The sequence below is a fragment of the Megalops cyprinoides genome, chromosome 2, assembly GCF_013368585.1.
Source record: "Megalops cyprinoides isolate fMegCyp1 chromosome 2, fMegCyp1.pri, whole genome shotgun sequence".
NCBI classification, from domain to species: Eukaryota; Metazoa; Chordata; class Actinopteri; order Elopiformes; family Megalopidae; genus Megalops; species Megalops cyprinoides.
Genome location: NC_050584.1, coordinates 16,620,678 through 16,764,856, shown reverse-complemented (window position 1 = coordinate 16,764,856; position 144,179 = coordinate 16,620,678). Strand labels below are relative to the sequence as shown.

General features: G+C 39.7%; 3 protein-coding genes across 3 annotated transcripts; 1 reads left to right on the top strand and 2 right to left on the bottom strand.

Annotated features, from left to right (window-relative positions):
* Window positions 1-3,142: 3,142 nt before the first annotated feature.
* LOC118795116 (transcription factor 21) lies at window positions 3,143-4,161 on the bottom strand. The gene is made up of 2 exons (XM_036553487.1): window positions 3,709-4,161; window positions 3,143-3,226 (listed from the first exon to the last, which is right to left on the bottom strand). The coding sequence occupies exons 1-2, from the start codon at window positions 4,159-4,161 to the stop codon at window positions 3,143-3,145; spliced, it is 537 nt and encodes a 178-aa protein (XP_036409380.1).
* A 12,638-nt stretch (window positions 4,162-16,799) lies between these two features.
* Window positions 16,800-37,341, bottom strand: trpa1b (transient receptor potential cation channel, subfamily A, member 1b). Its single transcript, XM_036522362.1, has 27 exons — window positions 37,246-37,341; window positions 35,335-35,497; window positions 34,392-34,567; window positions 33,996-34,103; window positions 33,479-33,587; window positions 32,314-32,459; window positions 31,576-31,712; window positions 29,518-29,566; window positions 28,461-28,560; window positions 28,172-28,272; window positions 27,349-27,518; window positions 26,795-26,959; window positions 26,145-26,259; window positions 23,917-24,083; window positions 23,582-23,672; window positions 23,397-23,456; window positions 23,177-23,275; window positions 22,660-22,730; window positions 21,495-21,648; window positions 20,559-20,648; window positions 20,023-20,192; window positions 19,799-19,928; window positions 19,421-19,603; window positions 19,246-19,314; window positions 18,967-19,071; window positions 18,401-18,516; window positions 16,800-16,992 (listed from the first exon to the last, which is right to left on the bottom strand). Exons 1-27 carry the CDS (start codon window positions 37,339-37,341, stop codon window positions 16,800-16,802), a joined length of 3,333 nt encoding a protein of 1,110 aa, XP_036378255.1.
* Window positions 37,342-71,135: 33,794 nt separating this feature from the next.
* On the top strand, window positions 71,136-142,081 carry kcnb2 (potassium voltage-gated channel subfamily B member 2). Its single transcript, XM_036521961.1, has 2 exons — window positions 71,136-71,751; window positions 140,090-142,081. The coding sequence occupies exons 1-2, from the start codon at window positions 71,170-71,172 to the stop codon at window positions 142,079-142,081; spliced, it is 2,574 nt and encodes an 857-aa protein (XP_036377854.1). The 5' UTR covers window positions 71,136-71,169.
* The last annotated feature ends 2,098 nt before the right edge of the window (window positions 142,082-144,179 follow it).

Below are 144,179 nucleotides of genomic sequence, written 5' to 3'. Positions count from 1 at the left end.
TATACAACTATTTCTAATGCTCTCTGCATTCTTCCACAACGGCACACTAATGTGATCTCTCAGAGTGATGTAACATGCATGTTAAATCTATCACCTGGTGTTCATCTAGACAGAGAAGCTGTTGCACCACTGAGCATGGCAAAATCTGGACTCTGCAGTCAGACTCTGCTCGGAATCATTTCGAGAATAACATCTGCAGCTGCAGTCTTTACTTTCAGTGTCAGTTCTGTGTTCTGACCACTAGATGGAAGTGTTACTGTGATGTGATCTCAGACACACTTCCGATGATGATAACATGCTGATCTATGGTTCTGTAATATTTATTCCTAGTCACTGCGTTCATGTATGCATATATAGAGCCTGATGTCTGCAGCCAATGCCATATATTGACTTTTAATGCACAGGTTATATACTCTATACCTGTTATGTAGATATTCATAAAAATGCATAGCAACATATAGTGACTTTATGTTATTCTGGATTTCTGTGGGTAAAATACAGTCACTGTCGCCATATATTCTAAATAATAACATTTTAGTAAATTTTAATCTGCCCTGTTTTATCTGGAATTTCATTCATTTCTTCCCTGTATTGGAAAATCGACTGTCAAGAGGGGTCCATTACCTGGAATAGTCTTGGACTGCCCAACAGTATCTTACGGTTTTTAACTAGACCTGGAAAATCTTGGTCAAACCATTATGAATTATAATTACAAGTTCTTTGGAAACATGTTCTTGTTAGCCCTAAAAAATTAAACTCGTCAGGTTGTTGAAAAAAATGATAATCTATGGGATCTTTTTAGTGATTTTTCTGTAACCTATAATTACCAAAATAAAAATAAAAAATAGATAAATAAATGAAAACTACAGCTTTGTTATAATACCAATAACTAAATTCTAAAAGATATGACACCATTGCTAACATATAGTTGGGTCATACAAAGTTGCAGACAATCATAGAAAAATCTCAAAACTGCAATTACTGGCTGCCCTTGCCTGACAAAGTGCTTCCTCTCTCCCAGGAGACCAGCTCAATGTTCTGGGAAACGAACAGTTCAACAGCTGCATTGTCCCCGAGATCCTGATGAAAAGTATGCTTCTTCAAACTGCCAATGTTTTAATTGCCAGTTCTCTCTACAGCTTTCTGAAAATGCCTTTACGACCAGTCCAACATGGGGAAAAAGATGACTGTACACACATCAAAGGACTTCTGATATACCTTTTCACATTATGGAGTTGCGAGGGTATCAAGAGGAAGATCTGATGAGGTTTCAAAGCAATTCATCAAGTGCCATGTTTTGTCTAAAACATCAGATTCATTAGGGCACATCCGTGGTGCCCAAAATGGAACCTTCAGGGATAACTGCTCAGTCATGGCTCAGATATATGTGGAAAAGTCAGGTCAGATTTATGGTAAGGCTTGAGACCGAAACTGCAAAAAAGATCCTTCAAATCGTTCACATTAAAAGTGAACAGCTGCCTCTGTGGATTAGACAACCACTTTCATCTTCCACCTCTTCATCTCTTATTTTATGTCTGATTGTTGATGCAGGTGAGGCTCTAATCCCACAGAACATAGCTCAATATTACATACGTGTGTATATATTTTTGTAATTCCAAAAGCATGCTACAGTATTTGTTGGCCAGTCAGGTAGAGATCTTTGCATTAGAAATTCTGCTGTTTTCAATGATACTGCTGAAATGACATGTGGCTATAAAAATATACATATAAAAATAATGATAAACCAGGTTGAACCAGGAAGTTGCTGTAAATGAGAAGCTTATATTTTGTCACTTTATATTGTGTCACTTAGTAGACACTCCTATGGAGAGTGACTCACAAAGCAAGATTACAAAAGTGCATCCAATAAAGTCACAAGAACAACAATACATACAGAACATGACCGATCACATCTGAATGTGTGAGCATAAGGTTTGACACTGTCTGCGTGGTATGTAAATACAACCATCACAGTGATAATCTTTGTAGGTAGAACATAAATGAGTACAAGTGAATCAAACTGATTTTGTACTATAAAATACAGCATTAGACAAAAACATACATATTTTGAAAAATCAACAGAGATATGTTGAATGTTAGATCTTACTGCCTACCTGGATTACAGGCATCAAAATTATCAAGGTGTGGTTCTGTGTTTTAAATAAATCCTTTCAAATCACCATCCACAGCCCACATAGCTCATAGACTGAATAGTGTCATAACACTTAATAGTCTCCCTTTTGATTACTTCTGTTTGGTTACATACATAGACACACTAATTGGCACCACCAAGCAATAATGCTTGTACAAAGCTTATAAAGAGATACAAAGTGTCAGTAATTTCTTAATCCCATAGTGTGGTAATCCCTGAAACATGCCATATGCTTTGTGATATATTTTGTTATTATCAAGGATGCTGATAAATAATGTACAGAGTAATACATGATATTTGTATCTTCTTATATCCAACAAGTATACCAGTTTGGAATACCTTATATTGTTAACATGAACACAGAATTAAAGGAGTGGAAGGTACACACCCAATGTAAAGAGGTGTGGGTTGTCAAATAGCTCATCGTCCAGAAGAATGAGGAAAGCCGCACTCAGATTTATATTTATTTAGAACAAAAAAAGAGAACAAAATATCAGCAAAGGAGTGCTGACACATTGTCTTCTTATTTTAAATTTAAATTTAGGAGTGCAAAAGAGTGTGCAACGTTCCTTTCTTCTTTAATACAAACTCAAAACACATTAAAACCCAGTGTAAAACCGTTGGGCTATATTATTTACAACATATCTAAATCAATTCCATCGTACACAAGCAACTGAAATGTCTCCCAAATTGTAAGTAAACAAACAACAAAGAAAATGCATTATTCAATGTAGTTAAAATATTCATATAAAAATGTTCTCCATCATTATCTTGGTTTAAAAGGCCTATCTGTTGGCCAGCTCTGTATTTTCTTTGAAGGAGGCAATTCAGCAGAAGATGCTAATCTTCTGATTTATTGCATGATGATGAACAAGTTCCTTAGTGCATGGATGACCCTTGCACAAAAGTTTAAAGTAATATATTCATATGTTGCAGTTAAGGCAGATAATGAGTACAGCGCATATAAATAAGAGAGCTGGACTCTGATGTCTATGCTGTAGCTCCGCACAGTCGAGATGCTGCTGAAATCTCCTTGGTTTCCTCTGGTCTCCCAGAGACCACAAACGGCCAAGTCTGTGAACAGAAATTTAACAGAGAGCAGTTACAGTATCTGTGCTAGAAACACTAATTGAGCATGTCCTTATTATTTTAGAAACATGGGAACCAAGAGGAAAGACACATTTATTTGCAATCAGACTGCACTTAATAAGCATTATTGTATTTCACAACTTGTGCTTGAATTACCACCAACGCTATACAACATGGGCTGACAAACACAGAACTCCTGTTGACAAAATGTTCAAAAAGAAAGCTTTACATATTTTCTATGTAATACATCTATAAACATTTATAGTATTTGGACAAAGTAATAAACATTTGAAAATATTTATTTTATCTATACTCTAAACAACATGTGTTATATACTGGTTATGCATATCTCTGTATCCAAAAGGTAGTTCTGTATGCCTGACTCTGGGTTAATCTAAGTTGAAACTTTTTTTTTTAAATGTCCATATTGTACAAAGAAAACAGGCATAAGTACAGGTATTTCATACCAAGTTTACAGGATGCACAAAACAGCTCTCGTATCTGTCTTCTTGCAGGAGCTGTCGGAGGTGCGAGATGTAGCTGGAGGCAAGTCGCAATGTGTCCAATTTGGAGAGTTTAGTGTCTGCTGGTACCCACGGCAGGCTAGTTTTGAGTCTGGAGAAGGCTTTACTTAGCACTCTCATCCTCGCCCTCTCCCTGGCGTTAGCGGCATTTCTCTGAGACTGCTTCCCATCCTTGTGTGTTTTAAGCAGCTGTTTGTTACCGGGTCCTTTTCCCAATCGTTTTTTCTTCGCGTCGTTGTACCCGTTGTCATTGGTGGATTCGTCCTCCGAGTTTTCTGCAGAATTGTAAAGCACGTCGGTCATGACATCCCGTTTGGACCGTCCGTAGCGGAGATCCAGGCGCTGGACAACCAGCTCTTGAATGTCTTCAGCATCGCTCACTGACCCCGTGGACATCGCAGTTGCACCTCACCGGTAATCTGCGGGGCTAAAGTAAACTGTTGTAAGTTACCCTTCGTTAAGGAGGTCATGCATGTGAGTTTTTTTAAACACCCTCGTCATATGAACTTTTAATACCAGATATTTTTACATCTGATGTTTTTTTTATTCTATGCACACCACCAAAGGCGACAGCAGGCTAATACAAATCGATAATTTTCGTCAAATACTGTATATAATACAGTCAAAGCAATAGTTTGTGCATTACAATATAGCTACAAACATTATTGTTTCATTGTACTCATGGGAAGTCTTTAATCTAAGTTACCTCTTGTATGAGTGTGGTATGTTCGGAGGCGAAATTTATCGTGGACACACGCTCTGCAAATTTAACTGTTCCAGCTTTGGCAGGTGTTCAGATTTTTTTTTTTTCTGTGGAGCCGGTGACTTTTCCCCACCCCTTCATATTTCAAACGTGAGAACTCAGGCATTACATGTATACAGTTGGAGACTTGGGGGTGGCATTAGTTTGTGTATAAAATGTCTTTACATTTTAATCAGTATAGCTCTTCCGTTTATTCTGTATTTAATGCACTTGGTTCTTTTTACTTTTTTACTTACTTGTTATGAATGAATAGTATGACTTTAAAAAGCATGACTTTGAATGTGACAGACAGCTTCGTGGTCCAGATACTATCACAGGGTATTACATATTGCACTGACTAGAAACTCCTGCGATACGTTTAAAATTGAAGCAGTTGTATTAAGGAGCACGACAGAGTTTGCGTGAGTGATTTCCAGGTGGGACTCTGCTGCTGTGCCTTTGAGAAAGGTACTTCACCTGAATTGCTCCAGTAAATATCCATCTGTTTATATGGACGACATGCAAACTACGTAAATCACACCGGATAACAGTGCAGCTGCTTTGTAAATGACATAGTAATATGCATATGGGCAAAAACGTATATATTGAATGATCTGAATACATTGCATTCATTTTATGCTGTCACACCAAAAAGTTCTGCCTACACCATGTTTGCTGGAAACTTATTCAGACATTGGGACAAGGGTTGAATTCTCTGTTTGTGCACTGGGGGATTGAATGTGCCAACGGCATCGAGCAAGAGACTAACTCTAATGAAATGTCAAATAAAACCTATTATGTAATACAGGTACCCACTTAAAGGTATAAGGTTTGACTTAAGCAACGAGAGTGTATGCATATATAATGTATACAAATGTAAGTAGCAGTGAAGGAATTCATCTGGTAAAATTACGTTACATTACATTACATTACATGCATTTAGCAGATGCTCTTATCCAGAGCAACTTTCATCGCAATAGAACAATCTGGTTTACAAAATTTGGGTGACGTTCACCCAACATGATACCAGCATCATCCAAGATGGCTCACTAGGCAGAAAGGCCAAAATAACTGTCAATTTTTATTTCTTTTTTTACACTTACAACTTTTTACACTTGTCAGTCTGACCTTGTAGTCAGTCTCTAGGTATCTCTGCAGATTTTAACATTTAAATGTGGTGTTAGGACTATATAAACAGTATTTTGCCTATAACAGTGAAATTCTTTGTTTTATAGAACTCATCCGGTATAATTCTCATCTGCTGCCGGTGCGAGAATGGTCTTTGTTAGTGTGTGACTCCATAACAGTCCAAACATTGATATTTATCATTGAATCATCATTTTTCCATGCTTACTTTAATATAGTGTGATTGAAGAGATGATGCAAACAACAGAATGTATGTATTTTTTTACAGGACAGGGATTGTATGTGATAGAAATGTCACAATACTCTATCAAAAAGACCTAATCCTCAGAACATTTCACAGAGATATAGAGTTTCTCCACATGTAGCGCAGTTTCACACACGTCCGTTGTGCATTGGCCACAGCTGTCAGCAGTTCCCATTACATCTGGAGATCTGGCATGTATATTATAGGAGAAATGCCAGGGTCACCAGCTTCAGAGGGTTTCCTTGTACAGTAAACTTTTGTCACACACAGATGGTATAAACCGTGATATTCCTCACATGTGAATATCATCCAGTTTGAAGCAGTGTTTGTTGATGCCGGACCAGTACAATGTAACTACATGCCCAAATTTTGCAATGTTGGGATTTAGTTTTCTACCTATTGGTCCCTAAAGAATTTAGAACAAAGGCAAAGTATATTGGATCATAACCCTTGTGGGAAACATGTATTAAGACCATTTTGCGCCATTTTTCAGATATCATTGGAAAGTTACTACCCAAAATGAATGTGATTTCAGTAATGCTTATAGTCATTCAATCATGACACATTGAACAATGTTTTTAAAAGCCATTGGACATTTTACATTGTTACTGGGCCTTGGAGCTTTATTTTTAGAACATTTTTTATGTCTCAAAAATGTGTCTGACATTCAGAAGCAACACATGCATTCAGTGCTTATAGCTCTGAGGTAATTTGCCTTCAAAGGTTTCCCACAGACAGAGAGTATTGTTATGATCAAACATGCAGTTCACATAGTCCATAGGTCATAGGTCATTTCTGTACCTTCAGTGATGCTGAAGGTACAGAATATTATCTGTGCAGAATGGTACAGAATGCATATTATGTGACTTGGGAAACAATAAACGCTAGTCTGGCTAGACACCTAACTTTTTTCTTCTATTTAGCTGTCTAGCCAGACTAGCGTTTATTGTTTCCCAAGTCACATAATATGCACAAAGTATGCAATTTTTACAAGTTAAATGTCTTAAAAATACAGAATTTTAATCTGAAATGTGGCAGGCAGTTACATATGGTATATGTAAGGCATAAATCCCTGTGGCATTTCATTTAACAAAAAACATGCATACTAAGATGGAGCTCATTGGGTATCAATGGCCTCTTTTTGCCCTCCAGCCCACGACAAGTGCACCGTTAAGAAAGCTCCATCTCCAAAATGTAATGTTCAATAGGACATTTGCAGCACATATACCAAATTACCCATACCACAATTTTTAAAGACCAATCTATGTGCAACTTACCTTTTTAAATTATTGGATGAAGAGCAAATCAAATAGACACTAAACTGTACATGGGAGCAAAAGTGATACTCAGTCTAAACATATCCCACCTTAATAGTTTACAAGGGCATTTCTGCACTAGGCTCACGCTCAGAGTTGTAAATATTTCCAGGAAGCCCCTATGAGTAGAGACACCGTTGTAATTGCCATTCAGATGCATCTCTCTCCAAAGAACAAAACGTAAATTGGGGCACTCAGGTAGGCCTTGTTCACAGCTGGAATCCCCATGGAACAGAACAGCAAACTCCTTTTTTTAATAACTCTTGGCGCCAGAAGAAAGCTCTCATGTAACAGATACCCCACAGTGCTAAAACTGTGATTCTGCTTACTTTGTCAATCAGCCACTCAGACCAGAGTGCGCTTTGGCCCAAGAGAAGAAAAGAGGAGAAAAGTTCAATCACACAAATTAGTTGGGGGAGGGATGAGTAACCTTGTTCGAGTGCATAATTGTTTTGATGACTGCTATTTTCCACATGCATGCGACTTTGTGTGACCAGATGCACTATGAGACTTTCAGAGGGAAAACATAAGTAACCACCAACCATAATAACCATGAGACAAAAGCCATTTTTCTGAATCACACAAAGATACAGCCATGACAGAGTAGGTTTCTGTGGAAACCATACTGTGCAATACTCTATTATGCAATATTAGACAAATAAACAAGTGCTTAGATGACCCCTACATGGCCTTATCTCTGTGCTTTGGATTTAATTATTTCATTTTCAGACCATTAGAGGAACCAGGTGTGAGTGAAACCTATTATTTTTAATGAAAGGTGGTAGCCCTTGGATATCTCTTCCATAAAATCTTAAAATATTGCAAACACAGTATTTTTCAGAGCACAGACAGTCGGTTTCAGGATATACAGGAGAATTTCTCCCAGTTCAAATTTGCCCTATTTACCATGAGTATGTCCAGCTAATTTGATAGCTATGAGTTGTCATTCCCTTGTAATCGGCATGAAATTTTCATTTTTATTACAATGTTGACCTTTAGCCAAAAATTATCCAATAGCACAGCTGAGATGCATGCTGCATTTGAATGAGAAGCCATGCCAAAATGACCGGAGGAAACAGGGTGGAAAAAGCTGCTAGCAGACTCTGTTCTCTTCTCTTCTCCAAAGGCAAGTCAAAGAAAGACAAATCCAAAGATAGAACTGTAGAGCGAGATCTTACTGATTTATAACATCTGATAACTGCTTTCGTCTATGTAATGGAAAAATAATTTGGCAGTATATCTTAATATATGCTTGCTGTTTTTCAGTCCACTCTGTGTATTCTTGAGTAATTCATTCAATGAAATCTTTCCCTCTGGCAATACCATATTGTCTTCATATTTATATTTTCATTCACACAGTGGTCTGCTAGCAAAGAAATAACACAGACAGATGTAAAGTCACCAGAAGTAATAAAAAAGGCATGGCTTAGCTAGGTTGTATCACATCTTCAACAGCTTGCTGAAAGTCACTGCAGCATTCAGGTGAGTAGAGTAATCTAAGTAAATTAATGCTATCAACAGTGAAAACTTTGGGGTCAGCACAGGGAACACAAAGTGTTAAAATAGTACTTTAAACTATTTGTAATGAACTGTTTTGCATAGCACTGCATAGCCATGTGGCCTTAGCAGTGATGACAGTGATATCACACATGTAAGACACAAGTTTTAATTTTAGTGATCAGACAATGGTTGTATGAAACTTTTAATTTGACACAGTGTTTTGGGTATTGAAAAACGGATGCATCTGATTTGGTGGTCATTGTGAGGATGTCCACGGGGTGATGGGAAGGATGGAATAAGAAGTTGGAGTTGTAGGATGAGAGATGTATGTGTCTCCATTCCCTTTGTCCTCTCATTATTTTCATAGACCTGTTTGAAGTTGAGAATAGCCCTCACAATGGCTCTTCTCTTCCCTCTTCACTTTACTCACCTGAATCCTGCAGTAACTCCTTGTGAAACTCCTTATAATCCTCAACATTACTTAAGAAGAAGTACATACACACAGCCATATGGTCGAATCCCAAATTTATTTTAGTATGAATATCCCAGCAGACTGATTCTCCCTCTGCTGGGTCTGTAATATTTTATATTTGATTATAGTTTCTGTTTCTGTCTTTGTTGACCTCAAAGGGTTCATAGAGTAAAGTCATGTGTCAATTGATCCATCTTACCTCTGCGTAGGTCATTTAAATGCAGCCTAATATGGGACTGAACACTTAAGTGACCAAGTCTCACACGCTGGTCAAATCTGGTATCTGACTCTGGAGCACAGTCAGAGTTGAACTTTGCTGGCATTGCCTGGACCTGTCCCCAACACTGAATTTGTGAATGAATGAGTTAGGCCGGTCACCATATTTGTAGAGTTGCTCATGAGAAATTCTGACGTTTGCACTTTTGTTATAACCATCATGGAGAGACCACAGCAGAAAGGTGATGTCATATGAGGTAGATAATATATAGATCCATATTACAGCATGATAAAAGTTTAGCTTCCAGCATGAACTATTGATGATATGTGGCCAAGATTTTGCATCGTTAAAGACGCTTTCTGGCTGTGGTATTTCACAGGACAAACACACATACTTCTACTTGACTTGCCTAGGCTTGAGGCCAACCTACAGCACTATCCTATCTGAATTTGGCCAATAAACTGTCAACTCCAATTTTCTGTGGAGGTGCCTGTGTCTCACCTTAGGAAACACAGCTGTAGTGAATTTGGTTAAAGGAAAGAAAGCATAGTAGGACTTGTTGCACTGTCCATTAGTATGGGTGCTGGACTCTTGTGTTGTTTGTTTTGTGCTGTAGGCTGATCTACAGCTCTGAAGGTGAGGAACGATCCCACCCACCAGAGGGAGGGTTATTCATCTTCTGTTGTTCTCATCGTTGTTTCATTGACTTGGAAAGTCTCCTGAAAGGTGTAACACATTGTTTCAATTATCCTCAGCCAAATGGGCCACACTTAAACCCTCAGGATTCTGCAAGTAGTTACTGCTTTGTGTCTAATGGAAACACCAGGCGGTTGTATGAAAGTCACAGAAGTACTGCACCACCATTGTAACACGGAGTGCTCCGTTTAATCAACATGGAAGCATGAGAAATTCGCCATTCCATATAGTGAAGTCTACAAACATTGATCACCTGAGTGAAGGGGGGTCATTTTGTGTCTCCCACAGGTAATGATGCAGCAGATTAAACAAGACTCTGACAGGCAGAACCCCATAATTGTGTCTTTTCCAATGCAAAAGTGAACTTAACAAATCCTCATATTCATTATTGGCTGTGTATAGTTTTGCAAAGGAACAGCGCTTTTCTCACAAATGAGAAAAGTGCAAGGCTGCACTTGCCTCTGCGAACTGTATTTCCCACATTTCTCTCTCTCATTGTATAGGAATGCTCCCTAATCCAAGGACACATTCTCATGCTTCCATTAATCCCACAGCTTTAAACTGTTTCACATGAAAACTCCACATCAGCTGGACTTCAGTAATAGAGGACCATCCTTGAACTTGTCATCTGTTGAGGTATTGAATTCCAGCACCCACATTATGCGATCCGGACATGGTGGCCATTCACACCCGTGTTGCAGCTTCCTTTGCGATCATGGATGAACGTAGGGGACCGCAAAAAGCAAACACCAAATAACATGCAGTGCTGCTGTACATTTTGACAAAAATGACACTTCTCTTTTTGTCCTGTTAATGTCTTGCTTTTGTATTGATCAGTTACCATGGTTTCAACAAATGTTAAATATTGCAGGCGAAACATAAGGAAAGTAATGCCATTAGATGCCATTCAACAAAGAAGTGTCACACCATTTTCCATCTTCAAAAAAGCCAGTTAGTGAAACAAATGCACTTGTCATTTTTAACTCACGTCAGATAAAATATCTGATTGTGTATTCCTTGTTTTTTCTTGTGATGTTTATTTTGCTAATTGTCACTCTTAACATTGTAACCCGAATACTGGAGCTAGAAATACTGGAATCTGGGGATAATTACAATATTCTGCACTTGTCCATCAGTATGCGCTTTAAAGATTGCTCTCTCTGCACTCTCTCTCTCCCACTCCACTGTGTGTCTGAGCTGAGACAGGTGCAAAGAAATGACATCAGGAACGATGTGTATTCCGCGGCACTCCGTTTCCATGGACACCATGGCTTCACAGCTGCAGTGTAAAACAAATGGCATGTAACCACTCCAAAACGGCCATTAGTAAAACCAACAAGCTGTATTGTGACTGGTTTCAACAGCCATCCCTTTAAAAACAGCAGCTTTACATGCCTTCATGCAAGGCTTCCTTACAGCACTCTTTGTAGGGATCAAAAAACACGTGAGTATCTAAATATAATGTATATCTATATGTGTTTATGGTATATTCCATGAGCAACAGATGGCTTGCATCGGTGGCAGACGGAGGTCTTTAAATGAATACATGTAATCTTTTCTACTCCCACGCTGCACTGTGGAGCTATACTGGCGCTGCCGTTTCCGCAGCATCAAAAGAAACGAAGTAAGTAAACAAAATACACTTGAAGAGTGTATTAAGAGTATATTAAGATTCTTTCCTTAATTAAGGACCGTTGTTTTCATGAATCATAAGTCGGACAAAACTATAATTCATTCTAAAGTAACGGTCTCACTTTACTATAACAAGAACCTCTTTTGAATTCTAAATATAAAAGTATTCTTCTGTCACGGCCCATGTGGGGAGAGAACATCCACATGAAAGGTTCTCATTAAGCAGTGTCTCGGCCAGGGGTCTCACTGCCCCACGAGTCCCCACCGGGCCCTCACTTACGGGCTGCAGGGAGCCCGAACAGGTGGTGTCCTCAGAGCGTTTTTTCAGGAACACCCCCAGCTCCACCACACACTCTCATCTCCTCACCATGGGCCTCCATCGCCTCTGACTCATTGACTCCCCTTTAACATGTTCAGAGGAGCATGACTTCCTGTAGTTGATAGCAACAAGTTCCTGTTAATTTAATTTAAGCGTGGGATTTTGTAGACATTTTCGGCTTGTCTTAAAAATCGTCTCTGATCTGATCAATTATGTTTGGTAAAGTTGTGTTGGCGGTTTTGGTCATGCTGATGTTGTGCATTTTGATCTCATGATGTGTTCCAACTATTTTTTAAGGAAGATCTAGGCAATATGAAGCAGGAGTTTTTAATTGTTTTTAAGGGTGGTAGACTGGCTTTTAATCACTACAGCGCTTCCCTTGAGGGGTAATCCCTCGCACACCATAAGAGCAATGTTGTGTATAGCTGGTGTGACTTGCCTGTTATCAGTGTTGTTTACCCAGGGGGAAATTAAGTGCTGTATCTTGAAGCAGAGAGGCATGTAACACCGAGATGCCTGCTCTGATCTCTGACAGATGTGGGCTCAGTGGGTTTTCCTACCTTTTTTTTTTCCTTTTTTACATCGTTTGCTTCAAAAGCCAGTGTTGAAAACCAGTTCATCTCCAGGTCTTATGCCAAGAGTTTAATGCCGTGGGAATTGTGGTGAGGCTGAGAAAGAACATCTAGAGATGCAAGAGATGCAACACGAAAAAGCATTCAAGAGCCTTTTAGAAAGCCATACCAACAGCTCAAGGCAATGTGTGCCCCTTTCCACATATTTAGAATATAGGGTTTGTGATTTAAAATTTTACTCCTTTAAAACAGCCTTAAAGAAAGTAATGACAATTCTACTTTCCAGCCTCTGTCTTTTTTTAAAATACTGTTCTGACCCCTAATGTCCATGCTCTTCTAAATTTTGGTGTGGAAAAAGAGTGGATGAAGAATTGTCACAAGATACATGTAGAATATGAATGTAAGCTCATGTATTGGAAAGATCAAGTTTTCAAAACACCTGCATGACTTTGCAGCAGAATCTTTGTACTGTTAAAAAAAAAGGTTTCAGAAAATGATTGTTAACAACAATTCAAATAGTCTTAACGAAGCTTGTCGGTGAACTTCAAGCAGTGTTCTGTAATAGACCTATCAGTCCTGTTAGTACATTTAATAATGATGATATAAAGCTGAACTCCTCACCTATGCGTACTAATAGCCCAGATTCACATTCAATCACAAGGGCAAGCTCGGAGTTTGTTCTGCAGGTGCACAGCCTGATATGTTATACTCTCTGTGAGAATGGCTCTGTATACACTGTGAAATCGCCATTAAGGCTGATCAACGAGCTTATTTAATCTAATGTCCTCTTCATGGGAATTTCATTTCAGTGTTTCCCAGTGTTTCAAACTTAGAGTTGAATTATATGGACACTGTAATAAATTAGAATTATGCTTGCTCCCCTCTCCAGTAGGAGAAGCATGAATTTGCCATTTGCTGTGACAAAGCCTTAAAGGGATATGAAGTCTGGGCTGGAAGCCAGTTGGAATTTACATGCTAATTCCTTTGCTCACACAGAGACCATTCTGAGTTATTGTTGTTATAAATTTGTTTCTGCGATGGTTCGCATAGCGTTTAGGGAAGTCTTTGAATCTGCCTTGAAAGGACTTATCTGTCCATAAATCAAAAAGTGCCCTTTCGCATCGCCTTTCATGTAGACAATTTATTCATGTCTCTTCCAGTGCAGAATCTGCCATCCATGAAATTCCAGATGACAAAAAAAAAATCCAAAATCAGCCTAACCCATTGAATTAATTTAGTGAAGAAAGAAATTATTTCTCATAAAGCTGTGATGATTGTGTGTGTAATTCAATACATTTATGATAGCTAACGGATGTAGGATGAGGCACAGTGTTTAATTATAGATTGAAAGATGTCTACAGTTGCCACAGGCAACATACATCAAAAAGTTGCATGTTTTGTCAATGTTTTCTCAATCTTCAGCCTATATGACCTTATATGTTAATTAACAGGACATTGCCCTATTCTGAGCAACAACTTTTTCATTGTTCATAGGAAAAAATATTCACTGGGAATAGGCTTCTCATTCTTATCTGCTGACAACAAAAAGAAGCTGAGTGCCAACAGCATTATGGTACATTTGTAACATACTGCAACTGGAGCATGGCATATCAGCACATACTATTGTTACAAACCAAGCTGCGTTGGTGAAGAGGCCAATGAACATAAACTGAACACTGAAACAGATTACAAGATGAAATGACGCATTATGCCCCTTGGTCTGGTTATTCTTTCAAGGCCACACAAAGGAGTAAAGGTATTCCATATCCCTTGAATAGCAATAACATGCACACACTGTATGTTTGACATAAATCTGAAAGGTCTGGCCTCACTAGGAATGGCTGATTTGTTCAACAATGTAGCTGTGATGAAAATAAATGGTTAGCTTAATTTGATGATGTTTGTTTATTGATTGAAATGAGCTGTTCAAAAGCATTTTAGGGAATATGTGAGAGGTAAATTACATAAATTATCTAACTAGCTGGAACAGAAACTTGGAAGGCCCCTGTGATTAGGGAATAAGCTTGCAGGTTTGTTTAAATCTTGAAGGTTACAGTGTCAAAGAAGCTAGAGGCCTAATTATTTTCACCATCTGCGGAGGCTTCAGTTTAATTGCTGTCAAGCTATATTATATACTAACTAATGAACATAATGATAAATCATTTGCTCATTAGCAACATATCATTCTTGCTGTTTCATGATCCACACATTATAGTTGCAAGGCTTAATGTACCATAGCTCACTAGCTAGTTAGAAAACTATGTCACAATATTATATTTCTAGAACTGCGCTCAGATGACAGCAAGGGGGAAAACAGCAGTAATACAAGCATAAATAAGCAGTTTTATTAATCATTCATTCAATTTTTTTGTGTGTGAAAATATTGTGGCTGCTGGTAGTGGTGGGGGGATGCTTCTGGAGACCCTACTGTTAAATTTAGTCAGTCTGTTATATTTCTGCCAGGCTTTTTACGCTAGTGATAACAAAACAACAGTATTCAACAGTGGATGGCAACACACAGCTTTTTTAATGAGTACAACACATCTAAACTCCACATTAAAGACAGAAATTTTTTAGCTTCTTTAGCATTTTTAGTTTTAACAGATACATAATGTGTAAATAAGACATTAAAACTACAAGTTATTTATTTCATTGAAATTTAGTTAAATTTAGTTAAACACATTTTATGTAATAGACACAGCAAAATGTACAGTTACAGCTCTAAATCCAGCTGAAACATGTATAAGTCAAAGACGTGAGATCTGAAGCACAGTTTAGGTTGTTTCTTAAAACACAGTAACCCCTGAAAGGCACTTTTGAGAAAATAAGATGAACGGAAGGTATTCAGTTGGAATTAATAAGTATTTGCTGTATACGTTAGTCTTGCTAGAGCTGATATATTGAAGAAATTTGTCTAATTTGTAACATTTTTAACACAGTAATGTTGAACTTCATCCATTTTAAAATAAATACCAGGGTCAACTCAAATCAAATGTGAGGTGGTGCTCAATGGGTCCATTACATTTCATTACAGTTGCTTCTCTCCAGCGTCTTATAGATGACATGATATTTCTACACAAAACTGATTTCAGGCGCATTTCTGACTGCATCAGATGTTGGGTGGAGCAGCTATTCCAAACTGACAGCTGCTATTGCTCTTGTAAGAGACAAAGGCCGGTTGTTCTGGTTTTAATTTTATGTGAGACCAATGTTTCAAATGCATTATATATTTATATTTATAAGAATTTGGTTTTCAGTTTCAGTACCCTTCAGTACCCCATTTTTGTTCCCACTTAATAACAAGAATATATGATCATAAAATTATTGGTTAAAGGAAAAAAAAAACAGAATAGCATTTGTGCATTTAAAAAGGGAGGATCCCTATTTTTGCATGAGACAGGGGCAGACAGACCCAGAAGGGGCATTAGCTCTCACAAATGGACTGGATTGTGGAAAGCCTTATGTGATTTGGTAAGCCTAGGTCCATATCTCAAAGAAGTATCATAACACAGCACGTCCTTCCATCATGGTACCAAGCACTTCATTAAACTATATATTTGGCAAATACGTTTGCACTGACCAAAGTGAACGTTTTACTATTCCCTCTGTAATCAAACAGAAGTTCAAAGAATCTTGTAGTGGATGTCCAAATGCTTGTTCAGGTGTCGTTTCAACCCCCTGCTCCATGCTCTGTTCTTCATGTTGCCTTACAAACTTGTGCTACTGTATGATACTATTTCTTCTTGTCTTGCACAATCTTAAGAGTTCAGGGGTAGCTGGAAATAACAAAACAAATGTGCAAGGAAGAAAGACTTGTTCAAATCTCTTACATAAAGGGCAAAGGACCTCACAGTTGTTCAGAATCCGGGCCTCTATGGCTTTCATTTTGCGGCCGTATGTAAAATATGCGCAAGCTCCAAAAAGTTCACTACACAAAGAGTAAACCTAGGCCATTGGTGGGAGAAGGCACAAGCATGCTCACAAATCACACTGACACAAAAGCTGCAAAGGGTGGGCATGTAATAAGCAGAAGGATTTGCCCTACGGACATGCAAAATGCACAGTGAAGTGGTGACCAACGTTCCATGCAGTAAAGGGCCCGGAGGAGGGCCCCACCATGAGCGCTGGAGGAACTGGATCCTCGGGCGGGCCCATGTGGGGGGCGGTGAGCGCTGCAGTCACTGCTTGGAGGTCACTGCCTTCATCAGGGGGATCCACTTGCTCCTCTTGCTGAGACGCAGCCTCTCTCCGCGGCCGTGGAGCACCTCCGGGCCGTCGCGTTCGTCTGCCTCGGACGTGATCTCCATTTTCTGAATGATCAGCTTCAAAAGGTTGTACTGCTTCTCTAAGACTGTGGACATTTCCTTTAATCTGGAAAGATTACACAAACCAGATAAAGTAGCGCAAATGCTGGTACAATCGATGAAATGAGTTAATGCTGTATTTTTGATGCTCAGTATACACAGTATAGTGTTCCGCATTTTGAATGGATTGATACCTTGTTTAAAAGTAGAGTCTCATCCCTCATAGAGATCGCTGGCAAAGGTTTTTATATTTTGATTGAGTTGGAACCTCATCTTATATTCTCCATACATGTTTAATTGATGTGGGTTTCAGCCTTCAGAAAAAGGCTTTCATATCTGTATGTCCATCTTAATATCTTAATAAACACTAGTATAATAGTAAACCCAATATTCCATTGAGTGACATACAGTACTGTTTTACAGAGCATTAGGGTATACAATTCTGTATTGACGTGCCTTCAGGAAAAGGTTTACTTATCTGTATGTCCATCTTACTATTTTAATAAACACTAATACAATAGCAAACCTAATATTCCATCGAGTGACATACAGTACTGCATTACAGACCATTAGGGTAACATTTTGCATTGACATGCTCAGTGCTGTTACTCAGGTCGTAGCCATGGGCCATATGGAATGCATATGGAATGCTATGATAAACCAAGATGAATCATTTTCAATAGCAAAATTATACAGTAAAGCACTAATCCTTTTTATAGTGTCTCTGCAGATGCTTTTTGAGAGGGCTAGCTCAATATTTATCTGATGTTTCATTAACAATGCATACCATTATATTTTGCTTTCTACTACAATTTGAAATTGTCATGGTGCTGCCTGTGTCAAAATCAACAACAGAGAGGAATAACACAGTTACTATAATCCACAAATTAGTATTAGTACTAGCATCAGTAGTATTGTTTAATCCTGCAGGGTATTTGCCTCGTAGGAATTTGGGAAAATAACATCATGAATTCATTTGTTGGTCAATAATGCATATTATGAATAATTTTGAGAAAAAGAAGACAGCAATTGGATTATCTTATCACATTACATAGACACTAAAGATGACTGAAATTGAGCATTATGAAGAGATTTTAAAATCTTGCATGTGATTTTGATGGTGAACACTAGAGGATGCTCAAACACTGAATGGTAAACATGAAATACAACAGAATGATTTTTAAACAGTTGTCTAGATTATTTATGTTATGGAAATGTGTACATCTGAATCAAACTGAAGCAAACATTTTCTTCCTTCTTTCCTTATGTGTAGTACATTGTAGTACAGTGTACATGAAAAAATTCTAGAACAATTCTTGGAGTTTTGGCTTCCAGTGTTTTGAATTAAAGGCTAATGTGATATAATACTGATGATAATGATAAATTATATATAATTTACCCCAAATAATATAAATACCCCAAATAATAGTAGTTATTAGGTACTGAAATTGCAACATGGCCCACTCAATCCTTACCTGTACTTCTGTTTATGTAGCTCATATTCCAGAGGAGTCAGCTGATGGGAGTTTGTGGTTAGGCGGGTGCGTGACTCGCTCGTCTCGGAACCGTATATCCAGAAATAGAAAATTCCCTGTTTAAAAGAAGTCATCCATCTATATGTATTTATATATCAAAGTTCAGTGTAGTTTAATGCAATGCTGTGTAAAATTGTGCTGTGCTAAAGTGATGGCCCAGTATCTTCTATATTTAGATGGTATTAAATATGTGGAGGTTTACTTCAGAGTGTGCATTAGCATTGTATTTGGAATGGTACAGTCCCCGTACTTACATAAAGGCAGACATTTGCGATCTCAGCGCTATGTTTGGCACTGACACTTGATCATATGTGTTTAGAGTCCTGTTGTCCTGTTGGTGCAAATTCTGCACTTTATTAGATGCACTATGTAAATTGCTCTTACAGGCCGCTAAATGACAGTAATGTATGGTAATGGAATCAGCTGCTAGAGTTAAGAAAATGCAAGTCCAGTATAGATGTGTTCTTGTTTATCTGACAGAACTTTTATATATTTTTTCCTCAAACCTTCTTTCCACATATTCTGTTTGGGTACACTGTGATCATGGTCTGGTCCACCCGTTTCATGAACCAGTACGGCAACTTTTCTTCCAAACCAGTGTGAAGGTCAATCTACACAATACAATGTAGAATATTCTCTGTTAGTCATTAGTCATAGTCAACAGTCAAGCACACCATTTCATTCAGCACACAGGGGTTCATCCAGTAGTTGGCATTAGCCTCATGACGTTTCCTCAAAAGATGTATGTGGTGTTTCTATATGTGGTGGTAACTTTCTATACATACCTGCATTGCAATTCGCTTTAAAGAAGCATTCCTCTGTACCTCAGCAATGTCACCAACAGCTAAACCAATCTATGGGCACACATACCAAAAAAAAAACAATAAACTTGCTAAATAAAAATCAATTTCCAGAAATGATCACTTAGAGCAACTGTGTGTCTTTTAGGATGAAGCTTACCAGCAGGTTCATGAGGAGAATCGGCATGAGAAGGACGAACCAAACAAAAACAGCGTATGTGACATAAGGGAAAGGAAGGTTGCCTCTTAGATAGGGATCCAGGAAGTTGTCTTGGTAGTTCAACTCTCCAACCATCATGACAAAGGTCTGCATCATTGAAATGTCTAGTCCATCAAAATGTGTCTGAAAAGGGGAAAAAAGACACATTTAGCCCTTCACATTCAAACATCAGTTTTTCTAACACAGACAGTTCAGCATGGCTGTATTTAATTTGGCACACCACTGCTGCCTCCTGATCTCAAAGACATATGGTTGTACCGTTTGATGTGAAGTGAAACAGTTGTACATTGATTGAAATTGCTGAATATTTATCCATACCTGGCCGATCATGAGAGCGTAGAAGCCCAAAGCGAATGCCAGCATCAGGAAGAAGAAGATCATTATGATGCTGAGGAGGGTCCGCAGGATCTCTCCAAACATCACCACGTAAATCCCGAAATGCTCAAACCTGATACAGGAAAAATAAGGTGAGGAACACAGCCAAACCAATTAATTATCCAGGCTCTCTATATTCTTATCTGAATGACAGCCTCTCTGTGTACCTTTGTAGATAGAGAAGGAAGTTCACCCAAGAGACAAGAACTGCCCATGCCCCGGCCTGCCAGTACCAGGTGCCATCAGCATTCATCAGCAAAGGGAAGACGAAGAGAAGGGAAAAGATGGCCGCCGCCCAGTCCAAGAGATTGGAGATGTCTCTGAAGTAATTTGCGCGCTTTGGGGGAAAAGGATGATGAGTAAAATATGATGCAGATGTGGTGCACTGTCAACATTTCCTTAATATCATGCCACTGGTATGTATTAAAAGCTCAGAGAAATTCATCTGAATTCATTACCACTTGTAATATACAGGTAATGTCAGCATCAGAGCCATGAATGGCCATTATGTTGTATATACTTGAGTATTAGAGGGAATGATGGTGATTGCAACCCACACCCCTTTCAAAGCTCTTAAGTCCACACATAAGTGATCTTGCTTAATATTGATCATATTTTACCAGACTCATGTTGGGAAGCCCCTTCAAATACAGAGAAAACAGACTGCTCGAAATGTGATATAGGAAGTAACACCTTTCAGTACCTGCTGCACTATCTGTACCGCCTCCTTTCCAACTGCATACAGATTCATAGCCAAGATCAGGAACATGCAGCTTGTGAGGAAATAGCTTTGCTGTAATGATAATTAGAATTAGAAATCAAAATGACATGGTAGAAATTTATTCTCTCTGTATTATTTTGTTGATGATAGTCACACACAATGTTACCATTAATGATCTATCTAATCATCTTATTATATAATTATCAAACAAAATGCCAGGAAGTAAAAAAAAAAAAGTTTATGCACCTCCTGATTGATGTTTATTTTGTAATTGCATGCTTGCAACTTTGTTTCATATAATAGTGTTTATCAGTATATAGGTGTTAAAGACCAGTGCCGAGAGTTTTCATTATTCCTTTGATAAATTATACAGACATACTGCACATGGAATTGGCACTGGAGAGAAAAATGGTCTTTATAACCTTGAGGCAGGACAGTTAACTCTGGTAAATTGCACAGTTACTCATTAATTGTATGAAGTGAGGTGTAAAACGTGTCTGAGATTCCTCTCAGAGAGCAGATAAGCCATCATGATGAAAACAGCTTGCTGAGAAAAGGGGAGATAGACATGTTACATGTTGACACGGTGAGGACAGAGAATGCTTCCTAAAATGAGATTGAAAGGTGATCTCTGTAAGTACCAAGATTATGTTACACTGGCAATTTACTTCAAGGACAAAGTGACTTAAAAAATCCTTGCGGTATTGATTTATTACGGTATCTCTGCAAAAACCAATGTGTGGGTCACAGAGAGTTCCGTTCTCCATCCACTGTCATCATCTGGAGCTGTCAAATTTTTAATGGAAAGCATCTGAGACTCCCTTAAACGTGGCACTTAATAGATGGAGCTGTGTAAGATGACGCAATTTTCCACCCTTCCATTGGGGATTGTTACATCAGTGAGTTGCTGCACTGCACCTTGTCCAAGGTTGTGGACACCTTGCTGATAGACGTGCCGTTCGGTGTTGAGGTGATGGTGGGCCTCATGTTCACTATGAGGTGCGAGAGCGGCAGCAGCCCGAGGGAGTAGACAGCCAGGTTCAGGATGTGCGCTTTGCTCCCATAAGCGTTCCTGCAGGAGGTCAACAGTTACAAGCACAACCACTGACTCTTTCATTAATTATTTGTGGAAGTGGCACAGTTGTGCGCATGCTAATGTCACAATGTGAGGTGTAGAAAAAGCAAGGATTTTGTTCATGCATAACCTGTATCTGATGATCAGCGGCACACAGAGCTCTGATCAACTGAATAACATTGTTATCATCGTTAATAATGGTTCCCAAACGTTTGATGAGAAAGGATTGATCTGAGGATCTTTAATTAGACTGAGGGCCAAAAAGACAAAGACAAAGCCCAAATCTGTACATTTTTATTTACTAGACATTCAGAATGTGTACTCTCAAGACAGTAACAAAAACAAAACTTCATTTATTCTGCTGAAACTGTAAAACAGAATCCGTACCTGAATAATTTAACTAGCTACACCATTAACATCAACAACACAAAGTAGCCTTGTGGTGAACATTAATAATGGGCTTGATTTAAGTCACATAACCCCCTCCCTGCAGAAAGTGTCTTTTTTCCATGGTCTTGGGTATCTTATGTCATGTGGAGGCAATAAAAAACACTTTGACATCGTACCACAGCACCTTCTCCCGTGGAAACGAAACACATTGTAAGTACCTTTTCTAAAGCAAATATGATGAAACGGTATACAAAACAGTGGTGAAAATTCCTCATGGCTTACATGTATATGTCCAAATTAAGTACATACTGTATTGGAATCTTTGCAATGATAGTTCAGCTACATGTTTAAGAATAGCCACTGCAAAGATCTCAGTTTCAATCAGATAACTGAATTTAAGCATTTCGAGGAAGTAGCCCAGGTACAGTCACATTTTAAACACCATGAGCAAACTAGGTAAATATAAAGATAAAACAGAAAGGCATTAGCTAGCTAGCTAGCATTTAGCCTGCATGCGATACTTTAGCAACCCCTGATTTATGAAATATTTCTTTGTCATCTTCTTCTTATTATTACTGTTACCTCAGTTGGTACAGATATGGTTTAGTGTATACTTGCCATTTCATTTCCAAATATTTCTTGCAGACTGGGTGGGTCAAAAGCTCTATACGATTATACCGCACCATGGCCTGAAACAAGAAAACAAATGATGATAGCATTTAGTGGATATCACAGCCAAAGGTCAGAGTGTTATTCGGTGAAGATATATATACAGATATATCTATGTAAGATATATATATATATATATATATATATATATATACAGATACATAATTTCATATAGCATCTTAACAAACATGCAGTGAATAGCACTGTATGTACTGCACTTTCATTTGTCTTGAATTTATATTTCTTCTATTTATTTATACCTTTTCGAGCAATGCCTGGTACTTTCCCTAATTTGATTAGCAAATAGTACATGAAAAAATGTACCACTTTGAAAATATGCTCAGATTTCATACATCTGTCTTCAGCACTGCAAGTGTTGCTGCTCACTCTGTTTCTTCATTAGATTTTTTTTTGCTTCAGTCTTAAATATTTGTTTTTTTTTCACAACAGTGGTAAATACACTTACATTCAGTGATGCAAGAGGTTGAATTGCAAATGTTTTGTCTGTTTTAGCATGTTTTTTCAATTTTATTGGAGCTTGAAGCCAGCGGAAATTGTATTCAATCTGTATGATGAAAGAAGGAAAATCACACTTAATGAATTCATAAAACAAGATTAAGATCATTTTCAGTTAAAAGTCTAGGTTACTGAGACATCATTCAAGATAGCATTAGTAGAAAACATACACAGTAGTCATGGCTGTTGACATCATGTTCTGATTCTTTCACACATTGGTCCAAAAGGTACTGTCAGAAAGACAGAACAGAAATGTATTAGATTGTTCTGAGTATTTTATCTAAATAAAAATGTCCAGTATGATAGTATGATGAATGACTGTCACATTGCGCGTGTATTGGAAAATAAGACAGACCTTGCATGATTCTGGAAGAAATTCAATCAAGTCCAGAATAATGCAGTGCTTGGATGCACCTATTCTGAAGGCACGTATGGCCTCGCTACATCTGAAGCAAACACAAAAAGAAGAAAAGCACTGCAGTGTGAGGGAATGAGAGACACTCTTGTTCAGAGCGACTTCCAGCACAAAAGAACAAAATAACAGAATTTCTTATGATAACCAATATCATAATTTATTTGTTGGAGGCCCTCTTCAATGCCTTCAGATAAAAGAGGATGCATAGGCTGAGTTCAATCCAGGCATCAAAGACACCAAGGTATGCTCAGGGGAACATAGCAAATGGGCAAAACCTGTCGCTCTCAATGATGGCGTTGGCCACTTCCTTTCTCCCATGATGCACCGCTTCATGAAAGAAGGATGCGTCGCTGTTGTTGAGTATGAATTCGGCTCCCTTGCTCAGCAGCAGCCTCACAGCTGCCGCGTGCCCCTCTTTTGCAGCCAAATGCAGAGCTGTGTTCTGAAACAGCGTCCCCCACAAACGCACCACATGAAAACAAAAAAAAAACGTTTAATTTGTTAATATATTATTAATACATTCATTTATTAATAATTACACTACACAGAATCAGCAATAATGCAGTGCATTTATACAAAATACAGTATCGAGAGTAAACTGACATGGCTTGAATGTGGGAAAAGGAATTAGTCCAGTTAGCTCCTATCAGTCCAACATGATGAAAATTCTAAATATGTCATTCCATTCACTCCCTATTTCAGTTGTAACAGGGTAACACAAGTGTCATTATGTGTAGAATTGTTTTACTGAGGGTCTCATGCATCAACCATCCATATGCCCAAATTTCATCCTGAACTGAACACAGGGATTGTTTTTACTTATCATGTGAGAATTTCCAAAAAAAGTTACACACTTTCGCACACCTTTTAGGCTATTTATACAAATATTTTCTTGTGACAGTACTACAGGGGAGAAGTACAACTTCTGGATTGGTGAATTTCATATTTTTGCATCAGCAGTGTCAGTATAAGAGAAGCAGAATTACCAAGGACAAATTCCTAAAATTAAACACTATAATGTGGCCAGAGGAGCGGTGCTGGAAGGGGGATGTGTTCCCTCATGTTGGCTCCATTTCTTGTCTGACTGGTGCTAGATCTCAGCTTCCAGCCAAGCCAGACAAGCTCACCTGAAGGCAATGAACTCATTTAGGCCTTATTTAAGCCTCCCTAGTCAGACAGGGAAATCTGAAGTACTAATTAGGGGAAAGTGTGGAGGGTGAAGTAGGACAGCTTTTGTTTGCCGTGACTTGAACTATTTTTTGAATCTCCACCTGTGTAGTGAACTTTTTTGGTCTGGGAAGCTGAATTGGTGTTTTGGTCCTGTTTTGTTTTGACTATGCTTTTGGGTGCTGTTTTGGATTTGTTTGCTTCACTGGCTTAGCTGGCCAGTAATATGCAGAGACTACACATGTATAGGTAGTCTCCTAAAGTGAGGTGGTATTTGTTTTATTTAAGATTTTTTTTTATCTAATGCTGTTGGCAGTGTTTCATCTGTCAGAGCAAAAGTCCTTCAGCCTCATTATATTGCCTTGTATTTGGTCCATCATTTTATTGCACACCCTGTGATTCACCTCTGGTCCCTGCATATGTATGATTTTTCAATAAAGCAGAAGCACATGAACATAATGAAAGCATTTCCAAAATGCATTACAGGTTTGTGCCAGTGTGCTGAGACTGAGTACAACATGTTGACTGCAAAAAAAAAAAAAAAAAAATCAAATGACATAGTGCGTTTCTATATATAAGTTTAATGTGATGTACAAGTAATTGCAAGTGACATGAAAATGGCTGATCTTGACCTTTTGAAGACTTGGCTAATGCGACATTCGGGCAAGAGAGTCTTCAAAGACCATTTTGATTCCTTTGCTGAGAGCACGGAATAGCTAATAAATTACTACCAATGACTTGAAGAAATGATCTTAAATCTGTGCACTGGCTTAGCTCCGCCAGTAACAGGACCAGCTTGCCTTGGTCATGCTATCCCTGAACATGTCCAAGTGCTAGTCACGCTCAGTTTTTTGGCCATATGCACCTTTCATTAGGAGTTTGCTTGGCTGAGGGTATCACAGCACTCTTTAAGTTGCACGATATTGCACTCTTCATAACATGGCCCAGATATATGGGATCCCCATAAAGTCAGAGCACATGAGGGATGCACATGAGCACTTTTACTTCAATTCAGGACAATCATTTTTCTTCCCATGTCATTGGGAGACTATTGTATTACAGTGGGTATAGAATATATGCTTTATTCTTAAAAGGACACAATTATGTCATAAAAATTTAGAATCCTTGGAACTCAAGAACGTACTCTAAATCAAGAATGTATCCTAAATGCATGTGTGCTTTTCCTAAGCATTAATCATAACATACGGCATATACACACTCTACATTTTGTGTGTGAGAATACTTCTAGTAGTAGCTCTATGCACTCGTTGATAAATGAGGCCCCAAGACAATACTGTAGTGTGTGAGCATATGGTGGAAACAGTTGTCACCGTACCCCTTCTTCATCCGTTTTGTCCAGTAATTTCACATTTGCCCCCAAGAGGATGTTCATGGTCTGAGTGAATCCCTCAGCCGCAGCATGGTGTAAACATGTCCAGCCTTTATAATCGCTATAGGGGAGAGCAATGAAGGGGAAACGTGAACCATCCTGAGGGGTTTCTGCAGGTGAAATGAATGTGTGGATTGAATGCACAGGAGTCTTCTGCTTCGCAGATGTCTTTACCCATGATGAGTTGCATATCTCACATTTAACATATGGCTGTGTATTTACTGAAGCAGTTCAGGCTGAGTTCTTCGCTGAAGGATACGACTAAAGCTTCCCACACACAAATTGAATCTGCGGCCTTCAGAGCAACTTACATTAGTTGCTTAGCAGACACTCTTATCCAGCAACTTACATAGCTTGCAGTTTTTACATGTCATGCTTTTTCACAGCTGGATATTTACTAAGACAATTCTGTTTGAATGCCTTGCCCAAGGGTACAACAGCAGAGGCCCACAGAGGAATCAAACCAGCAACCCTTGGTTTATGAGCCCTCCTCCATAAAACTATGCCAGCCTGCAGCCGCAAGGTACAGTATAATTTCTGGACGTGTAGAAAAAGGCAGTTGTCTACACAGAGAAGCAGACCAAGAGCACATCTACCTTTGAAACAGGGCTCCTTTTCTGAGCAGCAGCTCAACCACTTTGGTGTGCCCACCCCGGGATGCCAGGTGCAGAGGGGTCATCCCCCAATCGTCCCCTTCATTCAGCAGTCTGGAGTCTATCATGGTCTCCAGAAGCCTGTGGCATGTGTTTATCCGCCCATATCTTGTCAAAGAAAGAGGGAAGATGCAGTCATTGCAACCAACAAAATGATCCAAATAACAAATGAAGTCCAGACGTGGTGTTGTCCAATGTTAATTTATGAATTAGAATATGGACTGATGGAAACACACCATTCAAGATTTGTGAAATTATCTGGTGATCTACTGAAATACTAGATGTAAGACATTTTTTAAAAAATCTGGAATCAGATGGAGTTAAACCTTTAAAAGGTAATCGTTCATTTGATGTGTATTCTGCCTTGTGTTCACTCTGCTCTTCCACTCCGTCCCTATACCATAATTGCATTCCATATTGCAAAGTCTTCAGTGCAAAGCCTTGCGTATGGCACCGCCTTTACACGTGCACAGAATGCTTATGGAGGACACACTCACTCAGCTGCGAAATGAAGGGCAGACTTCTTATCCTTGGACTTTAGGTCGACCGAGACCTTCAGGCATAGCATGTTCTGCACCGAATCGGGGATCCCCAGTCGGCAGGCGTAGTGGAGGGGGGTGCAGCCTTCGTTGTCCTCGTCACTCAGGAGCTCCTTCACGCTGCTGCTCTGTGGGGGGAAAGCGCAGGGCACACGTGACGACCCTTCATGGTCGGGACAGGGGCATTATTACCTCTGCCAGGAGCTCCACTTAGTAGTATTTCATTAAAGAGCAGACTCCACTTATAATTATGTACTGATGTGCTGTCAGTTTTTCACTAAATGTAGATTAATTCTGGCCTTTCAGACCGAGATTATGTGGTGCAGGTTATTCTTAGCCTGGAGAAAGGTGAAGGCTGCATGAATTTCTGCCATGTGACTGAAAATAACTGCTTTTTCAGCAGATTGTTGAAAGCATGTGTTTCCTGTCATGCAGATCACATAATGATTTTACATGGGTTATATCCTCTTAGTTTATGTCATTTTGTTTACAGATCATGTGTCCATCATCATATAGATCATGTGTCCATGTAGCCATTTACAAATCAAATTATTGTTTTGCAGAATGCCTGATCCCTTTCAGTTTCAGGAACGTAAAAACTTAAAAAGTAAATTTCAAAATGGAAATTAGACTGATGTCGATGTAAAGAGTGCCATGTTATCCTGAGCAGCAGCCGTGAATTGTAAACTGTCATGTCAAAGCAATTTGTAATATTATTTGATCTTCAGTGCCATCCAAAACAGATCACATGATTAGAAATGAGTGCCCACAGAAAAAATACCTGTAAAATATCATCAGGGAGATTTCTCAGACCTTTCGGCTGCAAAGTAGCAAGGTGTAGGAAGTTGCAACCCATTTTGTCTTTTGTCTTTAAATCGGCTCCTGAAACAATCACACGCATGCATGTGCACGCACACACACATGAAAAAGCACTTATAATTTAACTGCGTCATGCACGTACATTTTGTATGCAGAATTGAATATCATGCAAGGTATCTGCATATGGTTATGAGGTGGTTATTTAATGAAGTGCAGACATTTCCTCTGTATTCACTTCCTGTTGTTGTCACCTTTTGACAGTAAAAGTTCCACAGTTCTCCATGCTCCACAGCTTGTAGCCAGTAGCAGTGGGGAATGACCTTTGCAGTCAATACTGTTGATATCCGCACCCTATTCCAACACAAAGCAATACACATTATCTGTAATTCAGGTAAATCCACCCTGTTAATACAAATCATAAATTAATGTCTTTGACCTCAAATGGGAATAAAACATGTATTATTCCTTTTATAATAATATGAGTGTAATTAATTTTAATGGCACAGACAGTGAAATTTTTGGTAACTTGTTTTTGACACAGACAACAAAAATCCCAACAACCCAATGTTTGAAAATTTTGCAACAGAGTGACAGCAGGTGTACAGAAAATGCATAGACAATAAGAATCAAATGATTTATTTTTACCAGTGGCAGACCTGGTTCATACCTTTGGCTGTGGATTCTTTGGTTTAAAGTTGTTTAATCCTAAACTAAGTGCTGTGCCAGTTTACAATATCATAGACATAGACGGCTCCTTAATGCCATAATGCATTATGTCTATGGAGAACATAACACATTGATGACACATACATGGAATGTCATTATGAATACTACAAATGATTATCTTAAACATGAACGTTATGAAGGTCATTAAGAAAACATTTTAAGCTACATAAGGATACAATAATTCACTCCAAAGTGAACGTTACCAAAATTGTTAATTAATCTGGTGTTAATCATCAGATTTTTTACAATTTCTCTTGTAGTTCACCATTATTTTTATTCAAATGCCTTCTTGCCAGTCTCAGATGGCATAAATACACCCAGCTCAACATACAAATGTGCACTGAATATTCACAACCATGGCCAAAATTATCACTGCCCATCATCTTCCTACAGTGTGTTATCCTGCTATTGGGATGAGTGCTGAAATCCCTCTACAGCTGACAATTTTGCCAACTGTGCTGACATCATTAACAAAAAATGCAGACTGCAAGGTATTTTTTTTGATGTTGAAATTTGCCGGATTATAAAATGTGAGTGTCGTCATGTTTTATCTCTAGATGACATAACCTATGACAATCATACCTGTAAGATGAGGTATTCAACCAATTCAGCGTGATCAAATACTGTTGCCCTGTATAAGAAAAAAAAAGTTGAACGATGCAGACGGCATATTTCCATTTGAATGGAGTTCCACATTCTCATATATGCAACAACTGCAAAAATGTATTGACATGAGCACAAAAATTTAAAAAAATCTGCAAAACTGCTAGTCCTTGACAGGGTCATGCAAAAGATGAAGTGTGCCCTGGGTAAGCATGATAGAATGGAGGCAGAAACGGGGTCATAGCTTGGCATGGATGAGAGCAATGTTCAAGTTCATGCTAAGCTATTGCCTTCCCACACAGTGTTCATGAAAGCATTAGAAGGAAGACTGGGGCTGGTGTAGTACACCCATGAGAAAGCACACTCTTGCATCAGAGGCAGTGACCAGGATTCAACACAATGAACAGTGATCAGCAGGAGACAGGAGAAGACAGTCTTACACGGCAAAAAATATGATCTAACCACTAAGGGGGCTTTGTCCTTTGGTTAACGACTGAATCAAAGAAAACATTTCTTTTTCTTTTTTACCTAACTCATCTCAAAAAACATCTCAATAGTTGAAATCCATGTGGTGGGCTAGCTTGTGCTCAGTTGGATAAATTTTGTGCAGCCAGTGTGTGGAAGCTAGCTCAAGCTTGCAGTGTAAGAATATTGACACAAGTATGTTATCACCATAATTTCAGCTGCATGTATAGCATAAAATGTTCTTATGTTTACACATCTAACCCATCAGTTTTCTCACTGGAAGAGCTTGCACATCTCAACACAATTCGTATTTGTCCGTGTGAGATCTTTCATGTCCTGTTACATGTAACAGTTAATGCGGCACTGCAAAGCTGAGGTATCCTTCTACTCTTTGTGTTTTTAAATATACTTTAGTAGGACAGTGTTTATTTTAGCGGCGCATGTGACCTTTATGACTTTTTAAGATAAAAATGGGGCTACTTGTCAAACGTTATTGATGATTAATAACGATACAATGGCACATTCGACAAACAAAGTGCTGTAATATTTCCCACCAAGAGGAATTGTTTTGTATGCTTTTAAATGCATGACTTGAAAATTGGGTGTTATGATGGCTGGTCAGCAAGCATTAAGCAACCTTGAGGGCAATATTAAATGATGAAATGTGTTCTGAGACAATGTTTTCCATGATTTTGTTTTATTGATAGCAATGTTCTGTGAGTAATGTAACTTTTATGACAACTTCTCAACAAACATAAAACACTCACAGTGTAGTGTTAATTTATGATTTGTTTAAAACATCATAAAATGTCTAAAATTATTCTAATAATTCTAATAATTCTGTTTTCATGATAGCACTAGTGCACTCAAAACCAGGGGTGGAAGTAACGAATTACAACTACTCCCGTTACAGTAATTAAGTCTTTTTTTTTGGGTACTTGTATTTTTATGAGTATTTTTATATTTTTCAAGTCTGTAATTTTACTCTTACTTAATTAAGTGTGCATTACACTATGTAATCTACTTCGCTACTTTTAAAATCATAATCCAACTTTAACCTTATCGTTATTTCTACAACTTTTTACATATGCTTCAATGACAACTAAACTCATAGCTGTGAAAGTTGGGAATGACACAAAAAATGTAACATTTACTTAAATTAGTAAATTCAGAGTTGGACTGCAAAACAGTCTTAGTTTCCATACGTTGTATATGGTAGTACATTAACAATGGTTGAGTACTAAAATGACAATGAAAATGACACCTACTGCTAGCACATGATTAGCTGAATGCCGTGGAGTTATAACGTATCTTTAATGTATCTTTAACTGGGGCATAAAAGCTGTGTAAAAATGTTCTCAAAATATAAATATGTACTTAAAAGTGTGCATTATGGAAAGTATTTATCTGCATGAACCAAGCACATGGCCCTCAGTCTAGTCAATACCCCTTACATGGCTTCTTAATACATGTTGGATGCATCCAAACAAACCCTTTCCCTAGGTCACAGTTTTTACATACAAGCACCTCAGGTTGCCAGGTTAAAGGGCCACAGAATGAGAGAAAACCCACCTGTGAAGAGGGGTCTGCTTTGCACCATCAGTGATATTGATGATGTCCTCTACTCTGTCATAAGCCGCTAGCATTAGCTTGACTGCCTCTATGGCACCCTGAGTACAAGCAAAGTGAAGAGCCGTGGAATGGTCGCACTGTCAAAAGAGAAATCCGGGAAAACAAAACAAAAAAGGAGATTTTGGTGAAGAATGTCTTATGTTGACCACAGGCAATGGAGATGGAAATGAGGCTTTAAAGAAAGAGAGCCAGGAAATACATTTGGTGTAATCTGAGGAGGGCAATTTCTTCTCTCAAGCAGAGTAACACAAACCATTAATGCAATAAGGGTGAGTGATTGGGGCTGTATGCGGCATGGCAAGCGGTCTTTCACCATTAGAATCAGTGTTCCAGTCACTTCCAGCGCATAAGTGGGTACAATTTGTATCAATTTAACGATCTAGAGCTATTACTCCACATACCAATCTTCCCTCTTGACAAAGGGGAAGTATTCACTTTAGGACAGTAGAATTTTACTTGAAAAGTGTGCTGTGAAGAACAGAATCATTGTGTGGTCTTCAGACTTACCATATTGCACCATATCTCCTTTTCAGACAAATAAACATGTATCACTATCTTTTCAATAACATATCTTGTGAAAAAAAATGCATCATTGCTTCAATGGTGAATTGGAAAAAAAGATGAAGACCCTGAAAGGCCCATGGCATCACATGCTAACCATGAGAACACGTGATTTACCTGTTTCTGGTCAATTTTTGCTCCGTTTGCGATACAGAATTTGATCGCTTCAATGTTTCCTCCGCGAACAGCCAGATGAAGAGGACTGCTATTGGATTTGTCCAGGTAATTAATGTGTGTCTCAATTGAATAGCCTTTTTCTTCTCCTTCATTAGGGAAAACAAGAAAACGGCTGATCAGGAAAATATTACTGAACACATCATTCAGTAAAACGGAAATGTTCAGGGAAAAAGGCATGCAGACAAAGCGAAATATTCAGAAAAACAACCAGTCTGCAGGCCTTCTATTTGCTCTCCATAACTGAAATCATAGCATTTGTACATATGTCTATTTTATGTGAATTTTTGGGGACAGGAACAGTGTTATATACAGTGTTAAATACACCAGTGTAAACTCTGTTAAGCATAAGACATTATTTACTTGCAATACTAAGTGTGCCTGCAACTCTTTCAGGCTTTACCATTAAAAGGAGTAGAGACTATGTGAAATATGGATGAACTTTGCTATAATGCCCACAAGGAATCAGATGAATGACTATGCTAAAAAGGAGGCTCAGCAAACTGGAAAGCTCCTGAAGCACAGATGACACATGTGAGTTCTGTATTGCAAATCTGTCCTCTTACACCACACAGCTCCAAGCTAACAAAGGGGCCTCATTGGCTGCCTGTTGCATAGCAACCCTGTTGTACTATACTTTCAATAATGGTCATCTATTCACATTTATTCTTCTTTGGCGCTGCCAGTCTTTACCAATGTCCTCAGGTTTTCAGGGTCTCGGAGTGTGATTTTCAAAGGAAGCTCAACATCTGATAAAACGGTTGTATCTCCTCTTAGCTCAATTTTTCATTCAGATTTTGATCAGAATCTTTCTGACTCCATTGGACACAGATGTTCATAGACATCTAACTCTTCCATGTCAACAAAGTCACACTACTCATTCATCTGCAACTATACTTCATAAGTAATGTTGCTGGTTGGTTTTTTTTTTTTGTTTTTTAAGATTTCCTATTGTGTAAATAATAGAGTTGGTGACCTGCACAAATATTTGTTCTACAGCTAAATATTTTTAGAAAAGCACTGTTTTAAGATGCGGACCCTCCCCGTGGTGATAAACACTGTCTGCCGTGTGAAGGCGATGGTTTGTATGAGGCCGCGGCTGACTCACCCTTCTTCAGAATGACCTCCATGGCTCCCTTTGCACCTGCAAACGCAGCTGCGTGGATGGGAAAATGCCCAAGCTTGTTCTGATGACACATTATTGCTCCGTGCTCCAGCTAAGAAAGGGCAGGAACCGTCTGAATTTGAGGCGCTGTAATTTTACTAGTCACAGGCTGATTAATGTGTGGATGTAGTGTTTTTTTTTTTAAATGATGGAAAGTAATCGTGCATAATTTGACATTTATCCCTGCTGTTGAAACAATAAACAACGACGTAACAGGGAAAAAAAATGTCTGTGGAAAACCCACGTCCCCAAAACGGCTCATATTGTCAGGCATTTCAGTAAACCCCATTGTAATAACCATGCAACTAGGATAAAATGTCATGTCGCATTATTAACAACATCACGACAAATGTTCAATTTGTTGAGCATTTGGGGGTGAAGGGATGAAGGGATGAAGGGATGAAAGGGTGAAGGGATGAAGGGAGGAGGCACTCTCACATCCAGAGACGAGTGTGCTCACCAGTATGCATACAGCCTCGCAGTTGTCGATGGAGCAGGCCAGCATCATGGGGGTATTTCCCAGGTCTCCCTCCAGGTTTGCATTTGTTCTGCTGTGTGATAGCAACACCTGCACCAAAAACAGAATCAAGCGGGTAGGATAGGTACTGTAGAAACTAATTTAATTTCCTTCCTTGGAGTTTCCTTCATTTAATTTACTTCCTTGGTTCACATACTCCACTTTTCCTCAAGCCCAAATTCATCATAACTTTTTTCCAATTATATCAACTCTTGTTCTTACATGGTGCTCTGTTTTATGCACTCACATTATTGCTGTATTTTCTGTTAATACTGTGAGGATGTGTTCACTGTCATTGTTGCCTCTGTCATGAATACAGAGCGGGGGTGCAGGACTCACGCTGACGATGGCATTGTGGCTGAGGCTGACAGCCAGGTGCAGAGGTGACATGAGGGCCGTGTTCAGGATGTTGGGGTCTGCGCCGAGTTCCAGGAGGGTCGCACAGCTCTCCGGCTGCTTCCTCTGCACTGCCCAGTGCAGGGGAGTGCTGCCCTCGCCATCAGTGGCATTCAGGCCTAGGAGTAATGTTGCAGTCACTTAATACCCCTGGCTATATATATATATATATATATATATATATATATATAATATGTGTGTGTGTGTGTGTGTGTATGTTAATAATAAATATATGTTTTATGAATATTTAATATAATATATGACAGATTTTTCTCATCTTAAAAAATTTAAAAACATTATACATTAATCTTTATAGCACTGAACATATATGTATTTTTCTGTATTCCTGTAAAATTCCTTGTACCTCACTGTTGTCCAGTTCTAGTTACATTCCAATTAAAATTTTAAAAAATTAAAATAGGCAGGACATGATTATAAGGCAAATCTTAAAAAGTCCACGTCTCTCAGAGCAGGGGATATTTCATACCTCTGCTGCTTTTTTCTTTTTTTTTTCAGTAACTCAGCTGTAAGCATCTACCTTTTAAAGTGTACATCAGGACTGCTCTACATCACAAATAAAACATAAAGTCCTCAACCTTGCTGATGTAACTTCATTTTTGACCATTAAAAAATTATAGCGTGCTGTTTTTGCATGTGTTTCCACATCTGTTACGTCAAAGTGCATGGGGATTCCTTTGGAGGTTGTGCTGGTGACAGTGGTTTGTCACATGGGGTCCTCTGCATTATGCACATGTTCTTGAGCACACTATTAGTAATTAATGATCCCACAGAATCAGGGTAGCAATGTGGTGGTTTCTATGTGTTATTTGTGATTCAGTCAAGATGTGGGCGTTAATGTGCTGTCATGCTAAACGAATGGACTCACCCTCAGGGCTCGCCAGGCTTGCGATCAGCTGCATGGCGTAGATGTGCCCTCCCGACGTGGCATGGTGCAGAGCGCTGGCACCGGACTCATCTCGGACGCTCAGTTGCTCCGGGTGCTTTCTCAGGAAGTTCTCCAGCAGTGCCGTGTTACCATGGAGAGCCCACTGTCGACGTGACAATTTCAACCCCGCATCAGAACAGGCTGCGCGACCACCACGGAAACAAACGCACAACAAAAGCCTCACATTCTCTTGTTTCCTGGGTATTTCCTGCTCTCGGCTAGGTGAGGATTAAAGCATACAGGTTATGTAAGTTTTAGTGAATGTTGAAAGTTTTCTCTGACACTGGGCCCCCCCACTCCTTCTTGTGACATAATTAAATATTAACACAAACATACATACAGTATGACATAACACAACACAACATAACAAAACATTCATGCTAATGTACGGGACATGCCTATCCTCAGACATAGTGTCATTTGTGTTGTGTTTATGGTTTGCCTCAGAAAGAGCATTTATGTAGGGAACACTGCTATCACCTGAGGCACCGGTCATTTGGTGAGAACAGTTAAATTCCACAACAAACTTCGAATTAAATTATGTGAGATCTTTTAAGTCAGTTAGAGCCTGTTTGTCTATACAAAATACAGACAAGATGTAATGTAACAAATTCATTAACAGCAAGGAATACAAACACTGACCAATCAATGGAGAAAAAAAAAGAACTAGAATTAACTAAAGCAAACAGAAAAAGACAAACATGAAATGGATCAATGGATAAGATGCAAATGTAATAAAGGAAATAAAATAACATAAAAAGGGGAAGAGAAAACTCTATGAGTGTGAGTGTTGGAAGGGAGTTAACAGCTGTGAATCAAACTTCAGGAGATAATAAAATGATAACAGTAGTTTGATGTTAGCTTTCAGGGAGTGACCCCTACCTTCTCAGAGTAAGGGAGGGTGCCCTTTCAAAGACAGCTGAAGTAAAAACGTTGTTGCATCCGTTTTTGGAGAAGGTCACTTTTCAGAGCAAAGTGAGACAAAGGAGGGCACATCTGTTTGAGGGGGAGATACCCCCTTTTCAGAACAATGCCACTCAATCTGATAGGACAATGGAACCGGGTAAATGTCGTATGATGAAGGATGACCGAATCTCCAGTAACCTCTGGGTGACAATTGCTGGAGCTCCCTTCTTTGAAGTAACAGGAGCAGCAGATGCACATGGATCACTGGGCATTAGGATGTCTGCTTTCTTTAATTAAGCTCAGCGCAAACAAAGTTCTTTTTTGGACAGCAGCATTGTTTTATGGCCTGATAAGGGAGAGGGGTCATGCAAGGCACAATCCTCTCACTAAACAACAGCATGAACAACAAGTATTAAGGTCCTGCTCACGAATGCATGTCTGCTTTGAGGGGAATTTCAACTGGACTCTCGCCTTCAGACTCTGCGTGAAGAAAAAGCAGGACTATTTGCTTTGATGCAAAAATGTGGTTTACAATTCGATTGCAGCCACCCTTCCCAGGATTCCCTTATTGTCTAGGCAAAGAATTGAGGACCCGAGATAAACCCATGATGTGAACTCTGCATTTGTTTGTGTTCTACAGCAAAAGGAAAACCAATGAAAATAACAGTCATTCATAGTAGCTATGGATTTTCCCCTGTAGCTCTTCTTCTCTCATCCTGTTTACCTTCTAGATTCATCTCAGTCTTCATGAAGGTTATACTTTTAACACTATGGCATGAATGATATGAGAAGCACTGTCACAGACACCGGCTGGAATTTAACTTTGTGCATGAAGCATTCTAAGATAAAATTTTGACATTTTGAGGATACCACTGAGTATCAAGCCTGTGGCAACTGCGAATTGTACATGTGAACAAGCCCCACAAAATAGATGGCTGGACTCACTTCAAATAGATTTGTGGACGCCTGGGTTGTGTCATCCTCATCTATAACACATCTGTAGAAGCTGTTTTCCTTTGTCAGTTCCTTAGAGTATTGCATTGGGCTTCCTTCTGTTAATTTCTTCAATGACAGAAAGAACCAGAAAAGAACAATGAAATTGAGAAAACATCACACATTCCCTTTCTCCCATCAGATGTTTGGGTAATATACTGCTAATGCCATTGTTCTAAAATATGTGTTTTCATAGTGTTAAATTGGTTCTTTTCAAAATGATTGCATTTGGCACTTCAGCTGAAAAGGACATTGGTGACTGTTTTGTAGCAGAGGACACATTCGAGTCTAATGAGCCTTTTAAGGTTTAGATTTTAAGGTAAAACCATATTCTTTTAGCTTGTGCATGTTCCATATGGAATCTGTTCTGTTGGATGTGAATTTGCTGTTGGGAATAGTATATTAATTCATTTTACTTGTCATATATATAGCCAGCCCCTTCCTCCATCATCTATCTATGTACCTATATTTCAAGAGCAGACACACAAACACATATACATATATATATATATATATATATATATATATATATATATATATATATATATATATATATAAATGTCTACATTTGAATTTGAACCAGAGTATGCATGTGCCACATACAGAAACCTGTTCATGTTTGTTTAATGCCTACTGCCACAGGTAGTATTATCCAATATTTATCACAAAACACACTGGCAAATGTTTGAAGTCCCTAATAATAACCATGATAGTGTTTTTTTTTTTATGTTCTGTTTCATTTTGCTGTTACGTTTTCCTTATGTGGCGGCAGACATAGCTTTATTTGTCCAGCTGTGCTACTAAGCTCCACAGACAAACATCACAAGGGAAGGTAATAAACGGCATGGAAAGGACATGAAACCTTGTGTATGTGCCATACAAAACACACCGCTTTATTGACTCCTGCTTATAATGAATTTTTCATTGATATGACATGAAATAGGAGCCTGCTGTCCCTGAAATAAATGTTTCATTTCTACTGATACATTCCGTTTTGAAGGACAGCCCCTTTCGCTCACAGATAATCTCTAATTGGAATGGAACTGTGGCCAGTTCTAATTGACATGCAATATTACTACACATGTTAGAACATTAGCTGTATCATTCTCAGTAGAGGGCCAGTGCCTATGTCACAGATATATTGCACAAATTATGTCCAGTGGTCAACAGATTACAACAGATTCTCCGCATACTATGGTAAGGGATGAATTCCACTTATACCTAACCTTTAGCCCAGACCAGCACCATGCAAATACCCTAATATCCTACCCTAAAAACATACAAAACCCGAGTATTAATACTATTTTTATACTAGTTTTAAACAACAAAGTGATACCAAATTCCCAAATCTTTTTTAATGTATACAACATCATGTTCTACTATTTAATTCAGTTCTTTGATTAATCCAATTTTTATTTTTGTGTCAGTTCAATCAAAGTGATTTATCCCTATCTTAGATGAGGTATGTCGGCTGGAATGCATTCACATATATGAGTAGCTGAAATCTTTACAATCATTCATGCAGCTGTGATTGTATCATGGTTAATTAAAGTGGAATATCATGCAAGATACTGTACCTCTTGAACAGCTTAACTTGTATCATATTAAGTACATTATAAATTGAATTGAATTCTCTGATGAGCACAGTTTATTCTTGGATAATGACCAGAATTAAGTTCCATCAAATGCACTGGACAGAATTAGGCTAATATTGAGGCTGCCAGATTAAAGCGATACAGCTTAGCCAGTCAAGAGGTACATATATCTTGCATGTTTTTTCTCTATCGTTAGATGTGATACATAATTATGGTGCATGGATGAAAAAATTGGAAAGTAGAAAAGAAGTTGCAAAAGCAATGCTTTTGAAAATAAAGTTGTAATTACTTCTGCATAAATACGAACATTCCATGTAGTTTAGGCATCAATGTGCATGCTTATGAATGATCTACAGGTAAATACAGTACCATGGTAAAGTACAAAGTAAAGAGTATTAACTCTATGAATTTTAATCACACACTATGTAACTCCATTTCATCAAAGGTCTGCTGGGATAAAAAAAAAGAATCTAAACTGATTCTAAACTGCAGTTTAGAGCATAAACTATGCAACATAAGAGCAAACAACAATCCACATCTACATCTATTTCTGTTTTATTCATAATGAACATACAGTAAAAATCACTTCAATCACAGAAATTGTACATGGAAAGAAACCAGTAATTCCTACCTATGCTGCGTGTGGAGAACTGCAGTGTGAGTGAACTTCCTCATAATAAGAAGGTTTATATAGCAACAGTGGTCCCAGATATCAAATTACAATAGCTTTTAGTCAGTGGCATTGGGGGACTGCTTCTCATACACCAAGGGTCTGTCTCAGAAATGCAAAACCCGAACGAATTGGCCTGAAGACCCAGCCACAGAATATTATTGTATTAAATATCATTTACACAAGGGATAGTGTGCAATTGGTTGGATATATCCTGCCTGCCACATTACAGTTTTTATAAATTAGATTATATAATGGCACATTTATGGATATATTTTAGGCATACTCATTTCATGATTCTTCCTTCCCCATCACTCCAATTTCATTATTGCATAAATTCTGTTTTCAGGAAAAGTTGGCACAATCCATCTCAGTTAATCTCAGTTAGAATAAGTGTTCTGATTTGTCCATTGTAAGAATTCCATTTAAATTCTGGGTACAAAAGATTAATTTTCAATGCATTGTAAAATGTTGGGTTTTACTAATTTATCATTAAAATATGTAAAATATTTTGGATATACATACAATATGGACATAACCTCAAGTCATGGCTGAAATTATATCAAGTACCTGTTTGGTGGACCTCCTCATGCTCTCATTTCATTCTGACCCCATCTTGTCTCTAGTCTAATATTCCTTACTACGTGCATAATTTTAGAACATAATGCACCAATCTTCAAAAGTCAAAGCTTATGCTGGTCTTTTTCTTTTGTTACAGAACATAGTACAGGATTGAACTATTTTCATCAAGCTGACAGCTTACTGTGAAAGCTTAGAGCAAAGAGGAGAATTTCAGTGAACAAACATACAGTCCAAAACACTGAACCGGTATTAAGCACATTTGAATCTATTTGAAACACATACACCACAGCCACAGACACACAAATGCACACTGAATTTATCAGGAAACAATTCATATTTATGGCTTGAGTTCAACAGAGATTCTTTCTTTCTTTATTTCTCTTTCTAATGCAAGCACTCTACCTTTGGAATAGCCAGTTGTACACATTAGGCTAAACTTTGACACAGAAACCACTGCACTCACACTGGAGTGCTGAAGCACAAGTGCAATCCTCCAGTACACAATGAAGTAGCCATAAGCTTTTTTCCACTCTACAAGTCCAACATTGCACCAGGAGTGAAGATGCCATCTTCCTGATGTCAGATGAGATACTCAGGCAGCACTCTAGGCTCTTGGTCATTGTCCATTGATGACTTGGCTGGGTTTGAACCCGGGCATCAGGGCTTAGCCTGCGCTAAGAACAAGTGCTTTAGCTGGCTGAGCTCCTCGGGAGCCCCCAAGCATGTTCTCATTAAGTTGATGAGAGGTGATTGCCATGTCGAATGTGGCAGCCTGGAATTTGGATGACTTTGATTTAATCTTGCCAGGAATTCGTTTTAACCACAATGCTGTCTCCTTGACTTTGCGAATTTAATTATGAAGCACACAATTCACTGAAAAGAATCTACGGACTGCATGTTTTCAATTCTTAAGCATCAACAACATCAACTGTCATAACGTAGTATTTGCTTAAAATCATTACGCAAATTTAATGATGAAGCACCATATTGGATGGATTGAATTCCATCCACATTGTCAATGTACTGCCAGTGTTGACATTATACAAATGGAGGAAACCTCCCAGAATGCCCTTGCATTCAATATGATTTGATGCAGCTCACAGTCCAATCTGTGTTTACGTTAAATCCATTCTGTTTCATTGTTCTCCTAAAGCAGTATATAGCCAAGTTAATCAAGTCAACGGCAGGGATTATAGAATATTGCAACTAGGATGCAAGGTGGAATTAAAAGTGGATGTACTGTTAATCAAGTAGGCTTACCAAATGGGGTATAACATGAACTATGGATTACTCTGCATTACTGAGGACATCCATGTCTATTCAAATCCATTCTTGAGTGGGAGCACACCTGTTTAATATGCTCTTCAACTTGTTGAGCCATTTTAAGGAAGTGAATTGCATATTCTTGTAGCTTTCAGTGCAAACCTGTTAAATTCAACAATAAATCTGAAAACAAGAACCAAGACAAGAAAGGAGTAGTCAGGACTTATATTCAGCCATTAAAGCTCTTGTTCATTTCCTCTTTCAGCCACTGATCAAACATACTATATGCTAGAGTGCTTTCTCTTGCTGACCAGAACAGTCAATTGCCACTTACATCCAACAAACCACAGCTCTCTATGTGCCAGCTGTCTCCACTACAATACAGGTAACCTTTTTTTCTGTGGAGCCTGCTGTATATCTAATCTGTCTGTAGATGGACTAGTTCTTACAAAGTATGTGTGCATACCAAATACAGCTTATATAATAACTTTTGATGTTTACATGAAATGTTTGATTGCACAATGTTTACACCTTTGTATTCTACTAGAGCACTTACATTTGTGGCTGTATGGTCATTCTTTCCCCACTATTCCCTTATACCCACCTTTGTCGAAATCATTTCTGCTGAGCACCAAAACAGATGAAATCCTTCTCTCTTCTCTGAAGATGTTCTGTAAAGGTGTACTAGTGTAGTCTTACAAGCTGATTATAAAGGTGCCGTTTACCTTTGCAAATATTCTGTGGTTGCAAACAAATGCCATGTAACCTCTTTGTATGTGGTTAGAGTTAGGGTTGCTTTGTCATTAGGTTTAGGGTTGGGGTAATGTTAAGGGTTTTTGCTGAGGGGTAGAGTTGATGTTGAAGCTAGGGTCAGGATACGGGTTATCATGACAACTTGTGTAAGTACACGAATCATGCTTCTCTGCTTTATATGTGTTGCTATTTGGTCAGTATGTAGCATCGTCTCACACACTAGTTCTTGATAATGACAGCATTATTACACTGTCAGATCAACTTAGAATGAAGTGGTACCTTTTTAAATATATTTTTTGGAATTAATGGAAGTTAAATTGTCATTTTGACTCCAGATAAACAACCTCAACAAGCTTTGCATTAAGCCATTTGAGCCAAATATTTAACAATAAACATTGCTTGTTTTTTAAAAAAAAACATATCCATGACAGATGAGCACTGACTAATGACTTATAATTTTACATCAATTTAATTGCCTGTGAAGTCACTATGAATAATGCAATATGAATAGGACATAACTAATAGCTTGCTGATAACAGCAGTGTACAGTTGAAAGTTTATAATTATTACTGCTGATTTGTTGACACCTTTATCAATGAAAATATATCTGGCTATGATTTACATGTACATTTATACACACAAAAATTAATTCAATAAACTCAGATTAAACCTCTTGGTACAGAATACAGCAGCAAATTCCTACCTGGGATATGAACATTGCCCTCTGAGAACAAGGTCTATTGTAAAACCACTCTGCCACCTTGCAATTACTTTCGTTCCAAGGCAATTATTGTTTTTCTAGTAAATGACAAAATTAGACCTTGTATCAGCTTTTTTAAGCATGTTAATTTCTGAAAAGGAGAAAAGTTTATCATATTATAAATCAAGGCCTCTAGGACGGTTCTAATATCCATAGACATGGGGTTAATATATATTTCTAAATTTACCTGATTAATTCATGGGACTGATTCCTTCTTTTTTAACCAAAGCCTTTATTGCAGAGAAATGTAATCCAGCCGACTGTTCTCTATCCTGAACACTTGTGATGAAAAACAAGCTAGAAAAGCGTGTCTTAAAGCTTGATGTAATGTTTCATCTTTTATTACAATATCATGTTGCACAACTTAACAGTGTCACGTTGTACTTTTCCGCAGAGTTTTTTTTCCCCCACAGAAAATATACATGCTTCATTATTTCATAATCCAAGGTATCTCTGAGGTCACAATATGTTATCCACTGTTGTCATGTTGAATCTTCTCACACATGCACCTGCTGCTCCCATGTCCACCTATTTTATTAACAAATATTTGTCAAGCTATTGTCTTTCCCGATAGCCTTAGCAGATAATTTGTTTAGTCATCCTATACTTGCATGACTCAGCATATCACATCAATATGTTCAATATGAAACTCACACCACAGTACAAAGTGGAGGAAATGACTACTTCTTGCTGCTAAATAGGGAAGTATTTTATTAAATAAATAATTACATTACCTAGATTGTTAACTTATTGTTGATGCTTCTTTATCGGGTTCTGAGGTTCATATTTACATGGAATCAAATGGCAGAATATTTGATTAATTGTCAGTGTCCATTGCAAGTGGAGCAAATTTGAAATGGATATGAAATTACACCCCTCCAGTTGACATATTTTAACAGTTTTCAACAGTTAAAGTACTTTAGTAGTCAAAGCATATCTCAGATGGGACTTGGATTCTTTGCCTGTTACAACTAGCATTAATCAGTTAAATTCCTGTGCATTAATTTTGTAATTTGCCTGTTGTTTTCATTTTTCCAGCTTATGCTTTCTTACTGGGATTTGAGGTATTCCAGCCAGCCATGTTGGCATCATACTGCCATGTCTGTTCAATACAGATTTATTTCCTTTTTTCAGACTTTGGATGCAACTTGGATGCAACATAAGGCTGTACAATAAATCCACAGAGTTTGATCATTTTTCTCATTTCTCATTCTTCCTGGGCATTTTCATCTCGTGTCCATTCAAATTATGTTACGTGAGTAGTTAATTAAGCACTGATTTATCCACTATAACCTAAAAGAAACAGGGATGTGATATTTGTGACAGGGGTAAAGACAGATGCAAGTCAAGTTTTTTTTAATTACATCTAAAGTTACTTTATCATTATTTGATAAGTTAATACCTCAGTATAGCGCAAGACCTGATTTAATTCATCTGCAGATAATGTCTGTCTATGAAGGCTTTGCTGAAAATAGTTTTCTTTTTATTGATCATTACAAATCATTCCTGGCAAAAGCTTGTCATACATATGCATGTATATTGCCTATAATCTGAGACTTTGATGGCACTTCCCACTGGGATGATAATGGAATCTATGATCATATCCCTTTGAAGGTTTCTTCCAAGCCAACACTGATTGACTACATGATTGAATTATGACAATGATAGAGGACATAAGCCATATATAGCTTCAATTAAACTATCTGTTCAGAATAACGGCTGTTCCTAGGCTCACCAGCCTTATTAGCCACTTAAGTGTGTCCTGTAAGTATGCCTTGTAAGTATGTACTGTAATAAGCAACATGCTCAAAATATTGAATTTCTGGGCAATTATTTTGTTAAACATAAGGACAGAATTTGACACATCATCTCATAAATTGGTACTAGTGATGGCGTATAAATATAATAAGTGTTGAATAACACAAGAAAATGAGAGATCTGGATGAATTCTGCTCATCGGTGGTAGAGCACAGAACATCTAACTTGTTAGTGTGGCTGGTTCATCACTGCTTATGGAAGGTAGTATGAGGTTATGAATTATGTATTCACATACATTATGCATGTTGTGCACAGTCTTAATTATATCCATAAAAATGTCACTTTTATGAGAGATTCAAGCTCTTGTCCAGTCCCTGGTTAAACTTTAATGTCACTAAAATACAAAATATTATAATGTAGCATACCATATGGATGGTATATGTTTTTTTTCCTCACCGCTATAAAAGTACTCCAGTTATTTTTGGTGACCCTGAAATAGCCGCATCTGGGCTGAGAAAGTAAATTAAAGTTCATGCTTACAGTTTCTCAATCATGGTTGAGGTCCACGTGGTCCATGCTCCATTTAACAGTCTGTGATAAGCACTTGTCAATACAATTTATACAACTTGTGAACGTATGTAAACAATGTCATAAAGGTCAAAAGAAATCTGACAGCTACCTCAGCCGTGAGAAATACCAGAAAAACCTGTTTCGCAAAATAGATGTAGATGGCAAGCATAAACCACGTTAACCATAACCCTGTCAATAAAATGCACACAAGCTGCTCTAAGTGCAGATGTCCTTCAGGGAGTGGAGGCAATTTGTCAAGCACATCACATATAATGTCTGTGACGGAGCAGGGTCAATTACTTATTAATGGCAATACTTTATAATGATGAGCTCTCATGAAAAAATGTATGTGTCAGCTACAAATGTTTCCAATACGATGTGTGTTTTATTTTTTCACCCACATTGTAATATCCAGTCTTGTGAAATCAAAAAATCACAAAATGTTTTGTAGTTCAAATTCCCACATGAATTAAATCACAAATGGCTCGAATGTAATATCCTTTTTAAAAAATACTTTCTTTACTCATTCTGTCCATTACTCCTTAGCAGTGCTATGACAAAAAAAGTACTTATGGTACTTACATTTACATTTGGCACTTACCACATGCTCTTATCCAAGCAAAATACGAGAGTAAGTATTTTTAATGTTACATTTATATTTTGACATCCAGCAGATGCTCTTATCCAGAGTGACTCCTTAAAGTCAAGCATGAGGTGCATCCAACAAAACGACATGAAAAATGACACAAACAAGAACACCACCATTCACAAGTGAACAAGAGCCAGTGTCAATTAGAAGGCCAAGACCACAAATGTTTACCAAGCCCAACACGCAAGTGTGATGCAATATACACAACAGGAGTGTAAGCCAACCATTGCTGCACAATGCCAACACATATTCTGACATATGTTGTTGTGGTTATGTGGTTAGCTCCAAACCATTGTTCTTTTTGGTCCGTTTTCTAATATAGTGACAATATTCACTAAAATACAACAGGTACATGGGATTTCTATGCATCATTTAAACTCATTGCATGTTGACAAACCTCATTGCAGGTAACTGATCCACTCTACTAAGGCCCCTTGTACACTTGGTTTTGAAATGCGTCTCCGGCGATTGGATCACAAATGGACAGCGCTAAATACAAGTGTAAACGACCACCAAGACGCATTGTGATCCGATCACTCAAACCACTTGCCGAGGTGGTCTGGGATGCATTTGACCACATATCTTTTGTAGTGTAAACGCTATTGTGTCCTGAATGCGTCCCCGCAAGGACGTAACAGGAAAATACGTCATCAATGCAGGACGTGGGGGTTGTTTTGGTGACAGCGCGCCAACACTCGAAAAAATGCTTTTCTAACATTCTTCCTTTTTCGTCTTGTCCTGCGCTCTTTTGCAAGTCGCAAATGACTTTGTCCTGCTAATTTCAACAGTTGGAATAGCCCATATATGTATATTGCAAGATATATTGTATACTGTACATCTTGAAACATGTTTGTTTTCTTAGCTAGCCCATGCTAAACAAATCTGGCGACAGAGACTGACGTAGGCGGGGTGACGTAGCAGTAACAAAATCTGAACACAAGTGGTCAGCTGGACCCCTTGGAGACGCATGTTAGACACAGTTGTAAACCACGATGTGTCTCAGCTGTCCACTTGTGATCCGATTGCCCAAGACGCATTTTAAAACCAAGTGTAAACAGGGCGTAAGTGCTATGTTTATTAATGCGGTTTGTACTTTTCTATTTTGTTTTATCTTATTTTGTTTCTCTCATAGAAGAAATAGTGATATCGTCTGATTGTTTCCCTTTCTACCATAGTCTGAAATACACATGACATACACTAAGGATGTTGTAAGAGAGAGAGAAAGGATACTTACAGTACTTTTGCTGCTGTGTCCCAAACTACAGCCTCACCTATATCCTGCTCACTGGAAGCTCCCTCAGCGTGAATATATATTTTCTGACAACACAGAGTGGGCCAGTGAGTCTGCGAATAGTAAGCAGACAAGGAAGGTAGGAGATTTAAAATTTTTCACTTTAGGACATAACCTGCCCTCATTCAGTTCATATAGCGCCAGTGGAATTCTATGAGAATTGTTGGAGTTGAAATGTGGTGCTTAATATGTTTGCTGGTCCTTGCAAGCATTTTAAGAGAGAAACATATTCAGCAAAGAAACAATAACAGGTGATCATTTGCCTGCAAGCCAACACCTGGTTACCATATACTGCTGGCAAGTAAGGATCTGATTGATGTGTTTTTCACTGGTGTAATGAGTTGGCTAGTTAAATGGGTAGTCTCTATTGCTAGCTCCTCATTATTAATTAGCTAGCTGGTACAGTAGTGAACAAATTATTAGTTTGCATGCAAGTTACTTAATAGGTAATGAAGCATTAGGATTGAAAAAGAATGAGTGTATATTGTATGCTGTACATTTAATTTATGTTATGAAAGAGACAGAGACATTAATAATGCATGTACGGCTCTTTGCATTTACACAAACGTGAGCTCGCCATGTGCTCATTTTGAATTTCTCTGTGTGTTTAAGCTGTTGACCACAGTTCGGCTGTTTGAGTTGTCTCTGTATATATTGTGAAGAATTATACGTGAGCAGCTTTTGCATGTAGAGGGGGCTGCTGACAATGTGTTAAGCTGACACATTTGCTATGGGACTGGGGCACATTCAGTATGGCAGGTGCTGTGCTTCCAAGCAAGGGGAGGGTATAAGGGGCAGTGTGGGACACAGCCTCAGCCTGAGAAAGAGCCACCACTCTTTCAGTTTTGTCTATTACATCATATACTATTAAATAATCATTCCTAAATAATCATTCCCAGGACACTGCTAACCTCTGAACAGATTCCATTTCAAACAGCAAAATTTTCTCTCCTGTCTTTTTTTTCCCCCTCCTTACCCAGCAATGTGGGGTTAACAGGACAGTAACCAATCAGAGACCTGGTTAACTGGAACCAGTGAGACACCATGCTTAGATTACAAGGCCAGATTTGTGTACGGCCAAATGGCAGAGTGATCCTTTTCATTACAGGTGTCTTGACGTCAGCTGAACAGATTTAGCTGAACTTTCAGCTAATTTCCAATACCTTCTCAGGTTATACGTATAAAATGTATAAAAAGGACATGCTAAATCTATGTCTTGTACCAATAACAAATGGGAGCATGCTGTGGCTGCTGATATCTACCTGCTCCAAGATAAATGTCGATCAGAGAAATAAGCTCTCAGCCTTGTCATTTACCACAGTTCCGTGTAGTACTTACACTGTGAAGGCAACATTCATTACATTACATGTATTTAGGTAGACACTCTTATCCAGAGCAACTCCCATCACAATAGAACATAAACTACAGCACTTCACACAGCACAATTAAAACTTGCCTTTTGGCAGTGGTGGGATTCAAACCAACGCCCCCAGAGAGTCTGGAGCCTAAATCCTAAAAACTTAGACAACTTGGTCACGCCACCATTGCCAAGAGGTCAAAGGTAATGGTAGCAACCTTTACCGTTGCTGCCATGTGCAGTGTGATTTTCCCTGTATCATCGTATTTTACTCCTGGCAAGTTGAGGAGCTTCTGTCACTAACTGTAGTCAGTTTCACAGTTGTGCTATCCCAATTTGGGTGGCTATACATAATTTTGTGACAGGTGCACTGCATGGGAGAGCCCTGATTGTATCTGACTGCATCAAAAGAAGGGTCACTATATGCTCAGTAGGAATGTGGAAACTTTCTTAATGGCTTAATGATAAGTAAACCATGGCAGATCTTTCATTTAGAATAATTTAGCAAAAAAAAAAAAAATTTTTTTTGGACGGTGTTCAGCTGTTGCCCAAGTTAGGCAAAACTGAGGGAGAAGGGTGTGAGTGTGAGGCAGAGTGGGGACACTGTCAAACTTATAGGATGATGGAGGCTCCTTGTTAGTACAGTTACTCTATTTATGTAGTGTTGCTGGTTATGGGCATTGTTGAACTGTGACAAATGGTAATTACATGGACCAGTTACTTTTCTGTAGTCACAGTGAGTGTGTAATACCTCTGTATTGTCGTAGGTGTATGTTTCCTGTTTTTGTGGTCTGGCTCTGGTAAACGGGGGCAGTTTTTATCCACAAATGCTGAAGACAGATGTCCCAAAACACATCAAACTACATTACCTCTTTTCTAGTCATTCATTATTTGTCATTTGCTTGTGGGCCATCCAGAATTATTGTACTGCTTGTAGCATTGCACTAACAGCAGGGGCCACAGCTACCTCCACTAGAGCAGCTTAAATAATATTAGTGTGGGAGTGCTTCTGGCTGTGGAGTTTACTGGCATCATGTACAGTGCACTCAGATTTGATGCTCTACATCAGTATCTTTGGTGTTTTATCTAAATTTTGAATAGATACAAACACTAATATGTGTTGATTATAACATAACAGCTTTTACCTACTGTATTAAAACTATCTATAAGAAAACACACAGCCCTATTTTGTCCTTCAGTACTATATATTATGTTTAAAGGCAATAGCTTTGCAATTGTCAATTTGACGTAAGAAAATGCATTTTCACAGTTAAAAAATAACAACTTTGCAGGCTCTTATCTGTCACACTTTTTCCAGTAGTAATTTCCTTCACTTTCCCTGTAAAGTGTAAATTAATCACACAAATGGCTAATTGAATCTTCATTTAAGTGGTGTCATTTGCTCCAGTCAAATCATCATTAGCTTCAGAGAGATTGCTAAGGATTTCATTGTAAATGGAGGAGGAGGAGAACGCTGTCCGCGTTAATCTCTGCTGTGAATCATTTCTGTTGTTTGTACAGCTACCTCATCTGTTTAAATTAGGATTTTAAAAAGCAAGGCCATATTGCATGCTTGCGTCTACTTTTTTTTTTTCCTCATGGGCTGGTGTATACATCCTCTGTTTATATCCGGGAATGGTTGCCTCTCTGTGAGTGATAAGGTATGTTAAATATTTGAACATAAATGTAAATGAGGTAAAGCAAGTGATACTTGGACACCTCTGAGAGCCCCCCCCCCCCCGTGCTCTGTTGTGTTTGGCCTCCCCTTCTATGTGGAGCTTATGGTCTGATCTGTAGAAAACCCCTCTGCTGCCATGCTCAGACAGATTGGGCTCCTCTTCCCCTTGGCTTGGTGTTAGCGTCCCCTCTCCTTAGTGAAACAGGCCTCCCTGTTTGAACTGTGTGGTTATTCCATTATGTCTGACAGCGCCTTTGAGACCCAAACCGCCGCTCCTCCCGCTCCCTGACTGCCTTCCCTGCTGTGGAAACAGGCAGGGGAGACCGGATGGAATAGTGCAGTGGTACTGCTCGGGTCAAGTGTACGATGTACGTTACAGCGCCACCCTGTCATTGCTGTTGCTCGGCTGTCTGTTCCGATTTTCACATCTCGTTGTGGTTTAGTCCATGCTCAATATTCTTAACATCTATGTAAGGTGGCTTTTTTAAGTTTAGAGATACCACAGCCTGTATTTCTCCATTGTAAGTGTACTCCATAGAGGGGTGCCCACCTGCGCAGAGTGTTTTAGAGTGCTTGTAAATTGCCCCTCTCCATGATGCTGGTTACTCCCCTGAGATCATGGAACATCCTGTCAATAGCCACTATCCCCAGTCTCCACAGAGGACCTCCCAGTGGAGCTCACAATCTTATCTGCAAATATTCCACCATCTGTTAACTGGTACAGTGCCAGTGGCTCCGTCAGGCCCCAGGAACAGTAAAAGAACACTTAACATACCCACTCGAAGCAGTGAGAGCTAAACGTGTCCTTTTTCACATTTTTAAAAGGGTCCATGGTGGATTTCAACAGATGTCGTGATTGTTAATGCTAATACTAAGCCAAATTTGTGCTGGGTAACCACTCAGCAGTGCTTCTCAATCTTGTGTATGTCCAGTGGCGTCATTGGTTGACAGTGTATGCTGCCATTAGAATACACTGTTTGTACTGCACTCATACAGAATTGTAGACTGTTATTTGTTTGTGGCAACAATTGAGTAAGATCATGCAATTGTTGACATAGGAAAAGTGGTTCTCTTTAATACATTTACTACTTTGTAAATGTACTATTTTGTATATAGCTTTTCATTAAAATGCAAAAAGTACAAGAACACTTTTCAGGGGCTGCAATTGCTTTGGTTGATGTCTGTCGTGCCTATTGCCATCTAGTGGTAAAATAAAGGTACTGTTGTTGCCTTGGGGGAGTCATTACATTACAGTCATTTAACAGCCATTTGCAACCAGTAATTTAATCAATAACCTTTGTATATCTGCAATATCTTAGGCCAAAAAATGTTGTTAAGATGTTCATATAACATATGCAATGAACATTGAAACTGCTTATGAGCTATTTCCAGCAAACCAGTCTTTCAAATTATGAAGAACTCATGAAATAATATTGCTGTCACCAGCTGATCATTTGTTGGTAACAGGGGATAATTAATAAAAGATAAAAAGTAATATTCCATTTTAACTGTGAACCTCAGAAGAAGCAGACTGCAAAAAGAGTGTTTGGTAAAAAAGTGTACAGGGAGTGCAGAGAGAGGCAGATACTGTAGCTGAAATCTCCTGACTGATCTGGTGGTTACTCACCCACAGTCTTGGCCTTATTAGGCAGGGCACAGGCTGGATGCCACCCCCTCTGAGCAAGATGCCGTCCTAGCAGGCGCTCTCAGCTTTGAGTCTCAGTCTCCCTTCAGTCATGCACGCTCCTGAAGGACAATACCAAAGGTCATGTGACTGCTCGAGTGAGTGGTTTGGTAATAAATATACCAGCGCAAGGTTCCTCCTCTGTTATTTCATATAATAAATTCTAATTTATCGTTTGTGTCCTCATTGATTTTAGTTTTCTAGTTAGTGCAGTGTGTTTCAAAGGGCTGAACTCATCAACAAATATAAAATGGTATGAGTAGAAACTTAAAACAAGTGTTCTTTTTATGCATATTATCCGTAATCATTATCTATTCATTACATATTAGAATGTTCTATAGCAGTCTATGATGTAATTATCAGTAGTGATTTTTAAATGACACATAACATAAGACCATATGAATATAAAAATGTGGTGGACATTAAAAATATAACCAACCATTGTGGTCAGTGGGTCGAGTTACCATGTGGAACCAATGCTGTCCCTGCTCATGAGTAATATCATGTGTTTGAACAGGAGAGCTGGAGAGGGTATGAGAGAACAGCACAAAAAGCTGACAAGCACAAGTCTCCACCTTGTGGAGATAGCTTAGACATCAGCACACTGAGTAATCTACTATGTCATAATTCTCATGTGGTTCACTCACTCTTTTTTGACAAAGGAATTTTATGAACCCTTTCATATTTATTTATTTTTTATTTATTTATTTTGCTAATTGATAGGGTTGTCTCAGTTTGATGCAGTTTTTATTCATTTTAAAGCACAACTGTAAAAAGAAACCCATCACTAAGCTAGCATTTATCTCATCATAGAGCATATTTACAGTATTCTGGAGCTAACATGTAATAACACAGAGAAATTTTATGCACTATATTACACATGCTGGCAGTGGAACAGTGACCTTTTCTGACTGTTATCCTACTAATTGTTAGTGCTGTATTAAGGGCATGAATATAAAATGTGTGTCCTAACATGTCCTCTCATTAAAATCTGTTATTTTGTAATGGCCAACATGGTATCAAAATGTTGACCCACCCCCTACAGGAATCTCATGTAATGAATCAGGAATTGATGGCAGGTTTTTACGAGTATGCGTTGGTGCACTTATCAAAGTGATGAAAGGCAATGAAGTCAGTGGCAGCAAATATGGAGGGGTTCAAGAAATTAAAAAGCAATCCTGGCTGGAAGATGTACTCTCTGTCAGGTTTGTAGTGACTGTATATATCTGTGGATTTATGAAACTTCATTTAGTGCAAGATACAGAAACAGACTCATAAATGTTTGTGGCTGTTCACAGATAAATAACCCCAAGTGTGTACTCAGCATGTTGTAAATAACACTAAAACGTTTAATCAGTTATTAAATTTATCTTTTTAGGTATTTATGTTTTATGTAGTGCAACAGTGTTCATGTCATTCATTTTTACCATAGGTCACCTTGTTTTACCTCTTTGCCAGTATATAGTCGCATTAGAAACAAAATTTACATTGAAACCTGAATTTGCATTTTTAAAATCTAGATGCGTTTTTCCAGGATATGTTCCTCATATTTTTTTTTCTCCTATGTATCTGTTCCAACTGAGTACACATGAATTTCTTTTTACTTTGCTTTCATACGGCATGGAAGCATGGTGTGGTTATTAATGTACACATTACACAGTAGATAATAGAAGTCAGAGGCTATACAGCAAGGACATTTATTTCAATAGCAGCAGCTGTGTGTGTGTGTGTGTGTTTGTGTGTGTGTGTGTGTGTGTGTGTGTTTGTGTGTGTGTGTGTGTAAGTATGTCTGTGTGTGTCTTGATACAGAAGCTACTGTCAGCACAATATTTCAAGCTGTATTAAAAAGTTATATTACTGTGCATCTAAGCAGCAAGTTTGAGAGCGGATGTCAGTGCAACATGTTGACCTATGTGTGGGTGTCTGCCTCAGTGTGTGGGTGTGCATGTCATGAGAAAAGGCCTGCCATCCAGATGACCTGGCAGTGAAACCGGTGATAATTTATTCATGTACTTACCATAGACAATTTTTTATACACATTGGCAAAAATGGAAAAGCACTGTGCTTGTAGCTGACTGTTTTTTCCTAGATGGGTTCCCTTGCATTATTTTTTTCTCACCTTTCTGACCTATTGATTTCTCCCAACGCATTTCTTTAGCCAAGAGCTTCCAGATCACACCTGTTTTCAAGTCTCATTTCAGTATAATTAAATGCCCATGTACCATCTTTCGTTTTGCAGCCTCCTGTGTGAGTGTGTGTGTGTGTGTGTGTGTGTGTGTGTGTGTGTGTGTGTGTGTGTAAACTGAATTTCAAACAGTTTTCCAAACTACCATCTCATATTATTACAGAAGTGGACGTTTGTAGCCTATGGGAACAGATTCATAATAAAATAATTAAAAAGCCACAAGGCACATTACATTCAGTCTATAATTACATTTATCTCAATAATTTATTGTTACAGAGTTAAGGAAAAAAGATTTTTTTTGTAATGCTGTGTGAAAGCATCTATTGCAGATTTTCCAAACTGTTATTTATATAAACTTATATTGCAGTGCTAGCATCTCTTTTTGTTTTTCTTTCTTACTGCTGCTATATATCTATCAGAGATTACCACAACATTGCTTTCTCCACGGAACTCTAATGCTTAGGGCCTTCACAGTTCTCTTTCTTTGGTAATCAACACACGTTTTACCTTGAAACCACAATACCAGCATTTCACATTAATAATTTAGGATAATGGAAATAATATATCTTTTTTTCTAAGATGGCTAAATTATAAACAAGCAAGAACTTCAAGCGTAAACTTTGATTCAGCAAAGTGGGGGAAACTTCACAGAACAAAATCAGAAATTCATTTTGGAACCAGTGGCATTTATAGAAGCAGACACAAATCAAGCTAAGCTTTATTTCTTCAAGATGATGCTGGGGGGGGGTTAGGTGCCGTATTAACCAACCCTTAACAAAACTGCATTCCAGCTGATATCTTTGTTGGCTTCACTGTTGGACTGGAATCAAAGGTCCTGTAATGATGCAATACAACCATCAGTCTTGTAATAGGGTGCGTCTGGAGCTTTTATGAGTTTAAGAAAGTTTTAGTATTCACTCTGAATACACCATCCCTAAAGCACCATTTATAGGCATTGGGATAAAAGTAATCAACCTACAAGAAACATCAGACATGCAAGTGCACTTTTGTCTAATCTAGCATTCGGAGCAACATTAAGTCATGAGGTAAGTAATGAATTAAAGGTTAACAATCCATTATTTAAATGGATAATTCCGAATTGGTCATTCATGAATGATATAAAAAGATTTTTTATATTTTTTGTCTTAATGAATTCATCAGACAATGAAGAAAATGCTAAATTAAGCCAAAACATCATTTCATATTTTGAAATATCATTGATATCATTGTGTTGTTTCATGGGAAACATTGACAACCAATATTTTAGTTCAAATGAGCTAACTCTAAATTAAAATCCAGGCTTTGTTCCTACTGATTAATTATTTTCTTGTTCTCGTAATTTTCCTTGTCTTTCATTGTTAATCACAACTGTTAAACAATTAAACATCAATGACCACAGTGATACCTCCATCGGCTGACATATCACACGCAGTATTGAGCACAACAATAAACATGCAATTAAACATTCAGTGAAACGTACTTAACATGATTAAACTGTATCACGTTAATTAACCCTGCCTCTGTTAAAGTAATCAAGTGGATTGAGGCTGGCATTGTGCGGGGGGGGATATGGGTTACATGTGAAGGATCCTGTTACGGACGAGGTCAGAACACTGTATAAAGCGGGCCGTTACCTCACCTTTAAACTGTACGTAATGTCATACATTCCGCCAGCCCTGGTTCACTATTCTCTCTCCATGAAATTCAAACCTGAGGCTCAGGCGAAGACCTCCAATTCCCTCCCGGGTGACAAAGGCGCGTGCAGTTTGACCCTTTCGTCCCTGCTGCCGCTCCGCGGCCGGGCATGAATCTCTCTCTCTCCCTCTCTCTCTCTCTCTCTCTCCCAGGGAAGGGTTCACCTTCACAGCGTCGCAAATAGCTCATCTCTTCTCGTCTCATCTCATCATGGTTCTCATTTTGGAAATGTTGAGGCATCGGATAATGCAAAGGAGTGACTTGTCGCCAGGCAGTGGGTGATGGACGAGGGGACAGGGATCAGCTTGTACGGGCCTTTGCAGCCAGGCTTGTCAGCCAGGGATTTGCAAGTTCAGGATCCCTGTCTAATTTTTGGAGTAGATGGGAAATAAATCTCTGACACGCAGGGACGGAGTACCCCGCCAACACTTCATCTGAATTATTGGAGTCACCCAACCTTTTACCACTTCCTGAACACTTTCCAAAAAGCACTGATCCTGCTTTAGATAGTGAACATACCCACGGGCGCGAATGATTTAAAGTCAGTTTCACGCAGCCAAATGGCTCACCCAGCAAGGGTTATTCCTGAAGTTATTTGCCATGGGAGGGTATGAAATTACATGAAAGTGTTTTAGAAAACCAATTCACTAAGCGTATTCACCAAGACACAAGAATATATTTGCAACAGAATTTCAGAAGGCATATAATTAAAACATGAGTTTTACAGACAGTCTTGCTCAGCACTCCTATGTGATTTCATTTTCAAATTTTCACTTCTTAAATATTTTATTTGTTTCATTTAATACTTGTTTGTAAAGATACTAGCAAGCTAATGCCTAAGTTATTTCAGGGGGATCATCTCGAATGGCACTGACGTCTTGTCCTCATTGTTGTCTTTGGTTACGCTCTCAGTCCTGAATTAAAGGGGGGAAAAAACAAATAGCACTTTGGTGTTAATAAGTGATGAGGTCTACCTCTAACCTGTAGAGATAATGGGACAAAGCTCCCACTTAAAACTTTTGAGTCTCTGCTTGTGTTTCATCACAGGACTGTCTGGCTATTTGTGTTTCAGAAATAATTTTATGTACATTAAATACTACTCAAAATACTAATCCACTTACAGCCTTTCAGTATTTTTCTTTTAGTAAAGTATGTATAATTAAGTTGTTAAAACTCCTTTTATCAACAACTGAAAAGACACTTTAAATGCACCAGTACTCCTCCACTGGCACATGTGGATATGGCCCTTTAAAAAAGTTTTTAGGAATTTCCCTTGATAATTTGATTCACTTGTATCACTTTTATCACCATCCACTATATTAAAGTTCACAATCAATGCATACTCCATTGAGAATGCACATTCACAATATCACAAAGGACAACAGGAACTTTTGGCTAATGATAATTTTGAGGTCCAAATGTCCCTGCCACAAGTGCAACTGCGGTATGAATCCGGCACGTCCCTGACTGACCTCTGGAGGAGGCCGCAAAGCTGAGTATTGGGTGACAGGACAAAGACTTGTCTGTAATGCCACCCAGCGATGGCAGACTCATAGGGTGTAGTATTATACTGAAGAACGACATTGATCCCAAGTAAACAGGTAAATAACAGGGCCTTGATCAGAGAAGTCGGATCACAGAGCCGTGTTGGACATTGTGCCTACCTGACCTGGCATGACTGGTGAGACAGGTAGGCTCAGGCAAACATCAGTCTGAGAGAGCATGCACATAAGACACTCAACTTTTCTTGGCATCACTCATCTCTCTCTCTTGCTCTCTCTCTCTCTCTCTCTCTCTCTCTCTCTCCAAACTAAAGCAAAATATACTACATCTACGCAAATGTAAAGTTAATTAGAAAACCATTTATTTAGACAAGAACCTCAGGAGGGCTCCAGAACAATCAACTTAATGTGGATGATTTAACTGCCTCTCACAGTAAAATGCCCGGTCTTACATAAAGGCAGTTAATAAACATAAGAGCTAACGGTAAAATCAGAGCTGGAGCCTTCATACTGCTGTCTGGTCTCTTTCGTTACCCTCAGAACAGATGGAGCGGGGCGCTCCTGGTTTCTGAGTGGACACTTGGAGTCCTTTAGTTGTTGCTCCATGCCAGGAAAGCCATTAGAGACGCAGCTCCTGAAATGCATTCATCATCTGTCAGCCTAGCAAAAGTCAGTGAAACCTCTTAAACACTGTAATGTGTCAGGAGTGTGGGAGGTCTTGTAAACACCAAATCAGTTACTCTTTTGGGAAGTTATTTGCATGGTAATTGTTTTTCTGTAATTAACCAGAGCCTTGTGCCAACTAATTTGCATCTCAACAATCTCGGATCATTTCATTTGATCAGACTCAGTCTTGTAATAATGCATTGTGCAAAATATTTCCTGTGCACTGAAAATGATGCTTGGTTTTAATTAAGCAGATCTTATTGATATTCTTATGTGAGTTGTGGTTTTGGATTCCATATTAATTTAATCTTGACGGTGTGTGGAATTAGTTCCTTAGATATGATAGTGATGGAAAATAAATGGAAACCTGACAATGGGGAGTGATCACAAGTTAAATAAGAATAACAGGAGAGTCCTCCTCATGAAAAAGAGGACAAGAACAGGTATAACATATGCAGATACAAAGTACATGTGATAAAATGTATGGTATTTATGCTCTGGCTGGTATTACCCAGGAATGTGTACCTAGACTGACCCACAAGTTAAAAGGTTAGACAAGGAGGAAAATCAAGACAGAGTATATCAAGATACCACAAACCTTGTATGGTACATTAGCTCTTGATGCAGGGCTTTTAGTGTGATTTGCTAACTAAATGAAAACGGACAGAAGTTTCTCCCTCTAGTTACCACACACATCCAGACACTTAAAAGTTTAATATGGGGTTTGGCTTTAAAATCTGAGCAATAGTGAATGTGGAAATCTTTTTCCTCCTTAAACAATCTTAGTGTTCCCTCTGAATGATTAATCTACTATTCCATACATATTATCCAAATGCTATTTAGCTTGTGGGCTTAATTATAACAACGTCAGCAAAACATTGAATATAAATCTGCACAAACACATATAACATGGATTGGCCGTGAAAGAGTGCTCAGCAAAAACCCACACGTTAAAAATACAGGGAAGCTCAGGAGGTAAAATCGGCGATCAGAGTATACCCTTTAACCAAGTGGGCTTTCTGTGCTCAAGACAAAAATAGCTGAGAGCAGGGAATTCCCTGATACCCCCCCCCAACACACACACATGAACTACCCTAACACTTGCCCTATGTGTCCGTCTTATACACACAAACCATTTTCAAAATATCCTGCCTTTGACCTCTGGATGAATCAAATAAAGGAATTTACAAAAAATCTATTAAAATACTAAAATACAGATATAAGTGATTTCAATTAATATTCAAACAAGCATGTGATGGGCTTCATGACTACACACGTACATTAAAAAATTAATTTTTAAGAGATCAGAAAATTCATATTTGGGGCTAAGGTCAGTCACTTTACAGAAATCTTTTTTGGCAATTAAATGGTAGAACATGATTATGCAAAAGCATGATTATGCAATAATGCACAGTGAAAACCATTGCTAATTTCTGTTGAAATAAGAGGGATCTAATCGAGAGAATGACATTTTCATGATCACAAATATTGGAAAACAACCCAAATTACAAGAGCCAGTAAGTCAGGTGTAACAATGAGGTGTTTCAGTTATTCTGGCACAAGATTTGTTTTGTTGCTGTACATACCTGGTCAAATTGGTTGAATTTGTTCAGCTTGCCAAGGGCTTCTTGAGCTTGATTTGTGCGCAGTTCATTTTAGCTCAGTAAAAGACATGATCTGTAGTATCAACTAATCAAAAATGACTTGCTTACAATATAGTTTCATACACAGAGACACACAAATATTAACTGGTTGTTCATTGTATGCTATTGACGGTCATTGTGATAAAGGCGAGTTCGTGTGTTCAATAAGAGTATGAAATGGGGCTGATCAATGCACCGCAGTGTACTGAAGGATTCTGATGTTTGTTGTGGTGACTGGGAAAAACGTTGACATGAACTAGAATTAAAAAAAAGAGTACATGGGGCTCTGCCCTCCCCAGCCCCCACGATTGACATGGGTCCCATATGACTCGTACAGGGCTGGTAGGCTGATGGCTGCCTCTGTAATGTATTCTCTCAGCCTTGTGCTTGAAAGACCCATAAATCACTGCTTTGAAAAGTACATCACTCTGGGCTTCCTGCTTAATTTATTATGCTCTCAGACCAAGAGCACCACTGTTGTCATTGTGAGGCATGGCATCCATTTAAGCAACTCTACACTTTTCCTGTCACTTTCTTTGCAACCACCCCCCCCCCCCCCCCCCAGGGCAGAGCCAGGGGTAGATGCTCCGAGCTTAAAGTTGAACTTCGCGGCTCCGCATCCCAAAGGGCTGCCGAAATAACGCCCGCGACACTGAATCTGGTGGTAAGTTAATCTCTGTGTTTGTCCCTCCCTCTCCCGCCTTCCCCCCTTCCTCCCCTTTCTGGTGCAGCAGCAGCTATTTTTAGAAAAGCGTCAGGCATCGATTGAATGCTTATTATAATAATTTAACAGAACCGTTCCACCCACTTCGCCCTCCTGTGTGTGTGCACTCCGTTAAATTATGGCTGCCCATGCCCTGGCAATCAGATGGCTTTATTCTATTGGTCCAACGTTATTAACATGCAAATCCACACAATTTGTTATCTTAAAAAACTCAGTCACATAAAACGAAATACAGAGACTCAATCATTGAGCTGTAATACAAATAAATTGGTGCCCATTAGTGTTGGCATTTGTTCATAATGTAAACACATCACCTAAGTTCCAAATGAAGAAACCCTCCAACAGAAATCGAGTAGGTTGCGTCAAGTGATTTATTAGGAGGAGGCAGAAAGAAGATGTAGAGGCTCTTTGGTAGACACACTTTACTGCAAATGGAAAAGGGGATAGTCACAGCATCGGACGGCGGCACGCGAGAGCGAGTGCCAGTATAGTCAATCATTTGCCATTAGCCTGTGAGGAGAACACTCACACTGGAAACTGGTCAAACTGCAGCAGCTCGAAAGAGGGCAACAGCCAATCGCATCCCACTCTTTAGAGATCTCGTTATGAGGAATTTTGGAAATGCAAAACAAATAATTAGCGCTCTGTCTGCTGCATGCAACATTTAAAAAAATCATTCCGTTACATTTTCACAGGACTGAAAAATATATTTTCAGGCATATTCCACTTTATCGTGCCAAAGTGTTACTTCTGCATGATGCAACAATTGGGGTTTCCATGGCAACTGCCTACACACAGATACAAGCCTACATGATGACTGAGTATTTAGTATGCATTATCCTCCAAAAATAATGTTTTGTAGACTTAGTAATTGTGACTGTTTTGTCACAATGCGTGTCCACAGCTAATAACTGAAAAAGCTCTTGTGCATACATATATATATATATATATATATATATATATATATATATATATATATGCACAAGAGCATTATATATATATATATATATATATATATATATGTGTGTGTGTGTGTGTTTGTGTGAATTTGTATGTGCCAAATACTTTGCATGTATGCTATTTTCAATTTTTCTGGTTTCAAACGCCTAAACATGCTGAATATACAATAATTATTAAAGCTGTAAGGTACACCTTTTAACATTCTTACCTTGGATCACCTGTTAGTAATTCAGCAAAACAACATATCCATTATACAGGACAAGAACTACTGACCTGACCTGGGACCTTGAGCACTTGATGTATGTATGTACATAAAGAAGAAGAATCACACATCGACCAACACAGGGATTTCCAAAACTGGTAATTGGCTGAGCGACAATAACCCAGCCTGGTCATGGAAACAATCTAGTAATCCATAACTGAAGGCTACTTGAATGATCTAACAGTTCAAGCTTGCACATAGCTGGCTTTGTTGACCACACCCCCTTGTACACTAATGTGTATATTTAGTTTCATCTTGAGAGTACTGCCAGTTTTAGCACAGTCGTTGCATATAGCCAATGGTCCAAAAAATATTCTTGGATCAGTTCTCTCAGTAAAAATGAAATCCTTTATAGTATTTTCTCAACACAACTTAACTCATGAAGCTTTGCATTGCTTTACATTGAGACTTAACCATTCTAAGGAAACTGAATACACCTTTTCCTTAAGAGGGTGGACATGGAAAAAAATGACAGACAAGGAACTGACTTTGAATAATGTGTGGAATTTTGAAGTGTTCTTAGCACAAGGTATTGTTGTGTTTAAAGGAGTTTAATCAACTGAGGAGAACATATTGAGATTAAAATAGACATCTGCAAAAATCTTCAATTGTGTGACTCACAAAATTGAATGTGTTGGGGATATTCTAATTCCAAATGCATTTTTCTCTTTGGTAGAGCCTCTTATCCAAACCAATGCACAAAACCATCATGGCAATATATAAAATGCTGTATATTTCCTTGAGTGAAGGAATAGCAGAGCACAGCACCCAATTGTATAATCAATTGTGCAGTCATTCATTACTGGGCCTTACTATGCCTTACCACCACATTTTATTCCATCAATAGTGAGTGACACTGCCCTGGGTTATTATTTTCTGAGTCATAAAAGTGGGTCAGAGGAGGAGGAGGTGTTGACATTACCATGATTGTCAGATTTATTGTAGAATCCAGTTCTTTCTTATTTACATATGATTTAAAAAAAAAAAAAAAAAAACAAAAGAAAAAAGTCTGGATCACAATAATGGAAAACATCACCTATGACTAAAGTGGTTTTAAAAAGGTGATGGAAATTATATTTCCTAAAATGATTTTATGATTGACAAGAACAATGCACATTTTAACAGGACCAGGGCGTCAATGATTGTGATGATATATTACTGCATTTTTATCAGTGATTAGGTGAGCTTCACAGGTGATTCTTGTTTGTACTTGTTTATTCTTTAACTGACCTGGAGCTAGAAGATGTCTGGGGATATTCTTGACCTTCTGGTAGGCATATACAGTAATTGTCTTATTGGGCATTCTCTTAATGGGCTGTCCTTATGGATCGGCAATAAATGTTGAGGTTATAAGATTCCTTCATATGTGCTGGCATGGTAATAAATGTGATACATGCTGTTGTGCATGGGAGGGGGGTTGGTTATATTAGTCTTTGGTCATTATCAAGCCCATTGCACAGTTCATACCCTCAACATTAAATTATGCTATCACAACAATGAAAAGCGGTTCTGTGCATCTTCCTTATGTGGACTTATAAACCTGTTTGGTTAGGAAATTTCAGTTCCAGTAATTGTATTTTTTTGTGCATGCTTCAAAGCATGATCAGTAATATTTTCTTCAATCCAAAACCTCTTCAGTCAATAACAATTTATGTGGGACAGTTAACAAACTGCAATGGGAAATTTTCACTTCAAAATGAAAGAATTTGACCTCCCAACAGCTGCATTTATGCGACAGGATTAAGCTTTATTTAAAGATCTGAGGACACAATCCAAAAGCGTTTCAAATATGTAAAATGTAAATGATTATTTAAATATTCCATAAATGTGGTTATATTTCACCACCGCATATATAATGAAACACAACTGCTTTTCCCCATGAGGTAAATGTTTCAGAGAAGGATGATTTCTCAGGTGAATCCCATTATCATTCGGGTCAATGAGTCATGGAAAGCTGTCAATTAATCCTCTCAGAAATCTAGTCTACCTCGGATAAGTTGCATCCTTGATCTGACACAGTGCAGTTAACTGCTAAGTGCAGAATTTTATCCATTGCAATTCACAGCTGAGGATTTTAGGAATGATAATGCTTAAAAAACTCAGAGAAAGTTATAAGGTGCTGGACAGTATTTCTATGCATGATTTGTGTGGTGGCCTGTGAACAACCAAACATGAAAAGTGGAAAACAAAATTATTTTTTGTATTTTGACTTGATTGTCCATGGTTATTGCTTGTCACATTACATGGTGAACGCAGATAGGCTACATTTGTTAACAGCATTCTTGACACTTTACATAGCTATGGCTGTGTGTGTGGGTGTCTGAGTGCACATGTGCATGACTAATTCAGGCAGCCTCATCATAGGGTTATGATATACTGTACATTGTGGCTCGGAATGACATAAAAGGCCTAAAAACCCTCTACCCAGCAGAGGACTGATATCACAGGAACCAGGCTCACAATGTGAAATGGTCCAAATTATTGTGAATGGGTTTTTCATACTGCCACAGAGGTCCAAAGTATCCACACACAGCCACTCCCTTAGCCAGTTGTGGACTCCCCTTTTTTTTCAGAACATTGGTCAACATGTGCTGGTTTGTGAAAGGGAGAGAAGGTTTGTATTCAGATTCTGCCCACTCTATGCACACAGCATTAGTAATATAATAATGCTGGTTTGATTATTCACTGTAATTTGCTTTACTCAGAGCCAAACACAGAAATTCCACCCCAGACACACTGTCTTCAGATTCTTCAGCATAAGGTATCCTTGTGATGTATGTTTGGATCGCCGTGTGGGGTTTTCACAGAACATGACTTGGATTTTAAGGAAACTTTTACCGCTTTTATATGCGTTACGGACGGTCCTTTTTAGTTCGGAAGCTCATTCAATTACAATATCATTTGTTTGTCACCGTGTGCACTATCTGCACCTAAAAGGTTACACAGAATTATGCACAGCAGCTCAGTTGATCAATACAGCATTATTGATCACTTGTCATTTGAGGAAAGAACATGGTAGGTGAATCAATTATATACACATTGTACATTATCAGGTTTCAAAAAATGCTTACATAAGGGGAAATATTTTCAATGAAAAATAAGATGGCGGAAATATGAATAACCCTTGTGTGTATTATTAGAATGTATGAATTGCATATAACAATTGCAAGTTAATAATTAGAAAGGCATTATTTACAACAGATGAATTTTGATAACTTCCAGAATGAATGATACACAGTATTAGCTTCTTTCTTACTTAGATTATATTTTTGTGTTTATCTAGACTGGCAAAAAACATCTGACTAGATGAGACTAAATGAAAAAAACTACACTCCATATAATTTGGTACTGACATTTTTTTAACTTTGGATTAAATTCTGAGATATCTGAGATCAGAAACTCATGGAGGAATGGACTGGCTTTCATTATGCTGTTTAACTCAACTTCAATAGTTTTGTGAAACAATGCTGACACATAACATGTACTGTTATAAGAGATCCTTAATATCTTGGTAACTAAGCTATCACCAATTGAAATGTGTGAAAAGTTCAAACACCCCTCTTAAAGTACTGAAAAATTTCAATTGCATTTTGAAATACCAATGAAATCTTGTCCTAACAGAACAGGACATTAAGTAAAACCACATCGTGATATGCATATCCATGATCAATGAGTGTTCATTTAAATGATTCATCAGATGCTTTTAAAGTAGAGTATTTCCCAGCATGCAATTCTGTCAAACTCATTCGCAATGTTTTCTGTTTCTGGGGAATCGTTTAAATGCTTCTTAAATGCAGCGCAGCGCTATGAATGTGAGGAGTGTTCACAAATGATGCCCTTTCACACAAATGCTGAGGTCCTCTGCGCAGAGATCATAAAGCAATCATTTAAGAGCGAAACAGCGTTATGTTCATTAACTACTGTATTATCAAACATATTGTATTGAATCAGGAGGGGCAGCCCACTTTTCCATCTATATTACAAGCAACAGTATGTCTAAAACAGTTTCTAATGTCTAAATTTATTCAGTCCAATGACACCATGGTTGTCCTCTCTTCCCAATCTTCAAAAAAGCTTCAAAGCCAACCCAATGGTTTCTAAATTACCCTAAGCTCATGCTAAACTCGGTTTATTTTTTTATTCCATTAAAACATAAGTACACTACAACTCCATAAAACAAGACTAGCTTCCAACTCAAAGTGGCTTCCAATAACTGCAAGGAACAGGTCTTCTGCTCTACTCTGTTATCTGATTGGATCATACTCTCAGTTTCAGCACTGAAATCAGCAAACTGCAGAGAAAATTAAATCCAAGTTGGGCTTCCTCCATCTATCTCTATTTGCATTTATCACTCTAGAATGCTTTTGTTGAATTAACCATTTTACCCCTCTGGATTTTGGATAGTTGGGATTTACCTGTCTATGAATGCTGCTAGTCTCTTTTTTATATAAAAATGCTGTAATGATGACAAAATGCAAAATGTGATTTTTTTTTGTTCTAATACATTGTATTATATTTATTTTAATGCCACCATGTTTGACAGGGGAGAGCAAAATGTTCATTCAATTATTCATTTAATAGGGACATTAGATAAAGTCAAAACAGTAGGCTATGCTGAATGCGTTCCATAGGCTTGTGTACATTCTGATCATCATGAGGATCATGACAACACAATATATGAGTATATTATATGAAAGCTGCCAACAAAAGAAAAATGTTACAAACTCCTGGCGGTCAGGGCAGGGCACAGTGTGACAGCCAAACTGAGTTGCCCTGGAACAGTCCGAAAATGTGTCTACCTATGAAGCTAGCTGATTAGCAAATGATCTAGACCATTAGCCTTCATGGTCTGAACCACAAAATGTTACTGCCTGCTCTCCACAGCTAATGGGTTTCCAGAGCTTCTGCTTGCAACATGATCTCCACTTGTCGAGGAAGTACAGCTTGTCCCTGCAATCAGGCTCTGTCGGGTTTTCAAACAACAGACGTTTCCTGACCCTGTTGTTATATTAGAATCTTTATGGTTACCAAAACAGGTGTCATTCATAGCTGCAAATAAAACATGAAACACTATGCAAAACATTGTTGTTGTTTTTGTTTTAATTGTTTTTCGGTTTATATGTAATACTGCTATATTAGTAGCATCTGTGTGTGGGTGCCTCACCCATATTTTAAATAAATCTTTCCCCCATAATTGTCCCCTGTCAATTGTTTGGGTATTATTTACACTTTTAATTTGCATGAAAAGTGCCTTTGAATTGGCAAAATTTAGGACTTTTTAAATAGTACTGTGCTGTGTGTTAGCACCACCCAAAACAAAAGGTCACACCCCTGTCACACCCACTCAGTGCAAGTGCCAAGAAAAGCAAGGAGGAAAATAGTACCTTTTCCACAAATGTCATTTTTCTATGTCTGTACTGTCCCAGGGTATTGATATTGCCTCAACAACATCATGGCATCTTGTCCCACCCTCTAAATAGGGCCCTATGTATATTTTTCTGTAACTAATTCAGTTTTTGAAATTGAAGAGCAACCTCTTCATCTACGCTGAGATATTCCTGCTGGTTGTGCCCATGAGCCCCTTGGCCTGTCTTATTAATCTGTATACACATATCTTAGGTACAACTGTATATTAATCAGGATGAGCAAATGTTTACAACACCATGGCCTCTGTGACCTTTACAAAAGGCAAATGAGACATAGCTCTCGTCTCTCCCCGTATTATCATATGACACTTTGCATGGATGGGTGATTTGCTAATTAATGCCTCCCTTAAGCCTTTTGTACAGTGACTACTCGGAAAGGTCTTTAGCCACAGAATACAAAGAAACTGTAATTTGAGTGTCCTAAATGTTGTGAAGGAGGCTTCTTTCATTTGGGCAAAGGTTTACTCTGACTAGTGTTCATTTCAGTAGATACAGTGATATTGTATGCAGCACAGCTGACATGCAGCTAGTCAGCTAGTGAATTGAAGGAGATATTTACATATCAAAAGTCAAGATGTGGCCAAAAACAAAAGTAATGTGCTGTAGCATGAAGCATGACGTCAGAACTAGCTGGACATGTCAAATTCTTAGCAGTATGTTTATGTTTCCAAAAGTATTTTGGTGTTGGTATCCAGCTGTCTTAAATCAAGAATTCAATGAACATAAGGTCTACAAAGTTAAAATTCTCCAGCTGTGACAAAAAAAGAAGGCGCTTATCCTTTTTTTTTTTTTAACATGAATACTCCTCCATACACTGTAGCATAAAACTTGGCATCTCTAATTCAGTGCACCAAATCAGAGATGGAGAATTTGAATTGAACTGTGTAAGAACAGTACAATTAAATGTGATTATTCAAGTACGAGTCCTGTGATGATTGTCATGAGTCATGGTTAGTCAAGCTCTACATTTCCTGCGCCACTCACCATCCCTCACACATGATGCACTGAATATGTAGGCTACCACACATTACAGTGCCAATAACATACCCCTTTATTACCAACATTAATTAGCCTGCCAGTTCTATTTTATTGCTGTTTTAGTACCCTATGTTTCAATGGTACTTACCATGCCGCATTCAACCCTTAAAAAGATGTCTCTGCTCAGACAATGAAGAAAAAGAAACAGTAGGCTTCATATAGCATAGATGAAGTGGAAAAAACTACTTTCCTTCCCATTTTAATTGGTAGCCTATATTTATAGACATTTAATTCCACATTCACCAAAACCAGAATTGTGCACCGGTTGTAAATGATAGGCTTATATGTTCAACTAATGAAGCACTTCTTGGTTTGTATGACGAAGCCTACTCACTCTCTAAAGGCTGGTGAGCGTTTCTGCCAAAGGAACACTGAAACATTCTCAGTCATTCTGGCTATTGACGTAAGCGTTCCATTATTATGCTGTTAGAATTTGTGCTTACGTTCCACCGAATCAGTCATATCGTTAGCATTAACATAGAAGGTTAATTAGCCTATTTGATTAGTTTTTGCAGATTCCTTTTAGAAGACATTAAGAAATACTGAAATAAAGTACTCTCTCTCTCTCTACACACACACACACACACACATACACACAAGATGGATACTGTTGACTGTTTCCATAGAATAATAACTTTTAAAGCTAATTATAGTTTAAGGTACATCATATAGAGAATTAAACATATCATTAAATACCGACATCAAAAGAATAACAGATCCTGATCCTGATCGATGTCCGAGTTATTGTAGCACCTTATTGTGCGAAGTTTAAAGTATTCAATACAACTGATGATCTCTTCCTACACCAGGATGTCTTAGCATAATAATGGACAAACGATCGAAGTACATCCTCCGACTGATGATTCCCATCTTGAATGTGGTGGAAGTCTTGGCTTAGTTGATCTGGCGCTGCCCTTGGTGATGTACAGTCCAATCCAATTAGGTTTCACCTCTAGGCTGTGATGCAGTTTGCGAGGCTTCAGCGTTGCCGTTCTCTCTATGCTGTATGTGCCGCTCTGCAGTTCACTCCACGGTGTGCGTATCCCACGCTCGAGATCCGCAGACATCCCATCTTACCAAACCAACAACCGATGGAGGTAATGCTCTGCCCGACAGTCTTTTCCCACTGCAGAAACAGCAGTTCTTCGTAGTTTTGAAATTCAAGACGACAAACTGTTTTTTTTTTCCCAACGTATTTTAACTGACAAAATGTGGGACACCAATCCAGTAAGCGCAGCTTCCACTGAGGGCTTGGAATCTTAGCCGCCTGGCGAAGGGAATCCCGAAGCCTTTCTTTTTCCCCTCACTGTTAAAAGAGGTGTTTTATGCAAACGGTGGTTTACTTCGGCAAGGTAAGATTCCTTATTTTCATTTTCGTCGTTTGATAGAAAAACAACGAAGCACAACAATGTTGTATTCATGCATAGTCGTTACTTTGAAGAGATGTATAACTAAATGTTTTACTATGTTGTGCGTTGATGCCAAATGGTTGTATTTTGCTCGTGGATTTGAATGATCTTACAGTGGTGGAAATCGTTGCAAAAATATTTCTTAAGATGTGTTTATTTTTGAACATGGGCTATAGCAAAGGAATTTACTCGAGAAACACATTCATGTGAAAGTCAAGACGCTTTCGCCACATAAAAAACATGTTTGTTAAGTATTACAGGGAAATATATATGTTTACCACTGTAGCTTATTAACAACGCGCTAGGATGAAATGTTTATTTCTGTGATGTACACCCCAGATTAAGTTCCAGGTGTGCATGAAAGCTTGCTGGAAAGACTGAAATCAAACTGGCATATTAAAATGATATTTTAAAAGTCGAGATTTCAGGACACGGTTGTAACGAATACATTGTTTTTGGTGATATGTACTTTGATCACTGACACATGCGATAGCCGGGGCTGGAAAAACTGTTGCATCCTCGCAGTTTTCCAATCTGGCAGTGCATGTGAACGTGTGCTGAAAAAAATGACCATATCCATAAATAAAACACTCTACATGATGAGAACTCGTCGATAAATATATATGCGTTAAACCCACACATGTATGGCTTGTTGACCCTTTTGACTGAACACATTGCAAAAAGAAGATAATGAACGGATGAATATGCCCTTCCGTTGTTATAGATACCATCTGTAAGATCCACTCGGTCGTACTTATTAAATGGGAAACAATTAAATGCGAACCTTGTAACTTTTTCGGAGTAGTTCGGTTTCGTTCATGTCCGCCCTGACTTTGACTTACATAATAATACACTAACCATAACCTTGAGAAGATAAAACGCTATGCTAATGATTTATATTGAGTGTGGCAGGGAGTTAATGCCTGTATAAACTACAGGTAAATGCGCGTGGGATGGAATGAGGAATTGTTTTCATTAGCCGGAGTCTACCTGCTGCACTTCGTATTAAAATCAAACGCATACTGTATCTTCTTTTATTGTTGAGACTTCTTGATAGCGCTGCTATTACGAAGTCTCGTAAGTGCTGTAAATAAACCAGCTAAATACTCCGTGCTGGGATTTACTTGATGGACTGCTAAATATATATCGTATTTTAAGACTCCCATCTTTGGAGTGGAAAGTGATTCAAACTTTCATTTTAAACAAAGAAAAGTGAAATGAAAATAGCATTATGTTAATTTTATAACACTTGCACTTTTATGCATATGAGTATGTGAAAGGGGGTAGTTGTGTTCCCATAAAATAAAGGAAAGGGTAATTGTTTACCTAAAGTCAACAAAATAATGAATTTAACATTTAAGCAGTAGTTGTATGTGATAGCCTCTGTCTATCAAAAGCTTCATTCGAGAAGGCTTCAGATCTACACTTCTGTGATATTCAGCCAGGCAACCCCCTAATCTTTATGTTCCTAAAATCACCATGAAAGATGCATGGAACTCTGTTTTTTAAATGTATTAGTTTGTTAGTTTAAAAACCTCTGTTAAGATTCCATTAATTATGCGTAAAGGTTTCCTTTTGCCTTGAAATAATCAAGCATTTCCTTCTCTCATTTTGTCCAGTTTCAGCCATGGAGGGACTTGTCTGAAGAGGATCCAACATAAGTGATTATTTTTTGCCTTTTTGTTGCTTTTTGTTGTTTGTTTTATTTGATTTTTTGTTTCCTCCGGGGTAAGCGTCACATCTTTAGCCACTGGTCATGGCTGAGAAGGCTGGCTCTGCAGCGCCGAAGAGCAACACTCGGCCCGGGGCCTCTCTTCCGCCAGAACCCATTGAGATCATTCGGACCAAGGCCCGATCCAGAAGGGTCCGCATCAATGTCGGAGGACTCAACCACGAGGTCCTGTGGAGGACCTTGGACAGGCTCCCTCGGACCAGGCTAGGCAAGCTCAGAGACTGCAACACCCACGAGTCCTTAATGGAGGTTTGTGATGACTACAGCCTGAACGAAAACGAGTACTTCTTCGACAGGCACCCGGGCGCGTTCACCTCCATTTTAAATTTCTACCGAACAGGAAAGCTGCACATGATGGAAGAGATGTGCGCCCTTTCTTTTGGTCAAGAGCTTGACTATTGGGGCATTGACGAGATCTATCTGGAATCGTGCTGCCAGGCCCGTTATCACCAGAAGAAAGAGCAGATGAATGAGGAGCTGAGGAGGGAGGCGGAGACTCTGAGGGAGAGGGAGGGGGAGGGGGAGTTTGATAACACCTGCTGCCCAGACAAGAGGAAGAAGCTGTGGGACCTGCTAGAAAAGCCCAGCTCCTCTGTTGCTGCCAAGGTAAGGTCGAAGGTTGAGGTACTTGAGATGTTCATTTCCTTAGTCCTTCTCTAACTGTAACTTTACTCTCTCGTGCAACAAGAGGTCTCTCTGGAAAGACCGCTACCTCGTTCCCCAGACGAAAAAGGACTGAACTAAACAGATGTTTAAAAACAAAGCAGTGGATTATTTTAAGCAGATGTTTAATGGGAGCAAGACAACCTGTTTTGCTTGCGAGCAATTCCATGTGGTATCTCTCCCGTTCAGACTGTTAAGCACAATGTGAGAAAAGAGAAGATAAACAGCATACTGAAGTGGTTTGTATTGGGCAGAAGTACAGGAGATGGTTGTAGACTGTGATGCAGTACAGCAGAAGCAAACACAACACACATAGATGCTGATACATAAATTAAGAAATCATTGGATGAAAGAACAAACGTGGTTTTAAGGGCAAAAATGGGCTAGTGATCCAGCCAAAGTCAATTGATGGAAGTAGATTGTCTGGATTTCTGTTTGTACTACTTTGAGTTCATGGTGTTAATTTATGGCAGTTCTCAAAAGTGAGAGGTTTGCAGGAGTCTAGTATGTCCCATCTTGATTTAGGGATATTGATACCTTAGTCGATGACTTTGAACTATGTCATTGCTGTTTGCACAGCTTTGGCTAGTAGTGAGTGTTCTTTCATTGTCATTAAATAAATTGCTTGCTTGATTTAGCCTTTTATTTTTTAAATATATGTTAACACATATTGTCATATATTGTTACATCTTTAAGAAACATTTAGCAGCAAGAATATTAATTTATTACAAATCATATTCAGTGTGATAAGTGTGGTGACCAAAAGTATTTCTGATAGTTAACTGTGTTTTTGACGTCATTTGATGCAATAGTGTAACCTTCCCTCAATACAATACCTTAATTATTAGAGTGGTACCCCCAAAAAATCATAATTTGCAATCTGGAACTGGAAGATATCCTCAAAATGTCAAAATCATTCAGAGCCTGGAAATTACTGTGTGTTCAAAACAGTCAGAGCTCATTCTTTCCCTGATACTACAAAAAAGTAACTGCTTTGTGCAGGTGAAGATTCCTAAGCAACCCACCTGGGTTTGTAAGAAGTTTAAGGATTCATGTTTTATTTTCAATTATTTGTCAAACAGTCTAGTATTCATTTTACAAGATTCACCCTTATAATAGATTATAGAGATCTCCTTGGTGACTGTCACCATCAACCGTGCAGGAAGGCCTTGTTGTCATCTCCAGCATGTCTGCAGTAAGTGCTGTATTTGACTCCACCTACAGTAAGTCATCCATTTGATGGGGAATGTTGATGAAAGTCAATCAGTGATAATTTATGACGAGTCCCTTGGATAGTGCTTTAAACGCAAGGGGATTAAATTTCACGTCTGGAGAGTGTAACATGAAAGCATCCTCTTACAACAGACGGGCAAACCCATCTTAACACGTGAAGAACTACCTCAGTCAGTCCAGACAGCTGCATTTACATTTTAGAAAGGGTAGAATGGAATGTTGGGATATTGGGATATCCAGTAATGCAAAGTCATCTGTTTTGTAGCATGTTCCCACAGTCACTACAGGACTGATATGCGGTTCAATTCCAGCTCCATTTCGTACTTAATTTATGTCCGAGGATTGAGAATCAAAACATCAAAACTGCTTGTAATCATAGTGCTGAATGTATTGCTTTTCATGAATATAGCTGGTACAGTGGAGTGGACAATAATTCAAATAGTTGTCCACACCTTTCTGTGTTCTGCATCCTTTGAATGGTATGGTTGCAAAATCCTGGGGATTTCTGCTGTGTTGGCCACATTCCATTGTGTTCTATGTTTTACTACTTTCTGTATGAAATAATGACTTCAGCATGTCTGTATGACTCTTGTAGTTGTGAGTGTTGTCATTGCATGTGTATATTGCACATTGCAATAACAAATAACATATTTGCATATATTTTCATAAGTTAAATCAGTGCAATCTTTTTTTTTGTAGTACATTACTTCTAGTCTGTTTAGTTTTTACTCTGCTAGCTTAGAAAGCGTAAAAACATTAGAAAAAGCACTGATCATTCTGTGTGCATCAGTGCCTATGAGGATTGTGTGTGAAGAGCTACTCAGTACTTGGAAAGGCCTTGTTGTGATGTCCTGCCCAGGAGAATGCCACCTCTCTCTCTCCCTCTCACTGCAGGCGTGTGTGGTTTGTTTTAAGCAACTTTTATGATGTAAACTTAGCCTTTGCCGAAGCCACAGAATGCACTATCATGTTGCCGCAGGAATTTCCAGTAAATGTGTCCAAACATGACACCATTGTGCACAAGTTTATGACACCTCCTGCCTTGAACCGAGGTTAAATTTGGGGTAGCTGACATTTACATGCAGCAGGTTCAACAGGGGTAGAATTCCAGGGTTATGCAATGGAGAGAAGAGAAGGAAAGGCAAGGACTAGTTTTGATGACGAATGACGGAGTTGCCTAAGTGATGCCCACCAGCACTACACTGGGCATTTTTCAAACATTCATTATGAGTAATGAATGTAATGGTCAGCAGATGACAGACATTCTCAGCTTTCTGATGTATGCTGTTCTACTGTACACAGTTAACATTCACAAAGGAGAGAGAACCATTGGGGAGAGCTGTACCTTGGCATGCTGTGATTCTCTATAAATAGTTAACCTCTTAATACAACAGTAGCCTTAGGTGCAGGTAAAATAGTTCTCCCCACTGAGATGGAAACCTTCAGCAGGAAAAGTCAAGAGGCTTTATTGTACCATTATATGAGAAATTAGTGCTTGTCTTTTGCGCTGCAGAATAAGAATGTTTTTGCTTTACACTGCGTAGTGTTGATGTCATGGCAACGCTTTGTATGTCAAGAAGCAGAACTTACACAACAGAAAAAAACATAGGTGACAGCATCACTGAGGACACCAGAATTAGAGGTGAATGGGAATGGGGAAAATACTATGAATAATTTAAATAACTGAAAATCAAAAGACAATTAAGATTCAGGTTAATTAACTGTAATTGTAATTAAATGGAAATTAAACTTGCAAAATCAGAATCAGTCCCTGGCTGATACAGTAATAGGTGAATGTCAGCATACTGAACAAATTTTGTGATCTCAAGGTTTAATATATGAAAATAAAGCATAATATAAGCATGAAAGGGTTAAGTTTGTATTTGTGGACATCTCTGAAAGAGTCCTTAAGGGAAATTAAAGCCTCTCATAGTTTGAGAGTTCATATTTTATTAGGATTACTGTAACAGCTAAGTTACTGTGTAATGCAAAAAATGATACCAGGCTTTATCAAATATTAAAAGATTGTTGGGTACTCTTTTATATTAGTTGTTCAATGTTTATTTTGTACAAAATGAAATAGTACTAATATAGCCACGTGTTTTAATGATGAGCACCTTCAAAAAATTTGCGTAAAACAGGATTTTAAGGAGCTACTGACTTTAAAAGCTGAGTTGTTCATATGAAAGTTGTCCTGTGGAAAGCCTGTTTGAATACCCTTCTCTCGTATTTATTGCTGATAAGGTAGACTGCTCTTATATGAGGTCATAAGCAACCAACATATTCGATTTACAGGACTGCTTTATATAGTAAGATTTATATGCATTGCCTTTGAGATATGTTTAGATATACTATCGTGAGACGGTATCTGTCTCATTCCATGACAACAAATGGAAATCATTTGTTTAAGCGATTACTTTGTAGACTTATAGATAACCTAGATGTTGTGTTCTGAGGGCTTGATGGTACTGGTAATTGCATCATTGAGTATTCATACAGGAACTACCTTGGGTGGCAGGGTATCATTTGTCTGTGTGCGGTGCATCTGACAGCGATGATGCAGTTCTGTTTGTGCACTGGAAGCAGAGACATCCCCTCACAACGTGCACTGTATCTCAGGGCCTGCTTTATATTCTCAACTTGGTGCAACTGAGGGAGAAAATATTAAAAAAAGGCATAGTGCATATTTCTCTCGTAGGACATGTTGGGTCTGATGTTAGTTGATACTCTGAGACCTTTATTCAGTCTAAAGCTTAAAGTGATTTGTTCTCAGATTTGAGTAATGAACTTATCAAGCTGTCACATTTCGAATTCTCACACTTTTTTCTTCATTTTGACATCCACCAAACACCATGTATAAGAAAAAAAATATTGCATATTGGTTGGTCAGGGAATCCCCAGGCGCATGTGAAACTAAAGTAGTAAATATGATGCAGTACACCAGACCCTAAAATCTATCACTGTCTATTCAATTCAGAAAGCAACAGTGAATACATATATGTTTTTCATGGTGTAATATTCCTTGGCAACAAAACCACCTGTGTCATTTGGTCAGCATTTTAAAATACTTTTAAAATTTCAAGATTTAAAGTAAATCTTAAAGAAGAATTTCTAAAGATCAGAAAACATTTGAATGAGGTTAACTGCTTCCAAAACCAGATCCATACTGAAATGATCACTGTTGTCACTAGATCTGTCTTGACCTGCAGACCTTCAGAGTGTATTTCACAGAACAAGGCTAATGTTTCTGACACTCAGGACGTGACGAGAATGTTATTTGGTTTTGTATGTCATTTAGGTTAATACGGTCTTCATGCCATTTTAATTTTCTCTCCAACCTTTTTTTTTTTTTTTTTTTTTTCTATGCTACCTTCTCTCCAGCCCCTTCAGCAGCCCTGAATATCATACACAGTATTCTCGGTATTATAACCGGGAAAAAAGTTTCAGCGCTCACACACTCATACTCTTAGAGTTAAGTAAACCTAGATAAGGTACATTTTGACAGTGGCTGTGCTGAATGGCTGGGTGAGACAATTCTTTTCAGCTTTCTCTAATAAATAACTTTCCTAAGCGGTTGTGCCAAATCTTGAACAGAGTTCATTGCCGTATTATCCCTCCCTGTCCTCAGCCAAGAAATAACAGAAGCAAATGTCAAAGTCACTTACCTAGCACATCATATTTGGTCTTCAGCACTCAGTATGAACTACCATAGACCGTTTTACTCAAATTCTTCCAATTATATTTTTCAGGCGAGCCTCAACTGCAGTACTGCAGAGGATGTAATATAAATACAATGAGAAAGTATTGTTTACAAGCATTTTTTAATAATGTGTGTGTGTGTGTGTGTGTGTGGGGGGGGGGGGGGGTGTTATTCACATACAATAAATTCAGATTCTTCAGCCTGCCTACTGTGTGTGAGTCTAAATTGTGTTTGCTCAGGTTTGTCATTCTAAGTTTGTGAAACTGGCATTGTGATTAGATTGACAAGAGGTCAGAGATGTGCCGCATCTTAAGGGTCTGCGAGCGCTTGCTCTGATTGGTGACAGATATGCGTTACGGTAAACCCTTCTGTTTTGAGTCGCCCACAGTCAGCAGGTCAATGCAGCGCCATTACAGCACTGTCATTGGCAACAAGAGCAGGTGCATCCAGCTTTTCATTACAGACCTTTTCCTTTCATCTCCGCATGAATTGTGGTCTGCTCTCTGAAAAGAAAATCAATAGACATTGGCATTTTTGAACAAATGTTTTTGGCTAGTTTGCTTAATGGATTTTTGCTTTACTTTAGTGTATTTTATGGAGAAATATATAAATAAATAAAACCAGGACCCTGACCTAGGTTTAATGCTGTATTATTTTAGATCTGCGGTCCTCTGTCACAATAAAAAAAACTTTTATTACAAAATTTTTGTCATCTTGTCTTCATCAGTTCTTAATATTGCATGGATAAATTGTAAAGCCTGTTTTTTATATGTTAACATACAATATGCGTGTAGAATATCCAGTGCCATTTTATGTTATGTATGAATGTACATTGCGAATGAGTTGTTTCATTGAAATGAATTCTACATTTAGTGGAATTTGTAATTAACACGCACCTGCTTATCAATGGAATGTCAGCGCATGCTAGCATTTAGGCTCCACATCCTAAATACTATTTACCCCACATCTGTAATCAGATAAAGTAGATTATGGATAATACAGGCTTAGATGGCTCTGTATGTGCTGTAGATCTGATTTGTCAAGAGAACGTTTGTGAAACCCAAGCAGGGTTAAGTATTTGGCACCTTGTAGATATACTGTATATCGTTAGAAATAGTGAGGATGAAAGGAAAGTTCAGGGAAATCTGTAGCGCTCAGGCAGTGGCCATTGACAGAATTGGACAGTCCTTGGATTGTGGATTAGTCTTTGTCCAGTAGTAGTGGATGGATTAAAGTCATTTACAATTCTTGCCATGAAGACGCATATGTGTATGAGCACACCCTCTCAGAAGAATGGAAGAATACATAAATGTGAATGTCGGCTTGGTGCTGTGAGAGGAAATGTACCAATTCAGATTCAGGCCACATATTCTATTTTAATGTTTTAATATTTTTGTTTATAATGGAGCTACAGTATATACTGGAGGGTATTATAGTCGCACTCATGGACATATCTGTATGCAGATCGCAGCAGCAGTGCGGTTCACAGTGGCAGATATAAAAACAAAAACAATATTGAGGCATCACAGGCTTTTAATAAAAAAAGCAGTTCTTAATCAAGTATATATCATTTTCGACACATAAAATGTGTGCTTAATAAAAATAAAGTAGATACCTGACAGAATGGCTGTTTTTGTTGTGTGTGTAGTTTTTTAGTGTAATGTAAGTGTAAAATATTCTACAGTTACACCTGTTATACAAATATTCTTATAACTTAAATTCAGTATTGTACATTATCTTTAGTATGTACCAATCCTTGACACATACTGTGTATTGGCCATAGTAAAATTAGGGACTTACACATTATCAGAAGAATAAGCATCTGCACAGCCCTCTTGTGGATAGTAATTATTTTAATGAAAGAAGTCTATTAGCACTGTGAATAAAGGTCTCTACTGCACTTTGAGTGTTGAAATGCTTCTCATTTTAACACAGAATGGCAACCAAAGTCCGAGTGATACACTGCATCCACTCCTGAGCAGCACTAGGAAGGAGAGCAGTCACATATCCATTAGAAATGGCTTTTAAGATCATTTATTTTGTTTTGTTTTTCAGTAGGGTGAGAGGAGGGGGTGGTGTAATGCACCATGTTCCCCTGCATGAGAATGTGTCTTTTTTCCAGGAAGAACAGAAAAATCTCAGTGGAAATATCATACTATGGTGAAACCACTGAGGAAGATGCAAGTAGACAAACAACCAATCAATCATTGGTGGTTTGTGACACCAAAAGTGTAATACCAAAGATGAAAAGGTCTAACACTAGATAATGTCAGGGATGACAACGTAAATGGCACATAATTATGAAAACAGAATGATTGCAAGTGATGACAGCAACAAAACCATGGGCCAGTGATGACAAAATCATAATAAAAAAAGGTTCACCATTAATTAATTGTTATCAAAAATGCAGTTGGCTTGATGTAAGATCCAGGATAAATCCAATCACAGCATGACATTAAATTGTAAGGGTTTGGGGAGGTTTAATTAATTCAGATCTCCTACTGAACTAGTATGTTGAACCTAGGAGTACCCTTTAATATCTCCAGTGAGTCTGTGTCAGAGGTGACAGCAAAGAAGAAAGTTCCGTTTGCAGAAGCGACACTTTATGAGGAGGAATCCTCACAAGGAACTGCGGTCATGACTGATCCCGATGAGATCATAACGAACGCCGCTCTCTGGTGACCTCTCCAAGGTGTCGTCTGGATGCTGGATATAGGAGAGTCCTCCTCAGGGCAGTGTGTGAGCACCATCACACACAAGAGAGACAGAAGTATGCAGGAGGGGAAATTTGGGCGCGGCCTTAACAGAATTATTGGTAATGACAGTAATATGAGAGGACCTGCAAGCGCTTGCCAGGCACGCTGCCTCACTTTATGCTGAAACGGCACACTCCCATCTAAAACCACAGTGCTTCCAGTGTACAAAAACTCCCAAGTTTACACAAATGTACAAAGCAGTTATTCTCTCCACATCCGTCAGACTCTTGTAAAAATACGTTAGCTACTGATATCAAAGTAAAAGCCAAGTTACATTAGTCAGTTTGGGCCACAGTACCTCACCCAGTCTGAGCAAGCACTGTCCCAAAGCAATGCAGTGTTTCCTAAATTATGTTATACAACTTGGTCCTGTGTTTTTTTTACATCTCATCATCTAAAGAGAGTGTAGTCTATCTACTCTCATTGTTGTATTGGCTTGGGGTATGCCCTGCCAACCCATAATTTTGTGCATCCCTAGCATTACTTAAATTCAAGAGACTTTTCATACAACTTCACATACTATCTGGAGAGAAGAAGCATGAGGAAATTTTGCAGGACTGATGACCTGTAATATTAGAGCAGACACATAAATGTGCTTGTGGCTGTGACCGGATGCAGCTGGCTGGTCACTTTGGGTACGCTTCCTCATCATTACTCTATCTATGAATATGGGAGAGGAAGGAGGAAGAGCTAGATCTGAATTAAACAATGCTGTCTGTCTGCAGATGAAACCCTTTTTTCTCTGTTGTACTGAAACCAGGCATAGTTCTGTCCAGGTTTACACTGTATTTTTTTTTGTTGAGCCAAGCTAGAGCCAGCTGTGAAATTCTGGGAAAGAAAACTACCTGGCATTGATCAGGTTACAGCCAGGCCAGGTTTGAAACCTGTCTAACAATGCTGTGTCAAAGCTTGCTTGAAATGTTGCAAGAAGTTTGAGTCAACATATATGAAATCATACATACACATACATACAGTCATACATTTATTTACTGCAGGACCAAACACTTATTTGCTTGCATCGTTGTTCATTTATATCCTCTGTAGCGATAAATGAGGGTGGTAGCTATAGACAGAATTTCTATATGTTAGGAATTGATCGTTTTAGATGTACGTATTGCATCTAACAAGCGTTAATATTTGAAACGTAGCTGATGATCTTTCATGTTAGCTTGCCAGCAAGCCATTACATTGTTTTACAAAACAAAAGCTAACTTGCCTGCATCCTCTCAATGACGTCTGTATGATAGCGAATATATGTCTCCTTCTATTCAAACTGATGCAACATGTATCACCGCCAAGGCAAGTTAGGTCACCGTACATACCAGCATGGCACGACTCGGTTCGGTTCAGCTCCATGCTGTCAGCGGACAAAGAAAGACAGGAGACAGTCTGAGGACTAGGCATTGATGAGGCTGAGGCAGCTGTGGCTCTCTGAAGGCTGGTGTGACAGGCAAAAAGCGGTGAGACAGAAAGGCCAGGCTCAGCTCTCCAAACGCCAGGTCCCCATTAACCGCATCGCTAACCTGTCACCAGGCTCCGGGAAACAAGGCAGACCTTTCCGCCCGCATGGCTTTATACACGGTTTTAATGAAATGCCACAAATAATTTCTCACCATTGTCATTTTGTGCGTGTGCGTGTTAGGACAACATTGTCAGAGGAAAGGGGGTCGTCTTCTCCTCTCTGTATCCTTGATGTGAAGGATGAAATGAGATCCCAGCGTAGCAGTGTCCCAATCCCATCTCCCAGGCAGTGACTTAGCGTTGTATTGGCACTCACTGCAGCACCGCTATATTTGGCCCACAGTCAATCATGTCCGTGATTCAGTACAACGCCACCGCGTTTCCTCAGGTGTCTCTTTTACCCCCTCCCCTGCCATTATCTGTCACTGAGAGAAACTGTGGGAAAAGGTGCCGCGACTACGGTTGATCTTTGTTCTACTGTGCAGTTGGGTGTCGTACGTACTTAAATGAATGACCCCTCCCAATTGACTGATAAAAATCAATCAGCGAATGTCTTAAGCAATATTGGCTTGCAGTTTCAGCAGTATTAGGGCATTAACCACCCAGCCTACATGAAAAACCTTGTGTGAAAAAGATCTGCTTCATATTCTCTTATTTTCTCAGTCTCATCCACAGAGATAGTGTTTGGAGTTTCCATGGCAACTGGCTTAAAAATGCTGGATATCTCTAATTTTGTGTTAGTGCTGCAATTAAGATACAGGAATATCTCACACATATCTGTCATGTACAGAAAAGATGATGCCTTGCGTTGGTTTGTGTGATAACTCCATCTCTGACCTTAACCATCGATATGATCAAATGCCAAATGGAGGCAAAATGCTGCTGTCATTTGCATTGGCCTCTTTTGCCCTCCTCTCTGAATCCTTTAGGGATTTATATAGCAGACACCAGAGTGACAGAACTGCCAAGTCTTTCTTCCTGTTCATTAGTTCATTAGCTCATAAACCTCACACATTCTTTGGCATATAATCAATTTGTCAGAGACTGCCCTCTTTTTTCTGAATAACAGCCTCACCGCTGTAGACTTTATTTTTTTTAGACTTTGGAATTCTTCCTGGCAACAGAAATGAATTTATATATTGGGGGCATTGTTAAACAAAGAGGAGTAAAAATCTGGGAACAACCTTTTTATTATTACATTGGCATGATTAATTAAATGGAATCATGCCCTTGGTCAGTTGTAAATGAAGCCTTCTCATTTTACATGAGGACATGTCATTTTCTTTAATCCCCATCTCAACTTGTTTCTGCATGAGGCAGCATGACCATAAAAGAACACAGAAAGGAACAGACAACCCCCCCCCCCCCCCTTTCAGTCTGGCACCACAGTTGCACACACACAATGGCCCGCCCTCCCCCCTCCTTGGCAAACCCACGTAAGATAAACGCGGGCGTTGGCGTGGAACTGCGCAGCCACGAGATCTCCCAGCCCAATTTGCAGCTCCCACAAAAAAAGAGCGGAAAGGAAGTGTGAGATGCGACAGAGGGTCTTGATTACAGGGGAGCGGAGTCAAAGAGGCTCGGGGGAAATCTGCAGGAGAAAAGAGAGCGGCGGCGCCAGGGCCAGCTGAAGCGGTGCCCGTCGCGGGGCGGCATGGCGGGGCGGTGCCTCGGAGCTCCCTCCAACTGCGTCGCTGGCGCCCACACCCGCTCCACGAGCAGCTGTTCGTGGCCTCCGCGCACCTCAAGAAAGGACACAGGACCTTACTGTCTCCTTCGTGCCGTACCCGCTGCGCCGGGTCTTAACGCCACTTCTCCTGGCCCTGCGTGCAGCCAGCCCGGTTTGATGCACACTTTGCACAGGGCAGCTGATCAAAGCCAATAAGTTGTTTTGGGCTAATCAGATTAGCAGAGTGCATCTGAAGGCAGGGCATCGGGAGAACATTGGGTTAATTGGCGTCTCTGCACAAGTACAGTGTAGGTCATGGGTTAGATCACAGCAAATGTCTGTCTCTGAGTGTATTTCAGGATAATGGAAATGAATTAATGTTCACATCTGCAAACCCCATTCCATAATTAGTTGGTCTAGAGGCAATTTCTATTAATTTATTCTGGATGCTTGTAAAATTTTGAGTGCCTATATAAAAGAATGAATAAATAGATTGTTAGATATAGGGCTGTATTACTCCCTGCAATTCAATGACAGTGTCTTTAAGGACATTTTCATCAAGAATCTGCATTTGAATAGGATGAAGAGACCTGCTCATGTAAAAGGGGAATGGCAGATTATACTGCTTTCAGTCTGGCGGTGTTTCCTGCAGGCAGGCAGGCATTTCATAGCTGGGGAACATGGACTTTCTTTTCCTCCCCTGTTACACAGCTTGTAGTGGGGAGAAACGCATGGCAATCTGAAGATTGCTTTTCCACTACAGTGAGCACATCGCAGGATTTAAAGGAGTAAATAAATAAATGAATTGAAATAAACACTTTCCAATCAGTTCACGTAACCGTCACGAGTCGTCACATTTCGGTCATTGGAACAAATATCCAGGCAGGTCAGGGTGCTTGAAGAGTGAGTATAAGATTTTGCCTATGACACGTGATACCCCCCCCCATATCCCCCCATATCTCCCCCACCCCCATCTCTCTGGTCCTGCTGTTTGAACATTGACAGCTCTGGAGGTGCGGGGCAGGTCAAGCAAACACAATCGAGATTCCTCCTCGCGATTGAACAAGGTCGCTGGAGGTTTCGCCGCAGTGTCTCCAGCTTAGCCGTGCGCAATCCCTTCCTCCCCTTCCCGGTGCCCTTCCGTACGCTACCGCGTGCCCCGGAGGTACCAGGCCTGCTCATGCACGGCTAATGAACATTTATGCGAGTCTTCCACCTAATTTTTCAGCTAATTTGCCATGTGGGATGCCATAAGGTGCATCCGAGCTCAGTGGCAGCTCAGATATTGCTTTTGCTGTCGGGTTGACATAGTGGTATTGGCTATTGTCGCTGGCTTTAGTCCTGATAAAGATTTTTAAAGTATACTGAACTAGCTATAAATTTCCTTTTAAGCAACGTGATATTATTTCTTAACCAATACACCCTCTAAAGACTGTCATAATGTTCTTTTGGCAAGTACATAAATCATATTAAATTTATATATAATAGCGATAATAATAGCATTGCCACATTATGGATGCCAGTAGCAGGTACTGGTCTTTGTCATTCCAGCATATGCTACTTATTGCGCTTGTTAATTGTGTATATTATGTTGTATGTAACAGTAATTACAGGAAACAAAGTAATCATAGTTATAGTGTGCTTTGATTAGTTTTTATTTCACCTTGATATATAAGCATACAATTATGGTCTAATTTAAACTGATGCAAATTGTTTTAACCAATAGCATACATAACATGATTATAATGATAACAAGATAAAAAAATGTGCACATCAAAAAGTATAATTGCCTTACTTTTGTCAATGTATTATTATGTTATCTCAAAGGCTAAAAGCTTTACGATACATTGAGTCAGTCACTTAATTGAAATGCATTCTCTATCAATAACAAATGTGTAATGTGGATTAGGTTTTGGAGCATTACAGGGTAGCCATAAGGAATCATATCCCTTCATTCTCTCAGTATCATTAATCCAGTTTGTATCCATTGAGTTTCTTGGCCTGTCCAGTCTGTTTAATCTGCTGTGAATCACGCCTAGACGATGTGGATTTTCTCAAGTGACGCAGGTTTAGAGGTGACCTCGCTGTGTGGTCGCCTCTCTCTCCTCATTATGGGAAACAGTGGTTCTGTCAGTAAGGCCGAGCCTGATACATGTCCTGCTGCTGGCACATTGTTCAAGAGAAGATAAAAGTTTAGTAAAAATACAACATATCTAAGTTTGCTTTTACTTTTGACATGTTGATTATTAGACTCCTCTTTCATCCCTAATTATAAACATTATGCTCCAATTATCTTCATGTCTGTGATAGCGTAATCGCATGTTTATACATTATGTGTATTTATGTTGCACTTGTGCCATAATGTCATAAAATTTATTACATTGCTTGCATTGATATGATGTAATTCATGGGTCAGTAAAATGGTGTGTTTACAGTATGGTGCTGTTTACCACATAGATGAATGTTTTATTTCTTTCTAGTTTCTTTCCTCTAATTTAACGATATACATGTCCATGTTCAGAACATCAGAATATTCTCACATAAAGTTGATAATGTCATTGCCCAGGAAAGAACTCAAAGCAAAGCGAGGACTTGGTTTTTGTTCAACAATGAGGCATTTGAACTTCAAACATCAGGGAGTGTGTCAGAACGTCACCAGGCTACGACAGAACATTGAGGCACAGGGGTGGTCCATCCCAGGCTTAGCACCTCGCTAAAATCTGTATTTGCAGGAGCATAGCTGATTCCTCGAGTTGATCTGTTCCCCTGGATAGAAACATCCACAGAGTAACACTTAATCTCCTTTGATGGTGTTACCAAGTCTGGTGCCACAAATAGACCAAGTTCCGTAGTGGCCGCTGCCCTGAGTCGTCTGGCCCGCCGTGTTCGCTAGATGCCCCAGTGTCACGCGTCAGGGACGGCTGTTAATCAATTAGTACATTTCCATGCACCAGATTAACACTAAACTAGCCTTATCTATCTGATTAGTTTCCTTTGCATAGAGACAGCATCAAAGGTCAAGGGAGGCTTAATTTTGGTTGAACTACAGAATGACGCTGCTGATGGCCAGACGTTCTCAATCTGAAACATTTGGCTTCTTTCTAGTAGAAGGGAATAGTAAAAGGAGGTAAAGCAGAATGCATAACATGAGGCAAGTGCTGGATGCAAGACAGGATATTATCAGGTTTTTTATTTTTTCCATATCCTGCCTCCCCCTGTCCTTTTCATGGAAAAGCTTAATGGATGGCCGTGCAATTTCAGTCAATGCTTTCTTCAGGAGAAAAAAAGCATTGCGGTTGTTTGCTGCATTTAAAAGCTTATCCTCCAGTTTCCCATGGGACTTTGCAAAGAGTGGGGTGGAGAAAGACCTAGTGTATACATAAGTTGTTAGGATCCAATAAGGCTTCTTCTTTCTCCATATAAGATCTCTTCACTGTTCTGCTTCTTCATGTCTAATTACTTGATTCTTTCCATATTATACTGTATTGCTTATTACGATCATTAATGGGTTCACAGTTGTTAAACTATTTGAAATATCTGATGTGAACAGAAACAGCTTGTGTATGATCTTATATCATCATTAGGTCACATCCTCTCTCTCAATAATTTCAAATCACATAATCCAGATCTTTGGGAGCCATGGCCTTCTTCAAGACAAATTAAGATATTTAAATACATTTCTTCATTCAGATTCAACACTTATTGTAGTTTCTTTAATCAGTTTGACAAGTCGAATAATTAATCTCAGATCATAAGTATTAAATCTGTTTCACAGCCAAAAAAAGAAGCCATTGATGTCAAGGCCTGCCAGCTTTGGGCTTTTCCAGAGAAAGAGTCTGAAAAAAGAGAAGCACTCTCAAATAAAATATTGATGGCTGGGACATTTTCCTGAATCACAACAAAGTGTTTGCTGCCAGACAGAAGTTGAAGTTATGGATAAAAATGGAAGGGGCAGCGCAGACAGAAGCACAACAAAGCCACATCAAACAAAGGAAGAACACAGTGGGAGAGGCTTGTCAAGAAAAATAGCTGTAAAACGGTTACTGGGATGACAGCTAGCCAGTGCATGCTCCTCGCTAGTCAATAATACTACAGTGAAAGAGCCAAATAGGCAGCTTCCATCAGCCTCTACAGGCAGGGAACGATACTCCTTTCAGAAAATCAGTCCTGAGCTTGGCTGGTCTTACCGAGAGAACAAAGTATGGTAAATGTTGCATGAACATGAACATATTTCATGAGTTTGTGCATCAAAGAGCACCCCCCCCCCACCCTCCATTCCACTGGTCCATTCCACCACAGTGCTGTTAAAAGCCTAGCAGGTAGTGCTAGGTAAGCATAAGCACCTTTGGATTTGAAGGTCACGTTTTTGATCCCTGGACCTCACTGACTCAGCCTAGATGTAAGCCTGCCACGGCCATGAGGACCAGAGACATCTTCAGTTGAGCCCCACTTTCACCTGACTGAGCAGAAAACTCATTTTATCAGCCATTGTACTCAGAATGGGACACTTTTCATAGGCGTCATCCAAGCCATCCACATATGTCTTGTTAAGAAGAATAGAGTGACAATTCAATACAATTCTTACCCCTGCAATGTATGAGAAGGTGACTTTGCAGGGCTGGGCTCGGATGTGTGTGCCATGTTGTGTACATTTCCAGACTAGTTGCGGCTGTTTTTGTGATGAACTGAGATACTATAGGGCATTACTTAATTTTTAATTTTTTAAAGTTGAAAATTGTTCTAAAAGCCCATGCTCTTGCTTACTGTATTACAGCTGTAAGGTAGCAGAGTATTTTACCCTTAATAATGCCCCCTTGTCTTTGTCCTCTCCTCCTACCTCCCTACTCACACTGCTCCCAATTGTTCCCTTGTCCGGCCGTCTCTGTCTCTGTTGCCGTGTGTTTCTCTATCCCTTTCCCTTCTATCCTCTCTCTCTCTCTCTCTGATTCTCTTTTCCTCAGTTCCCTGTGTCGCCTGTTCCCCCACCTTTCCCAATCCCAGTATTCCTGAACAACATCCCTTCCCCCATTCTTCTTCCCTCTCCCCCCCCCCCTCCTTCACTCTCTCCGGCTGGCTCCCTCCCTGCTCCCTCCTCACCTCAGTGAACCCTGAATGGAAGGCACATTGTGCTGGAGTGCGAGTCAGACCGCTTCATCTGACGCCACGCTTAAGACGTCTTAGGGAAATTAGCGGGTGAGTGGTGTGCCTGCTATAATCCCCCATAAACATAGCAGGCTATTTTAAGTTCTGTTTCCACTGAAACACGTCAAAGTTTGAATGATATACCATACTGCTATCACTTTATCATCCTGATAACTTAAGCCCCCTCTGCATAATCACGTCAAGCTGGAAATGGAAGCAAAGCTACGGGCAGGAACACATATTTATGTGTTTATGTTTTCTGAATTTTGACAGATATCTGAATTTGCAAGTGCCCAGGCTCTCTGAAACAATGCTGGCATCGAAATTAAACTCATGTAGAAGGAATCTACAGGACATCTTCAGTGTCTCGGTGCCAATGCTGAAACGGTATTCTCTGAGTCACTTATTTCAAGGAGCGTGTTTAGTCTCCAAAAATATTTGTTCTGCATCTTGAGATGTGACTAAGAGAGAATCTGAGGTGGAGATGCATTTAGTCAAGGCTCATGGTTACTGAGTAATACATCTTTAGTAGTGTTTTGCAGTTATGGTCAATTAATTAAATTTTGGAGAATTCATTTCCTTGTGAACAGCTATGTCATTCTCAAAGGAGCACTTGGATAGTTATATAGGGGGAAGGGAACTGTGCAGAGAAAAATAACTGTTGGACACATGTGTCAGTATATACTATGTTGGACATGTTTAAAAAGAGAAATGATTTGATTCAGTAGAACTACTCCGGGAAGATGATGTTTGATGTGCCTTTCAAGGTGTAATGCCATGTGGAATTGCCTCAGTGCGGTGGTAAATCGAGTCCATTATTTGCTCAGTGCAGTGTAACCTTCTGGTGACATCACAAAGTGGGAGGGCAGTGGCAGTCAGCTCAGGAGCGCTGATGGAGATCGTCCACAGTGTTCCCTTTCCTGCCCGGGCCCTACCGATCTGTCGCTGCATGGTGTTAATTCCATTGTTTATATAGAGGCACTGCAGAGATCAGACCGCAGCAAACCTGCAAGCGTGTTGCGAGGATAGGAATGTGCCAGCCCCCGGCTCCAATGTTGAATTGTGTGCGTCAGCTGGAATGTCACCTGCTGTGACTGCTCAAAGCCATTTGCAAATGGCTTAAGAGTAAAAAATAGCGGACAGGTCATTGAAGGATTTTAGTGACAATGTGTTGCTTAATCAGACTACTATCAGACTTCTACAGGCCTTTTATGATTGGCTGTCACTCTGCCGCAGCCAATGAATAAAATCAAAAAGTTAAAGAGGGAAAGGCATCAGCAGAAAGCCGATAGACAGGTAATAAGCTTGACTCACCAACTGGGTATATTGTGGATAGAGAGGGGTAAGCCCATATTGTGCCTGTGACGGAAACGTTCTGTACTGTGGCAAAAGCTATGAAAAGGTAACCAAAACTCCATTATCACTGCCCCTGCTCTTCAAGATTATTAACATTCACCCAGGGAAGCCATGAAAAAAGCCTTTTTTTATAGTATCACTCACTGGGCGACTTAGAAGAGGCTTACATTATGAACATTACAAATATAGCAAAAAAAGATGTTCTGAAAGTTACATAAGCACATCACCAGTAAATTTGGATTTCACTGGAACATGGTGCTCAAAGACTCATAGAATGGTCACATAGACAGAACTGAAGTAGCATCCAAACAAAAAAGCAATTATAATTGCACTACACAGCGTAAGTGTTTATGCATACTGCTGTCAAAGGTCCCACCACTTTCAAGTTAATTATCTAGTCTGGAAAAATATAAATTCAGCCGTGTGTTTTTATTTTGTTTAGGTGAAGCATGCAAAAATAACTTCATTTTGGGAAGTCTTCAAAAGACACTGCAGAGTTAGGTAGGTGTTAGACAAAGGGTGATATTATTCTCTAAATCTCACATCAGAGGTGTGAACATTTCCCTAACTTACATAACATCAAATCTACTTGTACCAGAGGACAAATCAGTATGTTAGACATACCCACTACCCGCCCACAAAGCCAATATTAATGAGCAATGCTGTGAGGATGGAGACACCCACGTCAAGCCTGTGTTTCAGACTGCCAGGATGGCAGGTCATATTTCAAAGTTATTTTTTATGCATTTATCTCGCAAATTAGATCACTTTGTTGCTGCCCACAGTTCAATATTACAAATAAAATTAATGCACAAGGACTTGAAAACTCAAATTAATTATTCATTTTTTGAGGTGCAGTTGGGAAAGGAGCGGGGTCCTTAGCAACAGGAGAGGGGATGGTGAGGAAAGTATTATATCAGTGTATCCCAGAGTAGTGTAGCATATCTCCGTGTTGCTCAGTGGATCATAGCACAGCTCAGTGAAATGCAGTGTGTATCTCGGCATATCTCAGTCTGCCTCAGTTTGCAGTGCTGTGGTACTTCGTGTATCAGTGTCATTCACTGAGTATGTCTGCCTGAGTGGCGCAAAGAGACAAAGCTGCCGTTTCCATGCCACTCTGTTCTAGCTGTATTTTGCGAAGGCTAGTCTCTCCAAGGACAGTACATTTCTACGCAGTACAGTTCTATTGGAGAAATTTGAAAGTCTATATTGTACCAACAGTAAATTCATTAGTCATCTGCATGCACCAGTTTTGACCAGCTGAATTGGGACTCAGCATATGACGCATTCAAGCAGATCATCACTTACTGTACTGTATGTTGTTTTATTTTAACATATTTATTTAGTTGCAGAGTTATTGAATGATACATTTGAAAGAGATCCTTGCATAATGTAAAGGTTCAGGTAGTATAGGCATCACAGTGCCAGAAAAGAAAACAGCCCCCCCATGAAATCAAACAAGCCTTCATTTACACATATCCCACATAACTATTAAAACACAATGATATGAAGACAACGATGACAATGATTTTAGCCCACAAAAAAATCACATGCTCGTCTTAAGAATTATTTAAGCAAAATTGTATATTACATTATGTAATACAATTTTAATTTAATCGTAAAGAAGCCTTATAAAGTGTAATATACATTGTACATCCTTATACATATGTACCTTTTACTCAATGCATGGTCATGCTGATAACTGCGTCACTGAACATCTAAATTTCTGTATTATCTTTGTGAAGCTTTGTTGATCAGATGAGTGTGAGGTTATAGCACAGCTGACTTTTATTCAACATTTTACTCAAGACCACTTCTGTAAGCCAATCAAATATCAGGTATGGGTTGCCTCAAAATATACTATTTATATTTCAGTGAAACCTGAATATTAGTAAGGTTCTTATCTGGTGTTATTTCTAGCTTGAAATACTTCTTAAAACTGGAGATTATGGAAATGTGTAAATCCAAATCTTCATGTAGCTGCAATACCACCTCAGAAGCCAGTGTGCTTAAAATTCTTTTGAGTCTCTATCCTCTATCCTCTTGATCTCTATTCCAGGAAGAAATGTTTAATATTGTCTGTTATTTTGGCCAAATATTTTCTAAACAGTTCAATTTCCAGAGATCGAATGATTATACAGCTTAATATATGGAGTTTGCTGAGGACTTGGATTTTGGAACATTTGTATTGAACGCTATCAAGCATGAGTTCATGTAAACATACACATTTGGATTTCATACACAAATGTCCATATAAGCAGATGAAGAAAAAAAAATAGCTGTAACCAAGACAACAGTGAAATAAATCAACAGGCAGGAGCATACTGCATTGTGTCTGGTGCAGTTCATGTAATCCCTGCAAGAGAATGTAGGCACCTCTCGTAATGAGACTAGCTCCCCTCTCTGTACCCTGGGAAAGGAAAGACAGACTCCCTGTGGGTTCTGCTCTATCACTTAGGTTGTCATTGAGCTAGATGGAGTCATACAGCATAATTACTCTGTTAAGGGGAAGGTATATATAGCTCTTCTGTGATGTATGAAATAATGAACTAAATGAACTAGCAGCTTCCTTTTTGTGTGCTTGGGATTTCTGAGATACCATTGGTTAGACTGTAAAATGTTGGAGCGACAGTGAAAAATCTGTCTGCTGTTCTGTGGATAAAAGATGGGTGAGAGTTCCAGCCGGCGAATGGTGAATGGAGGGGGGGGGGGGGGGGGGGGAAACGATGTGGACCATTGAGTAACTTATCGGAGGAACTTTAAAAAAAAATTACACCCAGAGAGTTAGTAGTCAATTAAAACCGAACTTGGCAGATCTTGCGTGTCTTGGAGAGCACAATATGGGTATCACAGGGCCAAAACAAGTGGCAGAAAATGTGCAGCTGTGCATTGGCTCGGTGCCCAGCTGAGGTTTATGCACGTTACCTTTCATAGATTTTCTTGATCAATTTCCAGGCCTCTTATTAGGGGGCACCTGGTGTCTCTTAACATAATTGATTTCCACCTGTTGGCTTTGACAGCTCATTGCAGATGTCTGCTTTTGAATCTGGGTGAAACAAGCCACCTAATTACATATCATTCAGGTAAGTGATTTGCATCTCTTGAGCCTACACCACTTTAACATGTTGAAAACATTTTTTTGTACATGTTATGTCTTTAGAAGGGAGCATACAAACATGGATATTTACATAGCTCACAGTTACTGTCATATCTCTAAAAATATTGTTTTTAACACCTACTGGTATTTGTTGAATAGTGGTATTGTCTGTTTACATGCTGAAAGACCACTTTACGATTAGGACCAATTCCATGGCTTAGTACACTGATGGCTCAATGCTGTGCACTCATTGATTGGTTTATATTATATTTTTTTCAGCATTTTTCATAATTATATTAAAAGACAGAACCTGCAGCGGTAGTGTTTGTTGTGGTATTAGTGTTTGTAATTTAAGCATTAGCAGTGATAGTAGAAGTAGTAGTTGCATTAATACCATTGTTGTGGTTGTTCATTGTGTAAGCAGTTTTAGTTGTGGCATTAATTATAACCACTTTTAATGCAAGCACTTTTACTACTGTATAAAATATGATTTAATTTAAATTTAAGTACATTCCTATGTCCTGGTTTGATCCTGTCCCCAATAAGTTTGCTCACAACAGATGATTCTTTATCCGCTATTGTATATTGTGCCCTGGTAGTGTAACTGTTCCTATTTAACACCTCGTCTTACAACATGAAAGTCATTATTATCCTCTTGTTAATTACAGTGACGCTGACATAGTTCCACTCAGTTCCCAGTAATCCTGTGCTTTTGAGGAAGCTCACTTTGTGGATTCCGTCATTCTTCATGAGATACTGAACCGCTGCTTTTGAAATGTAATGTCCAGGTCGTTGAAAAAAAAAGTGAAATGAAAGACATTCACATGTGATGAGATATAATACTGTTCCCGATTAGAAGAATCAGTCAGTCCAACAGTTATGTTGATGACAGCTCTTTTTGTGTTGCTGAAGAGCAGGGCCTGTGGAGTAGTGTCAGTGAGGGAGGCTGTCTGATCAAGTGGTTTCACAGACATCCATGTTTTTGTGTCGGGACATCTCATCTAGTCCGGAGTTGGCTGTGGATAGCACTTCTTGCTTATTCTATTATCAAGGCATCCAGCTGCAGCTTATCTGTGACAGTAGGTTTGACTTAAGTCTGGAACAGTCTGGAATGTCAGTTTATTTAAATGAGAGCAGCTTTTTTGTGTTGGTCAGAGAAGTTAAGTTTTACATTTTAAACTCTCTGTTGATGATGGACTTTACGGTTAGGATTTAATTTTTTTTTAGCTGTCTTGCTTTAAATGGGGCTGTTGGCAATGAAAGTGATGTCTCACAGCAAAAATGTCCTGAGGTAAAAAAACATGAAATAAATGTGGATATTTTTAGGACTGCTTTACGTTTGACCTATTCTTTTGTCTTGGGGGTGTGTGCACTGGGTATCTGAGGGGATCTGTTTTTTATGCTGTGGGGAGTTTGTTAGTCTAAAAAAGGCCATCCTTCTTGCTCGGTATTTACTTTCGCTTATTTGTTCATCCGTTCATAATTTAGGAAAAAAAAACATGAACAAGTCTTCTTGGTCTAAATATATATTCCAGTTGAAGACTGGGCAGGGTTTATAGAACTGTTGTAAAACAACGCCGTTGGTTTGATTTTTGGATTATTTATTTGTATCTAGATATGGCACTGTCATAAACTTATGATAAATTCAAAACCCCAAGGATCACTCGAGCATGTAAACATTGCCACCAGCAAAGTGAGTTAATGAACCTACAGCAAGCCGTATTTTTAGAGTGTAGAGAGTGGGCTGAGTCACTTTCCTGCAGCTGGTCTGAATAATCATGTATTGTTATTATGATTTGATACCATTATTTTAATACTAATGTTTCCAAATGCCACATTTTACAAGCTCTGTGACATCATAGAGGATGAATGCAGAACACTGTGGGTAAACTGTAATCTCTTATTTTGGGAGCACATTGTTATGTGGGTTCATTCATTTATGAATGGGCACAAACAGAGGAGTGTACAAAGGACACTGACATGTGAGCCATTTTAATTCCCATTCTAATTTAGCCTAAAGCCAGATGAATAGAAAGATGCTGATTTGTCATTCATCCATAATTTATGTTATTTATATGCATGTGTGTTGTTTGAAGATGTAACTTTGATGTGTGGTTATAAAACTTTCATGTTATTGAGGCAATTATTTTTCTGGCTAATTCAGGAAACACAGTGGCAATAGCACACATGCCAAATAATAATGCCTGTTTTCATTTGTCTTTGATTGAACTTCAAACATGACGATGAGTTTAATTAAAGGTAACTCTTCTGTTAAAGTTATCCTTTGTTCTCTGCTTGGTAAGCTAAAGTACAAAGCTCTGTGAAATTTAGAATGTCTAATGCAATATGCTCCATTTAAAATGTGCATTGATCAAACGGGCCATTCCTCTGACTTTGGTGATTGGATATAATGTATTTTGTTTCTGATCCACTTTGACACAGGCTGTACAGTGCTTTCACAGAACTTTCTGCTTGCATCACCCGAGGGCTTTCAGTCTCAGTTTTATAAGATACTACAACCAGCGTATATCCACCTGTGTCACGTTGTCACATTTTTTTTGGTGAGCTCTGTCTCGTGATGTGAATAACCTTTCAGATGATAGACCCCTCCTTTGTTTCCTGTACAGACAATATAGGTTTTGTACTCCTGTGACCCCAGCTGAATCTCATCCTGCTGCCCCCCGCACATTGCATGATACCTCATCATGACGTTTCATATCACACTGACATTTCCTCTGGAAGTCCTGGCTGGCAACAGTCTGAACTCTGTGTCAAGGAAATGTCCTTCCTCCTGTGAATAGAAATGACAGCTAATACTTCCATCTTTTTCTGCTGTCATGACGACTACTACTCTTCCTCAGGATATTTTTCTAACCCCACGCTCAAACAGAAGTCTTACTTCATGTACAGTACCTTAAGTGACTTAAGTAAGTTGCATTAAATTAAGACGAGCGTACCGGAGGCAGTATAAATTCAAAGTGAAACTAAAAGCAGACAATAGCTGGCATAATGGTTCCCATCAGACTGTGAGGCATAAATAATAAACATAAAATAGCAAACAGTGAAAGTTCATACAATAGGTTGCCACTTTCTCCTTGTATGTTGCAAGTTAGATTGCTAAACTAGCACCAACAGGGGAAAGGATTCATTTTAAAAGCATGACAGGCCCTCTCTGCTTCATCTCTAGTAATATGTATCAGTGAATGATTTATGATATGTGTGAAAACTCAAAATAATCCACTGTGTTCTGCCCAGCGCAGGTAAATTAGCTAAGGTTCGGTCATTCTCCCAAATAAATACACTCATACATCTAAGCTTTTTTTGTGCATCAGCATCTGCACTGTTGTCTCTGTGTGTGAGCAATATGCTACTGTTTTTCCTGAAAGGCCAAATTAGGCTTGCCATAATGGCAGGTAATGGTGATTTCTGCCTGAAATGCAGAGTATCTCTTTTTTTTTCTGAGGTGAAAAGCTGTGCAGTTTCAAAATAATTGCTTGCTGTCACATGTGATTCCCCATGATCAATAACCTCAGCAAATTATTTTTCCTTTGCCGTGAATACAATCACTGTTTGACAAAGCATTTGAGGTAGTTTGCAGTAATGAATCTGGTGAAATAGTGAGGGCAAATAAATGTCTCTGTCTCTGTTACACACATGCAGTGCATGATACGATCCATTAAAAAAATAACCTTCACGACAAGCTGCACTGGGCTTTGCAAGTAATTACCTCAAACCTTAACCCGCATTAATTTTGCATCGTCGAATGAAGATTGGAACTCGACGTGGGCTGACCTGTCTTTTCTTTCCCGGGAACGATCATTTTTCATGTTTCATTCATCAAGCGAGGCGTGGAAGCCCGGCGGTGATTAATGGACGTTTTATGTTGAGCACACGTGATGCGTTTTTTTTTTCCCCTAGCATTTCACTCCTCTCCACAGCATTTGACATGGACACCTGTGTCCTACATGAGTTATGTATTTTTCTCTCTTTTCTAATGACACATAATACCCCTAGCCCCTCTGATTTATGCCGCCGATTGTGGGAGTGAGAGAACTGCTGTCACTTTGGCTGGCAGATCTCAAACAACTTCTTGAGCTGACAGATGTCGGCATTCTGATCATCAGATTACATTTAGAGCTGAGTGCATGAAGTAATATTTCCAGGGAAAACGGGAGTGTTTCTAAGAGCAACAACAGCACTTTTGAAAGTGGATGATGGCATTGCACAGGGGCGATGAATATTGCACATGATCTCTGATCCACAGCTCTGACCCCCTCTTTAATTCTTGAGTAAACTTTTTAAACCATTTGTAGCCAGCACCATAACTATCGAGGAGAACTGTGAAATAAATTATGACATCTGTTGGAGGTTCTGAAAAAGGGAAGCTAAACTAAACACTTAGTAACTAAACAACTAAACAGTTTCTTTTGGATGGTTTGTCTGGTCAAGTGTTACACACAAAAAGATCTCATAGTGTGTCAGATACATGATTTTCACTTACTTCATTACTGAATTTTGTGTTTTGTTTTTTTATTATTATTGAGCATGAGTTGAGTTTCAAGGAAGATGCTGAGCCAGTGTCCCCTGTGCTTTTCAATTTATGAAGCATCTGCAGCAGTTTGAAGTGTCTCAGTTCATGATGATATTAAGAATAGAACATGATTTATGCTTCTCATGTACCAGATGACTTTCCTAATCCTTGGCACTGAGTGTGGAAAAAAAAGGTATTTTCTACTGTAGCTGTGTGGTACAATGCATATCAAATATATATATGCTTTGTGTATCAATGTGCTTTAAATTCGTTGAAAATCTTTTTGTTTAGACAAGGACATGGTGTTCACTTTTTGTACTTGTACTTTTATACTACTGAATGTAGCCATAACAAAGTGTTAATTTTCATGAAGTTCATTTTCCATTGCACATAAAATTCAAAATGAAATTATATTTTACACATATGGTCAATATATCATATGTATTAAGGTCTGTTTGTGACTAGAGTGCTTGTAGCTATAGATTAGCATGTGTAAATATTTGAAACTTTGAGATTTCTCTATTATAACAGACTTAGCTCTTTCAGGAGATGTCCAGGGTTAGCTCTGTTCGCTCATGCATTGGCTGAATTGTAGGGGCACAGTTACTGTCATCGCTGTCATGTAAGGACAGGTTTTCACATACAAAATCATAGCTGTAAGTCCAGCCTTCACAGCACCAGAAAGGCTCCATTTTTATTATGTGAAGTAAAATGCTCCTACTGTACAGTTCTCCTTATTCTTCGTGACTTTTATGTGTTTTGTCAGGTCAGATGTAGCCTTGAAAACAACTGCCTTGAAAGGCACTTAATGCCAGGGAATCTGCTGCAATGTTCGTAAAGTTGTGAAAAGGTAAAGGGACAATAGTCTCTTCATTTGTGACACAGAAGTATAACTTGTTCCTGCTCCCCGAAGCGGGAGCGACCAGACCACACAGAAATAATATCAATCAGCCAGTGCTGCATCAGGCCCTCTGCACCTCTGCCATTAGTTAGACTGCTGCAATGCATACATAATTCATGACATCATTACATGTAGAGTATCCTTCCCTTTGACTGGAGTCTGGATAGAGGATGATGAAAAAGTTCACTATATCAGGACGGTGCAGGAAGTCATGCCTGAAATCTCCCAGAGAGGGTGGCTCATCTGTGAGGAAGGGTGAAAATGGATTTTCTTGTATATCAGGGCTGAGGGCACTGTGTTTGATACGGCGTGTTTGTAGAGGGTGAACAGAAACTTGAGCAATGTGATCAGATCCCTGCTCAAAGGCTTCTTACTGTGTCTGCTGTGCAAAACGCACATTTTTTTTTTAAATCCCTCTCATTAAAAGAGGGAAAAGAACACGGCGGAGCACAACAGAGGACTGCTGTAAGTGATGCTGTTGATGTTTCTGAAATGCAATTTGTGCTCGCATCTAGCCAACATGGTCTTTAATGAGGATGAGAACAGGGAGGAGGCATGGAAAAGGCTTCCATATCCTTGAAAAGAATTAAGGCTTTGGCTCCTTCATTCTTTTCTTAAAAGCTATAATCTTGTGTTCCACTGGGGATCATCTGAAATTTCAGTTGATGTTTACCCTAAAAATCACATCTGCGCTTTCCAGTAATGCAGTCACAGTGCTTACTGTATTGTTAATTAAAAACAAATGCTTTTTTTTCTCTTAATCCGTTTCAGCATACATTAGTTCAATTAACATTTCAGTTGATTTCCTTCCAGTTTCTTGCTGCAGGTAACTGATTAACAGATTGTACACAAAATAAAAACTAATCAATTAGTGCTGGTCTAAAATGCATCCAATGTATGAACTGATGGCCGTGTGAAAGGAGTATAGAGTTTGATCTCTCTTTTGTCTTCAAATTCATTTTGAAAGCCAATGTTTTTGGGTTATGACATTACTGCAAAATCTAGTTTTTACAACCCTCTCTGGCTTACATAAGTCCTTTCAAAATATGACAGTCTCACCTTGTGTAAAATGATGACAGCTTGAGAGAGAGAGAGGAAGAGATGCACTGTGGAAGTTGAGATGTGTCAGTCAATAGAGGATGCGAAAATATGGCAGGCCTCTGTCAACAACACTAAAGGGAACTGAGAAGTTATGAGAAACATAATGCTTCAGTGTGTATGTCTCATCAAGCTCAGCATATCAAGATAGCATAATACAGACAGTCTTGTCTAAACCCCACTGAACTGTACTAGAATCAGTTGGAAGTGTCTGTCGAGAGAAGTCATTATTTTCTCCAGATTTGTGGGCTCTATAGAGTGGGCTCTGAAGACTTCTGAGAAACAAAGACCCTCACAATTAAATTAATTACATTTCATAATGTAAGACTGAGCATTCATTTATTGCAGGCACTCTGTGCAGTATGACATTTCTACCAAGCGTAATGCAGCTTGAGGGAGTGGGGTCAATCGTCAAATAATGGAAAAACAAAGAAGCAGATAAAAGTAGTTACCATGGTGATGTCCTGTAATGCCTGATATTAGGGTCTAGAGGCTTGCTGATAGATTATACCGTTTATGTGCTGTGAGCAGAGATAATATCGGACCCAAGGGCCAGAATGAAGATTACTCCTCATTCCACTGTGTGTAGTTTAACAGGAATAACTGCCAACACAAAGCCCTCCAACCTTTCTGCCATTACACCATTTGTGTATCTGAGCACAGTTTTTTTCTTATTAGTGGCTATCAGAAAACAGTAGAGGAAAAAAAGAGAGAACATCTAAGCTTAAGGAATATAAAGGCAGGCGTTATTAACCGGAGGATCGAAGATGCTGGTCCATTGGCCCCTTGATGCCATGATGCCATTTGTCATTTTTCAATATCAGGATTAAATGCAGAACCCTTGCATTTAGTGGCTGTGGTAGTACCCATTTGAATAAAACAAACCCTCTTAAAATGGAAAAGGCAAAATGAAAAGTCAAATAACTTTTCCAGAAAATGTTCAGGGTAGCCTGTGGCCAGTGGGTAGTGGTATAGCTTGCCAAAATTGTATTTAACATTCCTTGCCAAGTTTAAAGTAAAGAACAAATATCAGTATGTTAAAATATAATATGCATTAACATGTTATATCTCATGTGAATGTGTTGTTTCAATGTTTTTTTTTTTCTGTTTGTCTTTTTGGTATTCTTATGGAGATACAGCAGAAAACAGGCATGTGGCTAGTTATATAAACCTGAGTTTTTGCGGAATGAATATGTAATTTGAGCCCTTAATGTGGAGCAGGCATGCAAATGAAGAGGCGGAGAGTGGGTGTGGAGTGGCCTGCAGCTACTCTGTCCAGTCCTCTGGCACAGAGCCAACACCAGAGAATCTCCTCCTAATGCTACACAATCAGCCCAAGATCAACTCAGAGGATGGTAAAAGGATTTACCTTTAATCCGGGACATTAAGGACGTTAAAATGTGTGCGCTTATTATTTCCCTGGTTCCGCTCTGCTCCAGAAAGCGTATCCACCGTTTGCACTACATGGGTAGTGCTGGCATGGATGGTGTTTCCAGGAGAGAGTGATGAATACAGGGATACTGCGTCCACCCCCCCCACCCCACCCCCCACCACATGCAGAGCTAGAAGAGTCTCATGTCTCAGTGCAATGAAGTATGATACTCAGGCTCCTCCATAGGTAAACAAGTTGCTGTCACCATAATGTATTGCGAGTAAAGTATTGCGATGTATAGCTATGAGCGTAGCTTAAAGGAGCACAGGTAAGCATATTTTTAAACTGCTGGATGCTGTAATAAAGCCTTCATAGAATCTTAATCAAGATGCCTTTAGATATGAGGCCATTAATAAACCCTGACAAACAGGACGCTCCTCTGGGACTGCTCGCTGATGCAGAAGAAGGGGGTTGAAGTATATAGCTCCACTCTCTGTGGTCACAATGTGAGGTAACAACAAGGGAAGTCAGAACCAGCTCCAAAGGCAAAGGGGACAACTGCTGCAGACAGTATCTGCTTTTAATTATCTTCTGATAAGCTTATCAGCACATCCTGGCCCAAGCCCCAAGGAGTTTCAAATGAACTGAAGTCTCCTAAATAATAGCACTCTAATTTAAAGTCGATAACTTTTCACCTGGGTTCATGTAAGCTTTTCAATAAATGGTGGTTTCACTTACAAACGTCCTTAAACGCACAGTTGTAACTTACAGCCTTTTGACACTTTCAACATTGCTATCTGTATCCACTGCTTATAAACAACAAGAGCAGCAAAGCTCAGAGGGAGCTTTCAAGGTAATTATATTACTTTTCAGATTTATAGGTTTGGAAAAAAACCCCATTCAATTAAGGCAGTAAACATCAGTGGATATTTTCCAAATAACATAATTCATTGCTAAAAACCAATGGCATGATGCTTCTGGAGCATTTCTAAAGAGTGAAATTGTACATATGCTTGGTGTCAGTGTTATTAATCCAATCCGAAAGCAGCAAGCTTGCCTTCTGTACAGCGGTATGTCTTTTCTGACACCCAATGCATCAAAGGACGCGTCCATGCGCCCCTACTGGCTGGGATGTCAGGATCACAAAGTTGAACTAATATTCGTCTAATTGCGGAACCCAGGTGAGTTAGCCGAGGGAGAAGCCATTTCAATTACACCATGAAGGTAGCATCTATTGATAGCAACTCAGGTGCCCTGGGACGTCCCAGATGACTGTACCTGCTGGGTGAGGAATGAGGTACTTAAAGCAGAGGGGGTTCCAAAGGCAACTTTGCTCTGCGGTCAAATGGACTTCACTTTGTCAGTGTTCAGGGATGGACGGCGGAAAGTCAACGCACAGCAATAGCGGGTTCCTACCCTCAGAAAGAACATGCATGTGCTTCTGTGTGTGTCTGGGGGTATGTGTGTGTGTGTGCATGTAGTCCTTCAATATGGAAAATATTTTCACTTTTTAAAATTAGTGAGCACAGAACCGTGAAATGTTTATATCATGGATCATGGATCTCCCAGCTTGCAATGCAGCATATAAGCACAATAAAAAAATGGTGCAAACCTGTGTGTTTAGTAAGGTGATTTTTTTGAATGTGGTTGTATTTCAGCCAGTTGTCCACCTCGTTTCATTTTGCAATTTAACATGCAGTTGAATATATATGTATTCATAATCATGTTCATAATTACACAGTCAATGTACGTGTCAGATTCTTCTGACTGATGTCAGCCTGTCATGGAGAAACTGTCAATTGGTTGTTCTACATCATTTATCATCTTATTCATGGCTCAATTCTTGCACAAATGTAAAGGCATAGAAAAACATGATTTCAGTTGGAGCTCTCTGCCTAGGAGCCTTGTGCTAATGACGTACTTCAAGTGAAGTCTTCCCTTTAGATTTGAAAAAGAACATCCTTTGACAAAATAAGCCAGTTGGTTTAACCATTTTTTTTTTCCAAGTTCTGCCTTTGAGTCTTTATACACGTCTTGATATTTTAACATTGGGTAAATGTTCTATTCTTATTCATTGACATTTTGTCATTACTGTGCAGTAATTGTTTGTTTTCTCAACCTTGTCTTAACTTAGTGTTAGGCAGGTAGTTATTAGATAATATTTTATGTTAATGGAACTGCCATATGGGGAATATGTTCAGATTTCATCAGAGTGAACCCCAAAGGAACCTGTGTTGTAACATAAAAAGAAAATGATAATAATCCAATGTTAAAAAAGAAGATAACATATGTTATGTTAGGATTTTTAAAATATGTGTTGCCAAAGCTCCTCTGAATACAGGTTCCTTCATATTCTGTTTTTTTGAGTGATTTCTACCTGTATTTCTTATCAGTATCAGTATCAGAATAGAAATAAAAACATTCATTATGTTAAAGCTAACTGTTGTCTAATAATAAAAAGAATGGTAATTAATTCAGTACACTGCAGTATTGTTCATTATGTAAGTATTATGCAAATTTATAAGGTTAAATGTAATTTCATACAGTTCCTATTTCAGAAAAGTCGTTAACCGCACTGCAAAGATTCTTATGAATGATTTTCTGTGCCCTCTGCTCCACGCAGAGTTATTCTTAGCTGTGGTAGCTCCAGGCAACAGTTGCCATGCATACTTATCCATAGATACGCTCTGTGGCATGATGCATCTTTGGTGGGCAAGCTTTCTGCTGAGGAACACTGAAAGAGATTACAGAACAATTACATGATGGATGATTGATTTTTGACCACTGAACAAAAGCCACAGTGCGGGTCATCTGTCTAGAGCTGACACAGTTTGCTTATCCCTCCATCTACATGTGAATTCTCCATCATGAAATCACAGTGCATGAAGCCACACCTGCTCAGCCTGTCCTCAACGGTTTGATGAAACCTTTGAGCAGATCTTAAAAATGATGCTAGACGAGGAGTGCTTGTCTATGTGTGTGCCCTTGCACGTGCCTGTACGTGTACATGTGTGTATATGTTTGTGCTCATGCGTGTGTATGTGCCTCTATGTGTGTGTGTGTGTGTGTGCGTGTGTGTGCACCCACACAGGCAGACTTGTAGGGCATAGCCTAAACAGGCTCTATATGTGCACTATAGTATAGGCGGAGTGCAGAAATACTGGCAGCAGAACAATACTTTAAGCCTCTTATTGCTTTGATTATATTTACAGGAATTTTAAATACACATATTTAAATATTATTGGCTGCATTTAGGAATACATGTAAAGGAGAAAGTACATTTAAATGCCTCTTTCTTCCATTGTGGGAAAGTAATATATTCAATTATATTTCAATTTACACAGGCTAATTTAGTGATTCCTAGTGAAAATCTGATGATGTGGCAAGAAACCTTGGCTTTTTCCTCCAAAGATACCGCCTGGGGATCGGTCAGTGCATTCATTTGTCAGTAACAGAACAACCTGTTCTAAAACTCACAGCTGTCAATATCCTTTATTACTTATTGAGTGAGTTGCGAGGAGTGGTTATTTTACTAAAGGTTCACGAGGGCAGCGTAAAAGGTGCATCCTTCAGTTGTACCCATCTGAACAGTCCTCTGTTTTATTTATTTGTTGTAAAATGAGTCCCATTCGAGAAGCATATCTCACAGCTTATCAATTTATTCTTCCCGTGTTTGTGTGCTTCTGAGATGACAACATCTTGACACTGACGTGCTGATATGACAATAGATGTAAACACCTGCATTTGGATTCCCTTATCATATGAGCTGAATCATATTACATTTTATAGGACTGTCAATTTTGAGGTGTTTTAATAATTATGAGGTGTCTACAGTGTCTTATTGAAGTGTTTACTTTCTGTATTGAAGAGCATGCATAAATTAAGATGCATATTAGATAAGATACATATTATTTGTCAATGGATGGAAAGCACAACTAATTTTGAACAACCACTTGCATCACGTTCACCTCTTGAATGTATGTTCTTTTTAAAAAATACCCCATAAATATTGGATTTGCAGTTGTGACTTCCATGGTGTGAAAAAAAAACAAATAAGAGAATATTACTGAAAAATGCTGTTGACTTCTGGAGATGAGCACCTGAAACTGAATAGGAATGACATGCATCTCAAGAAATGGATCCTATGTTCTAGAATGTCTCCCATCATGAAAGTTTGTAATTATTGTAGGTGAATATGGTGTGTTCCAGAATAATTGGAACTTGAGTTCTGAATGTGTCTCGTGCAGGACTTATTGATTACTATTTTTATTTTATTTATTTATGTTTTTGGCTTCCAGACCAAACAGAAATTGCACCATCTAACCAATCACTGCCCTTGGGACTACTCAGGCAGCCCTCAGTGATGTTTTTTAGGCCCCTTAAAGTCAGCCCCATAACACTTGCAAATGTGTATTCTGTTTTGTTGAATCCTGACAACATGATGTGCCCGTAACACCACCAGCGTCATTCCTCTGCTGACCTAGACTTTGAAACCAAACACTGGGAGATAAAAGGCTTGAAGTTCAATCCTTTTTATCTCCTGGTTTATTCTTTTCTCCCTATTGTCAGTTACACAAAGCAGCATCCAAAGTTGAAGGAGCAACAGTCCTTTTTCTGTACTCTGGCAGTACAATAACAATCGTTGTCTCTTTCTTCCATGACTCTCTTTAATTGGAAGAGATGTAAGGCCGCTGTAGCTTTGTAACAAGTCCTGGAGTTTGCATTTAGGGTCATCTCAACACAGCAAACTCTCCTGAACCACTTTATTGCCAAATTTCTTCACAAACTTCCAGAATAACTTTTGAAGCAATAAATAAATTGTCCTAAATACGTTCCTGGTGGCAGATGTGTTAGAAAAGTTTCAGATTCTCAGCGTAACTAAATGCGCCCATTTGTGTCAAAATAGGCCAAACTCTTAAGTACTCAGTACATGCACCCTAAAAATGAATGTAATAGATAATATAAAGACTGTTCGCTCTGAGACTGAAACAAAACTGATCACCACCCCGCACCTTTCAAAATATGTATCCTTGGAGCATGTTTTCTGCCTTCTTAAAGTGCCACACTGTATTAGTACAGACACCACAGATACAGGTATTTTAGATGGTGGGAGACACATAAGCTGTTTAAGTATTCCTATCTATGGAACCTATCCTGTAAGATGAGGCCCTCATCTTCCATCTTCCCAGCGTGATGTATACAAGACCATGAAGCAGACTATAAGGATCGCTAAGGTAAATGCAGGCTGTGTGAGCTAAGACATTGTTAATGGAGTTGTACTATACATTTTGATAGGAGCACCCACATTGTATAATTTCATATACACTGGCTGATCATTTTTTAAATTCCTTCAGTTACATATTCATGAATATGTGTTTGTTTATGGTTAATCAGGGACTGTATAGAGACCTCCAGTGTCCTTGCCACTGTAAACTATACAGCTGTTTTCATAACTTTGCTGTAACCACCCTGTAACTACTGTATGTTGAACACATACAGTAGTATATTTTTTACACAGAGGGGGATCCTCTGATGTTTCCTATGTCATAAAGAGGACCACACATGAGTAAAGCTGAAAGACCTTGGAGTGGAGTTGACTGTCCCATTTAATAATTATAGCAACAGCGACCATGATCAGCCACCACTAGCCAAATCTTCCCAAACCTTCCTGAGATGATGATATTGTGTAGTGTTGGAAAGCTCAGTTCACTTAGTATGGAGCATTAGAAATTTAAACACCAAATAATATAAATGAGACAGAGCTAGGGCTATCACGATAACTGCAATATCGCAATACCGCTCTATTGACAAGCCAACCGCAGGGGATGGCAAGCAACCGCCACAACCGCTACACATGAGGAACTATTTTGGTTGAGCAAAAAGAAAATTTAAACAGTTTCTCGTGCGCATGAGAAACTTTGATAATTTTTTTTTCTCATGTCCCCTAATTTTTTCGCTCACGTCCCTTTAGGAGCTCCGTAGATTTTCACTTAAAAAATTTAGCCTAAACGATTTGTTTTAGTTAGTCCCCCCTTATCCGCGGGGCATATGTTCCAAGACCCCCAGTGGATGCCTGAAAACACGGATAGTACTGAACCCTATATACTGTATACTAGGCTATGTTTTTTCCTATACATGCATACCTATGATAAAGTTTAACTTATAAATTAGGAACAATAAGAGATTAACAACAATAACTAATAATAAAATAGAACAATTATAATAATATATAGGGTTACTTAAACACAAGCACTGCGATACCGCGACAGTCGATCTGATAACCGAGACGGCTACTAAGTGATTAACGGGTGGGTAACGTATACAGCGTGGATACGCTGGACAAAGGGATGATTCACATCCTGGGCGGAACGGCACGAGATGTCATCATGCTACTCAGAAAGGTGTGCAATTTAAAACTTATGAATTGTTTATTTCTGGAATTTACCATTTAATATTTTCAGACCGCGGTTGACCACGGGTAACTGAAACCGCAGAAAGCGAAACTGTGGATAAGGGGGGACAATTTATATGTAGCCTAGGCTATAGGCTAGGCTTAATCCTTTTTTTTTCATGAAGGAGAAAAGACATGTAGCCTACCTCGCGTTCTTATTGCGCCTCATTGCCCTTCTGTGTTCTGCATTTAACAATAAACAAGTATTTAATTTGTTTTAAAACTATGTCATCTTTGTCATTTAAAAAGCAACAATATACCCAATAATAGCCTAACAATAAAGCTTATTTATATAGCACTAAAATCAGGATAAATGAAGTAATTTGCAAAAACAAAACAAAACAAAAAAAAATGGCAATAATACCACATATCGCGCTGTTGAGCCACCCAGGGAAATTCCTTCACCACGACAGCCCTAGGAAGAGCAAGTCAAACTGTCACGCAGACAGAAAAGGCATAAATGTATTTCAGCAAAGTAAATATGGTTTTCATTCTGATATAGACTAATGGTGTTTGTTGGAAAGGAGTTTTTACTTCCATTCATAAAACAGCAAGTTAAATTTCATCTTTGAAGCCAATTTACTGCATATGATATATAGATAAAAGAAAATATTTAAAGACCCTACTATTTTTGTGGACAGTGCATCTAATATCAGTTCTGAACGTCCAGAGCTAGACTGTAACAAGGAAACATAAAAGCTGATATTTATGTAGGCAGAGTTTATTAGAGTGTAGCTTCCCTGCATTTTTTTTCTTTGAATGTATCATTCAAGGGGAGACAGGGATGAGACAGGTGAAGGGTGTTTTTCAGAGACACCTGGGGGGAGGTGTGGCCTTGTCCTGGCCTTCCTTCAGATTGGCTGTGGATGTGGTGCAGCCTCTCATTAAGATGATTGCACTTGCCCAGGGGGATAGGAATGTGGGTGTGTGGGTGTGTGTGTGTGTGTGTGTGTGTGTGTGTGTGTGTGTGTGTGAGTGAGAGAGAGAGTGTGCGTTTTGGGGGGAAGGGTGTTATTGTGTAAAGGAAAATAGATTAATTACAGCTTCAGCTTTTAATTCAGGTGTCAATTTTAGAATATGATCTGTCAGCAGGAGTGATGGCTGTACTGGAAAGGGCTCGTTACCTTTTTGTTTGTGGAGTTGGATCTCCTCATGGTCATCCAACTGACCTGGAAAACACCTCTATTGTGATTTAACTCCTTCAGATGGGTAAGAGCCCCTGACACAAGATATATGGTAGCATGACAGCAAGGCCCACACAAATATCGACCTCTGACCTCATGGCCCTTCACAGCTCAGACTCCGTAGAGGAAGACAGTTACATCTGGGTTCTGGTGTCTGGTGGTAGTTTTCTTTTTTGTCCCACATTGCTACTTTTGTGTATTTAAGGGCTGTTTTTTCAGGTCATTTTAGGTTAATGATTGCATATTCAACAGCTAACACAAACATTAAAGTCAAAAGCTTATTTCTTTGTGCACACATCGTTAACTGCCAACTGTTAAGACTCACTCCTCCACAGTTTATTTAACTGCTGCTCAGCATTCTTGACGTTCTCTTACAACTGTCAGTCTTGAAACGAGAGAATCAGAGCAGTACTATAATTGCTTATGAGCTGGCAATATTAATTGTGGCTATTTAACCATTAATGGTTTGTTTTGTGAAAACATGGTTTCAATTAAATTTATCATGTCTGTGTATTTGAACTTAACTCCTTTGTGTTGGTTTAAGCCCCCACAGATTTCAGCATATACAGTGGTTATATTGATCTAATTCGTGATTGGAGCTGGAATCTTTTCACTGGCAGTTAGATTTTTATCTCTCCCGGATTTTTGTTACAGCAGTTAAAAATAGAGCTTTGATGGGGCAGTCTTAATGTTGGACCACATGCTGCGTTTGAATAGGAATTCCCCACCCAACAGTCAGAATCAGCTGCCCCGGCAGTGACACGGGGATGTGTTTCTCTTAGGCTCGTCGCTTTAACTACCAGGCTTGGGCCTAACTGATAAGCACGCTTAGTGAGCTGGCGCGTATTATTGACTAAGCACCATAATTATAGTGATTTCCCTGTTCACTTGAACATAAGGAGGCTTCATCACCAGCGCAAAGGCAGTGTAGCCTTGTGGAATCCACACTGAACCAGTCGACTTATCACGTAACCACATTTCCTCTAGAAGCATTTTTGCAATTGGGGGTGGGGGGGGTGGTTGATAAGCACATGAAACAGACAGCAGACTGCTTGATACAATTGTTTTGTTTAATATTAATCTTCTAATCTGGTAACCTGTTTAGTACTAGTATTATGTACAATTGCAATTTCTGTTTTGTGCAAACACCTTTCTCTGGTACCTGTTTTAGCTTGCATGCTGTTGCATTTCCATGCTGCATAGGTATGACTGTCTTGGCCGGTCATCATTGTAAACGAGAGTGTTTTGTCTGTTGACTATACTGAATAAATAAAGGTTTATTTTAAGCAGAAATGCATAAATAAATAGAGAAGTAAATGAAGGCACTGGGGTCCATGGCAACAGCAGAGCACAGTCGCTGTGACTTGGGGCTTGCGTTAGCGCATCGTTGCGGGAGGCCCGGCAGCTCTTCGAGGGGCATTAGGTGTGCAGGTTGAAGTCGTGAAGGCAGAAGATTCCTCCCACACACAGATGCACAGAGAAGGCTCCGGGCGCGAGAGAGTCTTAGGGACCGGAGGCTGCCTGCAGACAGCAGAGCCCATCAGGAGGGTGTGAGGAGGGGGGCACCTGCCCCCTCATCAGCCAGCGTTTCCTCCTCGGCCACGGGTCCCTCACCTCCACCAGGCGGGACAGAGTGGGTCTCCTCCTAGAGCCTTGGGTGCATTGCTTTACTTACCGCTCTCTCCCCCACCCCTCCCGCACACCCCCATCCCTTACTGCAACTGCAGTCCTGTTGAATTACCAGGGCCTGAATTTGGGAATTCTATTTTTGGTCTGTCCCAGTACACACAGGTGACTTGGCTCTCCTAGCGTTCTCAACATGGGTCGGCGTGACTGGCCCAGTAATAGTCTCTGGTGTTTTGGGCTATATTAGACTCCGTCCTTCTAGGCGTTTGAGGGAGCGCGTGCTGTCCTCCACCTGGGGCTCCTACAGCCCTCCCAGGTATCACAGCAGCAGATGCTGCCAAGGTTTTTAATTAGACAGGAGTTCACACACTTACCTAAGAGGTCTGCTGAGCTGTGCTTAATGCAAAATCATGACCCCACTCTGACATGCATACTTCTTACCAAATGTCATTATTTTTTAACTATGTGTCATGGGTTTTGTTGTATTGAGATCAACTGATGATGTACAGTAATTTGCCTAATGCAGATATTGAATAATTCCTTTTTGTCTGTTGCTGTAGCATTTTGCCAGCATCAGTTTTTTGGCTGTGGAGCTCTCATTTTAGCTGAGAGGATGCTTTTAGCTGTGTGTGCTGTGGAATCAATGTTAAGACTTGTCCCCCTTTCACACAAATTTTTGTATTGACGTTTACATTTTTCAGCTGAAGGGGAAAAGAAGCATGACTCCAAGATGCACCAAGATTGTCGACCACCTCAGAATGAATGGGCCACTCTCCTCAATAATGATGTGTAGAGGTTTGGTTTAAGTAACTGTTATACACGGCAGTCACATCATATGTTGGGCTTCGCAGCTTTGCACACAGAAATGCATAGCTTGCCTGATTAGTATCACGTGGACAGATGGGCATGTTGCGCTGTTAAATAGACAGTAGCGCTGTTTGAAAAAAGTGCACACTCGAGGCAATGTCTGTGACACGTGACACACTGAGCGTCCCTTACTCAGCACATGGCCTTTGAGGAATGTTGTGGGTTTCCTTCCAGATAAGTCATCCCCATAAAACCCCACCGGAAAATCCAATATCTCCCATTCCATTGATCTATAAATATCCCGTGGCATTGATCAAGCCGTCCTTTGGTTTCCGTGCTCGCCGTGCTCTTCCTCTAAGGGCAAAAGGAAGAGTGTTTTCCAGAAATACTTTAACCTTCATCTTCCCCGTCTGATTGTCTAATTATAAACTATTGGACTGGATAGCCTAGTCTGGCAAAGGCTATCATCTTGTTCAATCAGATAATGGACGGGTCTTGTTTTGGTTTCCGCATCGATGTAGTGTATTTCCATGTGTACTGTCTTCGCACAGCATATTGAAGAAGTTTATTTACTGGCTGCTGTTTTCTCCCTCTTGCCAGTCATGGCCACTGAGGTCACGTTGTCACCTTTTCCAGCCTTTTCACTTGCACGGCTCTCCTCATTACCAAATTCAGTTGCTGTACAGTCAGCATTTTTAATCACGTGGAGTAATGAAAGTAATGTTGGTTTGGGGGCTTTTTGCTGGATTTCCCGGGCAGTTATTTCAGATAAACAATTGCTGCCGTACTTACTCTGCAGTTCTCCATACGTATTCCTATAATTATTATACTTAATATTTATTATACTTAATAATGTTAGTGGTGGTAGTAATTTTCTATACAACAAATTATTTATGATGCAACATTTAAAGTCGACCTGACCTTTTTTGCTGAAAATATGTTTTTGCAATACGGGTTCTCTATGCAGTTGCTCAAAACACTAGATTACGGTACACTCACAGAGATGTGGCTGCTCAACAGTACATCCGTCAAGTTTGACAAGTTGTCGTGTTTAATCCACTGCTCATGTATTGTTGACCCTTGACATAAAAAGGCAAGTTTTTCATTCTGGACACGCAAACCTCAGTCCCACATGCGAGGGAAATGAACAGGACATAGGACATAGGCATAGTGGGAGTGGTAATGACAGTGTCAGGGGCGGCCAGACGCTGTTTAGTGAAGACAGAGCAATGGATTCACGTCTAAGTATGTACTACTGCACATGAAACATGTTTTATAAGAAATAAAAATATTTCCAGAATAAATATATTCATAGGTCTATATATTTTTACATATATTAATAATCATATTGTGTTATTAATGCTTTTGTCAGTACTTCGGCCCCCTAGCTGTTGTTTTGGTGTTTCTCCCTGTCTCTCAGTGTTGTCCATGTGCTTTTGTTTACAGTTTCCTTGTGTTCCGGCCCTGCCCCGTTCTCCACCCTGTCCCTGCCCACCTGATTTCCCGATCGCCTCCACCTGCCTGCCTGCCCACCTGCATCCCATCCCCTCGTCAGCCCAGTCCTTTATATTCCGTGCTTGTCCCTGTCTTGTTGCAAGTTCGTCTCGGTGTTTTCTCTGTTGCGTACCTGCCTGATTACTTGTGCTGCTGATTCTGTGCTGACTTCTGCCTGACTTGCTAACTCGCCTCTGACTGCCGTCCTGCCTTGGTTGCCTGATCTGCTTACCTACCCGGTTCTGACCCAGCCCGTTCCTGTTTCGATCTCCGCTCCCTGTTTGTTCAGCCTCGGAATGTCTTCCTGGTTTTTTGACCCTGCCTGTACTGCCATCACGAACTTGCCCTGCGATTCCAATAAAACCACTTGGAACCTGAGTACGCCTGGTCTGCATTTGAGTCTGTGCCTGTGCCCTGACAGCTTTTTGGTTTATTATTATCATAGTGAAATATGTAAAAATATGTATGCAAATAATATTAACATTAAGCACCACAGAAATCTGTTTGATTTTATCCAATCGTTAGCATTCCTGGTAATTTGTGTCAGACCATTTTTTACTGTGACATTTTAATTTGTCTGGTCAAAAGTGAAGGACAAATCTACAATTTTTTTGACAATCTACTGAAGAGAAAAAGAATAGATGTAGAAGAAGAGAGGAGGCAGTTTCTCAATCCATGGCACTTAGTGACTGAACGGAACCATGTAAATGGCTCGCAATGCACTCTGTCTCTTGCGGGAAGGAAGCAGTGGTTGATAGCAAATTCCTCACACCAGGGTAGAAGGTTCCAGTTCCACCAGTTTGTGTAAGGCATTAATGTAGTTGGCTGTGTAGTGAAGCACCCTTTGACCAAACCACAAGGAGAATGAGGTCATGTTCCACCCTTTTACTATCAATAAATGTGAGGGGAGAACTGTAAGATGCAAGCGCAATCTGTTTGGATCTGGAGTGTATCTACTGCTGTCCATGGTGCTGCCTTACTGTCCCCATAGAACTTTGATGGAGCTTGCCTTGAAATTAATATCCACTGGCATGTAACATTTCATGTGATTAGGTATGGCTTATATTGAAATAACCTTTTATTCAATTCCGACACTACTATATGTCATGCCTTTTACTGCATGTCTGTGCTTGTAGTCTGCTAAGCCAAGAATGAAAGAGGGATTGGGGCATTTCTGGCCTGCTGAACCGCAAATGTCTACACATTAGACATGAAACAGCAAGGCGAGGCTCTCTGCTTAAAAGCACTGAGCTCTCTCTTGGAGGCAGAGCCAGGCTGTGTGTGCTGTAACAAAGCCAGGGAGGGTGGAGGCGGGGGCCGAGTGTGGGGTTGTGAAATGTATAGGTCTTGTTTATTCACCATGTTGTAGCTGCAGTTATTTTTGGGAGGCCAGACAATGTCACCGGGGGGCGGGGTGAGGTGTTGAGTTTTAGGGAGCTGTGCCGTTCGACTGCACTGAGATGGTGGCCCGTGTGTCTCTGCAAATCCAGCTATAGGTGTTAAATCAGGAGCCACAGTGCCGAAGCCATGCCTGACATGCTGGAACCCTCATCCTGCTGCCAATCCACCTAATTGTAGTCGGCCGGTGTGAAACACCGTAAAGCTAAGGTGACCTTGTATGCTGTGGAACTGATAAGCTGTAATGTTGTCTTTTATGTGATGCTGTGCTCCCCAAAGGGCTTTCAGCAGCTTACAACTGATCAATAGATCAACCAATCTCATTACATTGTGTGTTGTGTTTGTGTGTTTGTCTGTATGTGTGCGTGTGTGCGTGCGTGTTTTATCCAAGAATAAACAGGATGGTATTTGTTAAGAGTTGGAACTGGATCTGGGAACCTCACTTCCGTAATTAGCTGTGATATGTAGGAAGCCTTCCTGCTGTGATAATTTATGGAAGTTCCGAGTTCCATTTCAGACTGAACAAATAACAGTTAATCTGTTTGATAAAGTCATCACTCCTTTTTTAAGCGACCCGTAATCTCTAATTTAATGACTTATGGATTGTGTAACAATTTGCTTAAAGTAATTTGAATATAATGTCACTGAGGATGATAACATTTGAATACAACAAGCAATCGCTCTGTAAAGAAAACTACTGTAGGTTGCGTCGCTCAAATTTTTATCCTTGTGTAAATTGTGTGTTTGTCATTTGGGGTGGTGGGGGGGCATGTGCATTTGCTGAGCAGCAGCTATCATTCAGTAATTATTATCACTGTGAGTCAATAGTAAGAAGGTATCTGGGTTTTATTTCATCGTAAAACCACTGTAGCACATGTTAAAGGAATCGGGTTTCCCCGAATTACACTTGGGTGTCTGTGCCAGTCTGGAGGGTTGGATTTCAATCAAAAGGTGCAAAAGCATGCGTTCGCAGCAAACATAAACTCACCTTCAGAATTCGCTTACCCCCTTATTTCCAGTGAGGACAAGCCACTTGGCCTCTCTCCCTTGTGTTCCTGGTCTCCTATGCCGGTCTGCCAGGGCCTGTCATCATTCATGCGCCAGAGCCGTCAACAAATTATTTTGAGAGTAGGGGATACCTCGTGTGCGCGATGCAAAAAGCCACAAACTTCACTGTCAGAGAGAGGGGAAACAAAGCCCTGTTCTGAATTCAGAATTAATTAGCACTGAACATGAGCTAGTGTTTTTGTTGGTTTGTTTTTTTTTTTTTTTTGTTGTTGCTTTTTAAATCATGGGATAGTATGTTAGCGTTACACACATAAATGTAGTAGCAGCATTCGTCTGGGGAAAAGGCACTGTAGAAAGCCATTAGGCAGTTCTTTGCTTGTTTTCATTCCATTTGCAATGCCCATTGAAAGTGATTTGTGAGCCGGAAGGTTTTTGTTTGGCTTACAGAGCTAAAGTTTCCATCATTTCCACCAACATGTTTTTTTTTTTTTTCTTTTTCTCCCCCCTTGAGCAGTAACAGTAAATATGAACTCTGGGAAAATTCTGCAGACAGACTCCACGTGCCACGGGCTCGCCTTCTGTCAACGATTTTCCCAACGTTATTTGTTCGCTTCATCTTTGTATGTTGGTGAGGCGCTCTGCGAGACGTCAAGCAAAACCAAGCGTTCGGTAAAGCCAAATGAGAGAAATCCAGATCTTTCAATTAATCTGCTTACCTCCCGCAGCCAGATGTTCCAAGGACTGTGCTGCGGCTCAGGTCACAGGCAACTCAAGCTGCGACAGCTGTCTTCGCAAACGCTCGCTCTCCACCTCTGGCTTTCCAACCATGTGCGCGTACAGTGCAAGATCTGGCAAGCATCATATTCACACAAATGTACATGAGAAAAAAAAAAAAAGAAAAACGCAAATTTCACATAAAGCCCCAGAGAAGAACTTGCTGCCCAGAGGGAGTATCCACATCCTTTGTAATAGTTCTACATTTCATTGTTGAAAACCCACCATTACCACATCCCAGCACAAAGTCGAAACGGTATAAATGATTCGCGTTTATAAATTTTGCCAAGGAGTATGACAAATGTGCATTCATTTTCTTTTCAGATGTTTGGTTTGTTTGAAGAAATCATTTATTTTGTGTACTTTACAATTCAGCGTTTGGAAGATGGCGATATGCTTTAATAAGTGATAACTGTTCTTATGAAATGATGCGGTGTTGTTTCATGCATCCTTGTATTGCTCAGAAGATGGTTTTGTTGTCAAATGGGAATTCCTATTACTTCATTCTGGGATGAGATGATGTGCTTCGCAACCTGACTGTGATTTTATCTCAGAGAGATGATATTCTCCCTTAAAGATAAGTACGGTAGCTGGTCATCACATTGTGTATAACCGTATAACCAGACTATTTTATCACCATTTTCAAACCACACCTCTTTATGTAAGAAGTTATTATTATTACTGTGAGTTTCCAGTGAATCTGTTTCTTGACTGTTCAAAGGAATTAGCTTTCAGCTCAAAGCTTTCTTTTATGCCCTGTATGGAGTATTAAAATGGACCTGGTCTCAAAATGTCTTTGATGATCACATTTTTATTGATCACAAGGTCTCTAAAAATCCTTTCACTTCTTTGAGATACATATTTTCTACCATCAGTTTTAGTTTCAGTAGTGTATCTTCCAGTGAGATCATCATTTTTACCATTGTAGTATTAAAAGTTGCGAACGTGAAGAATACATTTAAGTACTGCAAGTGAGAATTTCGCTAATCGACATGTTTGAATTTTAGTGACTAATATAATACAGAAAGATGTGTTCAAAGATAAGTGCTGCCATCAAAGACCAGTCCATCCCTAATTCACAAAATTCAAATTAAAACATTTGGTTCAGACAATAGAAGAAAGCATGTTTTATACATTTTAAAAATTATGTATTTGCACTTCAGATGGTAATTAATCTACATGGATACAGAAGATGAGTGAATGGAGGAAACTGCAAACCATTCCTTTTTTCATGGGTGACAAGCCTCGTGTGGAGCTTCGGCTTTCATTTCATAATTTCAGAAAGGTCCCCTCTCATTATTTTGATTTCTGTGTAGAATATAGTGATCTGTATAATATAACATAGAATATACTGTATGTGTGAGTATATGTGTGTATGTGTATATTTATATATGTAGTGTGTATACATATACTGTGTATGAATACAACATATATACACACACACGTGTGTATATACATTATGTGGATATAGCAATGGGACAATACCAGCAGGCAATATTTTGGTCGGAGATCTTGGCATGGATTAGAGAAATATGAATGTGCCAAACCCCTTTCACCGTGGATTAATACTGCGTAGTATAACCGAAACTAATACTCTGGATCTTAGACAGTACAATCCACAGGAAGATCAGAGATAAGTTCTTTATCTGGAGAAATGTCATATTAAATCTACAATGGTTAATCATATACATTTTAGAATATACATATTAGAATTTCACTTGTCTCAGTTGATTAATATTCGTTTCCTTTTTTCTTTTCTTAGTTTTATTTAAATGTTATTTTTCAAAGAGTATTTGCATTTGTAGAAATCTCTTGCAGCTGTTCTTTCACTTCTCTTGATAAGGATTCCTTTAAGCATTGTGAATTTCATAGAAAGGAGAGATTTGTGGCATATTATGTCTTGTGAGGATGTACTCCAGTCAAAAACCGAGTGCCTGGCATATTGTGAAAAGATGTAGAATATCTTGTTATCTGTGCTGGCCAGCAAGTGTGTATCTACTCTATCCTCCTTTTTTGTCCACCACACGACTGTGGTTTTCAGGCTCGTTAGCAACAACAAATTTGTTCTTGACACTAATTACCTCTTCCCAGGAAACCGTGCAGCGGGACAAATGAAAGGCTGCAATCTACTCATGGTGGAAGCATTACATAATTTGAGCTATGGCAAGAGCAGACAATGGACATTGCTCTTTGTGTGGTTAAACGGTGTGTGTCAGAGGGAGATGTGAGGTGGGTGGGGGAGGGACTATACGTTTGTTATTAGTGTAGGCTGATAAAGATGTAGGCTCAGAGCAAGATCCAAGATTTCTACTGTGTGTGCTCTTGGATCTGGTGATCCTACTTCTGTGCTACCCGTTGTGATGGCAACCCATGTCCATCTCATTCAGTATGTTTTTTTTTTTAAGCTCTCTGCTTTGCCTTAAAAAAAAAAAGAAAAAAAAGTCACTTTATTGAAATGACTTCATTTCTCTGCCACCTGTTTTTCTCAGCTGAGTGGCAAAGCATTCAGTGTCCGTTTGGCACAATTCTGTTCTATTGCCTTTCCCATGTAATTGTGCATACTTTCTTCAATTTCTAAACATATCATTCTTCAAATACCCAAATAAATTTGATTTAACTCTCCAGTAAATTATATGGAAATTTCAGCATTAGCTGTTCCATTGTTAATGTACAGTCACTTATTTTGTAGACCTGATTTAGTTTGATATGTTCACTCTTTGATTTATTCTTTACAGAACATGATGCCCACAGTTTCAATATTTGAAGTGAGTGTAAAAGTGCATGCCAAGGACTGTAAGGCTTGCTGAATGAAAACCACATTCTCATAACCTATTGTCTGGTGGTAATGTGCTCTCAGAGGACAATAGCGAGGCTAGTCTACCCCACTGGTGTTCATGAACACATTTATTATTCTTTCTTTACAGTATTATTCTTCCTTTACAGTCTGTTTCTGTGAATTTCAGCATATTGACCTGCCAAAAACATTTACAGTACTATACAGCCTTTTCCCCAATGGTGCTGTATGTGTATTTATGTATTTTTGCTTTATGTAGTTACTTAGCTCATACATACTATATACTATAATTTTTCTGTATTATGATCCAGTGATGCCAAAACATTTGACTTATGATCCATTCTCTGTCAATTAATTTCCCATAGATTTGGAATTCACAGCATTTGTGCCCAAAACACACATATATATACTACATAATGAGTATAATGAGTATCTAATTGACCAATATATATCTCCTAATTAATTGCCAATGAACTCCTAATATATCTCCTGATTAACTGAAGCAAACACAGTTTGCTCACCTGTTCTCTGTACTTGTCCTCAGCCCAGTTCTGTTAATGTGTGATTGTGATATCACAAGAGCCTAGTTCTGCCAGTCTCCAGTTCTTACTGAAATAGTGGATCACATCTAATTTTGCGGTCATCCCCTTTTTACCTTCAGTGGTAACTGAATGGATATAAAGCGGATTGTTCTATTGTGCAGATCAGATAAAAGCTGTTTGTCAGGAAGTGAGTATATGCTAAACGGTATGAATATCAATATTTGGTAAACTGTCTGATGTCAGCTTAATTCAGTGGAGGTAAAAAATGAGATGAAAGTGAGGTAAAGCTTTTGAAGTTTTGCAAACTGTGCAAAGCATTTTCCTTAACATAAATTGAAAGGCTGATAATCTCAGGAATTCATGCATAATGAGTCATCCACTTCCTGCGCCTGTTTCCTCCAGACTCATTCAGCTATAGTAGGCTAGTCTGTGTTTTCAGAGGACACTTGAAATCTCCAGATCACTGTCCAGATCACTGTTCATGCAACTGCATATGTACAGATCCAAAGATAAGGATAGTAATCCTATCTCTTCTTCCTCTCTACCTCTTTCTGTCTCTCTCTGCCTTTCCCTCCCTCCCCTTTTCCCTCTCTGTTTGACTCTCTCAGCCTCAGTCATTAAGCGTGTTTTGGCTATCCTGCTACAAGCATTGCAGGCTTGGACAGCTTAGTTGTCCATGACTCTAAACATTCAGTAAAGTCAGAGTTCTTCTTTTCACCATCTTTGCTGAAGTGCTCACCAATAAGGTGGTGCTACCAAAGGGTACGAGGAGATTGTCAGTCTCTGCAGAGTTTCACTCAGATGAAAGGCCTGTGGTGGTTATTGCACGGATCCTTCTCAGGGTTTTACTTTCTCCAGCACGTACGTCAGGCCATGTTGTGGCCAGGAGCCAGCATTGTCCTGTATGTGCACCAACTGTTTGGCTTTAATCTTCTTTGAAGAGAGGTAATTTTGACTGACCTTGAACTAATGTCTTGCGTTATATTCTTTAACATAACCCCAAAGTGTATTCAAATGATCTAAAGCCCGAAGAGGGCATGAATTACATTTTTTCCGAGTGGGATTTAAGTGAAAACATCTCTGGCAGTTTAACGCCCCTGCTGCCTACGCACACAAAAATATCTTTTGTTCCGGCATGTACCATCAGAAGAGGAAAGGTCAGATCCACAATTCTCCCTTTTGCCTTTTAAGCATTTTATGGTGAGTTCTCTCTGTGAAAATACCTGGAAGAGGACAGAATTTCAAAGAAGAAAGCTGGGAGGCACAAATTAATGGCTACCCTCATCTTCTTTTGATGCCAACTTGTGTAGTGGATCACTTAGGTCCCTTTAGCAAAACTATTATACTGCAATGACAAGTAGTTATTCCCTCAAGGGACAGTATTTTGATATTGGAGGTATACCGCATGTAAAAATATGCAATGGCACTGCAGTGGTCAGAATGACTTTTGTAAAGTCAATGTGAAGTAGTGCCCATACTTTCGTTAGAGCAAATTTATATATACATTATATATATTTTTTCTCTCATACTGCTGATGGTGTGAGTAGAACAGCTATGGCAGTGTAATTAGAAGTGAATCTAAGAAACTGATATAGTGTCATTCTAGCAGCTGCTGTCCCTGTTATATCAAATTAATTGAATTTGATACACTGGGGAATGGTTTCTTATGAAAAATAAGATATTGTGTGAATCATTGTTCCCAAGTATTACAAAATCCACTCTTTTTCCTTTTAATGCACACTTTGAATTGCATTTATCTGTTTGCTAATGCTACAGCATAAATTATTCAAGTCATACAATTCAGTTTGAAAGACTTGTCATCTCAGGCCGAAATGAGCACTCTTCAAATTTAGTTCAGAATAATTGCGTCCATGAAACTGCAGCACATTTCATCCCAGGGGGAGGAGCTGCGAGTTCAGGGTATTTCTTAATCAGTTTAGGTTTCTGTCTGGGAAACCCAAAGCATGACTTGCGGAATATCTGTAAATAAGGGGGATGGACTCTCCCCTGGGGCTACCGGGCAGAACAGAGAGCCGATATTGAATGCAGGGAAAATAATATCTGTAAGAATCTCACAAGCATAGTAGTACACACACACATTCACACACATGCATATGCACACACACCACCACCACCACCTGTTTGAGTAGGTAGCGCCTGGTACGCAGGAGCAGCGATAATGAAGAGACTAATTGCAGAAAGCCTCAGCAGCCTGGCTGCTGCTCGGTCTCCCCCTGGCTGGAGTCATATTTTTCCCTACTGCTCTTTCAGGGGATGCCTTTATTGTACAGTCTTTATCTGCCCTGTTCTCTGTCACTGTTCTTCCCTCAAAGTATATCTGACTGCCAGCCTTCCCAAATGTCCCTGCTGCAGTTGGCTCTCCCGGGAATCGGTGAATGTCTGCGTGCGAGTTTTCCTTTTACATAAATTACCACCCTCGGAAAAATGAAGGGTCTGCTGGGGACATCACAGACAGCAAAATTAATAAATTGAATGGTACATTGTTTATGTCTGCATTCTACTAATATGGAACAACAGATTCGCTCCTGGCCTGGCAAGGGTGGATGAAACTTGGTGCAGAATAAGACATTATTACAGTCGTGCCGCTGTGGTGATTAATTAGAGGACATTCTTTGGATGATTCCATTCGTTTGCCAGTGCCTTTCTTCAGTAATATAAAGCCCTGTATCCATTAAGAGTAGAAAGTAATGGCTCACTGGAGAGAAGGGTTTGCAGTTTTTCCTGAAATAAATAATTGAGAGAGATTGATTGTGAGACAATTAGAAACTGTTCCCAGTTTTTGTCACCCCTTTTCCATTTTAATTGATCATTTGTCCCCTATAATCGATGGTTTATTCCTGGAGGTGCATGTGGCCTCATTCCAGGAGTGTATTACTGTAACTACCCTGAAAAAATGAAAAAACTTAAATCATCAACGTTAACTTTGGAAGAGTATGTAGCACAGTGTTTTAATTTGTTTGCAATTTGTGTGTTTGTGTGTGCACAAGTGTGTATGTGTGTGTTTTGTGATAAGTAGAGGGGACTCAGCATGGTAAGGTACAGTGTGTCCTAAACATGTGCTTTCTCATATTCATTTAATACAAATAAATGCATAGCAATCTCTCTTTATGTTTGAAAAACAGCATTACTCTCCTTTATCTGAAAAGTACTGTAAGTAAAAAAGTATTGTGTTTTTTGTCTTTGTCTTTGTCTTGCTCTATTGTTAGGTTATGTTTCTTTATGGCATGAACTGTGACTGTCTGTCCTCACCACGCGTGCGTGCGTATGTCTTGCCCGTTAGTAGAAAGGCTCTTGTTTTTGCTGTCTGTGATGCAATGGGAATGGTATTGGAACGGAATCTAGTGGGTGTGCCAAGGTTAAAGCTACTGCTGTTCATATGACAACTGTTGTGGGACTTCTGATGTCAACAAAGTGCAGTTCTCCATCCGAGTGCCAGTTTTAGGCCCTGGCTGAAGTGTGGAGAGCATGCCGCCCATCTACCGAGGGCTTCCCGCTGCCTGGGATGGAATTATCAGTCAGCGATTCGATGAGACACAACGGTTCCCAGTCCTCCCGCTCTCTGTCCTCGGAGTGTGAGGCGTGGTGATTACTGCAGTTCTGCTTCTGCGGCCAGGCTCCGGGCGGGGTCAGCCACCCCGGGCCCCGCCGCACACAGATCCGGCCAAACGTGGCTGTCATTCCAGCATGCCTGGGACAATCCCTGCAGCATGCAGAGGCCGCGGCTAATCCTGTCCCCCCCCACGTCACACGCAACAGCAGTGTTTTCTCCGTGCTGATATGGCGGGGTGCGGAATGCGGAGCACTGCCATGTCATAGCGTTCGGCCGTTTCGATGAAAGTATGACGCACCGCCATTGGCGTCGAACTTCCCGGCCAGACCGCAAAATCCATCACTTGCCTTAAAAACCGTCTGTGAGAACCCAGCCTTGTTATTGTTCTGTATTTTTTTTTCATTTGAAACGATTTCAATTAACACTTGGGGAATTGAATGTGGGATTTTTCAAAGCTACATTTTGGTACTTGCCTCAGACTTAATGAAGAAAAATCAATGCGCTGCATTGATTTTGGGTTTTTCAAGAGGATATTGTAGCTGTATGGTCTGTAATAACAACATGAAGTGGAGATAGTGAGGGAACCCAAAAGGCTCGATCATCCATATTGTAAAAGCCTGCTAATGCTGCTTATTAGCAATTCCATCTAATGGGCCAGGCTTTAAAAGCTGTGCAATTAATACTGAGCTAGTGTTTGTCAATAATATTCTGTCATTAATTTAGGCATTAACATTATGCAGATTGTTTTCCTATATTTAGTACTGCTCCCCTGCAGCAGCAACAACCAAACATATTAAGACAGACAGCTACTGGCCTACCCATCAGATTTTTTTTAAAGATCTAATAAAAATAGACCAATGCATTTAATTGATTCATTTACTGAATGCATTGATAGAGTTCAATTAATTTAAATGTTTACTTACATTTTTTTATTCAGCCTTTTGTAGTAGAAAGGTCAGGCCACCCATGTGTCATTTGCCAGGTCAGTGGGAAGTATTCACTTGGAGTGGGTTTATTTTGAGAGTGCCAACCATGCTAAGTATGTAGTGGAATGCTGCGTCACTCTTGTTTGTTTGTTTTGTATGGATTTACTCAGCTGACTGTGAACATGTCATGCATTGACACCAGAGAAAACACGCGCTACAGACAGCAGAGCAGTGGACCCTGTGACAGGACACTGTTATTCGAGAACACGATTAGGGGACACTATTAGGAGACGCAGGTAGAGGACATTATGAGACGACACTATTAGCAGATGCTATTGGAAGACACTCCGAGTGAACATTATTAGGGAACACTATAACAGGACACAAGTAGAGGACACTAAGAGAGATACCTGATGGATATCGAAAGAACACAGTAAGAGTACACTAAGTGAGGGCACTATTGGAGGTCACTACTAAAGGACATTATGAGAGGACACTATGAGAGGAATGCCCTGTTTAATGTTCTTGATGCTTCTACACCACCCAATGCCGTCACCCTGAACACAGACTTAAAGTACCCTTAGCAGGCTGTCGATTGGGGCCCGAGTTGGACTGAATGGGTTAATGTTTACAGAGGCGGTCCTTCAGACTAAGTTGGGTAGATGACAGCATGTATCGTGTAACTAGCACCGCAGCAGAGGCTTATGACCCAGAGGTAATGGTGGAAGCTTATTTCGTAACTGGGAAATGAAAGGCAGTGCCAGGGGAATTTGACGGAAAATAGTTCACAGAGGAATCTGCACTTAAAGGTGAAACCCAATCCGGCCGCATAGGCGTGATTGTCTTTTCCAGGATGGACACCAGAGGAGGCAATCCTTCCCAGTAAGGCTCTCTTGTGTACAAAGTGATGGGCTTCTCACATGTGGAGGGAACACCCTCCCTGTGGTTTTCCTCCTTTTGCACTCATGCTTTCTGGAGGACACCGTGCATATTGCATGCTGTTCCTCTTATTATACAAGTTGTTTTTTTATGAGCACCTGAAAAATGCAACACTGCAAAAGAGGGTAGGACTATTAACTTCCTTTGCGCCTGAATAATAATGCTAATAAATCAAACCAGTTTGCTGCACTGTACCACAGGCCTGCAGTTTGTTTTGCCTAAGGACATTAATTCCTCTGGAGCAATGTCGCACGACTACTTCATCTTTTACTAAATCCTCGTCAATAGCTTTTTAAGGGGAAAAATAAACGAATGCAAAGTTTTACAAGGTGGCATGTAGGCTTCATCTTCTATGTATGTGCAATTTTCCATGTTTTAGGTAAAAATTGTTTTTTTTTTCTGAATTAAAAAGCCATTAAAAGGATCTTTGTATGTCTTAATTGCTTGGAACAAAGGGCATGACTTCTGGATGTGCCTGGTCATAAGTGCTGCCTTTCTCAGTCAATGAGCTCTTTGTCCCAGAGAATTAGTGAAATCCCTCATCTGTCTTAGCAGAGGGGGTACAGATCTGCCGAGGAGCTGGCAGTGGGTGCTGTGTGCTGCGAGCCGCTCACATGTCCGCTCCCTGCACTCTCAGACGTGTTGTTACCTGCCCTGCCCCGGCTGTCCTCAGACACTTCCTCAGATTAGCCCCTCGAGTCACAGCGGTGACCCTGAGTGGGTCACGGAACCTACTGTGGGAACAGCGCAGACTCTCCCCACCGGTGAAAACTGCATCCCTCTTACCCGTTTGTGCCAGAGCCCGGAACCTCGCACCCACTGCCCGTCGAGTGGCAGAGATAAGGGATTTTTAGGAAGCACCCTGTCCGTTCTGTCGGAGGACATTTCAGGATAATTCTAATAGGATTTGGTTTCTATCTATAGCAAGGATATAAACAGGTTATAAGTGGTTACTCATTCTTTCCCCACAGGAAGAATCATCAAATAATCTGATACTTCCTCACAGAACATTTCAGCAACCCCCTACTGAGGCTGCAGTTCATAAGCACAGGAATGCTAATACAGTGTCCTGATATATACGTTGATAATTCAGCAGTCAGACACGATAGACTGGGAGGGAACACTATACCTCCTTTGTCCTAAGCTGCAGTTTGACACTGTGTTTTTTAAAACTTTGTGATCGACAACTTTCCTCCCTGTCATAAAAACGGGGGGGGGGGGGGGGGTAATTAAATAATTTAGCCCTCCAGCTCATAAATCCCCTGGTGCATTCATATTCATTTGGGTTAATTAAAGGAAATCTCCCATGAAGTGAAAGGACACCACAACCTCTGCTTCACAAGGGCGGGCAGCCCATCAATACCTCTGTAAGACCAGGCAACAATCATCTGCTGCTGCTCCCAATAGGACTGACTTTCACTCTCTTTTTTCTGAAGGAACAATGCAAGTTCCCTCTTCTCAGTTTCCACTTCCCACAGAGAATTCTGCTTCACTTCACGGTTATACAACAGTTTTGTCCTCCAAATCGACTGCGTTTTTTTTTTTTTTTTGTGTGTAGTATTTTATTTTGTTTTTCACTGTTTGTGTGTCAGCTAGTGATTCCTGTTGAACACAATACGTAAATGTTATTTAACCATCTGTATTTTTGTCAATGATCACACACATTCTTTTGACATTAGGTACCAGCAGGGGTTAAAGGTCAGACTTGTGGCACTTTGGTATTCTTTTAAATCTGGGAATGTAATACACTGGTGTATACAAATGATGTATATGTACATATGAGCCATTTCTGTCTCCATGTTACAAACATTGAGGCAAATCAGTGCTTTAATAAAACAGGCCAATTTGCCTGAGATACAAAATTTCTATATCTCTGATTATTAGAGGTGTCGTGCAAATGCCCCAGAAAGTAGCAGCAATTACGTGGGACATTCGGAATGATGACCTTCTTCCATCCCGGTTTGCATGCTATTTTCTGCACATCAATTGTCATCACCTTCAGGGATAGGGAATCCTTTAAAACGGTTGCCATGGATACCGTGTATACACCGGCATTTTGATGCGAGGATGCGGCAGTCCCTGAGGTCCCCCCCCCCCTTCATAGCTCATGGCTCGAGTTGTCAGGCTGAGTCAAGAGGAACTTCAGCTGCTATCGAGCATTTCAAGAAGGGTCTTTAGATTCAGCACCAGGGTGTTGCCTTCCCTGCTGCCGGAGCTGATGTTCAGTGTTCTGCATTTAAGCAGTAAGCAGTAAGCAGTGAGTGTGTCTTATCACGGCAGTAACAGCACATTGAGGGAGTTGTTTTCACCTGGCTGCCAGAAAAAATTACCAAGCTGCATTTTTTTTTTTTTGCATTCGCTATAACTCTGTTCCAAAGGCGGTTACACACCTGATTTACACACCACAGCCTCTCTTATGTATGAAGTTGTCTGTGATCGCTGACTCAGTTATTCTCCCAGTGCCCCTTTAAGTGGTCCTGAAGACATGGTAAAGGCTTTGTCCTTGAACTGCGGGTAACTCTTTCCACCTCACCCGTGATGAAGTGCACGTTGCACAGAGAGCAGATGGATGTAATGACAGTTGGTGCACTAGAGGCATGAGGTGGGCAAGACTAACCGTCTAGGGCCAGCAAAGGGTAACACTAGAGAGGGCCCTGCTCTGTTCTGATTGCAGAGGAAGCTGCATTGCCTCTGGGAGGGAGTGCTCCCTCTGCTGGAACAGAAAGAAACATGCATTCATGGTACGGTTTAATGAAGTAAAAATCTTACAGACAGCGTCACCTGTAGATAGAAGCTTTTAAAAAGCTTTTAGTCATGCTGTGATTATTTTCAGTGGTGCTACAAAAATTAGAGCAAGATTTTATTTTTGGTTTGAACTATTGCATTAATTAGGGGAAGACTAGACTGACTTGGTTGCTGGGCAGTGTGCAACACATACCATCACAAACAGTGCACAGACAGTGGGTTCATATGTTCCAGTACATTTTTCACTATCATAAATTTGCATCAAATGTCAATTGCTAATATTTGTTAATGTGTTAAATAATCAAGTGACCCTGTATTTATATATATATATATATATATATATATATATATATATATATGTATGTATGTATGTATGTATGCGGGTTTGCCTCTTAGTAGGTGATTATCACCAACCATTTATAATGTGAGTGTTTTTAGGAGAAGCACTGTCACTTAACTCCCACATCACTACCAGTTGTCTTGGCAGGCTCCAGCCTTGCTGGGAGGAAGAGCTGCTCCACATGCAGTATTATAGGCAGCTAATGAAAGTCCTGGTGGTTCCCATCCCGGCACTTCACACCACGGCGCTGCAGAGAAAATTACAGGGGAACGGGATCCAAGACAGTTAATCTTGCCCTCCCACACGCTCCGAAACCCATCGCTAACATTCAAATGAGCGCTTTTAAAAGAATCCGTCAAAGCCCCCAAGCACGTTGTCCCTTCCCCGAAGCCCCCGAGCATGGTTGCGGACACCCCAGAACGCACGACGCGACCCTCCCTATTATTTTGCCTTGCATTGTGTTGTTTGCTCTGTTTGAGACTACAAAATTCACCAGATGTACCAGAGAGTACAAGAGGACAGCTCCCCTGGTCCCTGAGGTTTAAACAGAAGGATAACACGGGGCATGTTCGGAGTCATGGATTAGTACTGGGGTCACACAGATCCCATATCTGGCTTCCACTAGAGGCCCAGCGTGTCACAGCAGGCGAAAGCTGTAAGACACTGATACCAAGCTTCAAAGTTACATAACACAGCTGACATTTTTATTCATTATTTTTTTTTCTCCATCTGGGGATATTGCTGTCAGTGACTTCACCAAAATGCTTTCGGGGGCGGCAGTGTAGCATGATGGTTAAGGAGCAGGCCTTGTAGCCAAAAGGTTGCCAGTTCAATTCCCCACTGAGGCACTACTGCTGTCTCTTTGGGCAAGGTACTTAACTCACCCTTACCTTAGCAAATATCCAGCTGTATAAATGGATAACATTGCAAAATACTGTAATTGATATAAGTTGCTCTGGATAAGAGTTTCTGTTAAATGACAATAATGTAACATAAGGCTTTTATTGTCCCTGAATCAGTGAAACATTGGAAGAGCGGTGATGATAATTCATGTATGGTTTTTGCATCATTGTGTGAGGGTGAGAGGGTCCATTAATGAATTCTCATGGTAGGATTGAGAAAACAAATACCAACTGATATATTTTGCATGTCTACAGTGCAGCAAGTGGGGAAAAAATAAAAAAAGCATTTTTTCTCCAAGCTCTCTGGAAAGGAGATTCTGCAGCAATCGGGACAAGGTATTTCATTTTCCCGTTCTGGCCTTTACAGAATCGCACAGTAAATTCACACGGTCGCCTGTCACTGGCCATAACACACACTTCAGCTGGTTATTCTTCAAACGTTGCACTTGTTTTATGGCACTGAGAGGGAGTGATATACTGTGTTCCAGAACCTGGGGGGTTCGGCTGTACAGGATCGTATTTTCTGGTGCCGCCGCTGTAATGGGGAGGAGGGGCCTCCCGTTTGGCCTCAGCAACACGGGCAGCAGTGTTCCACACAGACCTGCAGTGCAGCAGGCTCTCATATTTTCAAAAGGCAGCGTGATGCAGTGATCTGAAAACAGGCTGACTCAGAACCCGACACAAAAAAAAAGGCTCTCCATTTACTCTTTGAGAGGAGGCATGAAAACAAGTCAGCGTCGTGTTAAAAGGTGATAATGCTGAGTCCAGACACGTCAACCCCTGGCGATTGCCGTTACTAGATCACGCCATGGTGTATGCCTTGCTGGACATTCAGAAGACTGACATTAACAAACCACGCTAAAAGCAAAAATCTACTGTTTAGCTTGGCAGCGGTTAACCAAATCCATGGTTACATAAAAGGCTAGGGAAGATGGTGCTCAGATCAAGATAAGAGCTAGATTTGGGGAAGCAGTGAGGAGGTACTTTGTATGTTTATCTGGGGGATGTGCTTATTAAAATGCTAGATTAATGTGGGCAAATGTCAGGGGGATAGCTGCCTTTATTTTCAAAGCAAGGCTGGCCACTGTAAAAGGAAAATGCTAATTCACTTTTAAATGTTTCAAAAGCAGCTTCCTCCCTTCATTCTGGATCTTGGTTTCAGAGACGCGATGGGGAGGAATCCTTTTGTTGTCTTTTTTTTTTTTCTTTGTTTGTTTTGGTGTTAAAACCAGCGGCACAGAGCGCAGCGCTAGGCTGTGGGGTTATTTGCGAGATCCCGCATGAATATTAACACCTAGCATTGTGTTTGTTTTTGTTTGTGTGTTGAGAAGTGCAGCTGCATCGCCGGGAGATGAATAGGGCTTCCTACATGTCAGTCTGTGAGATGCGCTGACAACTGCGCCAGTGGAATAACGGTGGGGTATCGGCACAGGGAGGCACGGCTGGAAAGTGGAATTCCACCGATATCAGTCCGACGAGCAGTACTCTGTAGTCAGCACAATGCATATTGCCCTTTACCATTTCAATACATTAGGCACCATGAGGTTTTAGTTCAGCTCGGGTAACACGCATGCAGGCCGGATCAGTACCTCTGTGTGTGGTTGTATTCATTCGAACGTTGATGCTGCAGAAATAATATTCCATTCGATCTCATGAGTTATCATCTCAGTGTTGCGTTCAGTCAAATATACAGAATGTATACAGACACAGTTTACCAGGAATGTTTCAGAGAGTATAAATTGGGTTTATTTGGATGTGTGTTTTGGGAGGACTGTTCAGAATAAGAGTTGGGAAGAATTTATTAAAAATAAAACTAAACAAATTCATCAAAAAATAAATTGCTCCAAAAAAATGGGCCAAAAGTATAAATACAAGTATAAAAATAATTTGCCATGCCTGAGTGTCTTGGATATTGGGGAAGAAAGATATGTTTTCATGATGGTTGCAATAACTGGAAGTTTTTTTTTTCCCCGTTTCCCCTTGTGAGTTAAAGGACATATCAGAAGGACACAGCTTAATCATTGTTTCAATAAAAACCTACTCATTTCTCCAAAGCAACATCTGTGTCATAAACCTCATGAGGTGGCTTTGACAGCAGTGATTGGCCATGGATGACAGGCACCACGGATGTCTGAAGAAATTTAGACGTGGGAGCAGGAATGCAGAGATCTCCATCTGATTTTATTACTCCTAATCGTCTCATTTCTAGAGTTTCCCACATGTTAATCGTGGGCGCAAAGCCACAGTCACGGGCAGCAGCCAGCGTGGCTTTCCGCAGATCTACCCCTATGGCCCGATAGAGGCAGGGAATCCGAATCACAGATTGCCTCAGCTGCAGAAGCTGCGGAATCACTCCAGCAGCGACAGAGCCTTGCCGTTGTGTATCTTTTCTCATTTAATAGCGGCAAACAAATTGATATGTTTCAACAGAACAGATAATAACGTTTTGTTTTGGAATACCACATGGTGCATTTGTTCTTTTGCCAGCTTTATTTACCCCTCATGCAGAGATCCAGTGTCTGAAGCTCAGGATGTATTACAGTATATAGCACAGACGCAGGGCTTTCTAATTTGGTCCTCGTACCGCCAAGGCTCTTGGCTGGGTCTAAAAATAAACCCACATCAATATTCTTGATTGGAAGGGGGAGCTATTTAATTTTCATCAAGGTTAGAGTTACAGGCTAAAATGAATTGCTCATGCATGACATTGAAGATTGCTCAGCTTCTTTTTGTTTTCAAGTGAGTCATCCAGTTGTGTGGAACTTCTGTAAATCAGTGTAAAAATATCCGGAAGGTGTCTGTTGTTCGACTGGCACCTCAGCCTCTTTTCAAGGTTGTCTTTATCATGCTCAGCTCAGAATGTAGCCAGTGATGTAGGTTTAGGTGAACCAATGACAGACACACAAGCACACTTGGATGATGAGGCTTGTAAGCATGCCTCTGGGGAAGTGCATCCATTCAGGAATTTATTTCATTGGTTTTATGATAGTAAATGCAAGCCTGTTGAAAGCGGGGTATTACATTTATAGAATTTTACATTGACATTTAGAAGACTAACATTGCCATTCCTCCGATTTTACAAAGCTGTGTTAATTCCTTTTTTTCCCGTGACATGAGCAGCCTACTGTACTATCTACACCAGAATCTTTTGAACTGTAATATGTTGCAGCACCATGCACTCACTCGTTTTGTAAGAGTTTGTTTGGGGAAATGCGTGCAGAGTTGTGTACCCTGTAAATATTTTATACCACTCCACTTTCTCTTCTACTCCATGAAAAAAAAGGTCTGCATCCTCTCCAAATGTAATCCAGGCCTGAAATAGACCCAGTAAACCCTGAAAGCAGATGGTAGACTGCACTGACCGTGCTTCGTTTAAGAGGTTTTCATTTCTGTAAAGAGGGAAGCTCCCGGACGAGGCAGCCTGGAATGTCACTGTGCAAGAGGCTGAGAGGAGAGCTCTGTACCTCGGGCTGCTCCGTGCAGCGCCTCCAAAGACACAGATGGCAGCCCTGCCCAGACGCACAGGCACCAGTAGGCCTGCTGCACAGCACAGTCTCCTTTCAGCGATAGCGCACTGAGAGGAACAAATACACTTCATCTGAAACTAGACCATTGGAATATTCTGCAAGTGAATTAGAAAGGAAGCCATCATTGTGAGTGGGCGTGAATTTGTTATTCATTAAGGCTCCTTTCATATCCCATCAGCCCACACAGCTGGAGATGTCGTGAACCGTGCCTTGTATTTCAAGGTACAGATTGATTTAACCCCTGAGAGACTCAGTGTGCAGAAACGAAGAAGAGCGGAATACCGAAAGCTCTCTTTTGAATTCCACACAGTTTTCACCTTTGCTTACAGAGCTGTCAGTAATAATGGCATTGTGTTTTTTTGAGGGTGTTTTTGAACAAGCAATGGCATTATGATGTTTATATTCTTGACATGGTGTGGATACTCTTTCAGTGTTTGTTAGCAGAAAGGGCTGAATTGTCATTATTTCCAATCCAGCGTTCTTTGCGACAGGGCAGGCCACTCCCACTCCTGCTCATATCTAGCACCATATCCAAAGTGTCCCAATGAAACAGCAGCACCCACACAAGGAGTCACTCGGTACTTTGTAGCAATCACTAGCAGGGACTGGGCATGTTAGCCTGAAAGAACCCCAACCAATGGGGACTCATACTCCTCTTGAAATGTTCAGTTGATTTTTTTTCTTTTTTACTGCTACAATTTTTAGATTTCCTTTGATTTTACTGCTACAGTTGTTATCGTTTGCTTTTGCTGTTAGGCATCTGACTGCCCACTGTGGGGCAATCACATGTGCAGGGCTTCAGTTGCATTGTGGGATTCTCGCACAGTAGCAACTGACGTGTGCGCTGCCTGCTGGTGCTTACCAGCAGCAGTTTTCTTTATGCGACACACAGAGGGAACATTGCCTTTCTCCTTTTATAGCATTGCAGTAATACAATTCATACCCTCGCATCTGCAATCCACTAAGGAATTGCCAGCATGCTTGAAGAAAAAAATGTTACAGCTGTGTATTCCGGTGGAACAAGTGAATTAGCGCATGTTTAAGAGTAACTCGTAGCTGCAGTGGCAGAGGCTTGAAGCCCAAATGGTTTAAGAGGAAACATTGATTGTGATATTACTCTTTTCATGTGATACGCAAGGTCTGTAGAATCACGAGAACACGTTTGTTTTTCCCCACATTAAAGGCCATCTAGAGCTGTTCTCTGAAATAATTGATCGGTAATTGACCTCGCAGTTGGTAGTTAAATATGAATGTCTAATTGAGGTTGGAGATTAGTTGGAAAGATTTCTGAAAAAATTGTGAAAAATAAATGTAAATCTAAATCCTAGGGCTTATGTTTAGCATCAAGCACAAACCAAGACAGTGAGCCTTACAATGCTCCCAGGGATTTGCCCATATGAAGGAAATTGTTGTAATATATTGAAAAATATGTGTTTAAATACATTTTAAATATATTAAGCAGAAACATACTGAAATCTTCCAAATACCAGTAATTTACATATTTTCAATGTACTGATTGAGCTAAAAAATGCATTCTCTAAAATTAATTTCTCAATATATTATTTTTTTGCATGGGTATTTTGCCACAGACCAGTCCTAAGTGTCTTTTATGACGGAGATGCCCAGTTATTCAGCAGGTGTAGCTGGGTGTGTAGGTAACTGAACAGGAGAGGAGAATGCTGTATAAGTGTATTTAAGTGATCTCTTCACAGACAACCCAGAGGCCTGAGTCGATACTGGCAATAAGAGAAAGCACTACCCCTTCTGTTTGATTCACCTACAGATAATCATTAGACCTGCAGTGCTAGATTTACAGTTTCATTTAACATCTTACCAGTGCTCATTGCTATCTGTAACATAAACTTGTGGACAAATAATGATTTTTCAAAGTCAATTTGAGACATAATGAATGTTATTTTTATTGCTAACAGGCTGCGTTATAAGCATCAAAGTTGCGTTGGAGCAGACTTCTGCCCAAATGCGCAAGATGTACTGAAGAACATACTTAATGGTTCACTGGCATTGTTGTTTGACTTGGTTTGGAACAGATTTTAACTTTAACTTGGAACTAAAAATGAAAGATAATAAACTGAATTGATAGGTTTCTGAAGTGATCCATAAGCAAATGGAAACAGATGCGTGACCTCCAGTCTTTAGTGTACATTATGATACAGCAAATATGACTGATAGAGTTGTCACAAATCCCACTGCAAGTGACACTATTTTTCAACCCATAGAGCAGCAATGTATTAAACTCCAATGCCAAGATAAATGAGGTGGATCCACAGTAATTATTGATTAAATTAGATGCTGTCAAAGTAGAATGAACAGCTTGTTGGCTCTGTTGGCATAATTATCCATGTTTTAAATATTACAAAGTAAAGATACTGCAGAATGACAGAACTAATTCTAGTTTCTATTGTAGGCATGTTGTATATTTTTTATTTTAATTGTTGCAGTAAAAATGGAAACAAGACAGACACATGATCTATTACATTATAGATAATCATTCATTTGCTTTATTTTTCTAGCAGTACCCAGTCATATTCAGCAGCATTCTTATAAAAATGCACTTCCTCTTTGGCGGCTGTCTGTATCGGAAAGGCATCCTCACCATAGAGCCTGTGTCTCAGGGAGTGAAAAAGAGCAGAAGAACTTTGCCGTTGGAATTCCTGAAAGGGGAAGACAATAATGAGGGTTTCCTTAATGTCTAGCTCTGGAGAGTAGTACATGCTTAAGTGTAACGCAATTGTGCATTCCAGGTGCTCCTGTCTGCCAGAATGAAATTACTTAGGGCTGTTCCACTTTTCATGCGGGCAATTGCTCACGAATAATATTTGCAGTGACTGGCTTGCAGCCCAAATTTATATCCTTGAATTCGTGCAAACGTAATGCCTCTCTGTGAAACTGAAATTAGACAAAGAAGCATATGTATTTTTCTTTCTTCTTCCCAGTAAAACCAGAGTATGACAGGCGATTTCTGCATGTCAGCTAAATATTAGAAAGAAAAATTCTAGTCCAAATTGGCGCAGCTTGATTCCTACGTAGGGGGCATCATCACATCAAATCTGTTTCAGCTGGAGAGAGGAAACTACAGCAGGTAATCAATTCCCATTAGCATAGCTATAATCCCAGGAATTGATTCCGCAGCAGAAAATTATCATACCTGAGAAATAGTTCAATTTATCCGGCCACAATTTGATGACGCAGGGGATGGCGTAGTGGATAACTTCAAGGTGCATCAAGCACATAAATGTACAAAGTGGTTGATCAATAAGTGCTTGGCAGTGCTTACTCCTGGCAGTGTCCGTAATGTGATGTGTACACAATCAATACCCTCCCCGGGCTGATAGACAGGTCATGGTGTGAAACAAGTCATTCCTCTCCAGATGGGGCCACGTCGGGGTACAGAGGAGAGACCCACGCTGCCTTTGGGCCTGCCTTCACTGACAAGCAGTTAAGAGGGTCTTAGTGTCCCGCCAGTGACAACACTTAGTCTCAGGAGTTAGGCTACATATTTGCTTTGCAGACAAGGTAAGGTATCGCAGCAGAAGCTCAGACTATGGGTTGACTGGGTCCATGGAATAACGGAATCCTAAACATGTCAATTTTGTGTTTGCACCACAACATAATAATTTTGTCTGGGTTTTGTTTGAAGGTGTTCTTGTTTTTCTCGTTGGTCATTTACTGAGAGCAAGGTCTGTAGTTTATAGCGTGTTCGTTAACGGTATACATGAAAAATGAAGAGATTATCAGGCAAAAGCAAACAGCCAGCACATGAAAAGAGCATTAAGGTAATAATTCCTATTATAAATCCTCTTTTATCTTCAATTTTACATTATGTGCATGATATTCTTTAATGCCAAGGTATTTGTTTAAGTTATTAGGATACATGTGATAGGCTTTACAAAGGGACACGCTGAAGCTCTGCCTAGATGGAGCTTTAATCTAAAAAAAGAAATTGGATGAGGAGTTTGGTGTTTGACTTTAAGAGCATATAACAGCTCATCAGAAAAATTAACAAGTCATTATTGTCCTATTTCAACCTGTCTGTACTAACCCTGATGACTGTAACTTCATAAGGACAGTAAAAAGCCATAGGACCAACTGAACAGTGCTGTCAGGTCTTTTCAAAAGGTTAATGCAGTAAATTAATAAAAAGGCTTGGGATTATTTTTAGAATTTTGTTGCACAGCTGTTTGGGATGCTGTTGACTTAAGCAATATTTAAGATGGGATGAATCTTCAGTATACAGACAGCCTTGTAGTTCTGTCAGAGTTTAGAATATTTCTTTCTTTTGGAGACTGAATATTTTATAAACTGTAGCTTTTTGTCTTTAGTTTGGGTTTTAGTATGCAGCATTGATTAAACTGATGCAGATGTCATTGTGAGAAGGTTGTTGACTTACTGACTCTGGAACAGGGAGGTGAGGCTGTTGCAGTGTTGCCGCTCTCAGGCATTCATATTATGGAATCATCTGAGTAGAGGTCTTGTTGCCAGGTCAGGTCCTAGGTCTGTTCTCTCTCTGGCGGATTAGAGGAAGTTCACGGTGAGCACATGGCATCTGTTACTGACATGCATGTAAATCAGGTGCAAGGAGAGCGAGACTCCGTAATTGATCTCCTTACGAACTCTCAGTTAATTAAAGAAGGTTAACACAAGCCACCTCTAAGTGGTTCATGGAAACAAGGTGAATGTCATACACAAAAAATCATTTGTGTGCCTGACATATGCGTGTGTGTGTGTGTGTGTAAACCATACTGTGTTTGTACTTGCGAGCATGAGTGTGTGTGCATGTGTCAGATGCATGTCTGCATTTAAATGTACATATACTATATGGTGTGCGTGTGTGTGTGTGTGTGTGTGTGTGTGTGTGTGTGTGCATGTCAAAGCAGGTATTTTCCTCTAAAAGCAAAAAGAAAGGGACCTGAACCTGAAACGGAAACGTTGTGATTGTGTGCCTTTGACATTGGCACCCTTTTCGTGTAGGGTGAGACGGAGGGCCACGGGTGACACAACTGTGTCCTCAGATCATCTCATCCTGTCCTCCCCCAGCACCCCCATGCCTGCCGGCCCGGCAGAGCCGCTAATGGGTTTACACTAAGCGGTGTACATTACTATACTTAATGTACGGCTGGAGCTCTCTTTGAGGCGGAGCAGTATGAGAGTTCTGGTGTACTTAGGGTGGAGATTACGTACAGTAGCCTAGTTCAGCATTGGGGGGATGGTTTGTTCTATGTTATGTGATTTTGGAATAACTAATTTTATATGTTCATGAGGAGCCTTTAGAGGTGCTGCTTGAAAAAAAGCAGTGCCACTGCATTCCCATAGTTGAAGTGTAATGTAATTTTTTGTGATGTGCAACTTATGATTTAACCCTTTCACGTGTAGGGTCACACCGGTGAGATTAGCCATTTAGCTTGTACGGTCAAACCGGTGCAATTAGAACATTAGACTAGAAACGTTCTAGCTAATGTTAGCTTTGAGGAAACAGCGATTTAAATAGTATAGCAAATGCGGTGGTGAAAGCTATGAGAAGCTTAATAATGCTAATGAAAACATAACGACCCATGTAACGTAACACGCGCGTTACACAGCATAAAATAACTTACGTGCGAAAGGGTTAAGGTCATAGGAGGACACAAAGAAAGCGAGTGAGGTTCACTGTGCCGTATGCTTCATCACAGCCCAACAAAATGCGTTCCTAAGTAAACACAGTGCACAGCGCTAAAAGCAACATCAATACAATGTGTACGTAATAGCGGTGTTTTCCTCCATGTGATGTCGGTTCTAGCTTTGTGAGAAACTGCAAATGTGAGGACGAATCTAGATAGGGTTTGCTGGAGGTATTAGCAGCAGGTGGCCAGGCCATTGCAAGTAGCTTGCTCGTCCCTTGCTCGTCAAGGTCAGCGGCGCATAGGCCGCACTCTGAAATCACATGCCCCTCATGGTGACGATCGAGGCCTACGGCCCTCCGCGTAAATACCTCTCCACGTCTCATTTGGTCTCCGTGCTCTGTCACCGCAACTTTGGTTCATTTGTGTCAACATTCACCTGAGAATTAGTTGTTTTCCTGCTTAGTCAGGACAAAGACTCCAGGCCAAGCCACATGCAGCCGTTGGCATTTTGACCTCAGCAGATTAATTGGATTTCCGTTCCCTGTTGTTTAAGAGGGAGCAGCGTGAGTGTGAGAAAGATGTCCATCTAACTAAAGAGTATGCCTTCACATCAGTCACAGTGTACTCAGTTGATTATGTCCTTGGCTTTAGCCATGAGAAGTGACTTTTCTTATAGCTGTTCTTCAATACAAACAAGTTCAGTTATTAATATTATGCCTCTATGCATGGTGCTGGAATAAAAATAAAATATAAAAATAACAATAAAATATCACTCACAACTGAATATTGAAATTTAAAGTGATGTGGCTAATAATGAATATGCCAACAGGATCACAATGTATTCAAAATGTGTGTTTCAATCCTAGTTTCAGCCATTGGTCAACTACAGCCACACAATGAGTTAAGACTTTAATGAGTTAATAAGTTTCATGCAGTAAGTGATTGGCAAAGTCTTGCTTGATTAGAAACCAGTTAAAAGTTTCAATAGCAACAGCTCAGGAAACCTAGACCTATATTGAATCGCTTGTTGGATTTGTTATATTTACAGAAAAGTATGAAGAAACTCTCCATAGAACTGAGCATAAACCAGATCTGTAATCCCTTACTTTCTTAAACCAAATTTTATACTTATGTGCCTGCTGTTGATTTCATATTTGTACCTAGTCTTAGCAATTTACATTGACAGAATGTACATGGAAAATCTCTTTTTTCATTCACATTTTTAAAGACATAGCGGTATGTGGAAGAATTAGAGCTGTGATAATCATTGATCAGAGGGATTACAGTGCAGAATACAGAGATGAATTTAAACAGCAGGGCAGATGCTATGTCCATGTGACAAGGACCCTTGCATTATAGAATAGCATTGTTTCACTGGCTTAACAGACAGTGGAGAGCAAACATGGTAATTTCCTGCGGAGAGAGATATTGTCAGTCTTCTTTGAGGAAAACGGTAAAAAAAATCAAGGTATCCCATATGGTTTTTTTTTTTTTCATTTTGTTTTTCTGTGACAATCTCTCACAACTTCCTGCTACAATCTAGGACAGTGTGTGAAGCCTGTTGGTAGCAGTCATGGTGGTGCTATAATGCTCTGCATCGAATCAGCCTCCTTTCAGATAAGCAGATACAGGAAACGATTTCCGAGAGGGAGCACGGGTGTTGTCTTTGACCTGCACAAAGAGGATAAGCACCAGTGACATCCAGTCAATAGGGTCTGAAAGGTCGCAGCCCCACACCCCCAACCCCACCCCCACCCCCAATCCACCCACTCGTGCATTTGCTGTCTTCTACTTATCACCAGCTCCTCCTGTCCCATCATTCATCCCCTTTGAAATTCACAGGATTCAGGGCCTATGTAATGCATGAGCTGAAAGGTGTGAGAGGTGTAGAGACTGTTCTGTACCCACCTTTATTTTTTTGTCTTTTTATGGTGTCAGTGTAGCTGATGATTACTTTTATAGCTCAAATCAAACACCACTCATAGACTCATAAACTCTCATAGCCCAAGCTTATCAGAGGTCATATCAAGTACTGGCCTTGTGTGAATGAAAATGTTACCGGTGCAAACAGACCCATAAAATGTTGTCAATCACAATCAACATGTGAAAACCTTTGAGACACGGATTGAGCGTTGTTTAAAGCTTGGATTATTGTGACCTGTCTGACCTCAACACTGTGGAATTCAGGTGTGATAGCCTATGTGTTCACTATGTGAACGCTGGGCTATACGACCACTGTTTCTAAGGGAAATACGTTTCTGAACCTCAGCCCTTTAGCCCATGAATGTCCTGGAAATACATGATGATATTATATTAGGCATTGTAGTTTCAGTAGGTAAATACCTAAATAAATAAAAAGTCACACCTAATATTTTATGTCTATATTTTGTTGATCATTATACATTAGATGAGACACTAAAGCCAAGATGCAATCTGATGACTGCACTTTGTCCTTAATAAGAAGTGACTAATATCAAGATCTAATGTCGTTTTATGCTGAAACAATGAATTTGGTTTGGATAAAAGTAATCACAAATGTTATTTGAGGACAAAGCAGATTGTCTTGGTTCTTGAGTGCCTTTGTTTCAATGTTCTTTATTTCACTAGAACTGATGTGCAAGAAAGCTTGACATCCAATATTTCAAGCTTGAAGGTTAAAGATGATATGCTTTTAGAAGGCTGTTTTCAAAACTAAATCTTTAATTTTATGCAGCTCTCATGAGGAATTGTTAATGGAGTTTGTTTTTTGGTATAATGAATCTATGAAACATACTGGCCACACCTGTTATTTTCAAAAAATGAACTATGGGAACCCTTCCAGTTCCTGTGTGTGTGTGTGTGTGTGTGTGTGTGTGTGTGTGTGTGTGTGTGTGTCCATTGCTATGTAATAGAAAGCCTAATTAATTCATTATTACAGCTAATAGTAAATGATACAAGTCTACTACCAGAACAAATCAAAAGGGGGCAACAGTGTGGCACAGTGGTAAGGAGCAGGGCTTATAACTGAAAGGTTGCTGGTTCAATTCCCTGCTGGGTCACTGCTGTTGTACCCTTCAGCAAGGTACTTTACCCAGAATTGCCTCAGTAAATATCTAGCTGTGTAAATGGATAACATTTAAAACTGTATGTAAGTCTCTCTGGATTAGAGCATCTCCTAAATGATGAAAATGTAAACTTAAATGTAAAAGGCAAATAGGTGCCTAATCGGTTCTGAATGTGAAAGCTCTTGCATCATGGTTTTGCATCTAGCATATTTCTGCACAGTGACACAAATCACACATCAACGTGTGACTAACTGGACTCTCGCTCTTTCTTTCAGGTCTTGGCCATCATATCCATCCTATTCATCGTACTGTCAACAATTGCATTGTCACTGAACACTTTGCCTGAACTACAAGTGATAGATGAATTTGGCCAGGCTAATGACAATCCCCAGCTAGCACACGTGGAAGCTGTGTGCATTGCCTGGTTCACAATGGAGTACCTCCTGCGCTTCCTGTCCTCACCCAACAAGTGGAAGTTCTTCAAAGGGCCACTGAATGTCATTGACCTGTTGGCCATATTGCCGTACTATGTCACCATATTCTTGACTGAGTCAAACAAGAGCGTTCTGCAGTTCCAGAACGTTAGGCGAGTGGTCCAGATATTCCGTATCATGAGAATATTGAGGATTCTCAAACTGGCCAGACATTCCACGGGATTGCAATCTCTTGGGTTTACACTCAGGAGGAGCTACAATGAACTCGGCCTGCTAATATTGTTCCTTGCCATGGGGATCATGATATTCTCAAGCTTGGTATTTTTCGCAGAAAAAGATGAGGATGCCACAAAATTTACCAGCATTCCTGCGTCTTTCTGGTGGGCCACCATCACTATGACAACAGTAGGCTATGGTGATATTTATCCACAAACACTGCTTGGCAAAATAGTTGGTGGACTTTGCTGCATTGCAGGGGTGTTAGTCATCGCCTTGCCTATTCCCATCATTGTGAACAACTTCTCTGAGTTCTACAAGGAGCAGAAGCGACAGGAGAAAGCCATCAAGAGAAGAGAGGCCTTGGAGCGTGCAAAGAGGAACGGGAGCATCGTGTCCATGAATCTGAAAGATGCATTTGCTCGGAGCATGGAACTAATGGATGTTGTGGTGGACAAAGGAGAAGATAAACGCTCGCTGGACAACCACCTTTCTCCAGCCCGTTGGGGTGTGCCCACACGCACATTGTCTGACGCCAGCTTAAAGTCCTTTGAGAAAAAATACCAGGAAGTGGTTCGGCAGGGTTCTCAAGAACGCATCGGCAATCCCAGTGCCAGCCCACAGCACCTGAATGCCCAGAAACTGGAGGAAATGTACAACCAGATGACTAAATCTCAATCCTTCACTAATCTCAATACAACAGGAGTACAGTCTGAACCGATGCCAAGGCAGGAAGTAGAGCTGGAGATGAAGGTGGTGTCGCAGGCCTCCGAGCCCCAGCCAAACGTAAGAAGCACGTCTAGCATTGACAGCTTCGCAAGCTGTGTGAATGATTTCACCGAAGCCGCACAGGCTGCGTCCGGACAGGGGAGACACCCGCGGGCTCCTCCTCCTCTCAACCTCAGCCAGCTGGGCCCTTCAGCGGAGGTGCCAGAGGAGAACGAGAGCCAAGACGGCACCCTTGAAGGAGGCCTGTTGGAGATGGGCACCTACAATCCAGGTAGTGAGGAATGCTGGCCCAGGGGGGAAACTCAAAGTTTCAGCCAGGCGGTGGAAAACATCAGGGGCTCCCTGAGGGGAAACAACACAGAGAGGTTAAAGAGTCTCCAAGTCAATTTCATTGAAACCCTTGATGAGGCTCCACCAACGCCCCCCAGCACCTCCAGCCCCCTGACAGCCTCCTCCCCAGAGCACATCAGCACCACTCTAATGGAGGACGACTCCCCCCAGGGTGAGCCCCCTTTCCTGAGTCCCGATTCAGACACACCTGGGAGAGACCCTCGGGAAGACCCACTGCAGTCTCCTGACGAAGACGCTGCAGACAGTGGGGAAGGAGCCCAGATTTCAGAGGGACAAGCTGAGGAAGAGGTGCAGTGTTCTTCCGAAGAAAACAACAAGGTGAAGAATCACACGGAGGACGCTGATGCGGCCACAGGTCCCTCCTCGCCGAAGCCTGCCGCCCACAACTGCACCCAAGGTGCGGTCAGTGCTGTCGCAGAAGGAAAATCCGACAGTAACCAAAGTGGACACAAAGTGGAAAACCACATGTTTACACCTGAGATCCACATACGGCCAGGGGATGGCAGCTTATCCCCCACATGTGAAACCAGCATGTGACTCTGGAGTAACATGTTGTGAACATCAGTCCTGCTGAAAGTCTCAGCCTGTTGGGAAAAGGGTGTCCCAATATAAAGAAAGAGATATTTTTGCATGGCATGAGAAGTCCCTTTTGATTGTGTCAATGTTATCGAGGAAAACGAGACTGCCATTTATGCAGACAAGAGACTTGATAACAGTGGGTTTGATGGAAGCTCCATTAAGAGCATATATATCACAGTGTGGAGACACTTTCAATCAAACTGTAAATTTTAACGTTGTATAACTTTTCCTTTTTTAGCTACTGTAAGAAATGCACAAAGAAGGACAAATCTTTAAAAAAGCATGCATTAATAATGTAATTCAAAGGTGCTTAGTTTGCTGAAAGTGTTTCACTGTATATATGATGGCGGCAAAGGTAATGACAACACAGGAAATAACATTCGATAAGAAAGAGGTTGTCTCAAGAGACTTCAGAAAGAGTGTTGCAAAGTAGCGACCTATAAAAACATATCATTACTTTCTGTGGAAATGCAATTTGTCCCATGAATATGATATAATGATTTTGTTTTAATATCTATGTATGAACTGTAACATATTATGTTTGGTTTGCATTCTAGCTGGTTAGGCTTTCAAATTGGTTCATGATCATAATCCTTAGATTTAGTGACCAGAATTTTATCTTTCGATGAACAATAGGACACTCTTATTCCAGTACCCAATTTCTTATATAGTTGCCAAATACTATCAATAAAGATTTCAATTGTCATATTATAGCTACTAATGGTAAATGTATTCAAAGATGGTTGCAGAATGGAGGACAAAGTGAAAAAAATGTTCATTTCAGGGTCAAAAGCCTTTGTGAACATGCTTCCATTTTTTTAAAAATGTCATGAAATATATAATGATTTATATTAATGCGCAGACATCAGATGTGTATTCTTCATATGGTTATATTAATCACAGACACAAGTATGTAAACTAGAAACATAGAGGCTTGCAAGTAGAGCTGTGATGTTCCGATTCAGATTAACCTATTGATTAGCTAAATGAGTCTGGTCATTAATTCCTACACATGCTTCATAGATCTCCCATTGACTACTGAGTGTTACACCTTATCACAAGACATGCTAATATTCCTTGTAATGGCAGAGGACCAAAAGAAGCATATCATTGTGCTTTTCTTTACAAGCAATCATCTACGGAACATAACCTTTCAAGCACATTAATAGCATTGTGTAAATGGCATGAGTGTCAAGTTGTTTTTATTTTATTCTCAGATTGTCTCACAACAGTATCATATCTGCTGCTCTCAGATATACAAGTCATATTAGCAGTTCTGTTCTTTAGCTATGATTCAATTTTGTCCGACCCTCCTGTTTTTGGTTTGTTTGTTTTGGTTTGTTTGTTTTTTCTATCACTGTCGTGTGTTGCACTGTAAATTATAGCATTATTCTGTGGACTAAACCAATTTTTGAACTTAAACCCAAAGTTTTACTTTGTAGCTCTTTTGAAAATATCTGTTTTATGTTGCCTTTTTCTTCCAAAACTGCTGGAAAACGCATCCTGCTTTGGCATGACACTTGGCTGAGTGTTAAACACCGTGTTGTGTTCAGGAAAGCAGCAGACTCCTAACTAAGACTGATACGAAGAGGATTCTTTTTCTATTCTTTCTCCCAGTTGTACCGAAGTGGAAAGTGCAATACAGTATACTGCAATCTATGCAGGCCAAGAATCGTGGCACTTTAATTACAGTCCAATGGATTTGTAAGTGTATAGGTAAACAACACTTGTATTTTTCAGAAAATATATCTTTAATATTGAATGAACTAACAGTGTTATCCCTCGTTCTCACAGTGAATATGTTTATTAGATCATTACTTATCAATTCCGTGTGGCTACCATATGCAGTCACTCAGACATCAGATATCAGTAGACCTCAAGTCAGGTTTTGTTTTTAAAAAATATAACAGGACTGTGAGGGGCTTTTATAATCCTCAAGAAATCAAATGGTTCATAATTGAAAATAATGCCACAAATAAATGAAGTATTTTGTTTTTTTTTGTGAATTAATTCATTAATATTGAAAATGATTCTATTTTTTCTAAACCAAAATTAA

What these genes read in the sequence shown, in the direction of transcription:
- kcnb2 (XM_036521961.1), top strand. Translation starts at nt 71,170, where the DNA reads ATGGCTGAGAAGGCTGGCTCTGCAGCGCCGAAGAGCAACACTCGGCCC. An exon ending in GCTCCTCTGTTGCTGCCAAG is followed by an intron (nt 71,752 to 140,089) that starts GTAAGGTCGAAG and finishes TCTTTCTTTCAG; the next exon opens with GTCTTGGCCATCATATCCAT.
- trpa1b (XM_036522362.1), bottom strand. Translation starts at nt 37,341, where the DNA reads ATGCAATACTCTAAGGAACTGACAAAGGAAAACAGCTTCTACAGATGT. An exon ending in GCCACAATGCCATCGTCAGC is followed by an intron (nt 34,104 to 34,391) that starts GTGAGTCCTGCA and finishes TTTTTGGTGCAG; the next exon opens with GTGTTGCTATCACACAGCAG. An exon ending in CGGTACAGATAGTGCAGCAG is followed by an intron (nt 20,193 to 20,558) that starts GTACTGAAAGGT and finishes TTTCCCCCAAAG; the next exon opens with CGCGCAAATTACTTCAGAGA.
- LOC118795116 (XM_036553487.1), bottom strand. Translation starts at nt 4,161, where the DNA reads ATGTCCACGGGGTCAGTGAGCGATGCTGAAGACATTCAAGAGCTGGTT. An exon ending in TTGTGCATCCTGTAAACTTG is followed by an intron (nt 3,227 to 3,708) that starts GTATGAAATACC and finishes TTCTGTTCACAG; the next exon opens with ACTTGGCCGTTTGTGGTCTC.